The following is a 128917-nucleotide window of genomic DNA, read 5'->3' on the forward strand; positions in this document are numbered from 1 at the left end:
ATGTGAGAAGATGAGGCCTACGCTTTTCCGTTTGGCCAGCGATACAGAAGACAACGATGAGGCTTTGGGTAAGAAGCCTGTGGGGGGTAATTCTATCACACTTAGAGATCTACATATTCTTTTCAGCTAAGAAAGATGGCTGAACATTAGTACAGGGTGCTTAAAGCGGAGTTCCACTCATTTTTAATAGGTTGGAGTACATAGCTGAATGTAATCCCCTTTAAAACGGCTTTTACCAATGGAAACTTTTTTTTTTTTTTTTTTGCTAGTAAATACCTTAAAGCGGAGTTCCACCCAAAAGTGGAACTTCCGCTTTAGGGAGTCCTGACCCCCGACATGCCACATTTGGCATGTCATTTTTTGGGGGGGGGGGGAGCGGGTACCTAGTTTTGACAGGTACCCGCTCCCACTTCCGCTTGGAGCGCCGCGGCGCCCTGAGCGGAAGTTATCCTCTCCCCCTCCCTCCCTGCAATCTTCTGGGACACGTCAGAGGTCCCAGAAGATTGCCGGCAAATCACGGCGCGCAGCGCGACTCGCGCATGCTCAGTGGGTACCCGGCTGTGAAGCCGCAAACTGTAACAGATGGGTGCCCACAGCAGTGTTGCCGGCGCCGAGGGAGAGGATCGAGGCTTCCGGCGGCCGCATCGCTGGACCGTTGGACAGGTGAGTAAATGGCTGGAACTCCGCTTTAATTTCGGCTTTATTCCTCCTCTCCTCACTTCCTGGTCCGATCGGCGATGATGTCATTCGGCGATCCACAGTGTCTGCTGGGATGTATTCAATTCCAGAAATCTCGCAGTAGCTGTATCTGTACTGAGCCGTGCCTGCCCCGCCTCCGCCCCGCCTCCTCTCATTGAGATGCATTGTATGAATGTATTAAGGCCGTTCTCTGCCCCGCCCTCGCCCCGCCTCCTCTCATTGAGTTGTATTGCAATACAACTCAATGAGAGGAGGCGGGCGGAGGAGGGGCAGAGAACAGCCTTAATACATTCATACAATGCAACTCAATGAGAGGAGGCGGGGCTGAGGCGGGGCAGAGAACAGCCTTAATACATTCATACAATGCAACTCAATGAGAGGAGGCGGGGCTGAGGCGGGGCAGAGAACAGCCTTAATACATTCATACAATGCAACTCAATGAGAGGAGGCGGGGCAGGCACGGCTCAGTACAGATACAGCTACTGCGAGATTTCTGGAATAGAATACATCCCAGCAGACACTGCGGATCGCCGAATGACGTCATCGCCGATCGGACCAGGAAGTGAGGAGAGGAGGAATAAAGCCGAAATTAAGGTATTTACTAGCAAAAAAAAAAAAAAAAAGTTTCCATTGGTAAAAGCCATTTTAAAGGGGATTACATAGATCTAAAGTTCCAAAAATGGGTGGAACTCCACTTTAAAGCGGAGTTCCAGGCTAATATGCAACAAGGTCTTAAACAATACAGCACCCCACACCCCCTCGTTTTTGGATATAATTTTTTCTTTTTTTTTTTATTTATTTTTTGTTTTTGGTACTTTTTTTGGAAATAAAAAAAAAAAAAAAAAAAAAAGTTTTTATTGTAATTTCATAAAGCATAACAGTACAAGCAAGTCAATAAGTAAACCTCATGCTTTTACAGTGATGAAAGCATAAACGGTATTGAAGTAAGTAGTAGGAAACAACTATATTGAGTGACATAACACATATGAATTCCGGATAATAATGTTTTACAGAATGCTTAGTTTAACAACGGTGGCCACCCCCAGCAGACACCCCCGTTGGGAACAAACTGTGCCTTGGGCCGCGGGGGCACCACAGTCTCTTGCTCTGTGAAATCAGGTTTATTTTTTTTTTTTTTTAAGCGGAAATATTACAGGCCAATGACAGCTTAACGCAGGTTATCAATACTTACCGCCAGCTGGTGAAAGGGGAAGAAATCAATGGAGAGACTTCTTCCAGCAATTTGCCAGGTGAGCAGACCTTGACCCCCCACCCTCACTATTTTGGATCAGTAATGTTGAATCTCTGGGTGAATATCTTGTCTTCTCTCAGCCAGTTCTTCTGCTCTGCTGGATCTCTCAGGACTGGATATGGCCTCTGCAGCAGCTCCTTCATACCCTTCTGTTCCAGCCCAGCCCCTGCCATATTCTTCCAGTGTCCCCTCGGCCTCCACATCGTTATCGCTGCTCGATGATGAACTCATGTCACTAGGTAAGGAACTTAACACCTTGGCTGTGCTAACTTGTTTTCCCCAGATCATGAGGTATTAGACCAGTGATGGTGAACCTTGTCACCCCAGATGTTTTGGAACTGCATCGCTCATGATGCTCATGCACTCTGCAGTGTAGTTGAGCATCATGGGAAATGTAGTTCCAAAACATCTGGGGTGCCAAGGTTCGCCATCACTGTATTAGACTGTAAGCCATGGGTGCACAAGTTTTGGCCCTCCAGCTGTTGAACTACAAATCCCATGAGGCATTGCAGGGCTGACAGTTACAAGCAAGTGTCCCAAAGGCAAGGGCATGATGGGACTTGAGATTCCACAACAGCTGGAGGGCCAAAGGTTGTGCACCTATGGCATACAGTCTAATACAGTGATGGCAAACTTTGTCACCCCAGATGTTTTGGCACTACATTGCTCATGATGCTCATGCACTCTGCAGTGTAGTTAAGCATCATGGGAAATGTAGTTCCAAAACATCTGGGGTGCCAAGATTCGCCATCACTGTATTAGACTGTAAGCCATGGGTGCACAACCTTTGGCCCTCCAGCTGTTGAGGAACTACAAGTCCCATGAGGCAATGCAAGGCTGACCGATACAAGCAAGTGTTCCAAAGGCAAGGGCATGATGGGACTTGTCGTTCCGCAACAGCTGGATGCCCATAGGTTGAGCACCCATGCTGCAAGCTATGGACAGGGCCCTTTCATCCCCTTTGTGTTGTAACTGTACTGTCTAACTTTATATTGTAAAGCAACATGCAAACTGTTGGCACTATTTAACTGCTGCAGGTGCGCCCTATAGCAGTTTCTGTGCACCAGATCACGTATGTATACGTATTCTGACACTTCCGGCCACTGGTGGCTCTCTTCCGGTGAGATTACACACAGTGGAAGCCGATTGGCAGGTACACGGTACCCGATGTCCTCCAGCACCCGCCAATCGTTAGGCAGAGAGCCAGAATGGCGATCTGCCTATGCAAACAAGGAAGATCGCCATTCTGACAGGAGGGAAGGCATGGAATTTTGTGTTCCTGCAAAGCAGGGAATAAATTCCCCCTCTTCCCCTAGTAAAAGCACCTCCCACAGTATAGCGAAACACTGGCTAGGCGCACATTTAATCCTTTGATCGCCTTGGATGTTAACCCATTCCCAGCCAGCATCAGTACAGTGACAGTGCATATTTTTAGCACTGATCACTGTATTAGTGTCACTGATTCCCGCAAAGTGTCAGAATGTCCGCCGCAATATCGCAGTCCCGCTATAAGTCACTGATCGTCGTCATTACTGCTAAAATAAATAAATACAAATATCTCCTAGTTTGTAGACACTATACCTTTTGTGCAAACCAATCAATATACGCTTATTGGGATTGATTTTGCTTTTTTTTTTATTGCATGTGTTTTATAGGAGAAGGTTAAATTCTTCTTTTTTTTTTTTTTTCTCAAAATTCTTTTTTTTTTTTTGTTATATTAGTTTATAATGCAAAAAATTAAAAAACCGCAGAGGTGATCAAATACCGCCAAAAGAAAGCTCCATATATAGGGGAAATACATTTTATTTGGGTACAGCGTTGCATGACCGTGCAATTGTCAACGCAGCGCCGTATTGCAAAAAAATGGCCTGGTCATAAAGGGGGTAAATCTTGTGGTTAAAGTAGAACTATAGGCAAAACTTTTTTTTCATTTTGGATAGAGCAATGGTGGGTTATAATCCCTGTCAGATTTTATTATTCCACCATCTGTTTCCCATTGCCGAGATTTCCCTTCTCTTCCTGTCCCATAGCTAAACAGGAAGTGAGAGGAAATTCCTGCAAATTAAGGGAATCCCTTGGGGGGGGGGTCCCCCAAGTCACCAGAACTAGTGTCCCCATCAGAAGATTTCCCCTCTATTACTTTTCTGGGGACTTCTACAATCACTTTCAATAATAATGGTAAACAGCACAAATAAAGAGGGTGAATCTCCCTAACAGGGGAACAGACAGCAATAAAAACACAGAGGTTTACCCTAATGCATAGAATCCATTAAGGTGAAAAACGTAATGCCCTAAGAACCACTTTAAATTGCATGATAGGCAAACACAAACCGTATATTATAATTTACATTTTTGGGTCCCCACAATTAAGTTCCATGGGTGTAGCGAAACGCATTGGGCGCGTGGTTGGAGCCCAGGCTGAGGTTGCCTTATATTTAAGATTATTGGGATCATTCCAATGTGCGGCTTAGATGTTTGGGTAACATACACTTTAACCACTTAAGCCCCAGAAGATTTTACCCCCTTCCTGACCAGGGCCTATTTTGCGATTCGGCACTGCGTGACTTTAACGGACAATTGCGCGGTCGTGCGACGCTATACCTAAACGAATTTGACGTCCTTTTTTTCCCACAAACAGAGCTTTCTTTTGGTGGTATTTGATCACCTGTGCGATTTTTTGATCATGCGCTATAAACAAAAAAAAGAGCGTCAATTTTGCAAAAATAACAACAATATTTTTCACATTTTTTTTATATGAAATTCCCCAAAAAAAGAAATGTAAAAATCAAAAATTTTTTAACATTTTAGGCCAATTTGTTTTATGCTACATATGTTTGGTAAAAAAAAAATCGCAAAAAGTGTATTTTAATTGGTTTGCGCAAAAGTTATTGCGTTTACAAACTAAGGGAAAGATTTTTGCTGTTTTTTTTTTTTTTTTTTAACGCGTAATGGCGGCGATCTGCGTTTTTTTTTTTTTTTTGTTTGTTTTTTTGCGGGACTGCGACATTGCAGCGGACAGATCGGCCCCTTGACTGACATTTTTGACACTTTTGGGGTTACCAGTGACATTACTACAGTAATCAGTGCTATACATATACACTGTTACTGTAAAATAGCACTGGCAGTGAAGGGGTTAACTTTTTTTGAGAGGGAGGGGTTAAGTGTGTCCCTAGGGGCGTGATTCTAACTGTGATTGGCTGTGGCTTGAGGTCTAGGAACAGTGATCAACGGTCCTACATAGTAGAACCGTATGATCACCATTCATACACAGTGGCGAATGACAGGCGGCTTGTTTATATCAGCCGCCTGCCTTTCTCCTACTCTAACGGACTATCGCGAGTGACCGGCGGACACCGGCGGACATCGGGTCCGCCGGGCACACGCGCGGGGGGGGGGGTCCCTACACCCTCACAGGCTAGCGACGTAGACCTACGTCGCTTTTCCTGTGAGGGGCTGACCGCCGACGTAAATAGTCGTGCGGCGGTCGGCAAGCGGTCAAGGCTGTGTGTTAGTGTTGAAAGTTATTGTTTTCTTTAAATGTAGTCCAACATTGAAGTAGAATTGAAGGCGTTTTTATTTCATTGTGGATAGAGTAATGGATATGTGTTTTTTTTTTTTTTTTGCCATCTGTGTGCCGTTCACTTCCTCTCCCATAGCCAAAACAGGAAGTGAGAGGAAATCCCTGCAAGGGTCCCCATTGGAAGATTTGCTCTCTTCCTGTTCTAGTGACAACCCAAAATGCATGATTTTCTTTCTTTCTCACTCGCTGTGAGAACGATAAAAAGGACAATTGGAAGCGGGTGAATCCCCGGAACGGGGGCACAGACAGCAATAGGCTCCTGTTCAGGGTTCCAGGCATGGCATAAGAATGTGGCTGGTGCTATGATTATATGCCCCAATTCAAGTGAAACGCACCCTCCAACAAAAATGATGGAATCCCAGCTTTTGTTATGACCAGTGATGACTCATGTCTGCTTTTCTCGATTTATTTTAGGTTTAAATGACCCCGCACCTCCTGCACAGCCTTCAGACGCATCATCGTGGAACAATTTTCAGGTAACGGAGATGCCTCCAGCTACTAACTGCCATTCAGAGATGTCTCACAGTCATTCGACTCAGATTTCGAGCCCAAATTAGATGGCACAACTAAAAGTTTCAGAAAGCTTGCTGGATTTTAACCACATAAGGACCGCCTACCTACAATGTACTGCAGGCAGGAGGCCCGCCCAGGCAAAGCGATGTACTGGTACGTTGCTGTCTGCCTCTGGGTTTAGGGCGTGCGCTCCCCCGCCAATACCCGCTGTCATTGTACACAGCGGGAATCTGTCAGCAGATCCTAGCCAATGATTCATGGCTGGGACCTGCTGATCGGCTGTGTCCAATCACAGCCCAGAGCTCTGTGTTGATAACACAGGGCTCTGTACAGGGGGAACAATCTCTTTGTTTCTTATCCTTGCATAAGCCTTCCGCGGCTCGCCTGGGTCTCCCATCCCACCGGGAAACCAGGACGACCAGCCTGCATGTCCACCGAAGTCATTCGGCTCTGATCCGGTCTCCATGCAAAAACCCAGGAATGAGGTCATGAGTCACCTCAGGGTACTGTCTGGCGCCAGATTTAAAAAAATGACAGCCTTCAAAACTTGGCGTTTTGAATGCTTTTAAGTGCAGGGGAGGGGTTTGGGGTCTTTTATGTAAAATGAAATTAGAACAGCTCTAGCATCACATATGAAAATCACTGGTGAGTATAATATAATATAGGTTCTAATAAATACTTAATAAAGTGCAAAGTGATCAATATAAATAATGTAAAAAAGAAAAACCAGTGGTAAGTCACAATAGATAATCCTAAAATAGTCCTTAAATCTTGATGTGATCAAATAAAGTGCTCAGGTGCAGAAACCGTCCGATCAAGCAGTGCTCAAGTGAGTGGCCGACCCTCCAGGTCCCCTACTCACCACAGATATGTATCACAAACACTTGATAGGATCAAATATGGCTTAGGCAACCAGGCTTCCGGTATGGATGGTTCCAGGAAAAGAAATTCCTTAATATAGGATCACTCCAAAAGGTCTCCGTTGTTCCCAGATAAAAGAAGAAGAAGGGGGGACCAATAGTGTAATATGGTTTGATAAATGTATTCCCCCAAAGCATAAAATTGTACTTACAAGATATAAGAAAAAACTTGCACTGGATAAGAACAAAGCAAGAGGAGCGCCGCTATCGGCGTGCGTTCCACTGATTCCAGGAAGTAAAACCGGATGTGACGATGCGTACCCGCGTGCTGGAAATTACGTCAATGCGTTTCACCCGTAAAGTGGGCGTTTTCAAAGACCTTTTTTCAAAGGGTCTTTTAGACCCCCAGATCTCTCCACAAGAATACCTGTCAAAAATAAATAAATAAAAATAATTATTTTTTTTAAATGTACAAAAATATCGGCCGATACCGATATGCATTGGCCAAAATATTGGTATCGGTAACGAAAAACCGATATCGGTCGATCACTAATTAGCACTGATCACTGTATTAATGTCACTGGTGACGTTAGTGGCAGTAACTCTTTTTCCCCTTAGGGTCAGTTAATGTCAGATAGCCCACCGCACTATCGCAGTCCTATTAGAAGTCGCTGATCACCGCTATTAGTATAAAACAAATTCCAGTATGTACTGTACCAGTATGTACCATAGTTTGTAGATGCTACGGTATGACTTTCACACGAACCAATCAATCTTTTTTTTTTTTTTTTTTTTTTTTTTTCTACCAAAGACGTAGCAGAATACATTTTGGCCAAAATTTATGAAGAAATAAAAAAATTTTATTGGATATATTTTAATACAAAATATTTTTTTTTTTTTTTTATTTTTTTAATTTATGTTTTTTGTTTCTATAATAAAAAATGAAAAACTCAGTGGTGATCAAAAACCACCAAAAGAGAGCTCTATTTGTCTGAAAAGAATGACAAATTTTGTTTGGTTACATCGTTGCATGATTGTGCAATTACCAGTTAAAGTAGCGCAATGCTGCATAGCGAAAAATGGCCTGGTCATGAAGGGGGTAAAACCTTCTGGAGCTGAAGTGGTTAAATATTTCTGGAGTCCCCTAACTATGGCACAGCCTGACATTCGTGGTGCCACTCTAATGACATGCCAACATTTGCATTGAAAACATCAGATGTTGCATCTCATTGCTCTGGTTTGCCATGTTGTCCATTTTGGCTATTGTCCCCTTTGCTCCAATAAAGTAAAGAAAAGAAGCCATGCAGGGATATGGGGGAGGGGAAGTAGGGATTGGTGTCGTGCGTTTATGTGCGTTACAGTTTGAAATTAGGTTGTGAACACCAAGGCCTCATTCACATGGCGTTCCCATCCCTACATCTCCTGAGGGGTCGTCTTCACCCGCCCGGGATGCACAGGCGTTCCATGCAGACAGTCCCATTCATGTCTATTGGGAAGCAGCGACTGTATGATTACAGCTGCTGATCCCAATTAGACAGCCATGCAGGTGTGCGGCCCCGAACGCACATTGCGACACCAGCGCATGCACGGCTGTTAAATTGAGAACAGCAGCTGTGTCCATACAGTAACTACTCCACAATTGACATGAATGGGACTGTCTGTATGCATATACATGGAACACCTCTGCATTCCATGCGGGTGAAGATGGCCCATGGGTGCATAGATCGGTACGCCATTGTGAATGAGGCCTAATAGCTAAATATGATCAGCCAAATAATTGCACATCAAAATGAGTATATGTGATAATCTGCATTTTTTTTCTCTGCCTCTCCTGTGAATGGTCTGTTCAGTCTTCAGAGGTGAGCACAGACTCGGCTTCAGGAGAGAAGGTCTCATCAGTCTTACACACTCCGGCCCAGCCTAGTAAGGCTTTGGATGATCTGGATCTACTTGGGAAAACCCTTCTTGAGCAATCCCTTCCACCCACAGCCATGCATGTACGATGGTAAGTGTAAGTCTATGACTGCAGAGCTTCTGCTTGAAAGACCTTCAAGATTATTGTATAAACCGGAAATGATGTAGCTGTCTTATTATTCTCTGACAAAACAAAACAAAGACAACTTATATATTGTGTAAAGCAATTTGGGACAGAGAAGCTAGGCCTGAACCTGTAAGTGCACCCATCAGTCTGCTAATAAATGTGGTTGGCTCAATACACTACTAAGCCTGCAGTAAGGCCCCCTGGTGTAGTCCGAATATATCCCCTACCCTGGTTGGCTCAATACACTAGTAGCCTGCAATAAGGCTCCTTGGAGTAGTCCGAATATATCCCCTACCCTGGTTGGCAAATTGCTCTAGTAGCCTGCAAAAAACACCCTTGGTCTGATCATAATATATCCGCCACCCTGGTTGGCTCAATAAGCACCCTTGGTCTGGTCGGAATACATCCCCTACCCTGGTTGACTCATTGCTCTGGTAAACTGCAGTAAGCACCCCTGGTCTAGTAGGAATACATCTCCTACCCTGGTTGGCTCATTGCTCTAGTAGCCTGCAATAACCACCCTTGGTCTGATCATAATACATCCCCTACCCTGGTTGGCTCATTGCTCTAGTAGCCTGCAGTAAGCACCCTTGGTCTGGTCGGAAAACATCCCCTACCCTGGTTGGCTCATTGTTCTAGGAGCCTGCAATAAGCCCCCTATGCCTGGTCGAGAATACATCCCCTACCCTGGTTGGCTCATTACATTAGTAGCCTGCAATAAGCACCCTTGGTCTAGTCGGAATACATCCCCTACCCTTGTTGGCTCATTGCTCTAGGAGCCTGCAGTAAGCACCCTTGGTCTGGTCGGGAATACATCCCCTAGCCTGGTTGGCTCATTGCACTAATAGCCTGCAATAAGCACCCTTGGTCTGGTCGGGAATACATCCCCTACCCTGGTTGGCTCATTGCACTAATAGCCTGCAGTAAGAACCCCTTGGTCTAGTAGAAATACATCAAGCAGTCCCTTCTCTAGTTGGCTAATTGCACTGGTAGGAATACGTCAAGCAGACCCATCTCTATTTGGCTCACTGCACTTGTAGCCAACAGTAATCACCCCTTGGTCCGATAGTTACGACTAGCAGTTCCTTCCCTGGTTAGCTTATTGCAGTAGAAGCCAGCACCCCTCTTTCTAGTAAAAATCTATCCAACAGTCCCTTCACTGGTTTGCTTATTGCACCAGTAGCCTGCAGTAAGCACTCCTTGGGATACTAGGGATACATCTGAAAATCCCTTCCCTTGCTGGCCAGTTACACTAGTGGCCTGCAGTAAGCATGCCTCTGTCTAGTAGGATTGTAACCAGAAGTCCCTTTGCTGGTTGGCTCACTGCACTGGTACTGGTAGCCAGCACCCCTCTGTCTACTATAAGTACATCCATTGGCTCATTACACTAGTGTAAAAGATAAAGGAGCGTCACTCTATGTGCAAAATGTTTGGAAGTTTGTGGATTTATTAAGACAATTGGTAAATTACAGAAAGTAAAACAATGGAGCACATGTCGGGGCGGGAGGTTTGGGCGTGGCTTACGCGTTTCAGAGCCGCTCACGGCTCCTTTCTCAAAGCTGGTAGGTTAATGCGTTTTTTTGTGAATCCTGGGTATTTACATTATTTTAGGTCTCACACAACTGGCCTCACCTGGCTACTTTTATTCCTGATATGATGGTATGTGGTTGTACATGCCTGTGCCATCCTTTTTTTTTTCTATTTCTTTCCTCTTTTTTTGCCAGGTCCACTCTGGTATTTTGTTTTTCTTGGGCGAACTTTCTTTAATATCACATTCCCCACCCCTATAGCCCTTATTTCTGTTTTCCGCTCCTTCCTCCTTGCAGTGAGTTCATTCACCTGCGCACACACACACACAAAAAAAAAAAAAAAAATATATATATATATATATCATCATGTATTTATCTGTATTTACACACATGCGCGCGCGTGGGGAGACATCGGCATGCGCAGACACGCTTGTTTTTACTCATGCTCTGCATGGATGAGTGTACACGGATGTGCATATGATGCGTCCGCATCTGCAAGCGTTGTGTATCATGTCTACATTATTTATTTTTCTTGCATATTTCATTAATTATTTTTATTTTTACTTTATATATATATTTTACTTTGTTTTTATATAGCCTGGTTGGCTCATTGCATTAGAAGCCAGCATCCTTCTGTCTAGTAAGAATCCATCCACCAGCCCCTTCCCTGGTTGGCTTATTTTACGGTTAGCCAGCACCCCTCTGTCTAGTAGGAATTCCTCCAGCAGTTTCTTCCCTGGTTATCTTATTGCACTAGTAGCCAGCACCCCTCTGTCTGGTAAGATTACATCCAGCAGCCCTTTCACTGGTTGGCTCATTGCACTACTAGACTTTAGTAAACACCCCTCGACCTAGTAGGGATTCCTCCAGCAGTCCCTTCCCTTGTTGGCTTATTACACTAGTGGTATAATACAGAGGGCATCCCTTGGTCTAGTAGGAATACATTCAGCAGTCCCTTCCCACATGTTTCCTATTTTTATTTGTGACATTTTTAAAGGCTGGAATTTCACTGTATGCTTATTCAGCTAGCAGCCAGACACCCCTGTGCCACCCTTCTCTTTTTATTATTTTATCTTTTTACTAAAATAAATGGTAACCGAAACCATATCTTGAATAAAAGCCCAACTCCCCCCATAACCAGTATTTTAGCTTTATTTAGGCAATGGAGAACTGATTCAGCTGCTGGCTTCTTACATTTCAGATTCCTACAATGAGAATTCCTTGCAGTGGTTTGCGTCTCTGCCCCTTTAGATGCCCCTCATGCAGTTAGTCTCTTATTTATTAGTGCCTTCTTCATGAACGCTAATCCACCAGGGAAGCCCAATTCCTCCCATTTGTGGCACCCCAGCATACTAAGGGAATGCACATGTGTTGCTGCGCATTATCTGGTAACACAGTAGTATGAGTGTGTTGACCTATGTTACTAAACGTTGTGCAAACCTGTTTTCTGGTCCATTGTGGTGTACTTGCTGCCCACTCAAATGAATCGGCTGCCTAGGGGTAGTAAACCACAGTTAAAGGTAAATAAAAAAAAATAAATAAATAAATAAAAAAACTTTGCAAGGCAATGTCATCGCATACTAGCACATTGAGAGACTTTCCTTAAAAAGAAGCCCTCTAGCGTCGTGCTGTCACTGCTGAGAGGGCTTCCATCTTCACTCGGTCTTCCTTCTGTATTCGTGGCCTCCGGCTGCAAGAGTGGCTGGGGGTGCAATGACGTCACTCTTTACGTTTACTCGCTCATCCATGTCTTTATGGACCTTGCTTTGTGCACTGGTCCAAATCATTTGGTAGAGGGGGGGATTAGGGTGTGGGGTTGTTTTTCAGGGGTTGGGCTTGGCCCCTTAGTTCCATTGAAGGGAACTCTTAAGGCGTCAGGATACCAAGACATTTTGGACAATTTCATGCTCCTAACTTTGTGAGAACAGTTTGGGGACGGCCCCTTCTTGTTCCAACATGGCTGCGCACCAGTGCACAAAGCAAGGTCCATAAAGACATGGATGAGCGAGTTTGGGGTGGAGGAACTTGACTGACCTGCACAGAGTCCTGACCTCAACTTTGGGATGAATTAGAATGAAGACTGTGAGCCAGACCTTAGTGCCTGACCTCACAAATGTGCTTCTGGAAGAATGGTCAAACATTCCCATAGACACACTCCTAAACCTTGTGGACAGCCTTCCCAGAAGAGTTGAAGCTGTTATAGCTGCAAAGGGTGGGCCAACTCCATATTGAACCCTACGAATGAAGATAGGGATGTTATTAAAGTGTGTGTGTGTGATATTATAGTAAGCCATCACTGGATCTAGCTCATTAACAATCACCGTTGTCCTTTTCTTGAGTGGAAAAGGCCGAGGTGTGATGTGGATGAAGGTTGGAGAGCTGACACTCTGGATGATTATTCTTTCGCTCTGCCTTTCCTTTGTGCTGATGTATACAATAATATTTCATCACCCTTTATTTTATTTTTATTTTTTTTCTTAGGGAAAAGCCCCAGCACAAGCCCACACTAAGAGACCTGCAGAGTAAAACGAGCACTACTCCTCCGCAGCAGCCCGCTGTCCTGGGAAACGTCCCGCCTGTCGCAGTAGAACAGCCGGTCCCGTCCCCTGTGAAGAGCGACATCTCTCTCACCAATGTCACTGTGCCTCTGGAAACCATCAAACCCAGTATGGAAGATTTCTCTATTTATCCTACCTGTGCATTAAATGATAGGATTAGATACGATGCTCTGAGCCTCCTCGGACCCACAGGTATGAAGTGTCTGACTGTAGATGATTCCTGTTGACTGGCCCACCCAGTGCAATCTTCTTCCGTCCGAGGCTTCATACATGAGGATGGGTTGTCTCATACTGTATAGACCAGAGATGGCGAACCTCTGCACCCCAGATGTTTTGTAACTACTTTTCCCATGATGCGCAACTAGTCTGCAGTGTAGTGGAGCATCATGGGAAATGTAGTTCCAAAACATCTGGGGTGCCAAGGTTTGCCATCACTGAATTATAGATCTATCTGCCTGACTGCATTCTTTTGTGTCTTTAGGTAGCATCCTCCCAGTCACTGTGTATGACCAGCGCAGCTTTCGGGTCCTTTTCCATTTTGCTCAGGACAGCCCTCCAGGCAGACCTGACGTCCTGGTGGTTGTGATCTCCATGCTGAGTACTGCCCCTCTCCCTGTCACTGGAATTAGTTTTCAAGCTGCTGTGCCCAAGGTTGGTACCACCGCAATCTAACATTCTGCCCCCCTTCATCTCTCTTTGTGGTCTTTTCATCTTTTTTCTTTTTTTAAAGGCAATGAAGGTAAAGTTGCAACCAGCAACTGGCAGTGAACTTCCTGCATTCAATCCCATTCTGCCCCCAACTGCTATTACTCAGGTGCTGCTGCTGGCCAACCCCACACAGGTAAGTTACTAGGCCTAGCCTCCTTGTAACAGAACCACCGACCCACACTGTATTTGTGGTCTTCGGCTTCCTTGTAGTCCTGAACATAGATATCAAATACTAGCCACCCCCATACAAAGCTAGCCAACAACTTAGCATGTACTGGAATCACTCTTTATTGAACATGCAGAATATATATACAGCATGGACCTCCCCCTCCTGATCATATTACCACACACAGGTCAGGAGTTGCCTGATTACATTATCATATGCAGATGAAATTGTATACGTAAACAGAATTACCTGAACTAATTATCTAGCCATCTGGACAGAACAATGTGGGTTTATTAACATTTAACAATGGGACAGGCAGACTTGACAGAATCCACATTCCATCTCAATAAATAGACACCACTGTCTCGCACATTGTTACCAGTACAGGATATGTTGTTAGTACTGCCTAGTACATTGTTCATACATTTTACATTGTATGAGGTACAACATAATCACTAAGTACTACGTCTGGCACAATGTCACTGATATGGGGTTCACTGTCACCACTGCCCTTTACATTGCCACCACTATGGGGGTACTCTGTCACCATTGTCCGCCACATTGTCACCAATACAGGATACACTGTCACCACTGGCACAATGTCACTATAATGGGGTTCACGGTCACCACTGCCTGCCACATCGCCACCACTATGGGGGTTCTCTCTCACCATTGTTCCCACATTGTTACCAGTAGTGATACACTGGCATTACTGTCTGACAAAATGTCACTATTATGGGGTTCACGGTCTCCCCTGCCTATCACTTTGTCACTACTGCCTAGTACATTGTGAGAGGTACAAAGTCACTACTGCCCAGCACATTGTTACCAGTATTGGGTACACAGTCACCAATTCCTGGCACATTGTTACCAATACAGGGTATGCTATCACCACTGTCTGCCACATCATCACCAGTTCTGGGTACAGCAGGATATACATCTCTCGGCCTATTATGAAAACATCCAGCACTCCCATCCCCGACTTCTTCTACTTTTATTGGTGATATTTTGATAGGCTGGAATTTTACAATCTGTTCTTTCAGCTGGCAGCCAGTTGGCCATCTGTGCACCGTTCAGGCTAGGAAGCGTTATTTACTGCTGATGAGATTTGAGCTATTCAGCTTTGTAAATGAAGCAGATAAGTCTGGTAAACCCTGCTGGCTGGGAAACCGAAACCTGAAATATTCATAAAGGGATTTTTAATTTTTAACCATGGGTTATATACCACTGCCTTCAGGTGAACAATGGCAAAAAGAAAGGTACAGGGATGCCCCCCCATATAACCCCTCCCACTCCCTGTAGTCATCAGTTCTTTGCTGGTGTCATAGAGTGATGGATCTCTTGTCTGTTCATAGGGACGCTTACCTTCTTCCTGTGGGTTTTTTTTTTTCTCTCTCTAAGTTGATTTACCTAACAGGACAGGTGGCTGCATAATAGACATTGCTTCCTCTTTAGCAGCATCTGGATCATTTACTCCTCAGCCAGGGTCTTGGGCAACTTTACCCAGAACCTGTTGGAGTGAAGATGGTTTTGCCGGCTTGTAATGTTGCTTTTGGCAGTTGTTCCTGTGTGGACGCTCACATTGGCATGTGGTGCATCATGTTGGGGTATTGCCCACTGTGGAGGGGAGACCAGGATTAGGATCTTCTCCTTTGCATCTTGCCTGCTGTGGTTTGTGCCCTTAGAACCTATCCCTGGGTGCTGGCACTCCTATGCCTAGGCCATCGAGCAGCATGGGCTGTGACACTTTAACAGTGTATCACAGCATTGGCGTAGAAGCTGATTACCATTTAAATTGGTGCCATTTTTTTCCTTGGTCTAGTGTAAATCTGCTGCATCTTGCACACTGAGCATGTGCATGCCATTTTATTTTTTGGGTGTTGACACCAACAGCTCCTTGCTCAGTATTGCACAACAATCTTTGGATGCCAACCTAGATTTATTAATCTATATTGCTCGACACAGAAGACTTCACCCTTTCCTCTCTACGGCTGCAGAAGTCATAAGTTGCCCTCTGGGGACACTTTTTGCACCACAGATGTCAGATGATGGACATGGGGATAAGGGGTAGTGATCGACCAATATCGTTTTTTCATTGCCGATTCCGATATTTTGGTCATCGCGTATATTTTCGTACATTTAAAAAAAAAAAAGATTTTTTTTATTTACTTGACAGGTACTCTTGTGGAGGGATATGGGGGTCTAAAAGACCCCAAACCCCTCCTCTGGACTTAAAAGCATTCAAAATGCCAAGTTTGGCTGTTATGAATGCTGTCATTTTTTTTAATCTGGCGCCGAGTACCCGGAAGTGATGTCATGATATCACTTCTGGGTTTTTGCATTGAGACCCGATCAGAGCCGAATGCGGCTTTGATTGAGTCTTTGGCAGCCGTGGAGGCTGGTTGCACCAGGTCTCCCGGTGGGACGGGAGACCCGGGCGAGCCGCGGAAGGCTCCTTGTAATGACAGCCGAGCGGCTTCTCAGCCGCATCGGTTGTCATTGCAAGACAGGCGACCGTCGGCTATGGACGCCGGTACCGGGGCGATGCCTCTAGCTGCAGACATCACTCCGGTACAGCACTTTCCCGAAATTTTGGTAATATCGGCCACCTTGGTGGCACTATTCCACCCTCTGATGGGGCACTATTCCTCCCACTGACACCAATGATGGGGCACTATTCCTCCCACTGACACCAATGATGGGGCACTATTCCTCCCACTGACACCAATGATGGGGCACTATTCCTCCCACTGACACCAATGATGGGGCACTATTCCTCCCACTGACACCAATGATGGGGCACTATTCCTCCCACTGACACCAATGATGGGGCACTATTCCTCCCATTGACACCAATGATGGGGCACTATTCCTCCCATTGACACCAATGATGGGGCACTATTTCTCCCACTGACACCAATGATGAGGCACTATTCCTCCCACTGACACCAATGATGGGGCACTATTCCTCCCACTGACACCAATGATGGGGCACTATTCCTCCCACTGACACCAATGATGGGGCACTATTCCTCCCACTGACACCAATGATGGGGCACTATTCCTCCCACTGACACCAATGATGGGGCACTATTCCTCCCACTGACACCAATGATGGGGCACTATTCCTCCCATTGACACCAATGATGGGGCACTATTCCTCCCATTGACACCAATGATGGGGCACTATTTCTCCCACTGACACCAATGATGAGGCACTATTCCTCCCACTGACACCAATGATGGGGCACTATTCCTCCCACTGACACCAATGATGGGGCACTATTCCTCCCACTGACACCAATGATGGGGCACTATTCCTCCCACTGACACCAATGATGGGGCACTATTCCTCCCACTGACACCAATGATGGGGCACTATTCCTCCCACTGACACCAATGATGGGGCACTATTCCTCCCATTGACACCAATGATGGGGCACTATTCCTCCCATTGACACCAATGATGGGGCACTATTTCTCCCACTGACACCAATGATGAGGCACTATTCCTCCCACTGACACCAATGATGGGGCACTATTCCTCCCACTGACACCAATGATGGGGCACTATTCCTCCCACTGACACCAATGATGAGGCACTATTCCTCCCACTGACACCAATGATGGGGCACTATTCCTCCCACTGACACCAATGATGGGACACTATTCCTTCTACTAATACCAATGATGGGGCACTATTCCTCCCACTGACACCAACGATGGAACACTATTCCTCCCACTGACACCAACGATGGGGCACTATTCCTCCCACTGACACCAATGATGAGGCACTATTCCTCCCACTGACACCAATGATGGGGCACTATTCCTCCCACTGACACCAATGATGGGACACTATTCCTTCTACTAATACCAATGATGGGGCACTATTCCTCCCACTGACACCAACGATGGAACACTATTCCTCCCACTGACACCAACGATGGGGCACTATTCCTCCCACTGACACCAATGATGGGGCACTATTCCTCCCACTGACACCAATGATGGGGCACTATTCCTCCACTGACACCAATGATGGGGCACTATTCCTCCACTGACACCAATGATGGGGCACTATTCCTCCACTGACACCAATGATGGGGCACTATTCCTCCACTGACACCAATGATGGGGCACTATTCCTCTCACTGACACCAATGATGGGGCACTATTCCTCCCACTGACACCAATGATTGGGAGGAATTGTGCCCAAAGACACCAATGGTGGGGCAGAGTTCCTCCCACTGACACCAACAATGGGCTCCAATTCTTCCCAATGACACCAATGATGGGGCACTATTCCGCCCTTTGTTTAGAAAGTTTGAAGACCCCGATCTAGACTAAAGATCCTAAACCTCAACATATACATTTACTTTAATACATTACCATTAATCTCTCTCTCTCTCTGTCTGTCCAGGAAAAGGTGCGCTTACGATACAAACTCACCTACACACAAGGAGATCAAAGCTTGGATGAAATGGGGGACGTGGAGGATTTCCCCCCGGTGGAGAAGTGGGGACATCTCTAGGTGGAAGTAGAAGACGATGTTTTGAAGACTACAAGCCTCCTCCTCTTCTATGAGAACAGGCAAACCTTTCAGAGAAGGATCCGGCTACAACTGCACTATCTACCAATCATTCTGGACGTTTTTACCCAAAGCTCTTCTCTTTTTCTGTTCAGGGCGCTCTGTGTTTTTAGGAAGTCCTTTTCATTCTATGTGTGACATTCTGCTCATCCTGCTGCTATGGACGTCTCCTATTAAATAATCTTCATTTCTCTATCTCCATACTCTCTCTATATTTTGTCTTTACTCACTTACGCTAAGTAAGTGCAGGAGTGTGTCGTTGTAGCCTAGAAATACCAGTCTCTCCTGGCCATGTAATAACCAGGAAGAAAAGCCAGAGGGCGCTCACCTCCCCCATTCTTACAGCAGCAGAGCTCAGTGCTGTGAAATCTCTTTAAATCTGTGCGTCCCCCGGTGGGTGCAAACCACTGCCTGCCATTCCTTGGCTTTTTTTTTTTAGGTGTGCTGCACAAGGTGGCCTTGGTCGGGTGCATTGCACATGGTGTTGTCAGAGATTTAGTAACTTTTTAAGTGGAGTTGTCTTTGAAAATCCAGTTCCTGTTTGATATTTCATGTCAAGTCCAACTGCTGCGGCATCCTGTATGAGCGCCTCACCACTTCCTGATGCGCTGGGCCTGCATTTCACTAAACCGTGCTGCTGTACGCAGACCACATCCCCTTTTATAATGAGTCACAAGCCGTTACAGTGAAACTGTCTGCTCCAAGTGCTGGGGGAAGGGGGATCCTCTCCATCCTAATGTCAGCTACCATGGAGGTATTGTGTGCCTCAGGCCTCTCCAACCCTTGTAATGTCAATGGTCCTGGAGGTATAATGTGCCCCAGGCCAAGCCATCCTTGTATTGTCTATGGTCCTGGAGGTATAATGTGATTAGGGCCTATCCACCCTTGTAATGTCAATGGTCCTGGAGGTATATTGTGACTCACGCCTCTCCAACCATTGTAATGTCAATGGTTCTGGAGGTATCATGTGCCCCAGGCCTCTCCAACCCTTGTAATGTCAATGGTCCTGGAGGTTTAATGTGATTAGGGCCTATCCACCTTTGTAAAGCCTATGGTCCTGGAGGTATATTGTGCCTCAAAGGTATAATGTGCCTCGGGCTTCTCCACTCTTGTAATGTCAATGGTCTTGGAGGTATATTGGGCCTCAGGCCTATCCACCCTTGTGATGTTGAAGATCCTGGAGGTATGTATCTCAGGCCTATCTACCCTTCTAATGTCAGCTGTCCTGGATGTATAATGTCTCAGGCCCATCTGCCCTTGTAATGCCATGGGTCCTGGAGGTATATTGTGCCTCAGGCCTCTCCACTCTTGTAATACCTATGGTCCTGGAGGTATATTGTGCCCCAGGCATATCCACCCTTGTGATGTCCATGGTCCTGGAGGTTTATTATATCTCAGGCCTCTCTCAGCACCTTCTAATGTCAGCTGTCCTGGAGGTATCATATGCTTCAAGCCTCTCTACCCATCTAATGTCAGCTGTCCTGGAGGTATATTGTGCCTCAGGCATATCCACCCTTGTGATGTCCATGGCCCTGGAGGTACGTTATATCTCAGGCCTCTCTCTACCCATCTAATGTCAGCTGTCCTGGAGGTATTGTATGCTTCAGACCTCTCTACCCTTCTAATGTCAGCCACCATGGAGGTATAGTTACATAGTCAGTTTTGTGTGCCTCAGGCTTCTCTGTCTTCTTTTATCATCTGTTCTGCAGGTATATTGTGCCTCAGGCATCTCCGCTCTTCTAATGTCAGTTGCCCTGGAGGTATAATGTGCCTGAGACCTCTCTGCTCCTCTGTCAGTTGCCCTAGAAATATAATATGCCTCAGGCCTCTCTGTTCTTCTTATGGGCATTGCCCTGGAGTTATAATGTGCTTCAGGCTCAGCCCTTCCAGTGTCCTCTTTCCTGCAGGTAAAATATGCCTCAGGCCTCTCTGTTCTTCTAATGCCAGTTGCCCTGGAGGTATAATGTGCCTCGGGCATCTCTGCTCTTCTAATGTCAGTTGCCCTGGAGGTAGAATGTGCATCAGGTCTCTTTGCTCTTCTAATGTCAGTTGCCCTGGAGGTATATTGTGCCTCAAGCTCATCCCTACTTGTGTCCTCGGTCCTGCAGGTAGAATGTGCCTCAGGCCTCTTTGCTCTTCTAATGTCAGTTGCCCTGGAGGTATATTGTGCCTCAAGCTCATCCCTACTTGTGTCCTCGGTCCTGCAGGTAGAATGTGCCTCAGGCCTCTCTGCTCTTCTAATGTCAGTTGCCCTGGAGGTATATTGTGCCTCAGGCTCAGCCCTTCCAGTGTCCCCTGTCCTGCAGGTAAAATATGCCTCAGGCCTCTCTGCTCTTCTAATGTCAGTTGTCCTGGAGGTAGAATGTGCCTCAGGCCTCTCTGCTCGTCTGTCAGTTGCCCTGGAGGTAGAATGTGCCTCAGGTCTCTCTGCTCTTCTAATGTCATTTGCCCTGGAGGTATATTGTGCCTCAGGTCTCTGTCCCCTTCTACTGTCCTCTGTCCTGCAGGTATAATGTCTATTGCCATAGTTGGAGTTGTGAATTATTGGAAGAGGAAGCTGCACGAAGCTCTCACTTCTCCTCGTGTACATGAGACTCTGTCTAGAAATAAGGAAGCACCTTTGCTTCTGCTAAACCTCCAGCTGAATGTTGTGCTCTCTCCTCAGCCTCTCCTTTTATAAATCCCACTATTAGGTCATGCTGGAAATCTCGCAGTGTGTTGGTTGGTCGGTAATGACGGTCGGTCAGTTGGTTGCACTCACAGCACTGATTTGCAGCCGGTTGTCACATCCCAGGCTCTGCGGGGGTGGGGGGGTTCTATTCTTCTCCTTCCGTCTCTTCCTGATCAGCCGTGTCTGAAAGCATTTTTCCCCCGCGGTGAATGCACACGCGCTTTTTCAGAAATTACTTTTTTCTTTTTTTTTCCGGGTGTGAACGGTGCAGGGGTACGGCACACTGAACTGTGTAATTTAAGATGAAAATAAAAAGCTTTATTTCAAAAGTCCGGAAAGTGGTGGTGGTGATGTTTCTGCTTTGTGCAGGCTCAGCGGTGAATGTTACAGAGGAGGCGCATGACTGTCTCAGACTTTCACTTGCACTGAGGATGAAGCCAGTGGCGGCCCGTCCATTGGGGGTGCCGCCCCCTATCCTTGCATCGGACCCCCTAATCTACATGCAGGGCGCTGGACGCATGGATTCCAATGGGGGTTTTTTTTTTTTTTTTGAAGCAAGTGATTAGACCCAGAGGCTCGAATAGGCTTCAAAAAAGGGTGGGCTCGGGGCGCAGAGCACTGCGCCCTGAGCCCACCTAGTTGTGTGATAATAGCGAATGAATATTCGATATTGTCACACGGATTCTACTCCTGGCCAATCAGGAAGCGGGTCCTGACTACCGTTTCCCGATTGGCCAAAAGGAGAAGCCGTGCCATTGGCCGAGGAGGAGGGAGGAGACGCAGGAGACTGAGGGGATAGCCGTGCTGCCTGCCCGCCACATATCCAGGGTGAGTGAGCCAGGGACCGGGGTGGGGGGCGGGGTATGGTGTGCAGGCTGGTGTGGAACACCAGCCGCCACTGGATGAGGCACTGAAACCTCTTCAGAGTTTTGTGTTTCTGCTGCATTGTTAAAGTGCAACTTAAAATGGTTGTAAACCCGTTCATATATCCAGTGAGGTGAATGGCCTCAGGTGATAGACAAAGAGAAAATAAATCCTCCTGCATAAGTTGTACTTGTTTATCTGCAGCCCTCTCACCTCTACAGCCTTCTACAACACACAGATCAAAGGCTTCTTCTCAGCTCTAGAAGGTAGGGGGGTGGTGATCTGATTTTACACTGTACAGCAAGGAGCTGAGTGTAAACTGAGACATGAGTGGAGTAAATGGAAAATACCCCCTCTCATGGGTCTCATAGGGCGGCAACATTCACAGCTGATGCTGTCAATCTTCCGTGTGCTGTGGGGGGGGGGGGGGGGGGGCAGGACCAGCCTCTGAGATTCTGTGGGGGGGGGGGGGGGCAGGACCAGCTTCTGAGATTCTGTGGTGTCTGCTTAACCTGTAGAATGTGACTTGTGCAGATACCAGAGGGAGGAGAGATCAGATCGGAAAAACACCAAGGGCTCGTTTACACTTGTAGCATTGGACACGCTTTTTTAAAGCACTCTAAATGGCAATCAACGCTCCTGTCACTAAATAAAATGGTTGCCTTACAGTCCTGTTCTCACGTTCTGCTTGCTACGCTTCACAAATTATACTCCATGTCACTTTCTTGGTGCTTCAAAGCCTCCATAGAATTCTAAGATAAAACTCGCTTACAGCAGTTAAAGCATTGGAGGGGCTTTTAAAATTCAGCATTCGCTCTGCTTTTTTTTGAAGGTATTGCAGGTATGAGATATCCCAGGATGCACTGGGAAACCAACAAGCGAACCAGAAAGACGTCATCAGCAGTCACTTCTGGTTCATGGGTATATATTCTGGGAGTGTATGGTGCAGATGGTCACATCTGGTGTGGAGCAGCAGGAATGTGAGCGGGGTCCAGACCGGAGCAACTAGAAGACAGCACACGTGGTGTGCAACAAGGGAAGCTATAGCAGAATGTGAATTGGACTGGACAGAGAGGACTGAGCAGCAGAGGATCAGCAGAGCTAGGGGATCAGAGCAAGAGAAACTAGCAGATGTCACGTAGTGTGCAGCATGGGAGCAATATAGCAAGAGGTGAGCGGGTACCAGAGAGAGCAGAGGATCAGCAGAGCTGGGGTTACTACTGAGGGGGGGATCATCAGAGCTGGGGGTTACTACCGAGTGGGGCATCAGCAGAGCTGGGGGTTACTACGGAGTGGGGCATCAGCAGAGCTGGGGGTTACTACGGAGTTGGGCATCAGCAAGAGCCACAACAGAGTGGGGTTTCAGCTAAGTTGGGGATACGTTTGAGTGGGGTATCAGCAGAGCTGTGGGTTACTACTGGGCAGGAAATCAGCAGAGCTGGGGGTTTTAAAGGGGCCCAGTAGTAACCCAGCTTATTAGTGCCCTTGTTCAAAAGGTCGCCAGCTTATTAGTACCCTATTAAGTGCCCTTGTTCAGCAGCTCGTCAGCAGAGCTGGGTATCAGAGCTTACTACTGAGCAGGGGATCAGCTAAGGTGGGGGTTACTACTGAGTGGAGGATCACCAGAGCTGGGGGTGATTACTGAGTGGGGGATCAGCTAAGCTTGGGGATACTTCTGAATGGGACATCACCAGAGCAGGGGGTTACTACTGAGAGAGGGAATCGGCAAAGCTTAGGGATACTACCGAGTGAGGGAATCAGCAGAGCTTGGGGTTACTATTGGGCAGGGGATCAGCTGTGCTGGGGGTTACTACTGGGCAGGGGATCAGCTGTGCTGGGGGTTACTACTGGGCAGGGGATCAGCTGTGCTGGGGGTTACTACTGGGCAGGGGATCAGCTAAACTGGGGATAATACTGAGTGGGGCATCAGCAGAGCTGGGGGTTACTATGGAGTGGGGCATCAGCAGAGCTGGGGGTTACTACCGAGTGGGGCATCAGCAGAGCTGGGGGTTACTACGGAGTGGGGCATCAGCAGAGCTGGGGGTTACTACGGAGTGGGGCATCAGCAGAGCTGGGGGTTACTACCGAGTAGGGCATCAGCAAGAGCCTCAACAGAGCGGGGTTTCAGCTAAGTTGGGGATACGTTTGAGTGGGGTATCAGCAGAGCTGTGGGTTACTACTGGGCAGGAAATCAGCAGAGCTGGGGGTTTTAAAGGGGCCCAGTAGAAACCCAGCTCATTAGTGCCCTTGTTCAAAAGGTCGCCAGCTTATTAGTACCCTATTAAGTGACCTTCAGAAGCTTGTCAGCAGAGCTGGGGATCAGAGCTTTCTACTGAGCATGGGATCAGCTCAGGTGGGGGTTACTACTGAGTGGAGGATCACCAGAGCTGGGGGTTATTACTGAGTGGGGGATCAGCTAAGCTTGGGGATACTTCTGAATGGTACATCACCAGAGCAGGGGGTTACTACTGAGAGAGGGAATCGGCAAAGCTTAGGGATACTACTGAGTGAGGGAATCAGAAGAGCTTGGGGTACTACTGAGTGGGGCATCAGCAGAGCTTGGGGTTACTACTGGGCAGGGGATCAGCCATGCTGGGGGTTACTACTGGGCAGGGGATCAGCTGTGCTGGGGGTTACTACTGGGCTGGGGATAATACTGAGCGGGGCATCAGCAGAGCTGGGGGTTACTACTGGGCAGGGGATCAACTAAGCTGGAGATAATACTGAGCAGGGCATCGGCAGAGCTGGAGGTTACTACTGGGCAGGGGATCAACTAAGCTGGAGTTTATACTGAGCGGGGCATCAGAAGAGCTGGGGGTCCTAATAAACTGGTGATCTGCTGAACAAGGGCACTAATGAGTTGGGTTTCTGCTGTGCCCCTTTAAAATCAATCATAAATCAACACAGAGGGCATTTGCCAAGGTACATTAAAGCTTCACTCAAGCATCAAAAAAGCATGTTGAAGCGGTCGGAGCTTTAATGTATATTTAAATCAAAAGCAAGTGTAAACAAGCCCTACGTGGGTTGGATTGAGGCAACTACACACTATAGATGAATATGCTTTGTTCATGTTTCACTTCAGAAGCTTACATCTACTGTAAATTAAAAAAAATCAAGTAGACTTTCCTCTTTTTTTTTTGCTTTATTCCCATTTATTTTTTTTGCTATTTATTCCCATTTTTTTTTTTTTTTTTTTGCTATTTATTCCCATTTTTTTTTTTTTTTTTTTTTTTTTTGCTATTTATTCCCATTTTTTTTTTTTTTTGCTATTTATTCCAATTTTTTTTTAGCTATATATTACCATTTTTTTTTTTTTTTTTTTTTTGCTGTTTATTCACATTTTTTTTTTTTTTTTCTTCATTGTCCGGTTTGCAGCCCCTTTGCTCTCCAATATCCTCCTGGGATCTGTGTATCTCACATCCTGTTTGGCTCTTATTAATGAAAGGAGCACGGGTGCAGGCCTGGCAGAATGTCATCAGGAGGCGGCTGCCTAAACCTGGAAAAGACCACCATCCCCTGATGATGTCACAAAGAAGGATGCCGGTGAGCGATGACAGCAGAAAAGCGAATAACAGCAGAGCGAAGCTGTTTCCGCCGGATGTGTAAGGGCAGCCATAGACGAGTTGAAAAGCCGAACGTTCAAAAAAAAAAAAAAAATGAAAATAGCGCATAAGATTGCGCCCTCTTTTGTTTCGACTTTCGATTGTGGCATGAAAATCGCACGTTGCAGCTGGCACAACCAATGATGCTAAAAACGAGCGACCAAGAATTTTTGTTCAGCTTTCGACTCTTCTATGGCCTGCTTAAGTATCTGAAGTGAGGACATCCCAGCATTGGCTAAGCCTGGGTTAAATAAATGGGGGGTTGTTAAAGTGAAGGTGCGCTTTAATAAAAATTGCTTGTCTTAGTCTTTCAATTTTTCAAACATCAGGCATGGTCACCGACAGAAAACTCGCTCTGAGGTTAGCAGCACTCTGGTGGAACAAATGATGCAACAAAGTATTTAAACTGTACAGAAAAACTTTTGTCATTTACTTCTTTAGCAAACTACAGGTCATCCAGCTCTGGTTTACATCTAGCTAATGGTGGGGATAGATTGCCTGCTGCAGACCTAGAAAGCAGGGGCCATGCGGATCTGGTAATCTAGTACGAAAGATTGCTATATACTGTACAGTATATCTAGACCGACCTTTCCCAATCAGGGTTCCTGCAGAGGTTGCTAGATGTTTATTGAGCAATTTTTGCCTTGCTGTTAAATTTTCATTGACAACCATGATCTTTTTAGCTATCTGTAAGTAGGGAATTCTTCCCACTGACCACCAATGGAGGGGAATTCTTCCCACTGACCACCAATGGAGGGGAATTCTTTCCACTGACCACCAATGTTAGAAGCATTCTTCCCACTGACCTCCAATGTAAGGAGCATTCTTCCCACTGACCACCAATGGAGGGGAATTCTTACCATTGGCCACCAATGTAAGGAGCGTTCTTCCAACTTACAATGTAATTGGCAATCTTCCCACTGACCGCCAATGTAAGGAGCATTCTTCCCACTGACCGCCAATTTTAAGGAACATTTTTCCCACTGACCGCCAATGTAAGGAGCATTCTTCCCACTGACCGCCAATGTAAGGAGCATTCTTCCCACTGACCACCAATGTAAGGAGCATTCTTCCCACTGACCACCAATGGAGGGGAATTCTTACCATTGGCCACCAATGTAAGGAGCGTTCTTCCAACTTACAATGTAATTGGCAATCTTCCCACTGACCGCCAATGTAAGGAGCATTCTTCCCACTGACCGCCAATTTTAAGGAACATTTTTCCCACTGACCGCCAATGTAAGGAGCATTCTTCCCACTGACCGCCAATGTAAGGAGCATTCTTCCCACTGACCACCAATGTAAGGGGCATTCTTCCAACTGACCACCAAAGCAAGGAGCATTCTTCCCACTGACCACCAATGGAGGGGAATTCTTCCCACTGACCGCCAAAGCAAGGATCATTCTTCCCACTGACCACCAATGTAAGGAGCATTCTTCCCACTGACCTCCAATCTAGGGACATTCTTCCCACTGACTGCCAATCTAGGGACATTCTTCCCACTTACTGCCAATGTAAGGGGCATTCTTCCCACTGACCCCCAATGTAAGGAGCATTCTTCCCACTGAAACCCAATGTAAGGAGCATTCTTCCCACTAACCGCCAATGTAAGGAGCATTCTTCCCACTGACCATTAATGTAAGGCGCATTCTTCCCACTGACCACCAATGTAAGGGACATTCTTCCCACTGACTGCCAATGTAAGGGGCATTCTTCCCACTGACCCCCAATGTAAGGAGCATTCTTCCCACTGAAACCCAATGTAAGGAGCATTCTTCCCACTAACCGCCAATGTAAGGAGCATTCTTCCCACTGACCATTAATGTAAGGAGCATTCTTCCCACTGACACCCAATATAAGGAGCATTCTTCCCACTGACCACCAATATAAGGAGCATTCTTCCCACTGACCACCAATGTAAGGAGCATTCTTCCCACTGACACCCAATATAAGGAGCATTCTTCCCACTGACCACCAATGTAAGGGACATTCTTCCCGCTGACCGCCAGTCCACCCTAACACTAAAATCTCTACATCTACAGGCATCCACGACCTAAGACCAACCTATCTAGCCCTTTAAAAAGTTAATCGCTATCCATGCCTTTTCTGAAGCCGATCTGATGTTAGTTGCGGTCATATGCATTACTCTATGCACATTACAAATCCCATGGTCCATCTCGGGAGTGAGAAAGAGGGGGTGGCTATGTTCCTACATACAGCAAAGAATGAATGTAGCCACCCTCTAACAGGAAGTCAGATCACAGCAGCAAAAACAAAGGACTTTGGAGATTTGGAGGAGGCTGAGATCAATAGAAGGGGCTTTAACCACTTCTATTAAGCAGTAATTAGAAATTGCAGCTGTAATACTTAAACACAGCTGTTCTGGGAAGCCCTCAGAGGTTTGTTAGTGAACAAACCGCATCATGAAGGCCAAGGAACACACCAGACAGGTCAGGGATAAAGTTGTGGAGAAGTTTAAAGCAGGGTTAGGTTATAAAATAATTTCCCAAGCTTTGAACATCTCACAGAGCGCTGTTCAATCCATCATCGGAAAATGGAAAGAGTATGGCACAACTGCAACCCTACCAAGACATGGCCGTCCACATAAACTGACCAGCCGGGCAAGGAGAGCATTCTTCAGAGAAGCAGCCAAGAGGCCCATGGGAACTCTGGAGGAGCTGCAGAGATCCACAGCTCAGGTGGGAGAATCTGTCCACAGGGCAACTATTAGTCCTGCGCTCCACAAATCTGCCCTTTATGGAAGAGTGAGAAGAAGAAAGCCATTGGTGAAAGAGTGGCAAGAAGAAAGCCATAAGAAGTCCTGTTTGCAGTTTGTGAGAAGCCATGTGGGGGACACAGCAAACATGTGGAAGAAGGAGCTCTGCTCAGATGAGACCAAAACTGAACTTTTGGCCTAAAAGCAAAACGCTATGTGTGGGGCCAAAACGCTATGTGTGGGGGAAAATTTACACTGCACATCACCCTGAACACATCATCCCCACCGTGAAACATGGTGGTGGCAGCATCATGTTGTGGGGATGCTTTTCTTCAGCAGGGACAGGGAAGCTGGTCAGAGTTGATAGGAAGATGGATGGAGCCAAATACGGGGCAATCTTAGAAGAAAACCTGTTAGAGTCTGCAAAAGACTTGAGACTGGGGGCGGAGGTTCACCTTCCAGCAAGACAACGACCCGAAACATACAGCCAGAGCTACAATGGAATGGTTTACATCAAAGTATATTCATGTGTTAGAATGGTCCAGTCAAAGTCCAGACCTAAATCCAATTGAGAATCTGTGGCAAGACTTGAAAATTGCTGTTCACAGACGCTCTCCATCCAATCTGACAGAGCTTGAGATATTTTGCAAATAATGGGCAAAACTGTACATCTCTAGATGTGCAAAGCTGGTAGAGACATCCCCAAAAAAACTTGCAGCTGTAATTGCAGGGAAAGGCGGTTCTACAAAGTTTTGACTCCGGGGGGTGAATACAAATGCAGCCACACTTTTCACAGATTTATCTGTAAAACATTTTGAAAACCATTTATCATTTTCCTTCCACTTCACAACTATGTGCCACTATGTGTGTTGGTCTAATATATAAAATCCCAATGAAATACATTTACATTTTTGGTTGTAACATGGAAAAAATGTGGAAAATTTGAAAAGGTATGAATACTTTTTCAAGGCACTGTATATCTCCATTAAACCCTGATCCTGCTCTGATTAGGTTTTCCTCCTCACCACTTCCTTGTTTTTTTGTTTCTTTTGTTATTGTTCTGTAACTTTTCTTCCTCTTTTCTTGCTAGATTCCTATTTGCACATTTCCATCTGTTTAGCATTGGTTACTCTTTACTAACTTACCACATAGTGTTTCATCTATCTTCCCGGATGTCTTATCTCTGCTTTCTACCACCCTGTGCTCTACAAATGCCTGCATGGCTACTGCAGTACATCAGCGACATGTCCTGTACTCCACACACGGATCGACTCGAATAATTTCCATTTATTTATATACATCTTTTTTCAGTGACACTCTCTCTTTTACGGAGCAGCACCTAAGTCGGAGGCCTTGGAGTTAGGGATACGAGTGGCTGCCCTTCTTTCTGAGTTTTTGTAATTGGCCTGGTGGTGATTTTCTGCTGGTGCCAGCCTTCACCAGTGTTGGCCATCCCCCTCCAGTGTTGGCAATCTCCTACCAATATCCGCTATCCTACTCAAGCGTCTGCCATCTCCCACTAATACTGGCTATTCCCCTCCAGCATAGGTAATCTCCCACCAATTTCGGCTATCCCCCTTCAGTGTCGGTCATCTACCGCCAATATTGGCCATCTCCCACCAATACTGGCTATCCCCCTCCAGGGTCGGCCATCTCCCACTAATACCAGCCACCCCCCTCCAGCTTTGGACATCTCCCAACAATATTGGCTGTCCCCCTCCAGTGTCAGCCATCTCCCACCAATATCGGCTTTCCCCCTCCAGTGTCAGCCATCTCCCGGCAATATCGGCTTTCCCCCTCCAGTGTCAGCCATCTCCCGCCAATATCGGCTTTCCCCCTCCAGTGTCAGCCATCTCCCACCAATATCGGCTTTCCCCCTCCAGTGTCAGCCATCTCCCACCAATATCGGCTTTCCCCCTCCAGTGTCAGCCATCTCCCACCAATATCGGCTTTCCCCCTCCAGTGTCAGCCATCTCCCGGCAATATCGGCTGTCCCCCTCCAGTGTCAGCCATCTCCCACATATATCGGCTTTCCCCCTCCAGTGTCAGCCATCTCCCACCAATATCGGCTTTCCCCCTCCAGTGTCAGCCATCTCCCACCAATATCGGCTTTCCCCCTCCAGCGTTGGTCTTCTCCCACCAATATCGGCTATCCTCCTTCTGTGTCAGTCATCTACCACCAATATTGGCCATCTTCCACCAATACTGGCTATCCCCCTCCAGGGTCAGCCATCTCCCACTAATACCAGCCACCCCCCTCCAGCGTCGGACATCTCCCACCAATATCGCCTGTCCCCCTCCAGTGTCAGCCATCTCCCACCAATATCGGCTATCCCCCTCCAGCGTTGGTCTTCTCCTACCAATATCGGCTATCCCCCTTCTGTGTCAGTCATCTACCGCCAATATTGGCCATCTTCCACCAATACTGGATATCCCCCTCCAGGGTCGGCCATCTCCCACTAATACCAGCCCCCCCTTCCCCTCCAGCGTCGAACATCTCCCACCAATATCGGCTGTTCCCCTCCAGCGTCAGCCATCTCCCACCAATATCAGCTATCCCCCTCCAGCGTTGGTCATCTCCCTACAATATCGGCTATCCCCCTCCAGCGTCAGACATCTTCCACCAATATCGGCTGTCCCCCTCCAGAGTCAGACATCTCCCACCAATATTGGCTGTCCCCCTCCAGCGTCAGCCATCTTCCAAAAATACCGGCCATCTCCCAACAATATCGCCTAACCCCCTCCAGCGTTGGTCATCTACCCCCAATTTCAGCCATCCCTGTCCAGCGTCGGCCATCTCGCTACAATATCGGCTATCCCCCTCCAGCGTTGGTCATCTCCTTACAATATCGGCTATACCCCTTCAGTGTCGGTCATCTACTGCCAAAATTGGCTGTCTCCCACCAATACTAGCTATCCCCCTCCAGGGTCGTCCATCTTCCACTAATACCAGCCACCCCCCTCCAGCGTCAGACATCTCTCACCAATATCGGCTGTCCCCCTCCAGCGTCAGCCATCTTCCAACAATATCGGCAATCTCCCAACAATATTGGCTATCCCCCTCCAGCGTTTGTCATCTACCCCCAATATCAGCCATCTCCGTCCAGCGTCGGCCATCTCCCTCCAATATCGGCTATCCCCCTCCAGCGTCAGTCACTTCCTACCAGTATTGGGTATCCCTGTCCAGCATTGGCCATCTCCCACCACCACTATCGGACACCCCCCCCCCCCCCCCCAGTGTCGGCCATTTCTCACCAATATCTGCCATCCCCCTCCAGCTTCGGCCATCTTCCACCAAAATGGGCCATCCCCATCCAGCGTCAGTCATCTCCCACCAATATCGGCCATCCCTCACTGGCGTCTGTCATCTCCCACCAATATCTTTCCCCCTTCTAGTTTTACTTTTGCTTCACTTTTTTGTGAGCCTTTCTAGTCTCAATTCTGTATTTTATTTGGTTCCTCTGCACAAGTTTGGCACTCCTGATCTCCGCACAGTAAACAAAATCTTATGTTATGTATATAGAGAAATATCGCTGCCTCTTGCTAGGGTGTGACTTATCTTTCTGCAGCCTATTAGGACATGCCTAGGCTAGATTCTAAACATGAAGACACAGCACAATGCAAAACGAGTCTGACGATCCGCCCAGATGTTTTGTCATTGTTTGTTATTCAGAACATCATAATCGTCGTTTGCAGCTTCTGCAATTATCTGCAGGGCCTGAAAAGTCACATTTATATCAGAACAGAATTACGAGCCACCAACTGTGCTGATCGTTCAGGCAGTATAGACAATCCAGGTATATGCTAAATACATCTTTGTACCTTCTTTGTACACTCATGACTTAGAACAGTGGTCTCTAAACTGCGGCCCATAGGCCAGATACAGCTGTTTGCTAGCATTTACCCAGCCCTTGCTACACTATTCCTCTCACTGATACCAACAATTGGGCACTATTCCTCCCACTTGCACTAACAGAGGAGCATAATTCTCCTACTGATGCCAGTGATAGGGCACTATTCCTCCCACTGACACCAATGATGGCGCACTATTCCTCCCACTGACACCAATGATGGCGCACTATTCCTCCCACTGACACCAACGATGGGGCACTATTCCTTCCGCTGATACCAACAATGGGGCATTGTTCCTCCCACTGACACCAATGACAGGACACTATTCCTCCCGCTGATACCAATGATGGGGCGCTATTCCTTCTGCTGATACCAACAATGGGGCATTGTTCCTCCCACTGACACCGACGGTGGGGCACTATTCCTCCCACTGATACCAAGGATGGGGTACTATTCCTCCCACTGATACCAATGATGGGCCACTATTCCTCCCACTAATACTAACGATGGGGCACTATTCCTCCCACTGACACCAACGATGGGGTACTATTCCTCCCACTGATACCAATGATGGGCCACTATTCCTCCCACTAATACTAACGATGGGGCACTATTCCTCCAACTAATACCAATGATGGGGCACTATTCCTCCCACAGATACCAACGATGGGGTACTATTCCTCCCACTGATACTAATTAAAGGGCACAATTCCTCTTACTGATACCAATTATGGGCCACTATTCCTCACTGACACCAACAATGGGGCACTATTCCTCCCACTGATACTAATTAAGGGGCACAAATCTTCCCACTGCTACCAATAATGGGCCACTATTCCTCCCACTGCTACCAATAATGGGCCACTATTCCTCCCACTGCTACCAATAATGGGCCACTATTCCTCCCACTGATACCAATGTTGGGCCACTATTCCTCCCACTGATACCAATGATGGGACATTAATCCTCCCACTGATACCAATGATGGGACATTATTCCTCCCACTGATACCAATGAAGGGATACAATTTCTCCCACTAAGAACTATGACGGGGCACTATTCCTCCCACGATACCAATGATGGAGCAATATTCCTTCCACTGTTTCCAATGATAGGCCACTATTCCTCCCACTGATACCATTGAAATTAGCACAATTCCACGCACTGAAACCAATTATGGGGTACTGTTCCTCCCGCTGATGCCAACGAGGGGGGCTTATTTCTCCACCAATTGACCACAGGTGTTATGTTTTTTTTTTTGTTTTAACTCCCACTGACTACTAAACCTGAGACATTTTCTACTCTCACTGACCACATTCTGGTCCCTCTAAAATCTGAAAGACAGTACATTGGGCCTTTGCTTAGAAAGTTTGGAGACACCTGACCCATGAGGTGTCTCCTGCTTTAAAAAAAAAAACAAGTCTGGTTTCATTCCTCAGCATGTACAGAATTTTTTAGTTAAAGTGAGCAGTAGAGAAGTGGCTTGGAGGAACATGGCCCTAAGGGTGTGTGTGTCCCACCACTATGAGGCCAGTGATTGTCTTCTATGATTATATTTACTATCTGAGGTCATTGTGCTTCTAATATAAAGCCATTGTTTGTCCACTTCTCTGTTTTTTTCACCTTATTTCCTCATTTGTGAAACTAGGTATCAGAATGTACATTAAGGAGGCAATATGGGCGACGTGCTATAGAAAGAGTGAGAAGAAATTAAACAAATTTTTAGGCAGAGGGGAATAAAAATGGATTCGATTAGCTTAGATAGAAAAGAGAGGAGAGCAGGCAGGGTGCTTCACCCAGGGAAGTGCTGTTACCCATCCTTCTAGGGCAGTGGTCTCCAAACTCTGGCCTGGGGGTTGGATGCGGCCCTTTGCTTGCCTTTATCTGGCCCTTGGGGCACTACTCCACTAACTGACACCAATAATGGAGCACCATTCCTCCTACTGACACCATCAATGGGACACTGTTCTCATTGATATCGAAAATGGGGCACTATTCCTCCCACTGATGCTGGGGCATTTTCTACTCCCACTGGCCACAGTCCAGCCCCCATTAAAGCCTGAAGGACAGTAAACTGGCCCTTTTCTTAGGAAAGTTTAGAGAACCCTGTTCTAGGGTCATCTGTATTTGGAAGGCTAAGGGTGCATGCACACTATACAGTGGTGTTACCTATCCTTCTAGGGCAGTGGTCTCCAAACTCTGCCATGGGGGTCGGGTGTGGCCCTTCACTTGCCTTTATCTGGCCCTTTTGACACTATTCCATCAACTGACACCAATAATGGAGCACCATTCCTCCTACTGACACCATCAATGGGACACTGTTCTCATTGATATCGAAAATGGGGCACTATTCCTCCCATCAAAATCAATGATGGGGCACTGATGCCGGGGCATTTTCTACTCCCACTGCATTATAGCAATTCTCAAAAACGCACATGCAGAAATGCATCCGGAACACACCCGGACTGCGTTTCTATGGTGTAAACTGGTACTTATGGTTAAAAAAAAAAAAATATATATATATATATATATATATAAAGCATGAAACTATTTTTATATGTTAAAAAATGTAGTCCTTGGTAAAGGGTCCAACAGTGGAGAAATGTCTATTGTTTAGTTAACCTGAAGGACCTCTTTGAGTTTTGCCAACACAATAGAAGATGGAGAAATGACTTGAATATGGAGGATTCTACAGAAGGAGGAGGAGTTGAATTTCAAATCGGCCCCAATGATCGCTATGCTCTCAGTAAATACCAGGGATGCACCGATACCAGTTTATTAAGACCGATTACCGATACTTATCCTCAAGTACTCGCCGATACCAATTACTGGTACCTATTTTCCCCTTAGATGCACTTACATTTTACGGTTCACACCAGTGTGATTGTCGTCCGATTTTGAACTGGCACCCCATTTGCGATTTCATTGTGACTTGCATTGCCTTCTGTTAAATGATTCGTAAGCCACAATGAAATAGGAAGTCCTTACTCCTTGATGAGATCCATAAATTTGAACGCCTTTGGAAACCATGGGTCGACCACTTTCTTCTCTCAGATTTGGATAACAACCTATTACTGCCTTAAACAAAATTAAAGTTAACCTCAATTATACGTTGAAATCATTCACACCCCTTTTTCCCTTCTCCTCCAGCGACCTCACATTTCCGCCTTTTTACCCCATCTAATCATCCTACCCTTTCCCCATCCTCTCCCCCTCTTACTTCCCTCTATCATCCTACCCTCTCCCCCTCTTACTTCCCTCTTTCTCTATCATCCTACCCTTTCCCCATCCTCTCCCCCTCTTACTTCCCTCTATCATCCTACCCTCTCCCCCTCTTACTTCCCTCTTTCTCTATCATCCTACCCTTTCCCCATCCTCTCCCCCTCTTACTTCCCTCTTTCTCTATTTCCCCTCCAGCTCCCCTCTCTCTCCTTGCTCCTTCTGGATGTAAATGCTTTCACTCTACTTGCATTATAGTCCTACCTACCTGAGATAGGACACCACTTTTTTAGCTACACCCCAGTTAAACTTAAGCCCACAAAAATACACAAGAAGCAGGGGCGTAACTACAGGGGTTGCAATTGCAACTGGGCCCCAGGCTCCAGGGGGCCTGTGCGGCTCCCCTGTACACCTGGATAGGAGGGGCGGCGGGGCAGCATGTAGAGAAATCACTGTCCTCCTTTTTCCTCCTGTAGCTGCAGGAGGAAAATGGAGGAGATTGGTTCCTCTGTATGCTGCCCCCGCCTCCCTCCTATCCAGTTCACTTGTGTTCTGCTATCTCTGGGCCCCTGTGTGCTCCCCTGGTCCCCTCCCACTGTGCTCCCTCCCCTCTCCTGCCGGCTGCTGCAGGGGATGTGTCACAATAGAGAACCAGGAAGGGGTCGGTAAATATGTAATTTACCAGCTCCTTCCATTTCTGAATGGACAGAGTCATAGTCAGTCACATTGTAAAAAAATAAAATAAAATGATAAAAAAAATAATACAATGAAAGTACCAAATAAAAAAAAAATCTACTGACACCAGTGGGTGAACTTCCAGGATTGCAAAGGTCACACTTGTGACCGGGCCCTGGCATTCCACCACCGTGGGGAGGCCCCAAGATGGCAGGAAGGGGGCCGACTGCAGAACTTGTGAAAGGTTCCCACTGCGGGACCGTAAAAAAGGGCCCTGCAACGAGAGTAAAGGGCCCCAGGCTTGAAGGGAAGGGCCCCGAACAGGGGTCCGGGGGGGGGCCTTCATGGTTTCCTGCACCGGGGCCCTGAAGGTTCTAGTTACGCCTCTGAAAAGGAGTTTCAAACTTCATGAGCTACGATTAACTTTGAGACCTTTAATCACCCAGATACTTACCCAAAAAGCTACAAACTCATTATGAAACACTTAAAAGACTGGAGATATACATGCTTCTAGACCTCATATACTGGGTCACATCAGGGCCATCTTACCGAATGGGCAAGCTGGGCAGTTGTCCGGGAGCCCCACTTGCCCAGGGGGCCCCACCTGCCCAGCGACCCAGCCCCAGCCAATATTCACACACAAACTCCTTGTTCGTTAATATTTTTCCCCCCTTCATAAAGTTATCTATACTTTGAATGCTTCAAACCACTACAAGAAGGGCCGCGTCTCTGTCTCAGCAATGTATACTTGCGTTTTTGCTGCTTATCCCCAATTTCAGAGAATCTTCTTCTTGATTACATCCTATTGTAACATGTAATACTTTCTCTTAACCACTTGCCGACTGCTGCACGACGATTTACGTCGGCAGTCAGCCCCTCACAGGCAAAGTGACGTAGGGCTACGTCACTAGCCTGTGAGGCTCTAGGGGGCGAGCGTGCGGCGCCGGAGGCGCACCCCCAATCGCTCCCTAACATGTCCGCACGTGTTACCGGCGGACCCGATGTCCGCTGGTCACTCGCGATCGTCCGGTACAGAGGGAGAAAGGCAGGCGGCTAATGTAAACAAAGCCACCTGTCATTCTCCCCTGTGTAAGTGCAGAGATCATACGGTCCTGCTATGTAGGATCATATGTCTCTGTGGTTACACAAACAGCCAGATCCAATCACAGTTCGAAGCACGTCCCTAGGGACACACTTAACCCCTCCCTCTCCAATAAAGTTAACCCCTTCCCTGCCAGTGTCATTTTTACAGTAACAATGCATATGTATAGCACTGATTACTGCAGTAATGTCACTGGTAACCCCAAAAGTGTCAAAAATGTCAGTCAAGGGTCCGATCTGTCCGCCGCAATGTCACAGTCCCGCTAAAAAAAAAACGCAGATCGCCGCCATTACTCGTTAAAAAAAAAAAATAAATAAAATGACAAAAATCTTTCCCTTAGTTAGTAAACGCAATAACTTTTGCGCAAACCAATCAAAATACGCTTATTGCGATTTTTTTTTACCAAAAATATGTAGCAGAAAACAAATTGGCCTAAAATGTTAAAAAATTTAGATTTTTACATTTTTTGGGGGGGAATTTCAAATAAAAAAAATTGAAAAATATTGTTATTTTTGCAAAATTGTCGCTTTTTTTTGTTTATAGCGCATGATCAAAAAATCGCACAGGTGATCAAATACCACCAAAAGAAAGCTCTGTTTGTGGGAAAAAAAGGACGCCAAATTCGTTTAGGTACAGCGTCGCATGACCGCGCAATTGTCCGTTAAAGTCACGTAGTGCCGAATCGCAACATAGGCCCTGGTCAGGAAGGGGGTAAAATCTTCCGGAGCTTAAGTGGTTAAGGAGGAACTTTCCAATAAAGTTTGATAAACCAGTCCCTTTTGGGCCATACACACTATAAGATTTTCTGAAGATTTTTTCCTTTAGATTTACCAAAACCATATAATATGAGGTCAAACCTAAACACTTTCAATTTGTATGCGATCTGGCCGGCCCTTGCACTACATAGAAAAGGTAAATGTGAAGGAAAAAGTCTTCAGAAAATCCTATAGTGTGTATGGCCCTTTTGTTATGGCTGAGACTCTTCGTCGCCTATCTCTCCATCCCATTGTGGTTTGTAAGGAAGGTATGATGAAACGAGCTGCACAAATTAATTGTGAAACACTTAACAATAGTTTGATGCCCAATACATGGCAGCCTTCCCCTTTCCACGAATTTTGAGTTATTTTTGCAATTCGCAATGCATGGTATTTGTGTCCTGGCTGTTTTAGAGACTTCACTTCAGTTCCTTATTCCCTAAATAAAAACCGAAATTGTGAGAAAATCTCTTTGAATTTATGGAAACTCCCTTCTTAGGTAGATGTCGTCTGGACGGGTGTCCCCATTGGAAGATTTCCCCTCGCCTCCAGGCTCCTGTTCCTCCTGTAAAAGTTTGAATTTCCCATCACTTTCTGTCCCCGTCGATGGCCTTCAGGATAAATCAGGTGACCCTCCATGGCTGAAACAGCAGTAAAAATACAGAGGGCTTATATCTCTTCCTTCTCGACCCAGTACCAAAAAAATGTTTCTCATATTTACATACACTCTATTGTCAAAAGTATTGGGACGCCTGCCTTTACACACACATGAACTTTAATGGCATCCCAGTCTTAGTCTGTAGGGTTCAATATTGAGTTGGCCCACCCTTTGCAGCTATAACAGCTTCAACTCTTCTGGGAAGGCTGTCCACAAGGTTTAGGAGTGTGTCTATGGGAATGTATGACCATTCTTCCAAAAGCACATTTGTGAGGTCAGGCACTGATGTTGGATGAGAAGGCCTGGCTCGCAGTCTCCGCTCTAATTCACCCCAAAGGTGTTCTGTCGGGTTGAGGTGCAGGCCAGTCAAGTTTCTCCACCCCAAACTCGCTCATCCGTCTTTATGAACCTTGCTTTGTACACTGGTCCGAATAATTTGGTTGGAGGGGGGATTGAGGTGCGGGGTTGTTTTTCAGGGGTTGGGATTTTGGACCCTTAAATCCAGTGGAGGGAACTCTTAAGGCGCCAGCATACCAAGACATTTTGGACAATTTCATGCTCCCAACTTTGTAGGAACAGTTTGGGGATGGCCCCTTCCTGTTCCAACATGACTGCTCACCAGTGCAAAAAGCAAGGTCCATAAAGACATGGATGAGTGAGTTTGGGGTGGAGGAACCTGACTGGCCTGCACCTCAACCCGATAGAACACCTTTGGGATGAATTAGAGCAGAGACTGCGAGCCAGGCCTTCTTATCCAACATCAGTGCCTGACCTCACAAATGTGTTTCTGGAAGAATGGTGAAACATTCCCATAGACACTCCTAAACCTTGTGGACAGTCTTCCCAGAAGAGTTGAAGCTGCAAAGGTTGGGCCAACCCAATATCGAACCCTACAGACTAAGACTGGGATGCCATTAAAGTTCATGTGCGTGTAAAGGCAGGCGTCCCAATACTTTTGGTAATATTGTGTATCTTCATGTTACAATTGCTAGAAAAGCCCTGACTCCACAGGTGAGCTCTGTTTATGTATTATGTAACTTTGTAAAGTATTGGGTGTCAGTGATGATTAATGTGTGTCCTATTAATGAGGGTGTAAACTGTATACTGACACTCAGATATTTTCTGTATGTTTATCGTAATTAGTTTAAATCAATTTGCAGTGATCGGTTTTCATTTTGACATTAGAGCGTGATCTGCTGGTCAGTGTAATGGCGGCCATACATGCTTCAGTAAATGATCCATTTCTCTTCTGATCGATCTCTCCCGATAGTAATAAGCCAGGGCTTTTCTTCAGCGGGAACGCAGGTCTGGCACCTCTAGCACTCAATGTATGTAATGCGTAGGGTTGTTGGAGTATGCTGGATGGCTTATTGATGCTGGCTGCTGGGGGGATCTATTTTTGCTGGGGAGGTCTATTGCTGCTGGTGGGGGGGGTTTGTTGCTGTGGGGTCAATTGTTGATAGGAGAGATCAACTGTTAGGGGAGGGATCTATTGTTGCTGGCTGCTGGGGGATCTATTGTTGCTGGTGTGGGTAAGGGTCTATTGTTGCTATGTGGGTATTTTGTCATGGAGGGTCTGTTGTTAATCAATGATCTATTGTTGCTGGAAGGGACCTATTGTTGCTGTGAGGGACCTAATGTTGCTGAGGGTTCTATTATTGCTGGGCATGAAAGTGGGGAAATCATTTTTTATAGGTGCTGTATATCCATATTTAATCTTTAAGGCTTAGTTTACACCTGTGGTTGGGGAGGAGGGGGTCCCAAAAAACACACAGTTGAGCTGGGTTTTTACTGCCCCACATACGCACACCTCTAATCTACAAAGGCAGTCATATGGGGTATACACATGCAGCATTGCGTCAAAAATTATCCCTGCTGTCTCTAAAAATGTATGATATCAAATCTCACTCGGTGGGGGCATTATTTTCAATCTTCACTCCAGCTGCACTCAGCCTCCAACCTTCACTCAGCCTCCAACTTTGCTCCAACTTCTATCAACCTCCAACCTTCACTCCAGCTTCAATCAGCCTCCAGGCTCAATCAGCCTCCAACTTTGCTCCAACTTCTATCAACCTCCAACTTTGCTCCAGCTTAAGTCCACCTTTAACCTTTGATCCAACTTCATTCAATCTCCAACCTTCACTCCAACTTCAAGTAATTTCCAAGCTTCGCTCCAGCTTCAATCAGCCTCCATCTTTGGTCGAATCAACCTCCAACCTTTTCAATCTTCACTCCAGCTTAATGGGCCATACACACTATAAGATTTTCTGAAGACTTTTTCCTTTAGATTTACCAAAACCATATAATATGAGGTCAAACCTAAACACTTCCAATTTGTATGCAATCAGGCAGGCTCTTGCACTACATAGAAAAGGTAAATCTGAAGGAAATCTAACCACAAAAGTTGGATAGTGTGTATCCAGCTTTACTTAACCTCCAGCCTTCACTCCAGCTTCACTCAGTCTCCAGCCTTTGCTCCAGCTTCTATGAACCTCCTAACTTTGCTCCAACTTGAATCAACCTCCAACCTTTTCAATCTTCACTCCAGCCACATTCAACCTCCAACCTTCACTCCAGCTTCAATCAGCCTCCAACTTTGCTCCAGCTTCTATCAACCTCTAACCTTTATTCCAGCTTCAATCAATCTTCACTCCAACTTCATAATTACCTTACAATCTTCGCTCCAGCTTCCATCAACCTCCAACCTTCGCTCCAACTTGAATCAACCTCCTAACTTTGCTTCAGCTTCAATCAGCCTCCAACCTTCACTCCAACTTGAATCAACCTCCAACCTTCGCTCCAACTTGAATCAACCTCCAACCTTCACTCCAACTTGAATCAACCTCCTAACTTTGCTTCAGCTTCCTTCAACCTCCAACCTTCACTCCAACTTGAATCAACCTCCAACCTTCACTCCAACTTGAATCAACCTCTAACCTTCACTCCAACTTGAATCAACCTTCACTCCAACTTGAATCAACCTCTAACCTTCACTCCAACTTGAATCAACCTCTAACCTTCACTCCAACTTGAATCAACCTTCACTCCAACTTGAATCAACCTCTAACCTTCACTCCAACTTGAATCAACCTCTAACCTTCACTCCAACTTGAATCAACCTTCACTCCAACTTGAATCAACCTCTAACCTTCACTCCAACTTGAATCAACCTTCACTCCAACTGGAATCAACCTCCAACCTTCACTCCAACTTCAATCAACCTCCAACCTTCACTCCAGCTTTAATTGGCCTTCAGCCTTTGATCCAACTTCAATCAACCTCCAACATCATTCCATCTCCAACCTTTACTCCACTTAAAACAACCTCCTACCTTCACTCCAGTGTGAATCACCCACCTAATATCACTCCAGCTTCAACCAACCTCCATCCTTCACTCCAGCTGACACAAATGAAAGACAGACCAATTACATTGATCATCTAAACAAAGACCGCTGACACCGATACTACACAACTCATGGCAAGTAGAGCCATCCCTTATGGCTGGTACATATTGACCAGAATATCAAATGATAAAAATTGCTTTCAGAGGGATCCATCAATAATCCGATCAATAGTACACTGCTTTCAAGAGACGATCATGACAGTTCATGCAACGATATCCAAGGGGACAAGCATGAGAATTTTTTCTTGGATGATAGCAGATGTTCCTTTAACCACTTGCTAACTGCATAACATACTTTTACGGCAGCAGAGATCATGTACTTAGTACGTGATGGGGCACTTCTGGGTAGGGGGCCGCAGGTGTGCTGTGATTAGACACAGCACAAGCTGATCAATGGGTGCCGGCCAATGGATATCCGCCAGGGCCCTCTGATCGGCGGGGAGAGAGGCTGGACGGAGCTCTGCCAATATAATGTAAACAAGGCAGAGCTCTGTCCTGACAGGGGAAGTAATACATTTTGTTCCCTGCGAAGCAGGGAACAAAATCCATCACTTCTTTTTAGAAAAAGCAGCACACATAGCACACAAAAACACTGGCTAGGCAAACATTTAGCCCTTTGATCGCCCCTTCCCAGCCAGTGTCATTAGTACAGTGACAGTGCATATTTTTAGCACTGATCACTGCATTAGTGTCATTGGTTCCCACAAAGTGTCAGTTAGTGCCCAATTGCCTCCAGTCATTACCAGTATAAAAAAAAAGAATAAATAAATAAAAATTCTAGTAGATATATATGATAGTTTGTAGACACTATAACTTTTGCGAAAACCAATCAATATACACTTATTGAGATTTGTTTTTGTTGCCAAAAATATGTGGCAGAATAAATACATATTGGCCTAAACTGATGAAGAAATTTGATTTTTTAAAAAATTTTTATTGTTTTTTTTTATAGCAGAATGTAAAACATATTTATTTATTTATTTATTTATTTTTTCCAAAATTTTTTGTTTATAGCGCGAAAAATAAAATCTGCAGAAGTGATCAAACTCTATTTGTGGGTAAAAAATAATATACATTTTATTTGAATACAGAGTTGCATGACTGCGCAATTGTCCGTTAAAATAACACAGCGCCGCAGCGCAAAAAGGGCCTGGGCAGGAAGGGGGGGGGGGGTCAAGTGGGTTAATCAGTAAAACCTCTTCGTTTTTTAAATGAGACCAGCATGCAAAAAAAAAAAAGCCAGATGATCGTTCGTCCGATAATCGCATGGTGTGTACAAGGCTTAGCAAAGCCAGGTAGAATGTGACTATAAGGAGGGGCAAAAATATTTAGATACATTGTGACAAGCAAATATAATTATTATTATAATAATAATCAGGACTTTTTTCTCAAGGAATAGATGCAGGTACTCTCCCTTCCCAGTCACCCCTTGTCTCCGCCCCCTACTCACTGCCCAGTACCGCCCCTCTTAGAGAATACAGAACCAAGTATCATTTTGTGGTGTTATGGAATTTGTATAGAATGTGGTAATGATAGCAAGAAAAGCAGTAAAATAGATCCCCTACAATAATAGACTCTCCCATCAACAATAGACCCCTCCCATCAATAGGCCCACCCATCTCCAATATAGACCCCCCCATCATCAATAGACCCCCCCATCAAAATTGAACACCCCCCCATTAACACAATAGACCCCCCATTAACAGTAGGCCCACCCATCTTAAATAGTCCCCCCCCATTAACAATAGAACCCCCATCAACAATAGACCCCCCACTACAATAGCCCCACCCATTGTTAATAGACCCCCCATCAACATTGACCCCCCATCAACAATAGACGTCCATCCATCTTTATTTGACCCCCCCATGAACAATAGACCCCCCCATCAACAATAGACCCACCCATCATCAATAGACCCCCCCAATCAACAATTGACCCCCACATTAACAGTAGACTCTCCCATCAACAATAGACCCCATTAATAATAGACCCTCATTACAATAGGGCCTACCCATCAATAATAGACCCCACATCAACATTGACCCCCCACATTAACAATAGACTCCCTTATCAACAATAGACCCCCATCAACAATATACCCCCTTCATAAACAATAGACACCCCCAATGAACAACATATGCCCATCCATCATCAATAGACCCCCCCCCCCATCAACAATTGACCCCCCCCCATTAACAGTAGACTCCCCCATCAACATCAGACCCCCCATAAACAATAGACCCCCATTACAATAGACATACTCATCATTAATAGACCCCCATCAACAAATAACCCCCCCCCATCAACAATAGGCCCACTCATCATCAATAGACCCCATCAACAATTAACCCCCCCCCCATTAACAATGGACTCCCCTATCAACAATAGACCCCCATAAACAATAGACCCCCATTACAATAGGCCTACCCATCATTAATAGAACGTCCCAACAACAATTGACCCCCCCATCAACAATAGGCCCACTCATCATCAATAGACCCCCATCAACAATTAACTCCCCCATTAACAATAGACTCCCCTATCAACAATAGATCCCCCTCAACAATAGGCCCACCCATCATTAATAGACCCCCATCAACAATAGACCTCCCATCAACAATAGACCCACCCATCATCAATAGACCCCCCCATAAACAATTGACCCCCCATTACCAATAGACCCCATTAACAATAGGCCCACCCATCATCATTAGACCCCAGTATCAAAATACCACCTCCCCCAGCAACAATAGATCCACACCTGCAACAATAGACCCCTGTCGCCAGCATTAATAGGCCCCCTATTAGCCATCATTAATAGACTGCTTATTCAACAGTATCATTCCAGCAACAATTAACCTCCCCAGCAACAATAGATCCCCCACCAGCAACAAAAGAACTCCCCACCAACAACCGACTACTCCAGAAACAATAGACCCCCCCACCAGCAATAATAGAGCACCCCAGCAAAAATAGATCCCCTGCAGCCAGAAACAATAGACCTTCCAGCATTCCCCAGCACATCTTACAATTACATACATTCAGTGGTGGAGGTGCCGGCACTGCGCTCCTGCACTTTCCCGCTGGAAACAAGCCCTGATTATAATAATTACAAAATAATAATAATATATTATTTAGTAGCAAGAACCCTAATGTGTGCCTCACACCCCATTCACACCATTGTGCCGCAGCCTGGAATGTAGACAGGAGACACAATGGATCCATCAATATGGCTTACAAAACACTTTCTGATCTCACCATAAATTGGAGCCATTGGCCGAGCAATGTGATCAGTCATGTGACCTCCACTCTAATCTCCATGGGAGTGCAACTCCATCTACTCTTCTTCTGTAGTCAAGATTCTCAGGTTTTTTTTTTTTTTAATAAATCTCATATATATTATCCCTGAGACTGTATATATTATTCCAGGACCAGTATTTATTATCCCAGGACCAGTATATATTATTCCAGGACCAGTATATATTATTCCAGGACTAGTATATATTATTCCAGGACCAATATATATTGTTCCAGGACCAGTATATATTGTTCCAGGACCAGTATATATTATTCCAGGACCAGTATATATTATTCCAGGACTAGTATATATTATTCCAGGACCAATATATATTGTTCCAGGACCAGTATTTATTATCCCAGGACCAGTATATATTATTCCAGGACCAGTATATATTATTCCAGGACTAGTATATATTATTCCAGGACCAATATATATTGTTCCAGGACCAGTATATATTGTTCCAGGACCAGTATATATTATTCCAGGACCAGTATATATTGTTCCAGGACCAGTATATATTATTCCAGGACCAGTATTTATTATCCCAGGACCAGTATATATTATTCCAGGACCAGTATATATTATTCCAGGACCAGTATTTATTATCCCAGGACCAGTATATATTATTCCAGGACCAGTATATATTATTCCAGGACTAGTATATATTATTCCAGGACCAATATATATTGTTCCAGGACCAGTATATATTGTTCCAGGACCAGTATATATTATTCCAGGACCAGTATATATTGTTCCAGGACCAGTATATATTATTCCAGGACCAGTATATATTGTTCCAGGACCAGTATATATTATTCCAGGACCAGTATTTATTATCCCAGGACCAGTATATATTATTCCAGGACCAGTATATATTATTCCAGGACTAGTATATATTATTCCAGGACCAGTATATATTGTTCCAGGACCAGTATATATTATTCCAGGACCAGTATATATTATTCCAGGACTAGTATATATTATTCCAGGACCAATATATATTGTTCCAGGACCAGTATATATTATTCCAGGGACAATATATATTATTCCAGGGACAATATACATTATTCCAGGGACAATATATATTATTCCAGGACCAGTATTTATTATTCCAGGACCAGTATATATTATTCCAGGACCAGTATTTATTATTCCAGGGACATTATATATTATTCCTGAGACTATATATATTGTTCCAGGACCAGTATATATTATTCCAGAGACATTATATATATTGATCCTGAGACTGTATAGAACACTGAAGCTTGGTCTGTCTCCAATTTGTTTCTGTCTTTCATTTCTCTCTACACAGCTAAGAAAATGAAACATTAAAGCTGATTGGCTGCACTGCAATTGAGAAACGATTTTTCTCATACACTTTTTTTTTTAATCCCCCCCCCCCCCCCATGTTTACATCTTTTACCCTGCTAATATTTCCTTATACCTAATTATTTTATTCCAGGGACATTATATATTGATCCTGGGACTATATATATTTTTAGGACATTATGCATTATTCCAGGAACATTATATGTCAATCTGGGACATGATATAATATTCCAAGGACAATATATATTCATTCAGGGACATTATATATTAATCTGGGGACATTATCTATTGATTTAGGAACTGTATATATTGTGAAAGGACATTATATATTAATGTAATAATATACTATTAATATTCCAGGGACATTATATATTAATTTGGGACATTATATAATATTCCAGAAACATTATATAATATTAATTCCAGTGACATAATGTATTCATCTGGGACATTATATAATATTCCAAGGACATTATATGATCTTCCAGGGACATTATATTTTATTCCAGGGACATTATATGATCTTCCAGGGACATTATATATTAATCCGGGACATTTGATAATATTCCGGGGACATTATGTATTATTCCAGAGACATCATTTATTTATCTGGGACATTATATATTATTCAGGGACATTATATGATCTTCCCGGCACATTATATATTAATACGGGACATTATATGATCTTCCAGGGACATTATAAATTAATGTGGGACAATATAAGATCTTCCAGGGACATCATATATTATTGTGGGGCATTATATGATCTTCCAGGGACATTATTTATTAATGTAGGACAATATATGATCTTCCAGGGACATTATATGATCTTCCAGGGATATAATATATTAATATGGGACATTATATGATCTTCCAGGGACATTATATATTAATACGGGACATTATATGATCTTCCAGGGACATTGTATATTAATGTGGGACAATATATGATCTTCCAGGGACATTATATGATCTTCCAGGGACATAATATATTAATATGGGACATTATATGATCTTCCAGGGACATTATATATTAATACGGGACATTATATGATCTTCCAGGGACATTATATATTAATACGGGACATTATATGATCTTCCAGGGACATTGTATATTAATATGGGACATTATATGATCTTCCAGGGACATTGTATATTAATATGGGACATTATAAGATCTTCCAGGGACATCATATATTATTGTGGGGCATTATATGATCTTCCAGGGACATTATATATTAATGTGGGACAATATATGATCTTCCAGGGACATAATATATTAATATGGGACATTATATGATCTTCCAGGGACAATATATGATCTTCCAGGGACAATATATGATCTTCCAGGGACATTGTATATGAATATGGGACATTATATGATCTTCCAGGGACATTATATGATCTTCCAGGGACATTGTATATTAATACAGAACATGATATGATCTTCCAGGTCCAGTATAGGGAGTGAGAAGAATGAAGGTTGGTGTCGGAGTGGAGGAGGAGGAAGAAGAGTTTCTATACTGAATATAATGAGGGGGAGGGGAGGAGACCTCGCCCAGAAGCACAGAGAGTGAGCAGAGGAAATCAGAGGACAAGGTCAGAGACACCTGGCTGCACCATGTTACAGAGACAGATCAACAGAATGAGACAGCTGGCCAATCATGGGCCTGGCAGGTGGGTACCGCAGTCACTCCGCACTCTTCTCTCTGTTTGCCAAGCTGCTGCACATGGCAGTTATCAGTGTCAGTCCTTACACTGGGACTGCGCTGTCTGATAATCTGTGTGGGGGGGAGGGAGGGGGACCAAATTCCTCCATAGAATAATTCTCACTTCTCCGCACCCATACAGTGACCCCCCCCTCGCCCCCCCATACCTCATACCTCTGATCACCCCCCCCCATACCTCATACCTCTGGTCAGGACTGCACAGGTCAAAGTACAAACTTCTACTTCCTTCTCTGTCTGCTAAGATTTGTATATAAATATTATCTGTACACTGTGCTGGGTACGGTATGTGCTGTGTACACTGTGCTGGGTATGATATGTGCTGTGTACACTGTGCTGGGTATGATGTGTGCTGTGTACACTGTGCTGGGTATGATGTGTGCTGTGTACACTGTGCTGGGTATGATATGTGCTGGGTATGATATGTGCTGTGTACACTGTGCTGGGTATGATATGTGCTGGGTATGGTATGTGCTGTGTACACTGTGCTAGGTATGATATGTGCTGTGTACACTGTGCTGGGTATGGTATGTGCTGGGTATGATATGTGCTGTGTACACTGTGCTGGGTATGATATGTGCTGTGTACACTGTGCTGGGTATGATATGTGCTGGGTATGGTATGTGCTGTGTACACTGTGCTGGGTATGGTATGTGCTGTGTACACTGTGCTGGGTATGGTATGTGCTGTGTACACTGTGCTGGGTATGGTATGTGCTGTGTACACTGTGCTGGGTATGATGTGTGCTGTGTACACTGTGCTGGGTATGATATATGTGCTGTGTACACTGTGCTGGGTATGATATGTGCTGTGTACACTGTGCTGGGTATGATGTGTGCTGTGTACACTGTGCTGGGTATGATATGTGCTGTGTACACTGTGCTGGGTATACTGTGCCGGGTATGATATGTGCTGTGTACACTGTGCTGGGTATGGTATGTGCTGGGTATGGTATGTGCTGTGTACACTGTGCTGGGTATGGTATGTGCTGTGTACACTGTGCTGGGTATGATATGTGCTGTGTACACTGTGCTGGGTATGATATGTGCTGGGTATGGTATGTGCTGTGTACACTGTGCTGGGTATGGTATGTGCTGTGTACACTGTGCTGGGTATGATATGTGCTGGGTATGGTATGTGCTGTGTACACTGTGCTGGGTATGATGTGTGCTGTGTACACTGTGCTAGGTATGATATGTGCTGTGTACACTGTGCTGGGTATGATATGTGCTGTGTACACTGTGCTGGGTATGATATGTGCTGTGTACACTGTGCTGGGTATGATATGTGCTGTGTACACTGTGCTGGGTAATAAATATATGTGCTGTGTACACTGTGCTGGGTATGATGTGTGCTGTGTACACTGTGCTGGGTATGATATGTGCTGTGTACACTGTGCTGGGTATGATATATGTGCTGTGTACACTGTGCTGGGTAATAAATATATGTGCTGTGTACACTGTGCTGGGTATGATGTGTGCTGTGTACACTGTGCTGGGTATGATATGTGCTGGGTACACTGTGCCGGGTATGATATGTGCTGTGTACACTGTGCTGGGTACGATATGTGCTGTGTACACTGTGCTGGGTATGATGTGTGCTGTGTACACTGTGCCGGGTATGATGTGTGCTGTGTACACTGTGCTGGGTATGATATGTGCTGTGTACACTGTGCTGGGTATGGTATGTGCTGTGTACACTGTGCTGGGTATGATATGTGCTGTGTACACTGTGCTGGGTATGATATGTGCTGGGTATGGTATGTGCTGTGTACACTGTGCTAGGTATGATATGTGCTGTGTACACTGTGCTGGGTATGGTATGTGCTGGGTATGATATGTGCTGTTTACACTGTGCTGGGTATGATATGTGCTGTTTACACTGTGCTGGGTATGATATGTGCTGTGTACACTGTGCTGGGTATGATGTGTGCTGTGTACACTGTGCTGGGTATGATATGTGCTGTGTACACTGTGCTGGGTATGATATGTGCTGGGTATGGTATGTGCTGTGTACACTGTGCTGGGTATGGTATGTGCTGTGTACACTGTGCTGGGTATGGTATGTGCTGTGTACACTGTGCTGGGTATGATGTGTGCTGTGTACACTGTGCTGGGTATGATATATGTGCTGTGTACACTGTGCTGGGTAATAAATATATGTGCTGTGTACACTGTGCTGGGTATGATGTGTGCTGTGTACACTGTGCTGGGTATGATATGTGCTGTGTACACTGTGCTGGGTATGATATGTGCTGGGTACACTGTGCCGGGTATGATATGTGCTGTGTACACTGTGCTGGGTATGGTATGTGCTGTGTACACTGTGCTGGGTATGGTATGTGCTGTGTACACTGTGCTGGGTATGGTATGTGCTGTGTACACTGTGCTGGGTATGGTATGTGCTGTGTACACTGTGCTGGGTATGATATGTGCTGTGTACACTGTGCTGGGTATGATATGTGCTGGGTATGGTATGTGCTGTGTACACTGTGCTGGGTATGGTATGTGCTGTGTACACTGTGCTGGGTATGGTATGTGCTGTGTACACTGTGCTGGGTATGGTATGTGCTGTGTACACTGTGCTGGGTATGATGTGTGCTGTGTACACTGTGCTGGGTATGATATATGTGCTGTGTACACTGTGCTGGGTAATAAATATATGTGCTGTGTACACTGTGCTGGGTATGATGTGTGCTGTGTACACTGTGCTGGGTATGATATGTGCTGGGTACACTGTGCCGGGTATGATATGTGCTGTGTACACTGTGCTGGGTATGGTATGTGCTGTGTACACTGTGCTGGGTATGGTATGTGCTGTGTACACTGTGCTGGGTATGGTATGTGCTGTGTACACTGTGCTGGGTATGGTATGTGCTGTGTACACTGTGCTGGGTATGATATGTGCTGTGTACACTGTGCTGGGTATGATATGTGCTGGGTATGGTATGTGCTGTGTACACTGTGCTGGGTATGGTATGTGCTGTGTACACTGTGCTGGGTATGGTATGTGCTGTGTACACTGTGCTGGGTATGGTATGTGCTGTGTACACTGTGCTGGGTATGATATGTGCTGTGTACACTGTGCTGGGTATGATATATGTGCTGTGTACACTGTGCTGGGTAATAAATATATGTGCTGTGTACACTGTGCTGGGTATGATGTGTGCGGTGTACACTGTGCTGGGTATGATATGTGCTGGGTACACTGTGCCGGGTATGATATGTGCTGTGTACACTGTGCTGGGTACGATATGTGATGTGTACACTGTGCTGGGTACGGTATGTGCTGTGTACGGTATGTGCTGTGTACACTGTGCTGGGTACGGTATGTGCTGTGTACACTGTGCTGGGTACGGTATGTGCTGTGTACACTGTGCTGGGTATGGTATGTGCTGTGTACACTGTGCTGGGTATGATATGTTCTGTGTACACTGTGCTGGGTATGGTATGTGCTGTGTACACTGTATGGGTATGGTATGTGCTGGGTACGGACTGTGCTGGGTACGGTATGTGCTGTGTACACTGTGCTGGGTACGGTATTCTATCACACGTGTACATTGATCGGCCGGCTTTATCCCTTTATGATGTCGGCAGCAGAATTTGAACCCGCAGAACTTTTATTACACTTTTGCAAGTTGCGTTCATTAATGATTGTTCTTCAATGAAGAGAGCAGCATGTGTACAGAGAGGGGGCGGAGCCTGAACCCGGGAACACACAGCCACACCCTCCCTCCACATACAAGGACTGTAAAACAATACATTTTTAAACAAATTGTAACAAAGTAATAAAAATAAAAAATATAAAAAAAACTACTGACATCATCCTCTGCTCTACTGACACCAATCTCTAAACCACTGACTCAAAAGTGAGACATCAGGTGTCTTGTTTAGACCCCTGATATTTCACCAAGGCCACCCAAAGTGGCTCCTTTTTTAAAAATGTAAAAATAAACAAAAATGATAATGTATTGTAAAAAAAAAATTGTAACAATAGTACAAAAATAAAATGATAAAATTAAAAGTCCTGACATCACCCACTGCTCTACTAACAGCAATCTCTGACCCACTGGCTCCAAGGTTAGACATGAGGGGGGTCTGTTTAGACCCCTGATATAATAGTAATGGAAAAAAATAATAAAATTGTAAGAAATAATACAAAAATAAAATAATAAAAAAAGAAAAAAAACTCCTGACATCATCCACTGCTCTACTGACACCAATCTCTGACCCACTGACTCAAAAGTGAGACATCAGGGGCTGTTTAGGCCCCTGATATTTCTCCAAGTCCCCCAACGTGGCTCCTTTTTGAAAATGTAAAAAAATAAATAAAGAATGTTTATATTAATTAATAATATTATAAAAACTATTGACACCATCCAATGACCTTCTGACACCAACCTCCGTTTGTTTACATTTATAAAAGTGTATATCTACAGTGTGTGTGTGTGTATATGTATGTATGTATGTATGTATGTATGTATATATATATATATATATATATATATATATATATATATATATATATACACACAGTCAGGTCCATAAATATTGGGACATCGACACAATTCTAATCTTTTTGGCTCTATACACCACAATGGGTTTGAAATGAAACAAACAAGATGTGCTTTAACTGCAGACTTTCAGCTTTAATTTGGGGGTATTTACATCCAAATCAGGTGAACGGTGTAGGAATTTACAACAGTTTGTATATGTGCCTCCCACTTTTTAAGGGACCAAAAGTAATGGGACAATTGGCTGCTCAGCTGTTCCATGGCCAGGGGTGTGTTATTCCCTCATTATCCCATTTACAAGGAGCGGATAAAAGGTCCAGAGTTCATTTCAAGTGTGCTATTTGCATTTGGAATCTGTTGCTGTCAACTCTCTAAATGAGATCCAAAGAGCTGTCACTATCAGTGAAGCAAGCCATCATTAGGCTGAAAAAACAAAACAAACCCATCAGAGAGATAGCAAAAACATTCGGTGTGGCCAAATCAACTGTTTGGAACATCCTTAAAAAGAAAGAACGCCCCGGTGAGCTCAGCAACACCAAAAGACCCGGAAGACCACGGCAAACAACTGTGGTGGATGACCGAAGAATTCTTTCCCTGTGATGAAAACACCCTTCACAACAGTTGGCCAGATCAAGATCACTCTCCAGGAGGTAGGTGTATGTGTGTCAAAGTCAACAATCAAGAGAAGACTTCAGCAGAGTGAATACAGAGGGTTCACCACAAGATGTAAACCATTGGTGAGCCTCAAAAACAGGAAGGCCAGATTAGAGTTTGCCAAACAACATCTAAAAAAGCCTTCACAGTTCTGGAAAATCCTATGGACAGATGAGACCAAGATCAACTTGTACCAGAGTGATGGGAAGAGAAGAAAAGGAACTGCTCATGATCCAAAGCATACCACCTCATCAGTGAAGCATGGTGGTGGTAGTGTCATGGTGTGAGCATGTATGGCTGCCAATGGAACTGGTTCTCTTGTATTTGATGATGTGACTGTGACTGAATTCTGAAGTGTTTCGGACAATATTATCTGCTCATATTCAGCCAAATGCTTCAGAACTTATTGGACGGCGCTTCACAGTGCAGATGGACAATGACCCGAAGCATACTGCGGAAGCAACCAAAGGGTTTTTTAAGGGAAAGAAGTGGAATGTTATGCAATGGCCAAGTCAATCACCTGACCCGAATCCGATTGAGCATTAATTTCACTTGCTGAAGACAAAACTGAAGGGAAAATGCCGAAAGAACAAGCAGGAACTGAAGACAGTTGCAGTAGAGGCCTGACGGAGCATCACCAGGGGTGAAACCCAGTGTCTGGTGATGTCTATGCGTTCCAGACTTCAGGCTGTAATTCACTGCAAAGGATTTGCAACCAAGTATTAAAAAGTGAAAGTTTGATTTATGATTGTTGATCTGTCCCATTACTTTTGGTCCCTTTAAAAAGTGGGAGGCACATATACAAACTGTTGTAATTCTTATACCGTTCACCTGATTTGGATGTAAATCCCCTCAAATCAAAGCTGAAAGTCTGCAGTTAAAGCACATCTTGTTTGTTTCATTTCAAATCCATTGTGGTGGTGTATAGAGCCAAAAAGATTAGAATTGTGTCAATGTCCCAATTTTTATGGACCTGACTGTAATATATATATATATACACGCATGTATGTGTTTGAGCCTTGGGGTGCACACCTATGCTGCTATAGTGTCAATGCAGCTTATACACTTATTCTTAAGAAAAAGTGTGTAGCGCCAAAATCAACAATGAAACGTGAATACTATGTTATAAATGGACAACACAGTGAAATAAAGTCTAAAAGAGTGTTAAACTGAAAAAAGGAAAATAAATAAATAAATAAATGGGGGAAAAAAAAAAAAAAAATTATATATATATATATATAATTACAATCTTGAATGAAAACCAATATATTGAAAAACATAGATTTAAATGCACAGTTCCATGATTGGATCAGCAATATAAACTTATGAACCAAACTTGTGCACAAAAAATTGGTGATGACTTGAAAAGTGAAGAAGTGATCCAGTACAATGCTCCAGAATCATCCACCGCACCCCTGTGAAATGGACACTCACTGGAAATGCTGGCTGCCATTACAGTAGGAAACACGCACTTAGTGTAGATCTGCCATCTGTTGTGGGGAAGGCTGTTAACCTATCGCACCATCCAGATGTAGCTGTGGTAAATAAAGCTCACCCTGATGAAGTCTCCAAAGTGTAGTATTTATTGGACGTGTATGTTAAAAGCTGGAATACAATGAATCATAAAACCGTATGGCAATTGGTGTCACTACCAACCCGGTATCGGGACAGTGGCCTTACGTCAGCACTAGTGTCTCCTCCCCGATGCGTTTCGTCCAATAGGACATTATCGGATAGTCAATTGATGACGTCCTATTGGATGAAATGCATCAGGAGGAGACACTAGTGCTGAAATCAGGCCACTGTCCGATAACGGGTCGGTAGTGGCACTCATTGTCATATGGTTTTATCGTTCATTTTTTTTTTTTTTTTTTTCTGGGCTTTTAACATACACATCTAATAAATACTACACTATGGAGACTTCATCTGGTTTCCGGTGAGCTTTATTTACTACAGCTGCATCTGGATGGTGCGAGTTGCTGAACAGCCTTCACCACGACAGATGGCACAGATTGCGTGTTTGCTGCTGTAACAACAGCCAGCTTTTGAGACACTGGTGAGTGTCTATTTCACAGAGGTTCGGTGGATGATTCTTGAGCACCGTACTGGATCACTTCACTTTTCAAGTCACCATCAATTATTTGTGCACATCTTTGCACTGAACTTTGTGCTTTCACCAATAAGTTTTTTTTTTTTTACTGCACCTCCCCATGTCAGCCTACCATGGGTCAGCTCCGCCCTCTCTGACCCCTCCAGGACCACCTTTTTTCTTAGCTCATAAAGGGTGGCTGTCTGCTTAAGCAAGTGTTCTTTTTTCGTCCTTGCTCCGGACGCCTTTTAAAAAAATAATTTTTTGGGGTTTTTTTTCCCTTTTTCTTTTTTCTTTTTTTTTTTTTGTGCGTTTTTTGAATATTTTTTATCGCCCTGCTCAGGTTCAGCCTCTCCCCCCCCCATATGGGTCCTGAGGTAGTGGGTGTCCTTGGTGCTGGGACTGGCTGTGATGCAGTCTAAATAACGTGTTTGCTGTAGGAAGAGAGCGGTCCAACAGTATAAAGTACTGTATGTTTTTGTGATGGCCCCCTAAAGGTTACCAGCATTGGCTGGCACCTGTCGTTCCACGGCAGCTGGCGCACGTGTGTTCCCGGTAATCCAGGCAGCTTGTCATGCAGGTGACATGGCGGAGGCAAGGCCGCTCGGCAGCATGTAAGGTTGCCTCGCAAGCACCACGGCACTCGCCGCTGATTCGCGGGTGTCCCGGTGTTAAGGGTGGTCCTCCTTCTCTTCATCCTGACTTCAATCTCTCCTTATCTTGCGCTGGCCGTTCTCCTCTGCTGCCTGTGCCTCCAGCCTGACAGACTCTGCTGCTGCCCAGGTAAGCCTGTGGTTCTCCCCCATGTTTGCAACAGAGCTTGGCTTCCGGTCTGTGGAAGTCCTGATGCCTCATTCTGCTTTGCAGGTGCCCTGATTGATTCCTGCCTGCCTTTTAGGCACTGAAGACTGGATGGAAAGGTGTGTGTGTGTGTATGGGTAGAGCCCAAAGTTGTAGCACTGGCCAGCGGATAATGCATCTAAACACAGCCTTTGTTCAGTCAAGTTTGATTGGAAGCTTCTCTTCAGCAAGGCTTTGGAGTCAGTAATTCAGTGGGTCTTGGGCGGCAAGTCAGGCCCGATTCCCCAGGAGAGAAGGAGGCAACACCAGCCCTTTCTGAAACCCTTCTTAGCTCTTTTGGAGAAGCGAGAGGATAGTTCCTATAGGCCGGGTAAACCATTCTTCAGACAATGGAGGGGAGTTGGTTTGTCTTTCCCAAAGTCTTCCAAGTCCAAGCCCAACCAGGCCCCGAAGGGATCGGACAAAACCTTCTGAAGGTGTTTCCGCCCAGTCCCCTCAGGTTGGAGCAAGGCTAGCTAGTTTTGGAGGAGTCTGGGCGGATGAGGTGCAGGATGCTTGGATCCTGACAATCATTCGCGATGGATATCGACTGGAGTTCAGGGCAAGACCCCCCCTCAAGCCGTTTCTGTGGAAACCCGACTTCTGGCCTGTCGAGAGAAGAAGCATTGCTTGCTAGCGTACATAAAGGAATTATTAGCAGCAGGGACCATTTTCCCGGTTCTAAGACGAGAATGGGGTCAAGGAGTTTATTCCCGTGTTCTTAGTAACAAAGGCATTGGGAGGTTTTAGGCCGGCCTTGGACCTAAAATTTTTGAATTCCTTTATGAGAGTTCCACCATTCAAGATGGTGTAATTGGAAATGATTATTTCAGTCGTGAAAGAAGGAGACTGGATGGCCTCCATTGATCTGGCAGATGCCGATCTGCATGTTCCCATACATGCGGATCACCATCGCTTCCTCAAGTTTGCACTGGAAGGCCGGAATTTCCAGTTTCGATGTCTGCTGTTTGGTCTCTGCACGGCTCCTCGAACATTCTCGAAAGTGCTGTCAGCGATCATTGCAATTCTAAGGGTCAAAGACACCCAAATTTTCCATTAATTTGGCGACCTGCTGCTTCTGGGTCCTTCCAAAGCTCTCCTTCCGGAGCATCATGTGGCCATGACTTGCAAGTTGCTATCTCGTTTCGGGTGGTTAATCAATCATCGAAGAGTCAGATGTGTCCGACCAAGGTGTTGGAATATCCCAGGTGCAGTTCAATATGGTGCTGAATCGTGTTTTTCTTCCCCAGAGGAAAGTTCAGGAGATTGAAATCTGGAGCGAAGCAGGTGATGTTCAAATCCTTTCTGAGTTCAAAGGAATGTACCCCGTATCTCGGCCTTCTGTCCTCCACGATCCAGGTAGTCCCGTGGGCCAGGTGGCGAAGAAAGCGATTTCGATACAATTTCCTTCTCCAATGGGATCACCATTCCTGGATCCAGAGGATCTGCATGCCAGTTCCGATAATTCGGTCGTTGGCTTGGTGGAGAGTTTTCCGCAATCTATCTCAGCGAGTACCGCTCAACTCCCCGGAGCCGGTAGTGGCGACAACGAATGCCAGTCTTCTAAGCTAGGGAGCTCACTTTCAAGGGAGACATGTTCAAGGTTGATGGAAGGCACAGATTTCTCACTGTTCAAATCTTTTGGAGTTGGAGGCCATTCGGCGCGCTCTGCTAGCGTTCTAACCTGTGCTACAGAAGCAGGCAGTCAAGTTCCTGTCGGACAACAAAACCACCGTGGCTTACGTAACTCGCCAAGGTGGCACCAGGAGTCGGCCGCTTTTTCCTGCCAAATCTTTCTGTGGGTGGAGAGAAGTGTTACTTCTCTTACAGCAACCTACCTGCCAGGGACCGAGAAGGTTCTAGCGGATCGCTTGAGTCGAAGTTTCATAGACCAGAACGAGTGGGGCCTAAATCCCAGATATTTACACAGGATCTTCAAAGCCTGGGGGACACCAAAGATAGACCTTATGTCCTTGGTGAATAATTATCAGCTTCCTCGCTTCTTCTCCAAAGTCTGGCATCTGCAAGCCTTGGGTCAGGATGCTCTCTCCAAGCCATGGAGTTCCCCCCTGGTGTACGTGTTCCCTCTTCTTCCGTTGATTCTCAAGGTCCTGTTGAAGATTCTTCGAGAGAAAGTGACAGCCATAGTGATTTTGCCCTTCTGGCCCAGAAGGCCATGGTTTCCGCTAGTATGGAATATGAAGATCGGTACTCCAATCCCTCCGTCCCCTTTGCCGAGATCTCCTGCTGCAAAACAGGATCTGTCACCTGAACACCAGAAAGCTAAAATTAATGGCGTGGAGATTTAAAGGAGATCTTTAAGGGGTCTAGATCTTTCAGATCGAGTTCTAGATACCTTGTTGCAAGCTCTGAAGAGGACAACAAATTCAACTTCTCACTGGATTTGGAAGGCTTTTTTTGTCTTTCATAAAGGATTGGAATTCCGGGTCTCTTTCGGTGTCGAATATTTTGGAGTTCCTGCAGTGTGGCCTAGACAATGGATTAGCCTACAATTCCTTGAATTTCCAGATTTCCGTCTTGTCAGCCCTGACCAATAAGACATGGGCACTGGATCCTATATTGGTCCGGTTTTTGAAAACCGCCGTTAGGATTGGACCTCCAGTGAAATAGTTTTTTCCCAAATTGGACTTGTCTTTGGTCTTAAAGGCCTCGTTGGCTCCTCCATTTGATCTGGCTTCCTCCTGCTCCTTATTTCATTTGACCTTTTTTAAAGATGGATTTCTTGACAGCCATTGCCTCGGCCTGAAGAGTCTCTGAATTATGTGCCTTCTCCGCTAGGGAACCCTTATTGTCTGTTGCTCAGACAGGTACCAAGTTTTCTTGCGAAAGTGGCAAATTCTTTTCAATTAAATTGGGAGTCAGTGCTGTCAGCCTTTCCGGGGGGTGAATCGGATGATGAATGGAGGAAGCTGGACTTGGTTTCCTCCTTATCTACCCACCTAGACTAAAGAGTTCCGTAGACCAGATCAACTTTTTGTTTTCCCGATCGGCCCAAAGAAGGGTTTGGCAGTGCCATCTAGAATCGTATCCTCTTGGATCATCAAAACCATTCAAATTGCATACAAATCTTTGGGTTTTCCCTCACCCTCTGAAGTTAAGTCACATTCGACTAGAGGTATGGCAGCTAAAGCATCTCCTGAAGTAGTATACAAGGCAGCAAGCTGGAGCGCGCCCAATTCCTTCATCTGTCATTGCAGGGTGAATGTGTCTCTTCGTCTTCGGAAGCCTTTGGTTCTATTGGTATTATGGCGGGTGTCGGCCATTAAATATATTAACCACTTGCCGACCGCCGCAAGTACATATACTGCGGCGGTCAGCCCCGGCCAGGCAAAGTGACGTGTATATATACGTCACTAGCCTGTCACTGCTTGTGAGCCAATAGCGGGCGAGCGCGCGCCCGCCCCGGCTCGTTCCCCTAACAAGTCAGTGCGTGTGACCGGCGGACCCGATGTCCGCCGGTCACTCGCGATCGTTCGCCGGGAAGGGAGAAAGGCAGGTGGCTAATGTAAACAAGCCGCCTGTCATTCTCCCCTGTGTAAGAATGGAGATCACACGGTTCTACTATGTAGGACCATTGATCTCTGTCTTTACACTAGTAGCCATGTCCAATCACAGTTAAAAGCACGCCTCTAGGACACACTTAACCCCTCCCTCTCCAATACAGTTAACCCCTTCCCTGCCAGTGTCATTTTTACAGTAACAGTGCATATGTATAGCACTGATTACTGCAGTAATGTCACTGGTAACCCCAAAAGTGTCAAAAATGTCAGTCAAGGGTCCGATCTGTCCGCTGCAATGTCGCAGTCCCGCAAAAAAAATCACAGATCGCCGCCATTACTCGTTAAAAAAAAAAAAACACCAAAAATGACAAAAATCTTTCCCTTTGTTAGTAAAAATCTTTTCCCTTTGTTTTTTTTTTTTCCAAACATATGTAGCATAAAACAAATTGGCTGAAAATGTTAAAAAATTTTAGATTTTTACATTTTTTTTTTTTTGTTTTTTTTTGTTTGTTTTTTTTGGGGAATTTCATATAAAAAAATGTGAAAAATATTGTTATTTTTGCAAAATTGACGCTGCTTTTTTTGTTTATAGCCCATGATTAAAAAATCACAGAGGTGATCAAATACCACCAAAAGAAAGCTCTCTTTGTGGGAAAAAAAGGACGCCAAATTAGTTTAGGTACAGCATCGCACGACCGCGCAATTGTCCGTTAAAGTCACGCAGTAAAAAATCGCAAAAAAAACCCTGGTCAGGAAGGGGGTAAAATCTTCCGGGGCTTAAGTGGTTAAGCAGCTTCAAGTGCTTGACTGGGTTTTTCTTTTTTACTTAAGTTTTCTTCCCTCCCTTAAGATGATTGCTAGTTACGTGACGTCCATGCAATTGTAATTTAAAGTGTGACAGCGCTGAAAGCTGAAAATTGGACTGGGCAGGAAGGGGGTAAAAGTGCCCGGTATTGACGTTGTTAAACACAGCTTTTCACAGATTGGTGGGCCTCTGCCCATCTTTACTTCTGAGACCCTCTGACTCTCTAAGATGCTCTTTTTATACCCAATCATGTTACTGACCTGTTGCCACTTATAGTGGTAGTAAACCGCAGTTGATGGGGGAGGGGGGAAGAAAAATCCCCCTGCACGGCAATGACATAATGTGCTAGTTTTGCACATTTTGAGAGACTTACCTTAGAACGAAGCCCTCCAGCACCGCGCTGTCACTGCTGAGAGGGCTTCAATCTTCAACCCAGTCTTCCTTCCGGGTTTCCTTCCCCATGACTACATGAGTGGCCGGGGGCGCGATGACATCACTTCCGCTCATGCGCATGGGAGCCGCTGTTTGCGGCACAGGTTCTGAAGCTCCGGCACTGTATGCTGGACCTCCAAAGTGCATGTACCGGTGATGTCACCGGCTGCATGCACTCTGAATTGAATATCTTCTAAACAGTGCAAGTTTGAGATATTCACAGTACCTACAGGTAAGCCTTACTATAGGGTTGACTGTAGGTACAAGTGGTAGAACAGAGTTTGCTACCACTTTACCCTAATTAGTTGCAAAATGTTGTCCAGCTCTTCCTTGTTAGTAGCACTTGCTTTTTGTTGCCCTGTTCCAACTTTTTTGAGATGTGTTGCTGCCATCAATTTCACAGTGATTTAATATTTTTCTTAACCACTTGCCGACCGCTTACTATATATATACGTTGGCAGAGTGGCTCCTACAGGCAAAACCACGTATCGGTACGTTGGTCGTCTGGTGGCAGCTAGGCGGTGCGCTCCCGCCCCCGATCGTCAGCGGGGAAGCCGATGCGTGTGTTAGGCGGCTCCGATTGCTGCCTGACACCTGCGATCGCTCCCCACTGAGAGAGGAAGACGGTCGGCTATTGTAAACACAGCTGACCGTTCTTCTCCATGAAATGATCATAGAGCACCTGTGATCCTTCTATATAGGATCACATGTCTCTATGGTCATCTCAGAAGCCATGCCCCCCCCAGTTAGAATCCCTCCCCTAGGCTCACATTTAACCCCTTGATCACCCACAGTGTTAACCCCTTCCCTGCCAGTGTCATTATTACAGTAACAGTGCATATTTTTAGCGCTGATTACTGTAGTAGTCACTGGTCCCCCCAAAAGTGTCAAAAATGTCAGTTAGGGGTCCGATCTGTCCGCCGCAATCCCGCAAAAAATCGCAGATCGCCGCCATTACTAGTAAAAAAAAAAAAAAAAAAAAAAAAAACAAAATGACAAATTTTTCCTATAGTTAGTAAACGCGATAACTTTTGCGCAAACCAATCAAAATACGCTTATTGGGATTTTTTTTTTTTGGCCTAAAATGGTGAAAATATTTGATTTTTACATTTTTTTTTTATTGGGAATGTCATATAGCAGAATGGGAAAAATATTGTATTGTTTATTTCAGAATTTTTTTGTTTATAGCGCAAAAAATAAAAACGGCACAGGTGATGAAATACAGCCAAAAGAAAGCTCTATTTGTGGGGAAAAAAGGACAGCAATTGTATTTGGTCGCACAACCGCGCAATTGTCCGTTTAAAGTAACGCAGTGCCGTATCGCAAAAATTGGCCTGGTCATTAAGGGGGTAAAACCTTCCGGTCCAGAAGTGGTTAAAAACAAAAGATCAAAAAAGATTACCAAAAATATGTAGCAGAAAACAAATTGGCCTAAAATGTTAAATTTTGATTTTTAATTTTTTTTTTTTTTTTTTTTTTTTGAGAATGTCGTTTAGCAGAATGTAAAATATGTTGTTGTTGTTGTTGTTGTTGTTGTTGTTGTTGTGTTTTTTTTTTCAAAATTGTTGGTGTTTTTTTGTTTATGGCGCAAAAAATAAAAATTGCAGAGGTGATCAAATACCACCAAAAGAAAACTCTATTTGTGGAGAAAAAAAGGACATCCATTTTATTTGGGTACAGTGTCGCACGACCGCGCAATTTGTCTATTTAAAGTAACGCAGTGCCGAATCACAAAATAAGGCCTGGTCATTAAGGGGGGCAAATCCGTCCGGTCTTAAAGTGTTTAAAATGTTACATTTTCTCAGTTTAAACATTTTGATACGTTTTCTATATTCTATTGTGAATAAAATGCAGGTTTATGATTCCAGTATGCTGCTCTTCGTTATGGGATCTGTAGATTGTCCCTTAAAGCGGAGTTCCGGCCTATTTCGCAACTTTAGTGATTCCTGGAGTGCTCGCTATGCTGATCAACAATTGGGCATTTTCAATTTTTTTTGGGGGTCCCTTACCTTATTTTCAGGGCATTTTTGATTGTACTTCCTCCTCCTCTCCCCTCTGTGGCCATGGCCACTGACATCACTTCCGCCTTTGCATTGCATCCTGGGAGTTGTTTGTCATCACTCCCAGGAGGCTGCAATCAGGAAGAACTCCCAGAACACTCCCTTACACTGCGGCTTCAGATGCCCACATCCAAGATGGCCGCGCCCAGACAGTGTTTTTAACCACTTGCCGACCAGTCACGTTGACTGTACTGCGGCAAAGTGGTTTGTTATCGTCTGGCGACGTAGACCTACGTCGCTGGACATTCCCCTCTCTCGGCGGCGCGCGCGCGCGCCGCTGGAGGCTCGCTCCCGCTATTTTCAGTTACAGCGGGAGTCGGGCCAGGGGAGGAGCGGCGGTGATCACCGCCGCTCTTCCCCGATCGTCGGGGATCGAGTGTGGATCTCCTAAGTGACAGGCAGGGTCAGATTGCAGGGTTCAGCGTAGCTGAACCTGCGATCTGTCCCTGTGTCACTCAGTCACCTCCCCCCACACACGTTAGTAAGCACCAGGTATACATTAACCCCTCCCTCTCCAATAAAAATTAACCCCTTCCCTGCCAGTGTCATTTTTACAGTAACAGTGCATATGTATAGCACTGATTACTGTAATAATGTCACTGGTAACCCCAAAAGTGTCAAAAAATGTCAGTTAGGGGTCCGATCTGTCTGCCACAATGTCGCAGTCCCGCAAAAAAAATCGCAGATTGCCACCATTACTCGTTAAAAAAACACCAAAAATGACAAAAATCTTTCCCTTAGTTAGTAAACGCAATAAGTTTTGCGCAAACCAATCAAAAAATGCTTATTGCGATTTTTTTTTTTTTTTTTTAACAAAAATATGTAGCAGAAAACAAATTGGCCTAAAATGATAAAAATTTTTGATTTTTACATTTTTTTTGGGGGGGAATTTCATATAAAAAAAATGTGAAAAATATTATTTTTTTTCAAAATTGTCGCTATTTTTTTGTTTATAGCGCAAAAAGTAATAATCGCACAGGTGATCAAATACCACCAAAAGAAAGCTCTATTTGTGGGGGAAAAAAGGACATAAATTTAATTTAGGTACAGTGTCGCACGACCGCGCAATTGTCCGTTAAAGTAACGCAGTGCCGAATCGCAAAATATGGCCTGGTCAGGAATGGGGTAAAACCTTCCGGTCATAAAGCGGTTAAAAATACGCTCATTGAGAATTTTTTTGTAAGACATGTAGCTAAGTACATTTTGGCCTAAATATATGACAAAAAATTGAATATATTGGATATTTTTTAACTGTCAAAGTAGAAAAATATTGTTATTTTTTCAAAATTGTCGCTTTTTTAAATAATATCGCAAAAAATTAAAATCGCACAGGTGATCAAATACCACCAAAAGAAAGCTCTGTTTGTGGGAAAAAAAGGACGTAAATTTCGTTTGGGTACGGCGTTGCATGACCGCGCAGTTGTCAGTTAAAGTCGCACAGTGCCGAATCGCAAAAAGTGGCCTGGACGTAAGACAGCAAAATCCTCCGGTGGTAAAGTGGTTAAAAGTAAGATTTTGACTATAATCCAATACTGTACACCTTGTAAGTATGAGAATGGCGGTTCTGTAAAGGGCGATGGATTAGTATTATAGGGGTATTTGAGGCCGGAACTCCGCTTTAAGAATGTTCTGTCAGCTCATCAGTTTATAGAAGATAAAGAACTGCATGGCCGTACCACACCCTGATAAATGTCATTCTCCTTCCAGATCCAATGACGTCACGGACCTATTGCCTGAAGAATTGCTTCTGGTGAGAGATCATTTGAGATGTTGTAAATGATGATATTATTGTCTTTTATATTGGTGTTCAATGTTTTCACTAACCTTGAGCTGAAGGTAGGAGCTCCTCCTGCTATACCTCTGAGCACCTCAATGGGGCGCCATATGGCAGAATGGCTGTGCTCCTGGAAAGGGAAGGTGGTACAATGTAGAATTATTTATTATAGGACATTATAAATCAGGATTATCCTTCACACACTATTCCATAAAGTGTTCCTAAACCCTCCATGGCAAAATACAATGACTCAATGTAGAAGCACACCTTACATCAGGGGTCCTCAATCTTTTTAAACAGGGGGCCAGTTCACGGTCCCTCAGACACTGTTGGGGGCCGGACTATAGTTTGAAAAAAAAAATATGAACGAATTCCAATGCGCATATTTTATTTGTAGTGCACAAAAAAACAGGAAAAACAATACAATATTTATTGTTATATATATATATATATATATATATATATAATTTCTATATGACCACAGAGTGCCCCTTTTCAATGCCAGAGTGACAACAGCATGCCGTGCCCCCTTTCAATGCCAGACTGACCACAGCGTGCCCCTTTCAATGCCAGACTGACCACAGCGTGCTCCCTTTCAATGCCAGAGTGACCACAGCGTGCCCCCTTTCAATGCCAGACTGACCACAGCGTGCCCCCTTTCAATGCCAGACTGACCACAGCATGCCCCCTTTCAATGCCAGACTGACCACAGCATGCCCCCTTTCAATGCCAGACTGACCACAACATGCCCCTTTTCAATTCCAGAGTGACCACAGCGTGCCAAGCCCCCTTTCAATGCCAGAGTGACCACAGCGTGCCCCCTTTCAATGCCAGACTGACCACAGCGTGCCCCCTTTCAATGCCAGACTGACCACAGCGTGCCCCCTTTCAATGCCAGACTGACCACAGCGTGCCCCCTTTCAATGCCAGACTGACCACAGCGTGCCCCCTTTCAATGCCAGACTGACCACAGCGTGCCCCCTTTCAATGGCAGACTGACCACAGCGTGCCCCCTTTCAATGGCAGACTGACCACAGCGTGCCCCCTTTCAATGGCAGACTGACCACAGCGTGCCCCCTTTCAATGGCAGACTGACCACAGCGTGCCCCCTTTCAATGGCAGACTGACCACAGCGTGCCCCCTTTCAATGGCAGACTGACCACAGCGTGCCCCCTTTCAATGGCAGACTGACCACAGCGTCCCCCCCCCTTTCAATGCAGACAGACTGACTGACTAAGGCTTACATCATCATCGATTCCTGGACCTTTTTCCTGCAGTCATGCCATCATTATGAGCCTTTAAAGTCTGGTTTATGGAGTTTCCACCTTTAGGGTGCCTCCTCTGCCTTAGATGGTCTCCTTGGAGCCACCCTGACCCGCACAATCCTACCTGGGACTGAATCTCCTCATGCTGCATTGCTTGAGCGATGTAAGGGCAGTAAGCTGGTGCTGTGCCAGGGAGATGCTTGCTCAGTACAGGCAGGGTGCTGGTGCTGTGCCAGGGAGATGCTTGCTTAGTACAGGCAGGGTGCTGGTGCTGTGCCAGGGAGATGCATGCTCAGTACAGGGAGGGTGCTGGTGCTGTGCCAGGGAGATGCATGCTCAGTACAGGCAGGGCGCTGCTGCTGTGCCAGGGAGCTGCATGCTCAGTACAGGCAGGGTGCTGGTGCTGTGCCCGGTGAGATGCATGCTCAGTACAGGCAGGGTGCTGGTGCTGTGCCAGGGAGATGCTTGCTCAGTACAGCCAGGGTGCTGGTGCTGTGCCAGGGAGATGCATGCTCAGTACAGGCAGGGTGCTGCTGCTGTGCCAGGGAGCTGCATGCTCAGTACAGGCAGGGTGCTGCTTCTGTGCCAGGGAGCTGCATGCTCAGTACAGGCAGAGTGCTGGTGCTGTGCCAGGGAGCTGCATGCTCAGAACAGGCAGGGTGCTGGTGCTGTGCCAGGGAGATGCATGCTCAGTACAGGCAGGGTGCTGGTGCTGTGCCAGGGAGATGCTTGCTCAGTACAGGCAGGGTGCTGGTGCTGTGCCAGGGAGATGCATGCTCAGTACAGCCAGGGTGCTGGTGCTGTGCCAGGGAGATGCTTGCTCAGTACAGGCAGGGTGCTGGTGCTGTGCCAGGGAGATGCTTGCTCAGTACAGGCAGGGTGCTAGTGCTGTGCCAGGGAGATGCTTGCTCAGTACAGGCAGGGTGCTGGTGCTGTGCTCAGAGCATGCATTCTCAGTAGGGGCTGCGCTCTCATGCTGTGCTCAGGGTATGCATGTTTAGTACGGGCAGCATGGTTGTTCTGTGCTCAGGAAATGCATGCTCAAGTATAGGGAGCACACTTGTGCTGTGCTAAATAGATGCATGTGCTCTGCTTGGAAGATGCTCGCTCAGTATAGGAAGCAGTCTGGTGCTGCCCCAGGAGAATGCATGCTCAGTACGGGCAGTGTGCTGGTGCTGTGCGCAGGGATTCATATGCAGTACAGTGCTGCGCTCAGGGACTCTTGTGCAGTTCCAACAGTGTGCTGGTGCTGTGCAAGGGGGTTGAATGCACAGTACAGGCAGCACTCTCTGGTGCTGTGCTCAGGGCACACATACTCTGTATGAGCTGCACTCTTGTGCTGTGCTTAGGGTAGACATGTTTAGTGCAGACAGTGTGCTGGTTCTGTGCTCAGGAAATGCATGCTCAAGTATAGATAGCACGCTGGTGCTGTGCTCGAGAGATGCATGCTGAGTATGGGTGCTGCGCTGGTGCTGTGCTCGGAAGATGCATGCTCAGCATAGGTGTGCACCTCCAAAGCTCAAACACGTGTGTATGTGTGTATGTATGTAGGTGTATGTGTATATATATATATATATATATATATATATATATATATATATATATATATATATATATATATATATATATATATATATATATATATATATATATATATAGTGAACAGTGTCAGTAAGGCAGAGATTGGTGTATTTTTTATTTTGTATTATTTTATTTATTTATTTTAATTTTTACACATTTTTTATCAGGGGTTTAAGCAGGGGGAATCTGCGCCACCCAGAGTGATTAGGGTGTGCCCTGGCACACCCTGTGCGCATGCCTATGATGCTCAGTATGGGTACTGCACTGGTGATGTGCTCAAAAGATGCATGCTCAGTATTGGTGGCGAGCTGATGCTGTGCTCGGAAGATGCTTGCTCATTATAGGAAGCAGTTTGGTGCTGTGCTCAGGAGATGCATGCACAGTACAGGCAACACTCCGGTTCTCAGCTCAGGAAATACATGCTCTATACCAGCAGAGTGCTGTGCTTAGAGGATGCTTGTTCAGTATGAGCAACACTCTAGTGCTGTGCTCAGTACAGGCAGTGCACAGTACACAGGTGCTGTGCTTGGAAGATGCATGCTCACTATTGGCAGAAATTTGTGCTGTGCCAGGGAGACGGCATGCTCAGTATGGGCAGTGGGCTGGGGCTGTGCTCAGGGAAGCATGCTCAGTACGTGCAGTGGGCTGAGGCTGTGCTCAGGGAAGCATGCTCAGTACGTGCAGTGGGCTGAGGCTGTGCTCAGGGAAGCATGCTCAGTATGGGCAGTGGGCTGGGGCTGTGCTCAGGGAGACAGCATGCTCAGTATGTGCAGTGGGCTGAGGCTGTGCTCAGGGAAGCATGCTCAGTATGGGCAGTGGGCTGGGGCTGTGCTCAGGGAAGCATGCTCAGTATGGGCAGTGGCCTGGGGCTATGCTCAGGGAAACATGCTCAATATGGGCAGTGGCCTGGGGCTGTGCTCAGGGAAGCATGCTCAGTACGGGCAGTGGGCTGGGGCTGTGCTCAGGGAAGCATGCTCAGTACGGGCAGTGGGCTGAGGCTGTGCTCAGGGAAGCATGCTCAGTATAGGCAGTGGGCTGGGGCTGTGCTCAGGGAAGCATGCTCAGTATGGGCAGTGGGCTGGGGCTGTGCTCAGGGAGACAGCATGCTCAGTATGTGCAGTGGGCTGGGGCTGTGCTCAGGGAAGCATGCTCAGTATGGGCAGTGGGCTGGGGCTGTGCTCAGGGAAGCATGCTCAGTACGTGCAGTGGGCTGAGGCTGTGCTCAGGGAAGCATGCTCAGTATGGGCAGTGGGCTGGGGCTGTGCTCAGGGAAGCATGCTCAGTACGGGCAGTGGGCTGGGGCTGTGCTCAGGGAAGCATGCTCAGTACGGGCAGTGGGCTGGGGCTGTGCTCAAGGAAGCATGCTCAGTATGGGCAGTGGGCTGGGGCTGTGCTCAAGGAAGCATGCTCAGTATGGGCAGTGGGCTGGGGCTGTGCTTAGGGAAGCATGCTCAGTACGGGCAGTGGGCTGGGGCTGTGCTCAGGGAAGCATGCTCAGTACGGGCAGTGGGCTGGGGCTGTGCTCAGGGAAGCATGCTCAGTACGGGCAGTGGGCTGGGGCAGTGGGCTATGGCTGTGCTCAGGGAAGCATGCTCAGTATGGGCAGTGGGCTGGGGCTGTGCTCAGGGAAGCATGCTCAGTACGTGCAGTGGGCTGAGGCTGTGCTCAGGGAAGCATGCTCAGTATGGGCAGTGGGCTGGGGCTGTGCTCAGGGAAGCATGCTCAGTACGGGCAGTGGGCTGGGGCAGTGGGCTATGGCTGTGCTCAGGGAAGCATGCTCAGTACGTGCAGTGGGCTGAGGCTGTGCTCAGGGAAGCATGCTCAGTATGGGCAGTGGGCTGGGGCTGTGCTCAGGGAAGCATGCTCAGTACGGGCAGTGGGCTGGGGCAGTGGGCTATGGCTGTGCTCAGGGAAGCATGCTCAGTATGGGCAGTGGGCTGGGGCTGTGCTCAGGGAAGCATGCTCAGTACGTGCAGTGGGCTGAGGCTGTGCTCAGGGAAGCATGCTCAGTATGGGCAGTGGGCTGGGGCTGTGCTCAGGGAAGCATGCTCAGTACGGGCAGTGGGCTGGGGCTGTGCTCAGGGAAGCATGCTCAGTATGTGCAGCGGGCTGGGGCTGTGCTCAGGGAAGCATGCTCAGTATGGGCAGTGGTCTGGGGCTGTGCTCAGGGAAGCATGCTCAGTACGGGCAGTGGGCTGTGCTCAGGGAAGCATGCTCAGTACGGGCAGTGGGCTGGGGCTGTGCTCAGGGAAGCATGCTCAGTACGGGCAGTGGGCTATGGCTGTGCTCAGGGAAGCATGCTCAGTACGGGCAGTGGGCTGGGGCTGTGCTCAGGGAAGCATGCTCAGTACGGGCAGTGGGCTGGGGCTGTGCTCAGGGAAGCATGCTCAGTACGGGCAGTGGGCTGGGGCTGTGCTCAGGGAAGCATGCTCAGTACGGGCAGTGGGCTGGGGCTGTGCTCAGGGAAGCATGCTCAGTACGGGCAGTGGGCTGGGGCTGTGCTCAAGGAAGCATGCTCAGTATGGGCAGTGGGCTGGGGCTGTGCTCAAGGAAGCATGCTCAGTATGGGCAGTGGGCTGGGGCTGTGCTTAGGGAAGCATGCTCAGTACGGGCAGTGGGCTGGGGCTGTGCTCAGGGAAGCATGCTCAGTACGGGCAGTGGGCTGGGGCTGTGCTCAGGGAAGCATGCTCAGTACGGGCAGTGGGCTGGGGCTGTGCTCAGGGAAGCATGCTCAGTATGGGCAGTGGGCTGGGGCTGTGCTCAGGGAAGCATGCTCGGTATGGGCAGTGGGCTGGGGCTGTGCTCAGGGAAGCATGCTCAGTATGTGCAGCGGGCTGGGGCTGTGCTCAGGGAAGCATGCTCAGTATGGGCAGTGGGCTGGGGCTGTGCTCAGGGAAGCATGCTCAGTATGTGCAGCGGGCTGGGGCTGTGCTCAGGGAAGCATGCTCAGTATGGGCAGTGGTCTGGGGCTGTGCTCAGGGAAGCATGCTCAGTACGGGCAGTGGGCTGTGCTCAGGGAAGCATGCTCAGTACGGGCAGTGGGCTGGGGCTGTGCTCAGGGAAGCATGCTCAGTACGGGCAGTGGGCTATGGCTGTGCTCAGGGAAGCATGCTCAGTACGGGCAGTGGGCTGGGGCTGTGCTCAGGAGATGTATGCCGAGTACATTTATATAGCTCTGACATATACTGCAGTGCTGTACAAAGAATATTGAACACACTCAATAGGCCTTTGTGGTTAGATGGCAGTTCATGTACGTTATGATTTATGAATGGAAATCAAGACTAACACAATCCGGAAAAACTTCATGCAAATAGAGCCATAAGCCCTGTAAGACTGGCTATGTTCCTTTGATTCCCCATTGTTCTCCTGTGTCAGTGCAGCTATCTAAGCACGGTAGTGGGATGTGCAGGACTGATAAATGTCCGTTCCGGGTGGAGTTGATCCTTGTATTTCTTTTCTTTCTCTCAGGCAGACCAGCAGGTGGAGGTGGTGAAGAGAGCGGCTCATCTTGTAGGGAAGCGACTGGCGAGCTGTATGCAGGGTCCACTCAGCTCTGACATGGACAAGAGACTGGTGAGGTTTGGTGACAACGTCATTCTTTGTAGAGCAGATTAAGGGAACACAAGGATGACGATGGTGATTTATCTTTGCAGAAGAAACTCGCCTTGATGTCACTCTCTATGGCCATGGCGGATTGTTTGAAGGACATGGAGAGCGAGTCCAGTCTCCGGTGAGTTCGGTCATGGTTGGGTGATTGTAATGACTCCATTATTAATTGCAGTTTTCTGTTTGTGAATGTTCGATTCATGGATTATCTATATGCTATAGGGTCTTTTAAACTGAAACTTTACTATGGGTTGACTCATCGATTGGTGCCGTCATGCAGGCATTAACCACTTGCCGTCTGCTCACGTTGCTGCTACTGCAGCAATGTGGCTCGTTATCGTCTAGCAATGTAGTACTACCTCGCTAGACTCCTCCCCCAGTAGGCGGAGCTCGCGCGCCGCCGGAGGCGCGCTCCCGCTGTTTTCAGTCACAGCGGGAGTCGGGCCAGGGGAGAAGCGGCGGCGGTCGCCGCTGCTCTTCCCCGATCGTCGGGGAATCGAGTTTGGAGATCCGCCCGCCTGTGTAAACAAAGCGGGCGGATCTCCTAAGTGACAGACAGTGACAGATCGCAGTGTTCAGCATAGCTGAACATCCGATCTGTACCTGACTCACTCAGTCACCTCCCCCCCCCCCACACGTCAGTAAGCACCAGGCATACATTAACCCCTCCCTCTCCAATAAAAATTAACCCCTTCCCTGCCAGTGTCATTTTTACAGTAACGGTGCATATTTATAGCACTGATTACTGCAGTAATGTCACTGGTACCCCCAAAAGTGTCAAAAATGTCAGTCAAGGGTCCGATCTGTCCGCCACAATGTCGCAGTCCCACAAAAAAAATCACCGTCATTACGCGTTAAAAAAAAAAAAACACCAAAAATGACAGAAATCTTTCCCATAGTTAGTAGACGCAATAACTTTTGCGCAAACCAATCAAAATACACTTATTGTGATTTTTTTTTTTTTTTTTTTTTTACCAAACATAGGTAGCAGAAAACAAATTGGCCAAAAATGTAAAAAAATTTTGATTTTTACATTTTTTTGGGGGGAATTTCATATAAAAAAATGTTAAAAATATTGTTATTTTTTTGAAAATTTACGCTCTTTTTTTGTTTATAGCGCATGATAAAAAAATTGCTTAGGTGATCAAATACCACCAAAAGAAAGCTCTGTTTGTGGGAAAAAAAGGACGTCAAATTCGTTTAGGTACAGCGTCGCACGACCGCGCAATTGTCCGTTAAAGTCACGCAGTGCCGAATCGCAAAATAGGCCCTGGTCAGGAAGGGGGTAAAATCTTCCGGGACTTAAGTGGTTAAGAGGACCTATGGTATGCATAAGATCCTCTCTCTTCATCACGACCACATTATCTCTCACTGCCTCTTCGCTTTAACCCATTTTAGGCAACCCACGTTTTTCCTCAGGTGTCCAAGATGGGGCCTTTCACACTCTAATCAACTCTGGACATTATCTGGCCTCTTATTTTCTGGCAACGGTCTCCTGGCCTACTCTGCAGGACCTGACAAACTCTGAAGGCCCTTTCCATTTGGACTTTTGGAAGGCCTTGTAGTTGCATCATTTTTTGGGCTCTCTCCCACCTTCACGTGATTTTTGCCGCTGACTATGTTCGCGACATATTGCACTCATCCAGGAGTGTTACCTCCTGATCTCCTTTGCACTCTCGACAATGTCTTCCCTGTTGGTAACACCCACCAACAACTATCAATTGCCCTTCCTCGAAAAATAGGAGCTAGGCTTGGAGAGGACATTAACAGCGGACCAACAGAATAACATTATTCGGTTTGCCTTGAAGTTTTTGATCTGTACAAGAGTAGAGGAAGTTAATTCAAAAAATTTGACTTGTGGTGTTATTACCCCTTCTCTCCTTCATAAATATTTCCCGAATGTTACAGATCACTGCTGGAGGTTCAAGGAGGAGCAGGGGACACTGCTACATATCTTTTAGTCCTGCCCCAAGCTTAGCCACTACTGGAAAGAGGTCCAGATGATTTCCCTAAAGATTTACTGACTACATTATACCGGATGATCCGGCATTTTTTTCACCCTGCCATCTCCTGAATGCCTGCTTTTTTTTTTGGAGTTTATAATGGGCTACTGTGCCACAACCGCAAACCAAGCACTTGGCTAGGGATTGCAGCACAGTCTCTTTGACCTGAATGGCCAAGTTTGACATGGGCTGCCACCTGTCAACTCAATAATCCGCGTTAAATTTGCAGCGGCCACCAAGCATCACAGTTCCAGTATGTGAACAGCCCCCTCCAGCTGTATTGTAAGCTTTTATGCAAACAGAAGGAGCAGTGCTACTACCCATACAGTTCACCAATAAACAAGCTCCCGGGTGCCCATTCTACAGCCGTTTAACTAAGTACATATGTAGAAAGATGATCCGCACACCGATAGTTGCTTTTAAAAAAAAAATCTACATCTCTATTCAGGAACCACAGAACACAACTGCTGATAAGATCAGTTGATGTGTTTCAGCCTACAAGGCCTTAGTCATAACTCATCATGTTATGACTAAGGCCTTATAGGCTGAAACGCATCAACTGATCTTATCAGCAGTTGTGTTCTGTGGTTCCTGAATAAAGATGAAGATTTTTTAAGAGCAACTATCGCTGTGTGGATCATCTTTCTACATTGTAAACTTTTAGGTGGGCAGTCAGTGCCTTTTAGGTGGGCAGCCAGTGCCATCTTAAGAGCATTAAAGGGCCCCGGGCAATGCAGTGCACTGGGGCCCCGTATACACAATCCCCCACGAGAATAAAAATGCAAATTATCGATAAGGCGATATTTATTGGTACAGCAGTGCCAGGCTAATGACAGCTTCCAAGTTGTGGCTGGGTCACTGGGCAGGTGGGGCCCCCGGACAACTGCCCAGCGTGCCCATTTGGTAAGATGGTCCTGTGGGCAGTAAAACTGCACCTCAACCACCTATTTTTTTTTTTTTTTATTTTACCACTCTCTGACTGCCCATGTGAAACGGGCTTCTTCCATCATAATTCGATAATTTAGGCTTCTTCCATCACTTTCTTTTATTTTTAAGATCAACAAGCAAATCTTTAATGAACCAAGACTGCATCCCAAGGCCTGGCACCCCAACCCAACCCGTATGAAGCACGTGATTATGCGCATGTTCCTGACTCAAACAGATGTGAACCTAGGTGGAGCTGCTGTACAGTGACACACAATCCTGTCTAGTGAGTTGCAATAAAACGCAGTATGTCTGCATTTTTCGCAGATCACTGCAGTGTAGCTCCGGGCTGTGGTTCAATGTAAATAGAACAATGTCGTGAATATAAAACATTGCAAATTGTAGAGATTTGCAAGATGGAAAATTTTTGTTTTTGATTCATTCATTAAGTAAATCATTCCGTTGGATTTTTTCGATGGATCCAAATCAATGCGGATCATTCGTTATGTTGTTACGGTATTTCGGATGCTTCAAACATTAACAAAAGGCCCAAACTATCTCATCATGTCATCTAAATGAAATGAATGCATTGTTTTCATTATAATTTTTTTGTTTTTTTTGGACTCCTAGAAATTTGGTACTATTGTGATTTGGAGATTCTAGAAATTTGGTACTATTGTGATTTGGAGATTCAGATACAATTGAATCTCTAAACTAAAATTTTGTCCAAATTTTGATTTGTGACGAAACGAATCGAACACGTCTAGTGAATTGTTTTCTGTGTGAGGGTAAACAAGTCAAAGTAGTCCAGAAGTAGGTAACTAAAGATGCAATCCGTTCCGATAACAGGAGGAGGAGGAGGAAGACTTGCGTGTTCTTCGCGTGAAAGTCATTGCAGAGATGGAATTGGCAAAGAAAGAGATTTCAGGAGCAAGTGACCCATATGTGAAATTGACTCTTTATGATCCAGAAAATGGAATAGTGACCAGTGTTCAAACAAAAACCATAAAGAAGAGCTTAAATCCAAAATAAAATGAAGAAATATTACTCGGAGTGTATCCAAAAAAGCACAGACTTCTCTTTGAAGTATTTGATGAAAACCGTTTGGAGCCTATGATCAAATAAGAGGATTGGTCGTGGTGGAGATTCGTGATGACAGCCCTTCAAGGATTATCCCTTTGAAAAACGTTCTGATGTTTCCATCTATATGCTTGTCTGACACGCTGCCGCTGGCATCCGAGTCCATTTATTCTCTTCCCTGGGTGGTGGATCCATGCGTTGTGGTGACTCCTTAAGTGGACATTGGTTACCTTCCTTCACTGTTATCGGAACGGATTGCATTTTTAGTTAACTACTTCTGAACTACTTTGACACACGGCACACATTGGCTGTTTATTTTGGACTTTTTGAACCTATTTTGGACTTTTTGCACATATTTTTTGCACGTTGCACTTGGTGGACAGTATTACTTTCTATGTTTATTCATTTGAGCACCTATTGTGTTTTAGCACTGCACTTATTTACCCTCTGATTGTTACACAATACTCTGTTAGATTGTGGTGCTTGCAGCGATTTTGTTTGCTATGACAGCGCAATAATTGCATATGGTTTTTACATGTTTTCTGTGTGTCCGTGCCGTGACTGGTGTTTTTAAAGTGCGGCAAAACGCCGGTCGCCTCACTAGTGGGAATTATCCCTTAACCACCTCCCGTCTGGCCTATAGCAAAATGACGGCCAGGAGGTGGCTCTCCTGTTCTGAATGGACGTCATATGACGTCCTTCAGAACGAGCTGCTTGTGTGCGTGGGCAGTGCCTCTCCGATCACGTTGAAGACATAGGCTCTTTACCATGTGATCAGCTGTGTTCAACCACAGCTGATCCCAGCGTAAATGGGAGTGGCATATATCGGCATTCCTCTATTTGCGTGAGTAGAGGAGAACCGGTAAGCGGCTCTCCTGATGTGGGGGGGGGGGGGGTTCAGTGTAATGGGTGCATAGGCTTTTTAATACAGTCCTGACGATTTGCAGAGGGAGGTCTCCTCAGTGTATGCTGGCATACTGTATAAAAGCCAGGAGCACATGTGCTCGGGTCTTTCGTCAGAGAGCGGAGTCCTGGAGGTGCCTCCTCCTCTGTAGAGGTGCCATGCAGTCACAGGAGGTCGCTCTGAGGGCCAGAGGAGCGGTTGAGAGGAGCTGAACCCAGAGGTCCAGGGAAGCTGACTGAGAGGGGAGACACTGGAGACCCTGGGACCGCAGTATCGTGAGTACAGGAACTTGTGTCAAGAGGCCTGACCTGAGGGGGGCCACCCCTGCTCAGAGGATTGTAAGTGGGCGGGGGTCAGCAGAAAGAGGATGCTAGGGAGGGTGTCCTGAAGAGAAGATAAGATATTGTTCACCAAGTCATCTTGTGAGAGAGTATAAAGAAAGCAAGAGACTTAAAGCGGAGTTCCACCCTGGGAATACTTTTTTTAATAAAAATACCCCCGGGACAGTCAGGGCTAGTACATTCCACAATGGATAGCCTCTGATCTGTCCCAGGTTGCACTTACCTTTTAGAAGAAATACTTACCTTGAAAATGTATTGTCCAGCGCTGCCATCTCAGGTGTGGGCAGCTTGAAGCCAGTGCGATCCTCTTCTGCGTCCTCTTCCGTCTTCTTCGGTCCCACGATGCACTGCGCCGGCCCCGCCGTCACTTCCGGTGCCTCAGCGTCATCCCTGCACAGCTTCTGGGCATGCCCAGAAGCTGTTTAGCAAGGTATGGCGGCGCCCGCACCGGAACTGACGTCGGGGCCGGTGCAGGCGCATTGATTTCTGGGAGCGATGACGTTCAGCTCCCAGGAATCATTGCAAGCCAGGAAGTGACGAATCGCCGTGGCTGCCGAGGGGAGGAAGAGGAAGTAAGGTAAGTATATTTTCTTCTAAACCAGGTAAGTAAAAAAAAAAAAAAAAATGCGATTTTCCATTTGTTTTTCAGGTGACCCCGGGCATGCAGATGGAGGTAAGTATAATTTTAGGGTGAAACTCCACTTTAACCCCATTCATCTAAAGTGGCAGGATGAATTACCAGCCTGGCTGTTCCATACCTACAGGTGGAGTTGTGAAGATAGAAGTCCTCAGATATTGTGAATAGTTAAAATGAAATATCTCACTATTCCCTTCTCCTATCCCCATTACAAAATAAACAACAAAAAAAACCAAATACCCCTGGACTGATTATTGAAGTGAAGAACCAAGAGGAATGTAAGAACCGCATTTGCTTATACCCGTGTGTTAGTAATCAGGGGAGCCCGCAGAGTTAATATTCAGCAGTCCCTACAGGGGCATGCTACTTAATATTTACAATATAAAACATTTAGGCCCCTTTCACACATGCGGGCTGTTTAGATCCGCCTGAAAAACTGAACGAATGCCCCATGCATCTCTATGGGGCATCGAATGTCAGCGGAGACATGTCCACTGACATCCGATCCTGTCCGTCAAATCCGGACGGATGGAAACCCTATTTTACACCCGTCTGGCGGATCGGATTGGATGAGAACAGACAAGACAGTCCATTCTCATCCGATTCCTCCATAGAGGACAGCGGGGATCTGACAGCTCTGTCTCAGCACACAGAGCGGAGACGGAGCTGTCATCCGCCTGCTCAGCGGGGATCGGCGGATCGATCCCCGCTGAGCAGGAGCGGACATGTGTGAAAGGGGCCTTAAAAAATTCTACATTTTAAACAATAATCCAGTCTGGCACTGGCTTCCCAATCACTGATTGGCTGTCACAGTGGTCACAAGATGGGGATCCCATCCTGCCAGCTCCTGATAATAATGAGAGACGGAGAGATGTCTGACAGTTTATTTGCTGTGCTGGGGAGCGCACAATGAGCACATTCTTAGCAAACCTTGGCTTCCTGAGGATGCATTTGCAGCGTGTAGGTGTTAAAGCCACACATACGCATTAGGTGGGCTGCAAGAGGACAAAGGAAGTCTGTGGTCACAGCGTACACCTTCATTATTTAACATCAGCATTGTAATAACAATACAAGCAAATAGTTATATCTGAGAATCCAATGTAAGGCTACTTAAAACACAAATTTACATTTGTGTTGTGCTGCATGTCTGTTGGCCATCTCTTTCCACAATTTCCTGGGTTTCCTACATGCTTTGCAGCTTCTCCTTCATTTCTAATGACTACATATCCCATGGTACCTTGCTGCCCACAAGCAGTAATTCCTGTACTGACGACTCCTCCTGAAACTCCTACCACCGCTGTAGTTCAGAAGGCAGGCTCTGTGAAAGGTGTGACACAGCAGTGCCTACTCACAGGGCATAGTGTCTATGGGTCACAGAATTCAAGGAAGGAAATGTGTGGGGTCTTCACAAAGTATGTTTACAAACTTCAAAATCATTAAAGCGGAGTTCCGGCCACAAAATCATGCCTTTAGATTTTATGGCATCTGCTTCCTTATCCTTACCTGAGCAAGAATTGGATATTTTTTTTTTTACTTACCTTATTACAGAGGATAATATACTCTCCTTACCATCCACTTCCTCCTTCCTCTGCCACGGCCCATGCCGTCACTTCCTGTCCCGCAATGCGTCCTGGGAGCTCTTACTCGTGGCTCCCAGGATGCAATGGGCAGTGACTAAGGTGGCCGGCCGCTCCTCTCATCGCGTTATTTCCAAACAGGAAATGACGCGATGTTAGGCGGAGCACAGTGCGGACGGCGATGCTGATCGCATAGTACTGGGCATGCGCGAGACTTCGCGCTGGATTCACCGGCCTCCGCCCATTACAACCAGGAAGCAGGGCAGACATTTCCCCACAACGGACTCGGCGAACCAGGACAAAGATGGCGGCGCTCAGCATAAATTTTATAAGGTAAGATTTCATGCTTGCAAAACTATTATTACACTGTATAAAACAGGATTAGCAGATGTACTGTATAGAGGTCGGAGGGTCACTGTTTGGGGGACATTAAAAAAAAAAATAAAAGATTCTGTGGCCGAAACTCCACTTTAAGAATAATACGAGTAGGCAAGACATTTTCAAATTTTCCTTGGAGCAGTTTTAACTGCTTGGAAGTACCCCTGAAAGACAAACACATAATGAGCTAGTATACATCGCATACTAGCTCATTATGAAATACTTACCTTAGGACGAAGCCCCGAAGCGCCAACCGCTCACCTCTCTCATGGGTGACATGTTCTGTCACCCTTCTTCCGGGTTCGTGGCATCCGGCTATCTGATTTGCTGGACCCGCGATAAGGTCACTCCCGCGCATGTGCGCGGGAGCCGACGGTCGCGGCACGGGGCTCTGATGGAACGGCACCAGCAGCCGTTCCTTCAGAGCGCATGCGCCAGTGACGTCGCTGGCTGCATTGAAGGTAAATATTTCCTAAACGGTACAAGTTTAGGAGATATTTACAGTACCTATAGGTAAGCCTTATCATAGGCTTACCTATAGGTACAAGTTGCAGAGGAGGGTTTACTTCCTCTTTAAACAATTTTTTAATCACATAGAGGACCAAGGGTCCCCTATGTCAGCCCTCAAAATTTCCACTTGACTGCTCGCATTAGACGAGTGGAAATAAGCTCAGGGCAAGTGTGACGCCACATCCGAGGGGGGGCGGTTGCAGTGGTGTAATATGGGGGGGGCAGCCGGTGTGGAAAATGTATAGGGGTGCAGTCGGGGGAAATCTCAAGTAGTAAAACATTGCTTTACATTCAAGTGTATACTTGTTGAAGCATTGCACTGCAATTCCTTCCCTGCGGTTGCCAGGTGACCGCTCCTTCTCTGTCCGGAGATTGGCCATCCCATGTTATCCTATTAGAGGAGTGGGGCGGTGGGCGTGTCCCTGGGTCAGTAGGAAACTGTTGCCAGGTCTGTCCGCTCATGGTCAATGCTCGGCTGCGGCAGGTCCAAGGCGGTGAGGGCCGCCGTGCTAGGGAGGGTACTTGTGGTCTTGCTGGCTCTGAGGAGTACGCCTTCTCCCTGGAGAGCTCTGCTCTGGCCCAGGAATAATCTGTAGCCTGGTCACATATTTGAGATCTCTGCTGAGCAAAGAGGGATGAGGGGGCCACTGGAGGGCTGGTGGAGGAAGAGAGGGCCCATGGGTGTTTGGAGAAGAGGGCCCCTGGGTGGTTGGCAGAGGAGGAGAGGGCCCCTGGGTGGTTGGCAGAGGAGGAGAGGGCCCCTGGGTGGTTGGCAGAGGAGGAGAGGGCCCCTGGGTGGTTGGTAGAGGAGGAGAGGGCCCCTGGGTGGTTGGTAGAGGAGGAGAGGGCCCCTGGGTGGTTGGTAGAGGAGGAGAGGGCCCCTGGGTGGTTGGTAGAGGAGGAGAGGGCCCCTGGGTGGTTGGTAGAGGAGGAGAGGGCCCCTGGGTGGTTGGCAGAGGAGGAGAGGGCCCCTGGGTGGTTGGCAGAGGGGGAGAGGGCCCCTGGGTGGTTTGCAGAAGAGGAGAGGACCCCTGGGTGGTTTGCAGAGGACCCCTGGGTGGTTTGCAGAGGACCCCTGGGTGGTTTGCAGAAGAGGAGAGGACCCCTGGGTGGTTTGCAGAGGACCCCTGGGTGGTTTGCAGAGGACCCCTGGGTGGTTTGCAGAGGACCCCTGGGTGGTTTGCAGAGGACCCCTGGGTGGTTTGCAGAGGACCCCTGGGTGGTTTGCAGAGGACCCCTGGGTGGTTTGCAGAGGACCCCTGGGTGGTTTGCAGAGGACCCCTGGGTGGTTTGCAGAAGAGGAGAGGACCCCAGGGTGGATTGCAGAAGAGGAGAGGACCCCAGGGTGGATTGCAGAAGAGGAGAGGACCCCAGGGTGGTTTGCAGAAGAGGAGAGGACCCCAGGGTGGTTTGCAGAAGAGGAGAGGACCCCTGGGTGGTTTGCAGAAGAGGAGAGGACCCCTGGGTGGTTTGCAGAAGAGGAGAGGACCCCTGGGTGGTTGCCAGAAGAGGAGAGGACCCCTGGGTGGTTGCCAGAAGAGGAGAGGACCCCTGGGTGATTGCCAGAAGAGGAGAGGACCCCTGGGTGATTGCCAGAAGAGGAGAGGACCCCTGGGTGATTGCCAGAAGAGGAGAGGACCCCTGGGTGGTTGCCAGAAGAGGAGAGGACCCCTGGGTAGTTGGCAGAGGGGGAGAAGGCCCCTGGGTGGTTTGCAGAAGAGAAGACCCCTGGATGGGTGGCGGAGGAGGAGAGGATCCCTGGGTGGTTGGCAGAAGAGGAGAGGACCCCTGGGTAGTTGGCAGTGGAGGAGAGGACTCCTGGGTGGTTGGCAGAGGAGGAGAGGGCCCCTGGGTGGTTGGCAGAGGAGGAGAGGGCCCCTGGGTGGTTGGTAGATGAGGAGAGGGCCCCTGGGTGGTTGGTAGAGGAGGAGAGGGCCCCTGGGTGGTTGGTAGAGGAGGAGAGGGCCCCTGGGTGGTTGGCAGAGGAGGAGAGGGCCCCTGGGTGGTTGGCAGAGGGGGAGAGGACCCCTGGGTGGTTTGCAGAGGACCCCTGGGTGGTTTGCAGAGGACCCCTGGGTGGTTTGCAGAGGACCCCTGGGTGGTTTGCAGAGGACCCCTGGGTGGTTTGCAGAAGAGGAGAGGACCCCTGGGTGGTTTGCAGAAGAGGAGAGGACCCCTGGGTGGTTTGCAGAAGAGGAGAGGACCCCTGGGTGGTTTGCAGAAGAGGAGAGGATCCCTGGGTGGTTTGCAGAAGAGGAGAGGACCCCTGGGTAGTTGGCAGAGGGGGAGAAGGCCCCTGGGTGGTTTGCAGAAGAGAAGACCCCTGGGTGGGTGGCGGAGGAGGAGAGGATCCCTGGGTGGTTGGCAGAAGAGGAGAGGACCCCTGGGTAGTTGGCAGTGGAGGAGAGGACCCCTGGGTAGTTGGCAGAGGAGGAGAGGGCCCCTGGGTAGTTGGCAGAAGAGTAGAGGGCCCCTTGGTGGTTGACAGAGGAGAAGAGGGCCCCTGGGTGGTTGCCCTCAGAGGAGGAGCAGGCTTGCGGGATGATTGTTGAAGGAGAGGACCCCCGGGTTGGTCAGCTGTGGAAGAGCAAGCCCTTGGGTAGTTGGAGGAGAGGGAGCCTGGGAAGTCCCTGGTTAGGAGGAGAGGGCCCAGGATGGTTGGTGGAGGAGGAAGGGGCAAACTGGGCAGGAGACTGCTCTGATATCAAGAAAAAAGGCTGCACCACTTTACCCACTCAGCTTCTGCTTGCTAGAGACCTGGCCACACTCCTCTAGTGACGCCAAAATTGATTGCCAGGGAGGAGAGTAGAGCGGAGCCAGTCCTGCACATCTGACATCAGAGTCGGATATGACGGAGCTGGAGTCCTTTGCCCTTTTTGTAACTTTATTCTGCATAAAATGTTTAACCGCTTGCCGACCGCCGCACGACTATTTACTGCGGCGGTCAGCCCCTCACAGACAAAGCGACGTAGTACTACGTTGCTAGCCTGTGAGGCTCTAGGGACACCTTTGCTTCTGCTCGCTCACGGACACCTTTGCGCGAGTGACCGGCGGACCCGATGTCCGCCGGTCACTCGCGATCGTCAGTTACACCGGGAGAAAGGCAGACGGCTGATGAAAACAAAGCCGCCTGTCCTTCTTCCCTGTGTAACAGCACAGATCATACGGTCCTGCTATGTAGGACCGTAGATCTCTGCGGTTACATGAAAAGCCACATCCAATCACAGTTAGAAGCACACCCCTAGGGACACACTTAACCCCTCCTTCTCAAATAAAGTTAACCCCTTCCCTGCCAGTGTCATTTTTTACAGTAACAGTGCATATATATAGCACTGATTACTGTAGTAATGTCACTGGTACCCCCAAAAGTGTCAAAAATGTCAGTCAAGGGTCCGATCTGTCCGCCGCAATGTCGCAGTCCTGCAAAAATAATCGCAGATCGCCGCCATTACTCGTTAAAAAAAAAACAACAAAAATGACAAAAATCTTTCCCTTTGTTAGTAAACGCAATAACTTTTGCGCAAACCAATCAAAATACGCTTTTTGCGATTTTTTTTTTTTTTTTTTTTACCAAACATATGTAGCAGAAAACAAATTGGCCTAAAATGTTAAAAAAAATTTTGATATAAATAAATATTGTTATTTTTGCAAAATTGTCGCTCTTTCTTTGTTTATAGCGCATGATCAAAAAATCGCACAGGTGATCAAATACCACCAAAAGAAAGCTCTGTTTGTGGGAAAAAAAGGACGTCAATTTCATTTGGGTACAGTGTCGCACGACCGCGCAATTGTCTGTTAAAGTCACGCAGTGCCGAATCGCAAAATAGGCCCTAGTCAGGAAGGGGGTAAAATCTTCCGGGGCTTAAGTGGTTAACAGTGTCATTTCATTAGATAATTAGGAGGGTGTGTTTAGGGGCGGGGCAGGATACCGGTTGGGTGGGGGCAACTGGTGACGAGTTACTCTTAAGGCCTGGCTAGTATCTCAGGACTTGAAATGTTTAGCCCTGCCCTATGTGATACTACTGTATATTTTGTAGTGACAGGTTCTCTTTATGGAGACATCAGGGATCTTTTGGACCCCTGATGTCTCACCTGCCCTCCATTAAAGGTAATTCATAGATGGGATGTAAGGAAGCTGTTGGGACAGGGAACAAAGTTTGGGTGACAGAAGACTCTGCTGAGACAGAAGGATTTCCAGCAGAGGCCTCTCCTCCTGCCTTCCTAATCTTCTCTGAACACAAGAGGAGTGGACCTGTCACCACATCCATCAAATGATCAGATGACCTACAAATCATCACCTTATTCCTGTCACCCAATCTATGAGCCCCCATTCCTGGGAGTTCCTGGACTCGAATGTCAATCCGCACTCTAAATTTGGGTTGCTGACGCCATCCATGTCTGCTGTGTGCCAGTCCGGGAATAGTGCCAGCACCGGGGAACCCAACCTCCTAAACACTAATAATCAGAGAGATACTAGAAACATTTTCGGGGGAATCTCCCATTACAAAACATCCTTGGCATAATCTTATTGTGGCACCATGAGGTAAACTCTTCAGAATTCTTCTCTTGTGGTTACCAGGATCCAAACCAGCAGAACATCTAAAGATGACCTCACCCTGCAAACTAGAATGTTATATGTGAGAAGTCTGCATAGAATCCCAGCACTGGGACACCTTCACCTTCTCTTCACTCAACTGGAAGGAGGACTCTGCTCCTTCCTCTATAGAACTCTCCTCTCCTGAAATACTCTACTCTGCTCCTTCCTCCATATAACTCTCCTCTCCTAAACGACTCTGCTGGAGGACTCTGCTCCTTCCTCTACAACTCTACTCTCCTGAAATACTCTGCTCTGCTGGAGGACTCTGCTCTTTCCTCTATAACTCTCCTCTCCTAAAATACTTTGCACTGCTGGAGAACTCTGCTCCTTCCTCCATATAACTCTCCTCTCCTAAATGACTCTGCTGGAGGACTCTGCTCCTTCCTCTACAACTCTACTCTCCTGAAATACTCTGCTCTGCTGGAGGACTCTGCTACTTCCTCTATAACTCTAGCCTCTTGTAATACTCTGCACTGCTGGAGGACTCTGCTCCTTCCTCTATTACTCTCCTCCCCTGAAATACTCTGCACTGCTGGAGGACTCTGCTCCTTCCTAACTCTCCTCTCTGGAAATACTCTGCTCTGCTGGAGGACTCTGCTTCTTCCTCTATAACTCCCCTCTCCTGAAATACTCTGCACTGCTGGAGGACTCTGCTCCTTCCTCTATATAACTCTCCTCTCCTGAAATACCCTGCTCTGCTGGAGGACTCTGCTCCTTCCTCTATAACTCTCCTCTCCTAAAATACTCTGCTCTGCTGTAGGACTCTGCTACTTTCTCTATATAACTCTCCTCTCCTGAAATACTCTGCACTGCTGGAGGACTCTGCTCCTTCCTCTATTACTCTCCTCTCCTAAAATACCCTGCTCTGCTGTAGGACTCTGCTCCTTCCTCTATATAACTCTCCTCTCCTGAAATACTCTGCACTGCTGGAGGACTCTGCTCCTTCCTCTATTACTCTCCTCTCCTAAAATACCCTGCTCTGCTGGAGGACTCTGCTCCTTCCTCTATAACTCTCCTCTCCTAAAATACTCTGCTCTGCTGTAGGACTCTGCTCCTTCCTCTATATAACTCTCCTCTCCTGAAATACTCTGCACTGCTGGAGGACTCTGCTCCTTCCTCTATTACTCTCCTCTCCTAAAATACTCTGCTCTGCTGGAGGACTCTGCTCCTTCCTCTAGAACTCTCCTCTCCTGAAATACTCTGCTCTGCTGGAAGACTCTGCTCTTTCCTCTATCTTATGCTGACCATACACTATATGACAAATCGTTCAATCTAATTTTTGTAAAACAAACACTGGGCCGTGAGAGCAAACAATCGTTCCATCATGTAATGACCACTAAATTATTCAATGGACATAAATGAATCGGTTTTTCGTCCCTTTTGTCACATTAACCTTTCAATTCATCATTCGTTCGGCAGAAAATTTCCAAATGTGTCCTTCGTTTTTTTTTTTTTTGTCTCAAAAACCGATTTGTGCCCATTAACTGACCGAAAAACGAACAAGCTGTCCAAATGACCAAATTTCGGCCGATTTTACGTATGGTGTATGGCCAGCATAACTCTCCTCTCCTGAAATACTCTGCTTTGCTGGAGGACTCTGCTCCTTCCTCTATCTAACTTTCAGAGCAGAGCAGAGGGGGTCCTGAGATGCACAGGGGCATATAAAGGGGGATTTTCTTATATTACCTCTTATTGCCATCATGCTCACAGTGTTGTCTGTCCCTGCTAGGAAGACCCTGGAGATGGGGTGTTGTGCTGAAGGATCTCTGGCTCAGTCTCTGGCAGAATTTGAAATAAACATGGAAAGAGATGTCCTGCTGCCTCTCAACAAGCTAAGTGAGGTAATCTGTCATAATGTCTATGTCCAGATTTTCATCATGGTATATGATTGTTCTGAACCCCCATCACCAATCATAGTCCTGTACCCCCGTCACCAATCGTAGTCCTATATCCCCGTCACCAATCGTAGTCCTATACCCCCATCACCAATCATAGTCCTGTACCCCCGTCACCAATCGTAGTCCTATACCCCCGTCACCAATCGTAGTCCTATACCCCCGTCACCAATCGTAGTCCTATACCCCCCTCACCAATCGTAGTCCTATACCCCCGTCACCAATCGTAGTCCTATACCCCCGTCACCAATCGTAGTCCTGTACCCCCGTCACCAATCGTAGTCCTATACCCCCCTCACCAATCATTGTCCTATACCCCCGCCACCAATCATAGTCCTATACCCCCGTCACCAATCGTAGTCCTGTACCCCCGTCACCAATCGTAGTCCTATACCCCCCTCACCAATCATTGTCCTATACCCCCGCCACCAATCATAGTCCTATACCCCCGTCACCAATCGTAGTCCTATACCCCCGTCACCAATCGTAGTCCTGTACCCCCGTCACCAATCGTAGTCCTATACCCCCCTCACCAATCATTGTCCTATACCCCCCGCCACCAATCATAGTCCTGTACCCCCCTCACCAATCATAGTCCTATACCCCATTCACCAATCGTAGTTCTATACCCCCGCCACCAATCATGTTAATTAATTGTTTTGAAAGTGTTTAAATAAAATAGCCGAGAAGGTTAAAATGGGCTTCCCTAACCCTCAGAAATCATTTAAGGCCAATTACCTAAGTACTTTACAAAACTGCCATAGGTTCTTTTCCCCAATTCTTTCCAATGCATGGTGTCATCATTTTCACCGAATATTTTGGTGGACTCTTCACTTTGTCCCATATGCAATTGGCTTCTTATGTTCTGCTCCATTCATCTAAATCTTTATGTTCTGCCTCATGTACTTGACTTCTTATGTTCTGCCCCATTCACTTGTCCCTTCATGTTCCCTCCATGTACTGGGCTCTTCATGCTGACTCCATGTACTGGGCTCTTCATGTTGACTCCATGTACTGGGCTCTTCATGTTGACTCCATGTACTGGGCTCTTCATGTTGACTCCATGTACTGGGCTCTTCATGTTGGCTCCATGTACTGGGCTCTTCATGTTGGCTCCATGTACTGGGCTCTTCATGTTGACTCCATGTACTGGGCTCTTCATGTTGACTCCATGTACTGGGCTCTTCATGTTGGCTCCATGTACTGGGCTCTTCATGTTGACTCCATGTACTGGGCTCTTCATGTTGGCTCCATGTACTGGGCTCTTCATGTTGACTCCATGTACTGGGCTCTTCATGTTGACTCCATGTACTGGGCTCTTCATGTTGGCTCCATGTACTGGGCTCTTCATGTTGGCTCCATGTACTGGGCTCTTCATGTTGGCTCCATGTACTGGGCTCTTCATGTTGGCTCCATGTACTGGGCTCTTCATGTTGGCTCCATGTACTGGGCTCTTCATGTTGGCTCCATGTACTGGGCTCTTCATGTTGGCTCCATGTACTGGGCTCTTCATGTTGGCTCCATGTACTGGGCTCTTCATGTTGGCTCCATGTACTGGGCTCTTCATGTGCTCTCTACGTACTGGGCTCTTCATGTGCTCTCTACGTACTGGGCTCTTCATGTTCTCTCTACGTACTGGGCTCTTCATGTTGACTCCATGTACTGGGCTCTTCATGTTGACTCCATGTACTGGGCTCTTCATGTGCTCTCTACGTACTGGGCTCTCCATGTTCTCTCCATGTACTCGGGTCTTCATGTTCTCTCCATGCAGTGGGCTCTTCATGTCCTGCCCCAAGCACTTGTCTTCTGTAACTGACTTATGACCTTTTTATCTCTGTCTTCCTTATATACACCTACCTTTCTATGCTAAGCTCCTTTAATTCTTCTTTGTCCTCCTCCATTACTGCCACCTACAGCTGCATCTCTCCCTCCTCAGGAAGAACTACCTGCAATTCTGAAGCACAGAAAACAGCTACAGAAACTGCTGACAGACCTGAACAATGTAAAGACTCGGTGAGTATAGACAACCCATGTGTGTACACAGGAGGGACTGCTGCCCCACCTCCCAACTCTTCCTCTATTGGAACCAAATCCCTTTGTCCCTCTTTCATCCTTAGTTGTCCCTCTTTTTAATCTGATGTCCAGATATCTATGAAAATGTCCTAATTACCTACCTGAAGAGTTATTCTGCATAGAAACCTTCATCTTGTTGCTTAATGATCTTGTTTGCTATTTAGGAAGCCAATAATATTTGAAATATTTAATTCTTATTGGTTAGCCACCCTGCAAACTGACTGTAAAATGTTACAAATCCATTGTTCTCCAATTCTGCCTGGCAGGCTATCTCAAGCCCAGAAGAGCACGGCAGGGGCCCAAGGAGGAGGCATTATCGGAGCCCCGGCTAAACTGGAGAGCCTGAAGGAGGAAGAAGAGGAGCTGCGCAGAAGGGTGGAGCAGAGCAAGGTGTGTTATTATGAAAGAATCCGTAAAATGGTTTTGCTCAGGCTAATGAGGAATCCTCTCCGAATCCAGGTTCAGGGTGACCTCCAGATTAGGCTCTATCCACTTTTTTTCTGTTCGCTCAATTGTGTGTAGAACAGTGAGATCTGAAAATGGCTGAGCGCCGACGCTCTCCATTCAACCTGATGGAGCTTGAGAGGTCCTGCAAAGAAGAATGGGAGAAACTGCCCAAAAATAGGAGTGCCAAGCTTGTAGCATCATACTCAGAAATACTGGAGGCTGTAATTGGTGCCAAAGGAGCTTCAACAAAGTATTGAGCAAAGGCTGTGATACTTCTGTACATGGGATTGCTTTGTTTTTTTATTTAAATAAATTTGCAAAGATTTTAAATAAACATCTTTCACGTTGTCATTATGGGGGATTGTTTGTAGAATTTTGAGAAAAATAATGAATTTAATCCAATTTGGAATAAGGCTGTGACATAACAAAATGTGGAAAAAGTGAAGCTCTGTGAATACTTTCCAAAAGCACTGTGTAATGTTTGTTTTTTATCCACTTGCCGTCTGCTCACTGGAGCTCTACTGCGGCAAAGTGGTTCGTTATCGTCTGACGATGTAGACCTACATCGTCAGACACTCCCCTTTCTCGGCGGCGCACGCGCGCCGCCGGAGGCTCGCTCCCGCTGTGTTCAATCACAGCGGGAGTCGGGCCAGGGGAGGAGCAGCGGCGATCGCCGCTGCTCTTCCCCGATCGTCGGGGAATCGAGTGTGGAGATCCGCCCGCTTGTGTAAACAAAGCGGGCGGATCTCCAAAGTGACAAACAGGGACAGATTGCAGGGTTCAGCATAGCTGAATCTGCGATCTGTCCCTGTGTCACTCAGTCACCTCCCCCCAAACACGTCAGTAAGCACCAGGCATACATTAACCCCTCCCTCTCCAATAAAATTAACCCCTTCCCTGCCAGTGTCATTATTACAGTAACAGTGCATATATATAGCACTGATTACTGTAGTAATGTCACTGGTACCCCCAAAAGTGTCAAAAATGTCAGTCAAGGGTCCGATCTGTCCGCCACAATGTCGCAGTCCCCCAAACAAAAATAATCGCAAATCGCCACCATTACTCGTTAAAAAAAAAAAAAAACACCAAAAATGACAGAAATCTTTCCGTTAGTTAGTTAGTAAACGCAATAACTTTTGCGCAAACCAATCAAAATACGTTTATTGTGATTTTTTTTTTTTTTTTTTTTTTTTTTTACCAAACATAGGTAGCAGAAAACAAATTGGCCAAAAATTTAAAAAAAATTTGATTTTTACATTTTTTTGGGGGGAATTTCATATAAAAAAATGTGAAAAATATTATTTTTTCAAAATTTACGCATTTTTTTTTTTAAAGCGCAAAAAGTAAAAATCGCACAGGTGATCAAATACCACCAAAAGAAAGCTCTGTTTGTGGGAAAAAAAGGACGTAAATTTCGTTTGGGTACGGCGTCGCACGACTGCGCAATTGTCAGTTAAAGTCGCACAGTGCCGAATCGCAAAAAGTGGCCTGGACGTAAGACAGCAAAATCCTCCGGTGGTAAAGTGGTTAAAGAAAAAAAACAAACCTGTAATGCCACTTTAACCACTTGCTGACCGCCCGCTGCATTTACTGCGGCAGGCTGGCTCGGCTGCGCGAAACAACGCACGGTTATGTCGGTTCGCGGGAGTGATGCTGGAGGGCGAGCACGTGCCGCCGACGGTGCACTCCTGCCCCCACTAGGCAGCGGGGAATCTGATAATAAAAATAACGCAGTGCCTCAATAAAAAGATTTAAAAAAAAGAAATAGATTAAAAAAATAAATAAATAACGCAGTGCCGAATCTCATAAAATGGCCTGGTCATTATGGGGGAAAATCCTTCCGGTCCAAAACTGGTTAAGCAACAACTTCATTCTAGTTTGGTCTAGAAGTATTATTGTCATTATATTTATTCATATAATAATTATGGTGTATATGGTGTAAAATATTATTATTATTATTATTAGGTTGCCATTTAGGATTAGTGTGCTCTCACTGGATTTGTATTAACCACTTCCATACTGCTGAACGTCATGTGACGTCCTGGGCTTTCAGTGGAGATATCTGAATGGTGGGTGCAGCTGCAGGCATCATTCAGATATTTTTTTCTGCCGGCGATTCCCTGCACCGTAAAAACTGATTTGTTTTTACAGGCGACAGGAGGGGAAATTTTTTAAGCATAGCCTACAGAGATTTTTAAGTCCCGACATTTGGTGCCAATTTTAACCACTTTACCACCGGAGGATTTTCCTGCTGTACGTCCAGGCCACTTTTTGCGATTCGGCACTGTGCGACTTTAACTGACGATTGCGCGGTCATGCAACGCCGTACCCAAACGAAATTTACGTCCTTTTTTTCCCACTAACAGAGCTTTTTTTTGGTGGTATTTGATCACCTCTGCGCTTTTCATTTTTTGCGATAATAATAAAAAAAAGCGACAATTTAAAAAAAATAACAATATTTTTCTACTTTGACAGTTAAAAAATATCCAATATATTAAATTTTTGTCATATATTTAGGCCAAAATGTATTTAGCTACATGTCTTTGACCAAAAAATTCTCAATGAGCGTATTTTTAACCGCTTTAAGACCGGAAGATTTTACCGCATTCCTGACCAGGCCATATTTTGCGATTCGGCACTGTGTTATTTTAACGAACAATTGCGCGGTCGTGCGACGATGTTCCCAAATTAAATGTATGTCTTTTTTTCCCCACAAATAGAGCTTTCTTTTGGTGGTATTTGATCACCTCTGTGATTTTTACTTTTTGCGCTATAAACAAAAAAAGAGCGACGATTTTGAAAAAATAACAATATTTTTCACATTTTTTTTTATATGACATCCCCCCCCCCCACCCCAATAAAAATGTAAAAATCAAAATTTTTTAACATTTTAGGCCAATTTGTTTTCTGCTACATATTTTTGGTAAAAAAAATCGCAATAAGCGTATTCTGCTTGGTTTGCGCAAAAGTTATCGCAGCTACTAACTACGGGAAAGATTTTTGTCATTTTTATTGTTTTTTTTTTTTTTTTAACGAGTAATGGCGGCGATCTGCGATTTTTTTTTTTTTTTTTTTTTTTTTTTTTTTTTTTTTTTTTTTTTGCGGGACTGTGACATTGCGGCGGACAGATCGGTCCCCTGACTGACATTTTTGACACTTTTGGGGGTACCAGTGACATTACTACAGTAATAAGTGCTATAAATATGCACTGTTACTGTAAAAATGACACTGGCAGGGAAGGGGTTAACTTTTATTGGTGATCAAGGGGTTAATGTATGCCTGGTGCTTACTGACGTGTGTGGGGGGAGGGGACTGTGTGACACAAGGACAGATCGCAGGTTCAGGTATGCTGAATCCTGTGATCTGTCCCTGCCTGTCACATAGGAGATCCGCCCGCTTTGTTTACACAAGCGGACGGATCTCCACATTCGATTTCGGACGGCTCCTCCCCTGGCCCGACTCCCGCTGTGACTGAATACAGCGGGAGCGTGCCTCCGGGGGTGCGCGCGATAACGCACCACTTTGCCGCAGTACGCTGAATGTGAGCGGTAGGCAAATGGTTAAAGCGTGACATGTTGGGTATCTATCTACTTGACATAACATCATCTTTCACATGATGGGATAACTTTACTGTTTTTTTTTTTTTTTTTTTTTTTTTTTTTTTTAATTACTGAAAAAACTGTTTTCCAAAAAAATCGTGTTTGAAAAATTTGATGCGCAAACAACTGTGTGACATAAAAATATTGCAATGACCACCATTTTATTCCCTAGGGTCTCTGTTCTAAAAAATACATATAATGTTTGACGGGTTCTGAGCAATTTTCTAGAAAAAAAAAAAAATGATGATTTTTACATTTTTAGGAGAGGGATGCTGGAATTAGCCAGGTATGGAAGCGGTTAAAAATAACAGTTCTCTGTTTCTGATGCAGGATGACTATTTATGTGACTTGTATCACTTTGGGACAAAAGAAAATGAATACAAGAACTACTTCATGCGGGTGAGTAGGAAAATATATTATTACCATTTCTGTAATGGCAAATGACAAGAATCCATCATGGCGGGTGACAACGTGATCATATAGTTGGGGGGCTACTTAAAGAGGTTGTACATCTCAGGAAAAAAAAAAATAAAAAAATAAAGGGATGGACATGGGTCAGCAACAATACTCAGGTAGGCCGTGGGGTTTAGCCACTTGCCGACCGCCGCAAGTACATATACTGCGGCGGTCAGCCCCATGCCGGCAAAGTGATGTACCGGTACGTCACTTGCCTGCTAACCAATAGGGGGCGAGCGCGCGCCGCCGGAGGCGCGCTCCCGCCCCCGCTTGCTCACTGGGATCCCCGCGCGCGTGACCGGCGGACCCGATGTCCGCCGGTCACTCGCGATCGTCGGTTACAGAGGGAGAAAGGCAGGCGGCGAATGTAAACCCAGCTGCCTGTCATTGTCCCCTGTGTAACAGCAGAGATCATACGGTCCTGCTATGTAGGACCGTAGATCTCTGCTGTTACATGAAAAGCCACGCCCCTTTACAGTTAGAAGCACGCCCCTAGGGACACACTTAACCCCTCCTTCTCTAATAAAGTTAACCCCTTCCCTGCCAGTGTCATTATTACAGTAACAGTGCATATGTATAGCACTGATTACTGTAGTAATGTCACTGGTACCCCCAAAAGTGTCCAAAAATGTCAGTCAAGGGTCCGATCTGTCCACCGCAATGTCGCAGTCCCGCTAAAAAAATCGCAGATCGCCGCCATTACTCGTTAAAAAATTAAATAAAAATTACAATTTTTCCCTTAGTTAGTAAACGCAATAACTTTTGCGCAAACCAATCAAAATACGCTGATTGCGGTTTTTTTTTTTTTACCAAAAATATGTAGCAGAAAACAAATTGGCCTAAAATGTTAAATTTTCATTTTTACATTTTTTTTTTTTTTGGGAATTTCATATAAAAAAATGTGAAAAATATTGTTATTTTTGCAAAATTGTCGCTCTTTTTTTGTTTATAGCGCATGATCAAAAAATCTCACAGGTGATCAAATACCACCAAAAGAAAGCTCTGTTTGTGGGAAAAAAAGGACGTCAAATTCATTTAGGTACAGCGTCGCACGACCGCGCAATTGTCCGTTAAAATCACGCAGTGCCGAATCGCAAAATAGGCCCTGGTCAGGAAGGGGGTAAAATCTTCCGGGGCTTAAGTGGTTAAACGATGCTCAGTTGGTACTAAGGGGTCCAAAGTGTGCCAAGAAAATATCCCCCCCACACCATTACACCCCCCGCCACCAGCCTGAACTGTTACCCCCCCCCCCCCCCCACCATTACACCACCAGCCTGAACCTCTTTTTATTGAACGTGATGGCTGTTTCTATTCAAACTATGGGGAAGATTTACTAATACTGGTTACAGAATCTGGTGCAGCTCTGCATAGTAACCAATAGGCTTCCAGGTTTTATTGTCAAAGCTTAACTGAATAAGTAGAAGTTGGAAGCTGATTGGCTACCATGCTTCTGAATGCTCCAGTTTTAGTACATCCCCGCCTATGTGACTATTAATATTGTCGCTCATCTGTATTAGTAGGTAAGGTTGTCCTTTTTATATCCATTATTCGACCCTTATAACTTGATGTTTTCCCACAGCTTCTGGAGCTTCAGGCAGAGTATCATCGGAAATCATTTGCACAGCTCACAGATGTGTTGGGGGAGCTGAGAGACACCATGAAGGACAGCGGTCAGTATCTTCCATCCTATCCATATTTCACTATACCACCATAGGAGAACGTTCACCACTAATGTCAACCACACAGGTCCCTCACCCCTTCCATATATTAGGCTCATTACTAGTTGATGTCCATGATGTAGAATGGACTGGAAATTGTTAAAGGTCTTAAAGTTGTTTCGGAGTTATTATGCAGAAGGCCCCAATGACTGGACATGAGTTAGCCACATAATACCCATCATACAAGAACAGCTGCTCTTGGAGGTGTTTTCATTTGGAGAACATCAAGCATTGCCCCGAATACAATATATGAGGCCATACGGATACGGTATGTTCTCTCACCTCTTGTATTATGTGGGGGAGCTCTCATGGTAAGGTTACCAGATTTTCAAAACGAAATCGAGGGACACCATGTTATTCACATTTAAACCACACCCAAAAAAAACACTCTCTCATTGTACCACACTCAAAAAATGAAGCCCCCCGTTTGCACCACACCCACATAATCAAGATCTCATTGGTACCACACCCAAAAAATCAGGACCCCGTTAGTAACACTCCCACAAAATCACGATCCCATTTGTATCAGACCCATAAAATCAAGCCCCTATTTGTACCACTCAAAAAATCAACCCCCTATTTGTACCACTAAAAAATCAACCCCCTATTTGTACCACTCCCACAAAATCAAACCTATATTAACAACTTCTACTAATATAAAGGAATTTTAAAATGACCATAAAACGATCTTCCAAAATAGATTACAAAATCTTCGGTTCCTCCAAAAGATCCTGACTCTGCTGCCTATCTGACCTCGCACAAGCTGCCATTGCTGACCCTTTTCTGAAAATGCTAGTTGCCTGGTCTCTACTGACTACTACCTTGATGAGTCACTCTAACCCTGGAACAAGCAAGCAGCAAGAAAGAGTTTTTGATCTGTATGCTTGTTGCAGGTCAAAGACTCAAGGAATTGTAGTTGCAGAATTTTCAGGAGACCGCCTCAATATTCCAATAGTAGCCAAAAAGGGGCTGGCGTCCACTTGTTGTCAGAAGATTCTGGCCAGAAAAGGTCTGTCTCAAAAATGTCAAATAGGACTATGTTTCTGCAGGAGCAGAAGTTCCTCTTCAACTAAATATAAGTGTAGTCACCAATTGTCCCTCTTCAACCAACAATAAGTGCAGTCATTAAATGTCCCTCTTCAACCAAAGAGTGCAGTCACCAATTGTCCCTCTTCAACCAACGAGTGCAGTCCCCAATTGTCCCTCTTTAACCAACGAGTGCAGTCACCAATTGTCCCTTTTTAACCAACGAGTGCAGTCACCAATTGTCCCTCTTCAACCAAAGAGTGCAGTCACCAATTGTCCCTCTTCAACCAAAGAGTGCAGTCACCAATTGTCCCTCTTCAACCAACGAGTGCAGTCACCAATTGTCCCTCTTCAACCAACGAGTGCAGTCGGTAAAAGTTTCTCTTCAACCAACAAGTGCAGTCACTAAATGTCCCTCTTCAGCCAACAAGTGCAGCCACTAAATGCCTTCTTCAACCAACAAGTACAGTCACTAAATGTCCCTCTTCAACCAACCAGTGCTGTCACTAATTGTCCCTCTTCTACCAACAATAAGTACAGTCACTAAATGTCCCTCTTCAGCCAACAATAGGTGCAGTCACTAAATGTCCTGCCTCTACCAACGAGTGCAGCCACTAAAAGCCTTTCCAGGTTTTTTTGTCAAATCTTAATTGAACAAGTTGAAGTTAGAAGCTGATTGGCTACCATACACAGCTGCACCAGATTTTGCACTCTGCAGTTTTTGTAAATCAACCCCACTGAACCTACTGGGAACCCATTCAGAATTCTTCACCAGTCATACCTTATTTCAGCTACTGAGTCTTCTTGCATCTCTACATCATTACTCTTTTTCTTTTTTTCTTCACCAGCTCCAGCACAACAGTCTCCTGCCGAGGTATACGGAGTACCGCTAGCAACACACCTAGACAGATTTGGGTGTGATATTGCTGTGCCCATATCAGCCTGTGTGCGAATGCTGCTGATCCACGGGATGCAGGAAGAGGTAGGTGTCATGGTCTCTGATGGCTACCTCCTGATTATAATTCACTGGATGGGACAATTGTATATTTCTTCTTTCGGGTAATTCTATTTCAGGGTCTCTTCCGGTTGGCTGCAGGTGCATCAATTCTGAAAAAGCTGAAGGCCAGTCTGGGTGCCGGTGCCAGGGACCTGGCGGAGTTTATTTCGGAACCGCATGCTGTGGCCGGTACGTGACTTCTTCTGCTCCCCCACCAATATCTACATCTTCTTCATATATGGGCTCTTGGCTTATTACTGCCTCTTCCATACTCCATGCAGGATTACCATATTAAGTATCTTCTAGGTGCCCTCAAGTCTTATCTCCGGGAACTTCCAGAACCGCTCATGACCTCTGAACTCTTTGATGACTGGATGAGAGCTGCCAGGTAAAAGTGACTGCAGTTATCACCACCACCACCACCACCACCATCACCACCCCCACCATCATCACCACCATCACGAACACCCCACCACCACCATCACTAACACCCCACCACCATCACCACCCCACCACCACCACCATCATCACCACCACCCCACCACCACCATCACCACCACATTCACCACCACCACCGAACCACCACTCCACTATCACCACCAAAACCACCACCATCACCACCGAAACCACCACTCCACCACCAATCCCACCCACTACCCACCACAGAATGAAAAAAAAAAAAAAGTGACTGCAGAGCCCAGTTGGGACACATTTCTGCCAAGTTCACCTTGTCCTGCCAGTTCTTTTATTTTTCACCACCCCCACCATCACCACCACCACCACCATAACCACCACCACCCCACCACCATAACCACCACCCCACCACCATCATCACCACCACCATAACCATCACCACCACCACCCCACCACCACCATCATCACCACCACCACCATCACCACCACCGAAACCACCACTCCACTACCACCACCAAAACCACCACCATCATCACCATCACCATCACCCCTCCACCACCATCACCACCGAAACCACAACTCCACCACCAATCCCACCACCACTACCCACCACAGAATGAAAAAAAAAAAAAAGTGACTGCAGAGCCCAGTTGGGATACATTTCTGCCAAGTTCACCTTGTCATGCCAGTTCTCTTTTATTTTTCACCACCACCACCACCACCACCATCACTAACACCCCACCACCATCACCACCACCACCACCACCCCACCACCACCATCATCACCACCACCATCATCACCACCACCCCACCACCACCATCACCACCACACCACCACCACCACATTCACCACCACCACCACCGAAACCACCACTCCACTACCACCACCAAAACCACCACCATCATCACCATCACCCCTCCACCGCCACCATCACTACCGAAACCACCACTCCACCACCAATCCCACCACCACTACCCACCACAGAATGGAAAAAAAAAAGTGACTGCAGAACCCAGTTGGGACACATTTCTACCAAGTTCACCTTGTCATGCCAGTTCTCTTTTATTTTTCAGCATTAAAGAGCCAGAAAAACGGCAGGAGAGCTTTAGAGAGGTGTGTGCCAAGCTGCCACCTGAAAACTACAACAACCTCAGGTATACAGTGCCCACCACAATCAAATCCTATTTCCAGGAAAATGTAAATTCTGTTCTCAGCAAACCTTCACTGGGCCCATCACACTTGTGACTGTCTAATTTCCCAGTTCTTCCTACATAGCCCATCAGACAGATACCCAGTTCTTTCCCCTGTGCAGTGTGACATTGCTATGCTCTATGGTTTTTTTACGGTAAGCCCCCTCCTTTCCTCACACATCGGTGGAGGTATAGATATTACATCTAAGGAAATTTCGCACTTTGCAGCCACAGAGATCGTCTTATCAACTATCTTTGAATTGGATGGACTTTATAATTATTTTTATCATTATTATGTGCTTTAATAATCACAGATATGGTTTATGTTACAATGCACTTTATTGTTTAATATACATTTTTTTTTTTTTTGCACAATATTTTTTCACAATTTGCACAAAGTGATTTTTACCTTCTTGATGGATTTTTCACATTTCTATATTCATTGTATTTATTTGTAATTTAATATCTATTACCGGGTATTAGATATTAATTTTGGGTCGTTGTCCTGCTGGAAGGTGAACCTCCGCCCCAGTCTCAAGTCTTTTGCAGACTCTAACAGGTTTTCTTCTAAGATTGCCCTGTATTTGGCTCCATCCATCTCCCCACCAACTCTGACCAGCTTCCCTGTCCCTGCTGAAGAAAAAGCATCCCCACAACATGATGCTGTCACCACCATGTTTCACAGTGGGGATGGTGTGTTCAGGGTGATGTGCAGTGTTAGTTTTCCACCACACATAGTGTTTTGCATTTAAGCTAAAAAGTTCAATTTTGGTCTCATCTGAGCAGAGCCCCTTCTTCCACATGTTTGCTGTGTCCCCCACATGGCTTCTCACAAACTGCAAACAAGACTTCTTTTGGCTTTCTTTCACCAATGGCTTTCTTCTTCTCACTCTTCCATAAAGGGCAGATTTGTGGAGCGCACGACTAATAGTTGTCCTGTGGACAGATTCTCCCACCTGAGCTGTGGATCTCTGCAGCTCCTCCAGAGTTCCCATGGGCCTCTTGGCGGCTTCTCTGATGAATGCTCTCTTTACCTGCCCGGTCAGTTTAGGTGGACGGCCATGTCTTGGTGGGGTTGCCACCTCATCCCTTTAATCCAGGACACACATTAATTACACAGGTTCTGAGGCTGATAGGCACCAAGTGAGTTTATTACCACCTTAATCAGCCACAGAACCTGTGTAACTAATGTGTGTCCTGGTTTAAAGGGATGAGGTGGCAACCCTAGTCTTGGTAGGTTTGCAGTTGTGCCATACTCTTTCCATTTTCCGATGATGGATTGAACAGCGCTCCGTGAGATGTTCAAAGCTTGAGATATTTTTTTTTTAAACTAACTCTGCTTTAAACTTCTCCATAACTTTATCCCTGACCTGTCTGGTGTGTTCCTTGGCCTTCATGATGCTGTTTGTTCACTAAGATTCTCTAACAATCCTCTGAGAGCCTCACAGAACAGCTGTATTTATACTGAGATTAAATTACACACAGATGGACTCTATTTACTAATTAGGGTACTTCTGAAGGCAATTGGTTCCACCAGATTTTAGTTAGGGGTATCAGAGAAAAGGGGGGTGAATACAAATGCAGCCACACTTTTCAGATATTTATTTGTAAAAAATGTTGAAAACCATTTAACATTTTCCTTTCACTTCACAATTATGTTCCACTTTGTGTCGGTCTATCACATAAAATCCCAATAAAATACATTTACGTTTTTGGTTGTAACATGGAAAAAGTTGGAAAATTTCAAAGGGTGTGAATACTTTTTCAAGGCACTGTATATGACAGAAACCTGTCTGCTTTACCCATCTCTGTCACACATCTGTCTATGTTACTCTGTTTGTCACACATCTGTCTATATTACATGTATGTGTTGCACAGCAGTCCATGTTACCTTTATGTGTTGTATACCTGTCCACATTACCTGTATGTGTCACATAGCTCTCCACTCTCTAACACACCATCCAAAACACACCTGTCCACATTACCTGTATGTGTTGCACACCTTTTTCTGTTACCCATATGTGTCTCAAACCTGTCCACTTTACTAATATGTGTTCACCATCTAAGGTACTCTATTTGTTACACACCAGTCCAATGTATGCTTTGCACACCTCTCTGTGTCTCCTCGTGTCTCCAACCTGTCCATATGACCCGGATCTGTCTCACACCTGTCCATATGACCCATATCTGTCTCCAACCTTTCCACATGACCAATATCTGTCTCCCACCTGTCCACATGACCCATATCTGTCTCCAACCTGTCCACATGACCCATATCTGTCTCCCACCTGTCCACATGGCCCATATCTGCCTCACACCTGTCCATATGACCCATATCTGTCTCCCACCTGTCCACATGACCCATATCTGTCTCCAACCTGTCCACATGACCCCTATCTGTCTCCAACCTGTCCACATAACCCATATCTGCATCACACCTGTCCATATGACCCATATCTGTCTCCAACCTGTCCACATGACCCATATCTGTCTCCAACCTGTCCACATGACCCATATCTGTCTCCAACCTGTCCACATATCTGTCTCCAACCTGTCCCCATGACCCATATCTGCATCACACCTGTCCATATAACCAATATCTGTCTCCCACCTGTCCACATGACCCATATCTGTCTCCAACCTGTCCACATGACCCATATCTGTCTCCCACCTGTCCACATAACCCATATCTGCATCACACCTGTCCATATAACCAATATCTGTCTCCCACCTGTCCACATGACCCATATCTGTCTCCCACCTGTCCACATGACCCATATCTGTCTCCAACCTGTCCACATGACCCATATCTGTCTCCCACCTGTCCACATGACCCATATCTGTCTCCAACCTGTTCACAGGACCCATATCTGTCTCATACCTGTCTCCACGTGCCCCATATCTGTCACACACCTATCCCCATGACCCATATCTGTCACACAACTGTCCACATGACTCAAATCTGTCTCACACCTGTCCCTATATTTGTCTCACACCTGTCCACATGACCCGTATCTGTCTCTCATCTGTCCACATGAACCGTATCTGTCTCACACCTGTCCATGTGACCCATATCTGCCTCGCACCTGTCCCCATGACCCGTATCTGTCTCACACCTGTCCCCATGACCTTTATCTGTCTCACACCTGTCCCCATGACCCGTATCTGTCTCACACCTGTCCCCATGACCCCTATCTGTCTCACACCTGTCCCCATGACCTGTATCTGTCTCACACCTGTCCCCATGACCTGTATCTGTCTCACACCTGTCCCCATGACCCGTATCTGTCTCACACCTGTCCCCATGACCCGTATCTGTCTCACACCTGTCCACATGACCCATATCTGCCTCATACCTGTCAATATGGCCCATATCTGTCTCACACCTGTCCACAAGACCCATATCTGACTCATACCTGTCCATATGACCCATATCTACCTCACACCTGTCCACATGGCCCATATCTGTCTCCAACCTGTCCACATTACCCATATTTGTCTCCAACCTGTCCACGTGATCCATATCTGTCACACACCTGTCTATGCTACCCATAGGTGTCACACACCTGTCTGTTACCCATAGGTGTCACACACCTGTCTATGTTACCCATAGGTGTCACACACCTGTCTGTTACCCATAGGTGTCACACACCTGTCTATGTTACCCATAGGTGTCACACACCTGTCTATGTTACCCATAGGTGTCACACACCTGTCTATGTTACCCATAGGTGTCACACACCTGTCTATGTTACCCATAGGTGTCACACACCTGTCTATGTTACCCATAGATGTCACACACCTGTCTATGTTACCCATAGGTGTCACACACCTGTCTATGTTGTTGTGTTTCATATTCCTGTCCAAATTACCTGGATGTGTCACACACCTGTCTGTTATCTGTACGTATTACATACCTGTCCATGTTACACTTGTGTTCCTCACCTGTCCGTGTTACCCATGTGTGTTACACACCTGAATACTTTACCCCTTTGTGTTATACACCAGTATGCATTACCCCATCATCTGTCCGTATTACACATGGATGTCACAGAGCTGTCTTCTACCTGTGCATGTCACACATCTGATGGTGACACCTGTATAGGTTACATGGCTGTGACTATCCCTGATTGGACTTTATTAGGATTTCCCAGAGGAGAATGCTGAGATCTGTTCTAGCAATAAATCACTGTTGTGTTTAATGATTCTGTCTTCACTGCAGATTCCTAATCAAGTTTTTGGCAAAGTTAGCAGAACAACAAGAAGTAAACAAAATGACACCCAGCAATATTGCAATTGTTCTTGGTCCAAACCTCCTGTGGGCCAAATCTGACGGGTGAGTAGACTTGGCATCCATTATTTCACATATGTGAAGTGAAGGACAGCAGATTATAAGCCCCCATTCACACTGGGGCGACGCTACTTCGCACCGCGACCTCGGAGGTCGCGGTGCGAGCAGCGCGCCGCTACCTCGGAGCGGCCGCCACGGACTTCGTAACATTGAAGTCTATGGCGGTCGCCTCCTGGTCGCCCCAAAGAAGCTCCGGACCCTTTTTCTGAGTCGGAGCGACTTGTGTCGCTCCTATCAGAACGGGTCCGCAGCTTCCCTATGGGAGGCGACCTGCGGCGACCTGTGAGGCGACCAGGTCGCCTCACAAGTCGCCCCAGTGTGAACGGGGGCTAAATGTCCATCTTGGTTGGTATTGTATAAACAAGTCCAAAAATATAAAGAAAATGAGCTTACTCTGCTACGTTACGTTGGGGATAAAGGAGACAATGTAGCACCAAAAGGAATACCAGAATAGCTGAGCTGCACACTAGCTATGCTATTTCAAAACGGGCTGTAACACTTACTGCCTGCTAAAGAGCGATCCACAGTGAATCGCTTTTCAGAGGGCATTATTGCAGCAGCTGGCAGGCATTCAGAAGACATTACTGCCTAGTGTCTTCTGAATACCTAACATGTCACGCTTTACAATTGCGTACGCTTTTGGAATGGTGCAAAACTACGGTATCTCAAAATCTCCATAGGCGCCACTTTAAAGGTTTTTAAAGGTTACCAGTTTAGAGTTACAGAGAAGGTCCAGGGCTAGAATTATTGCTCTCATTCTAACTTCCGTGGGGATACCTCACATGTGTAGTGTGAACACCAGCGCGACTTATGTATGTGTTCGCTTCTGCTTGCGAGCGTGAGGGGGCCATTTTATTAATATTCATTTTTTATTTTATTATTTTGTTTTTATTTTTACACTGTTTAATTTATTTTTATCCCTTTTATTCCTATTACAAGAGATGTTAACACCCCTTGTAATAGAAATAAGCATAACAGGTCCTCTTTATGGAGACATCTGAGAAAGCATGCAATAAAAAAAATAATAAAAAACATTGATCTCTGCTTTCCATGAGAAAAAAATGGCAGTGTTTACATCTGCCAGAACCGGAAGTGATGTCATGGTGGGGGGAGGGGGGCATTCCCTTTTGCTGCCTGTAAAAGCAATCCAGTGGCTAATCAGCTGCTAGGAGGGCTTTTACAAAAGAGGGAATCACTGGCTGAAACAAAGATACACTATATTGTCAAAAGTATTGGGACGCCTGCCTTTACACGCACATGAACTGTAATGGCATCCCAGTGTTAGTCCGTAGGGTTCAATATTGAGTTGGCCCACCCTTTGCAGCTATAACAGGGCCATCTTTACCACAGGGCAAAAAGGGCAGCTGCCCTGGGCCCAGTCATTGTTGTGGGGCCCAAAGCAGCTGCCTCTTGAGCCTGTACTTCTTGCAAATAGTTGATAAGTGCATTTGGGAGGGCCAAGAAAATGTTTGCCCAGGGTCCAATCAATATTAAAGACGGCCCTGCCACAAGGTTAAGGAGTGTGTCTATGGGAATGTTTGACCTTTCTTCCAGAAGCGCATTTGTGAGGTCAGGCACTGATTTTGGATAAGACCTGGCTCGCAGTCTCTGCTCTAATTCATCCCAATGGTGTTCTATTGGGTTAAGGCCAGTCAAGTTCCTCCTCCGCAAACTCGCTCATCCATGTCTTTATGGACCTTGCTTTGTGCACTGGTGGGCAGTCATGTTGGAGGGGGTTTAGAAGTGTGTCTATGGGAATGTTTGACCATTCTTCCATTTGTGAGGTCAGGCACTGAGGCCTGGCTCACAGTCTCCGTTCTAATTCATCCCATAGGTGTTCTATCGGGTTGAGGTCAGGACTCATGTAGGCCAGTCAAGCTCCTCCACCCCAAACTCGCTCATCCATGTCTTTATGGACCTTGCTTTGTGCACTGGTGTGCAGTCATGTTGGAACAGGAAGGGGCCAGCCCCAAACTACCCCCACAAAGTTGGAAGTATGAAATTGTCCAAAATGTCTTGGTATGCTGACGCCTTAAGAGTTCCCTTCACTGGAACTAAGGGGCCAAACCCAACCCCTGAAAAACAACCCCACACCATAATCCCCCCTCCACCAAATGATTTGGACCAGTGCACAAAGCAAGGTCCATAAAGACATGGATGAGCGATTTTTGGCCCAGGACCCACAGATTGGCTTCTGCTGTGAATTATCACAGCAGAAGCAGTGCGCATGCGTCCCCTGCTGACGGAACTGCAGGATGGTGGTGGTAGGGTGGTAAGCAAGTTGTTAAAATGGTCTAATGAATGAAATGGGTGTCAGGTATGTGAAGTCCTTTTGTGGGGACATATCTGACATTCTGCCTCTTTAAACACATTAACACGGTCCTTTCCTTTTTTTCTAGAGATCCATCTATGCTGGACATGGCTTCTGCCTCTCCCATCTTGGTGGTGGCAGTAGTGGAAGGTTTGATAAGCTGCTCTGCAGAAGTCTTCCCAGGAGGTAATGTGGACGAGTTCCTTCCTCGTCTTGTGTCATTATGTTGGCATTTCAGCTGACAAATGGCTCGTTTCCACTGAGCGTTACGGTACGGTACGGTACGCAATTTTTGCCGTTTCCATTGTGTATGGTACCCTAATTCCGAACCGTACCATACCACTTTTTTGGGTACCCTTTCGTTGGGGTACCAAGCACATTAGTACCGTACCAACAGGGTGGAGCTACACTGTGCAGAACTTTGATTGGTTGACAGAGAATCGTCCATCACAGCTTTCCTGCTACACCACGCCTACCATGAAAAGGGTACTATTGGCAGTGGAAACGCACGGTGTACCGTTCCGAACCGTACCGTACCACTCAGTGGAAACGAGGCAAAAATGACTTTGCTTGTAATCGAACGAGTCAAGCAGACCACACGTCTGGCTCTGATGTCTCTTCTACCCAGGGATGTACCTTCTAAACATCTACAAGCACATTGAACCATCACAACCATTCCCAGAATTAGTGCAATCTTTTCTCAAGGCATCTGAGAGCCTAGCTCTATTATCTCAGTGATAGAACAACAAGACCCAAAAGTTTCAAGCCAATTTCAGCATCACCAGGCAACTCTTGAATCATGTAGGGATTCATTGGACACTATCCCTGAGACAATTTACCTTCTAGAGCAGGAATCTCCGAACTTTCTACACAAAGAGCCAGTTTACTTTTCTTCAGACTGTAGGGGGGCCGGATTGTGGCAAGTTGGAGTAGAAAATGTCCTGGCAACAGTGGGAGTTAACAATGCCCCGTCTTTATTATTAGGGGCAGGAATAGTGCCTCATCATTAGTATCAGTGGGAGGAATAGTGCCCCATCATTGGTGTCAGTGGGAGGAATAGTGCCCCATCATTGGTGTCAGTGGGAGGAATAGTGCCCCATCTTTAGTATTAGGGGCAGGAATAGTGCCCCATCATTGGTGTCAGTGGGAGGAATAGTGCCCCATCATTGGTGTCAGTGGGAGGAATAGTGCCCCATCATTGGTGTCAGTGGGAGGAATAGTGCCCCATCTTTAGTATTAGGGGCAGGAATAGTGCCCCATCATTGGTGTCAGTGGGAGGAATAGTGCCCCATCATTGGTGTCAGTGGGAGGAATAGTGCCCCATCATTGGTATCAGTGGAAGGAATAGTGCCCCATCATTGGTATCAGTGGGAGGAATAGTGCCCCATCATTGGTATCAGTGGGAGGAATAGTGCCCCATCATTGGTATCAGTGGGAGGAATAGTGCCCCATCATTGGTGTCAGTGGAATAAATAGTACCCCATAATTTGGTGTCATTGGGAGGAATAGTTCCCCCATGATTTAGTGTCATTGGGAGGAATAGTGCCTATAATTTTTGTCCCTGGGAGGTATAGAGCCCCATCATTGGTTATCAGTGGAAGAAATAGTGCCCCGTCATTGGTGTCAGTGCAGGAATTATTTGCCCATTGTTAGTGTCAGTAGGAAAAATAGTACCCCATGATTGATATCAGTGGGAGGAATAGTGCCCCATCATTGGTGTCAGTGGGAGAAGTAGTGCCCCATCATTGGTGTCAGTGGGAGGAATAGTGCCCCATCATTGGTGTCAGTGGGAGGAATAGTGCCCCATCATTGGTATCAGTGGGAGGAATAGTGCCCCATCATTGGTGTCAGTGGGAGGAATAGTGCCCCATCATTGGTGTCAGTGGGAGGAATAGTGCCCCATCATTGGTGTCAGTGGGAGGAATAGTGCCCCATCATTGGTGTCAGTGGGAGGAATAGTGCCCCATCATTGGTGTCAGTGGGACGAATAGTGCCCCATCATTGGTGTCAGTGGAAGAAATAGTATCCCATAATTTGGTGTCATTGGGAGGAATAGTGCTCCATTATTAGTGTTCGTGGGAGGAATAGTTCGCCAATGATTTTTGTCCATGGGAGGAATAGCACTCATCATTGGTATCAGTGGAAGAAATAGTGCCCCGTCATTGGTGTCAGTGGGAAAAATAGTACCCCTTGATTGGTGTCAGAGGTAGGAATAGTGCCCCGTCTTTGGTGTCAGTGGAAGGAATAGTGCTCTATCATTGGTGTAATTGGAAGAAATAGTGCACCATGGTTGTTGTCAGTGCAGGAGTATTTGCCCATCATTGGTGTCATTGGAAGGAATGGTGCCCTATGGTTGGTGTCAGTGCAGGAATTATGTGCCCAGTGTTGGTGTCAGTGTGAGGAATGGTACCTCATATCAGTAGAAGTAATAGTGCCCCAAGGGCCAGATAAAGGCAAACAAAGCGCAGCACCTGGCCCTGGGTCACAGTTTGGAGACCACTGATTTAGAGGGTACAGGATCAGATTTCCCAGTGTAGTGTATGTGGACAATTTTCGTGCTCGGATTGGTTGCATCTCCATGAAATATTGGACAAAAAAATGCCCACCCTAATGACATTTGCCCTTCACTGCCTGGGTGGTAAATGGGATTTAGAAAGGACTTGCTCTGCTGCCCCGAACTGTGTGCATATATTCCTGCAGTTCAGCATGTACACAATAACAACTGACTCTTGTCTCTCCCTATTGAAGATGTAGATTTCGGGGTTACAGAAGAAAGGCCTGCCTCCCCACCAGCAGCATCCACACCGCAAATCTCCAGAACTCTACAGAAATTGGACAGCGCCAATCTTCCCACTTCTCCAACATCGCTGCCATCATCCATCAATACAGAAGTGTGAGTGATAGAAGGCTACATGATTCATGCACATGTATATTTCTCTGGCATCATCTTCATATGCCCCTCATCCTATATCTTACCCTCTTTTCCATCCTTCATGTCACTCTTCCCTTACCCCTCACCCTGTATATTCCCTTTCCATCCCCCATCTTCCTTCTATACCCTACAACCAGGGCCAGGACAAGGGGTGGGTAGGAGCAGTGGTGTATTTTGGTTTTGTGCTGCCCTAGGCAAGACTAAAGTGAGAGAGCGAGAGAGGGGGGTGAGAGAGCGAGAGAGGGGGATGAGAGAGCGAGAGAGGGGGGTGAGAGAGCGAGAGAGGGGGATGAGAGAGCGAGAGAGGGGGATGAGAGAGCGAGAGAGGGGGATGAGAGAGCGAGAGGAGGGGTGAGAGAGAGAGGTGGGGGTGTGAGAGAGAGGAGATGAGAGCAAAAGAGAGGGGGGTGAGATACGGGAGGGAATGATAGAAGCGGCTCTAGCAACCAGTGGCCAGAGGGAGGGGGGTGAGAGAATAGGGGTGACAGAGTGTCAGAGAGGAGGAGGGGGTGTGAGAGAGAGGGGGGGGGAGAGAGAGGGGGGAATGAGAGAGGCGGCTCTAGCAACCAGTGGCCAATAGAGTCTCAGGTGGAGGGGGGCGGCTTTTTTGCTGCCCCCCTGCAAAGTGCCGCTCTAGGCCTGGGCCTTGTTGGCCTAGGCCAAAATACAGCACTGGATAGGAGGGGTAGCTGCCCTGGGCACAGATGAGCAAGAGGACAAAGAACAGACATGGGGGGGATATGCCCATACTATGGCATGTATTAACAGTGAGGGAGGGGGGTGCAATTCTGGATCCTTGTCCTGTGCGCTGGAAGACCCTGTCCCGGTACTGCCCACCACCGGCAATTTCGGAGGCTAAAGTAGGACACATGAGTCCTAAATTACGTAGCCTTTGTCTAACTTCCATAAATTTGGTTATAGTCTTTTTGTATCTGAACTGAAAAGCAGGTTTTTAAGATACAGTAAAGCAATTTACCCGGAGACTAGCTCTTAAAAAAGTAAAGTTTCTTGGCCTTTTTAGCTCAAAACTTTGACAGTGCAGGTTTTAGGTGATGCTTGGTTGGAGGAGGAGCAAGTTTAATGTACAAGGAAGGGTTCCAGACTTTTAGGTTTACATAGTTACATAGTAGGTGAGGTTGAATAAAGACAATAGTCCATCCAGTTCAACCTGTGTAGGTGTGTGTGGCTGTAATCCTCTCACATACCCCTGAATGTTCTGATCCTTGAGATGTACGTCTAAGAGTCTTTTGAAAGCCACCATACTTCCCGCAGAAACCACCTCTTGTGGTGGGGAATTCCACAATCTTGTAGCCCTAACAAAGAACCCCCTGCGTTGCCTGAGGTTAAAACGCTTCTCCTCTAATCGCATTGTATGCCCTCTAGTCCTTATGCAATCCTTCCGACTGAACAGCTTTTTTTCTATGCTGAGATCACCATTGAGATATTTATAAATTGCTATCGTGTCCCCTCTCAGGCGTCTCTTCTCCAGGGAAAATAAATCGAGCGATTGCAGACGCTCTTCATAATTAAGGTCCTCCAATCCCCTAATTAGTTTAGTTGCCCTTCTCTGGACTCTCTCCAGCTCCAACACATCCCTCCTGAGGACCGGCGACTAGAACTGGACAGAATACTCCAGATGTGGTCGGACCAGAGTTTACAGTCCATTTTTCGATGTCCTGCTAGATGTTCATTGCTAGCAGTGTTCATAGATTAAAGGACTGGGTAGACATGAATCTGAGGAATGTGTTCCTCAGTTTTGGAAACTCCATCAAGTATCTTCTGTACATTGTGAGTTTGGACAGTGTGTAGGTTTTTTTTTTTTTAAAAGTGTCGACCAAACGCTGGCAGGGCCGGATTAAGAGAATCATGGGCCTGGTGCTGAAGATTTTGGTGGGCCTTTTTATGGAAATAAATACAATTAAAAAAGCAAACAATTTTTTGCTAAGGAAGTGAGAGCGGGTACCTGTCAAATCTAGGTACCCGCTTCCTCCAAAATAAGGACATGCCAAATATGGCATATCAGGGGGTCAGGAGGCCTTAACCACTTAAGCCCCGGAAGATTTTACCCCATTCCTGACCAGGCCCTATTTTGCGATTTGGCACTGCGTGACTTTAACAGACAATTGCGCAGTTGTGCGACGCTGTACCCAAATTAAATTGATGTTCTTTTTTCCCCACAAACAGAGCTTTCTTTTGGTGATATTTGATCACCTGTGCAATTTTTACTTTTTGCGCTATAAACAAAAAAAGAGCGACAATTTTGCAAAAATAACAATATTTTTCACATTTTTTATATGAAATTCCCCCAAAAAAATGTAAAAATCTAAATTTTTTAACATTTTCGGCCAATTTGTTTTCTGCTACATATAGTTTGGTAAAAAAAAATCGCAGTAAGCATATTTTGATTGGTTTGCGCAAAAGTTATTGCGTTTACTAACTAAGGGAAAGATTTTTGTCATTTTTATTGTTTTTTTTTTTTTTTTTTTTTTTTTTTCGGGACTGCGACATTGCGGCGGACTGACATTTTTGACACTTTTGGGGTTACCAGTGACATTACTGCAGTAATCAGTGCTATACATATGCGCTGTTACTGTAAAAATGACACTGGCAGGGAAGGGTTAACTTTATTAGAGATGCAGGGGTTAAGTGTGTCCCTAGGGGTGTGTTTCTAACTGTAAAGGGGTGTGGCTTGTGATGTAACCACAGAGACATACGATCCTACATAGCAGGATCGTATGATCTCTGCAGTTACACCAGGGAGATTGACAGGCGGCTTTCTTTACATCAGCCGTCTGCCTTTCTCCCTCTCCACCGGGAGATCGCAAGTGACCAGCGGACATCGGAGCCACCGGTCACACGCGCGGACATGTCAGGGAATGAGCGGGGGCGCGCTCGCCCCCTAGAGGCTCTTAGGCTAGCGACGTAGTCCTACATCACTTTGCCTGTACGGGGCTGACCACCGCAGTAAATAGTCGTGCGGCGTTTGGCAAGTGGTTAAACTGGCTCTCGCGAAGAAGTAAAGTGTCTTGTAGCTAAAAACTTTGTCACTAAAGGTTTTAAGTCAGGGGTCTTCAAACTACAGCCCTCCATTTGTTCAGGAACTACAATTCCCATCATGCCTAGTCATGTCTGTGAATGTCAGAGTCTTACAATGCCTCATGGGACGTGTAGTTCCGCAACAGCTGGAGGGCCGTAGTTTGAGGATCCCTGTTTTAAGTGGTTCTTGGATGGAGAAGAGCAAGTTCAAAGCATCGAGAGAGGTCCCACCACTTTGAGTTTGCCTAAAAATACATTCTGTATTCCACATCTGTTAAATATTCACAGCTAGCAGAGTTTACATAGATTGTGGAATCTGAGAAATGTGTACCTCGGTTTCGAAGACTCCAACTTTCAGCTTCTGTACGTTGTGCTGTATGAGTGAAATGCCCATTTGGACCTATTCAATCAGGGTGGTTATTATGGATTGGTTATAGTTTCCAAAACCTTGGTGGTGTCCGGCCATGCACCATACGCCTGGGCTCAGGGCCGGGGACAAGGGGTGGGCAGGAGGGGTAAGATGCCCTGGGCGGAAGACGAGCAAGGCATTCTATGGCATGTATTAACAGGGAGGGAAAGGGGGCAATTTTGGATTCTTGCCCTGAGCGCTGGAAGACCCTGTCCCGGTACTGCCTACACCTCATATATTACCCCTTACACTTTCCTCCTTTATCACCCTTCTATACCCCACCTACGCTCTATTCCAGGGATATGCAAACTGTGGCCCTCCAGCTGTTGCAAAACTACAAATCCCATCATGCCCCTGCCTCTGGGTGCCATGCTTGTGGCTGTCAAAGCCTTGCTCTGCCTCACAGGACTTGTAGTTCTGCAACATCTGGAGAGCCACAGTTTGCATATCCCTGCTCTATTCTATCTCCTGTATCACCTTTGTGTACTGAATTCCTACATTGAGCTGCTCTGACTCTACACCCCATATATTTGCCTCTATTTTATTCCCACCTATCATCCTCCTATATATACTCACCACTACAAAGAATATTCTTTTTTTATTTTTATTTGTTGTTCATACTACTGGAGCATACGGCATCATCAGTGTGCCCTGCAAATCCCTGTATAGCTATAACTAAATTCTCCTTGGTTTTCTCTATAGAGATGATGAAGCCACCAGTGATACCCAAGAACCATCTGCCAGCAAGGTAGCTCCTGTGAAGATGTTGCCACCTAGTGATGAAAGCAGTGCCATGGGGACACAGGGGGAGGCCAGCCCCAGTATGAACAGGAAAGGTGAGAAGATGATTGGCTGGAATTTTGCATTGCTTCCTAGAGATTGGCCCAGTGATCCATATAAAAGTATGAAAACAACGAAACCTGAAGCACCACTATAAGCAAAAAACAAAAACAAAACAAGGGATGATGACAATGTGATGATTACACTTTGAGATCCCACACTGTGCAGAGATTGTCCAGAATGGGATCGATTGGTACTGGGGTGGGTTAACCCTTTACATACACATGGAAACAGCCACCACGTGTTTTAGGCCCGGATCACACTGATGCGAATCAAATGCGATCCGCAAGGCATAGATTCCCATGTCATCTGAAAATACCTTATTTTCTATGAAGGCCGTTCAGATCGATGCGGTGCGATTAAAAAGTTAAAATGTTAAAAAAAAAAGGGTTCTGTGCAAGTTTAGTTTCGGATGCAGTGTGAATTTCATTGCAATGTTTTTATTAAAGTTTTCGTTTTACAACATAACAGAGAATTAAGCAATATTAAACAAGCAAACAGACACATGAACCATAACAATCTTAAAGCTGACTGCCTTCAGTAGCACCGAGGGGACTTACAGTGCCTTGCTAAAGTATTCGGCCCCCTTGAACTTTGCGACCTTTTGCCACATTTCAGGCTTCAAACATAAAGATATAAAACTGTCATTTTTTGTGAAGAATCAACAACAAGTGGGACACAATCATGAAGTGGAACGAAATTTATTGGATATTTCAAACTTTTTTAAAAAATAAATAAACTGAAAAATTGAGCGTGCAAAATTATTCAGACCCTTTACTTTCAGTGCAGCAAACTCTCTCCAGAAGTTCAGTGAGGATCTCTGAATGATCCAATGTTGACCTAAATGACTAATGATGATAAATAGAATCCACCTGTGTGTAATCAAGTCTCCGTATAAATGCACCTACACTGTGATAGTCTCAGAGGTCCGTTTAAAGTGCAAAGAGCATGAAGTGATGTCACTTCTGGGTACTCAGCGCCAAATTCAAAAAAATTACAGTATTCAAAACAGCCAAACTTGGCGTTTTGAATGCTTTTTAGTGCAGAGGAGGGGTTTGGGGTCTTTTTAGAACAGTGGCCCTCAACCCTGGTCCTCAGGGCCCACTAACAGGCCAGGTTTGCAAGATAACTGAAATACATCCCAGGTGATATAATTTGCTGCTCAGCGATTGCATTACTCTAGTACAGTGGTTCTCAATTCCGGTCCTCGGGACCCACTAACAGGCCAGATTTTAAGTATTACCTTGGGGGATGCAGACTAGAATACTGCAATCACTGAGCAGCAAATGAGATCACCTGTGATGTAATTTAGTTATCTTGCAAACCTGGCCTGTTGGTGGGTCCCGAGGACCGGAGTTGAGAACCACTGCTCTAGTATGCATCTCCCCAAGGTCATACTTAAAATCTGGCCTGTTAGTGGGCCCTGAGGCCCGGAGTTGAGGACCACTGTTTTAGACCCCCCAGATCCCTTCACAAGAGTACCTGTCAAGTAAAAAAAAAAAAAACATTTTTTTTTTAAATGTATGAAAATATCGGCCGATACCGATATGCAATAGCCAAAATATCGGTATCGGCAACGAAAAAACGATATCGGTCGATCACTAATTGTTACCGTTGCCCCAATCCAAAGAGCCAGGCGCCCCCCCTGACCTTGTAGAATGTTCCTTTCCTTTCGAGACTTTTGGATGAAAAAGTTCCCACTCAAATATTTTCTTTTTCTTGTAGTGAAGAGGCCGGCTCCTATGCGACCCAGCGTGCCTCCCCCTATACAGCCTCGAGGAGCCATGACCGGCGAGCCATCAGATGAATTCCAAAACCCTCGTCCTGTTCCAAGGAGGAACATCGGTGGAAGCTTGAAAGTGCCCAACCAGCCTCCTCCGCACCCACCAGCACCCAAGGTTGCCAGTGTAAAGCCTGAGGCCAGTGATGGTGACCTGTCCAGAAAAACACCCCCCAGACCACTGCCAAGAAATCGCATCCAATCCACAGACAACTAACATGGAAAAGATTGTGCCAGCTGCTGGCTGAGGAGCTGAACTGAGCAAAGCATGGTATTTGAGAAGATAGGAAGTGCGCTGCCTGGTGGCTTACTAGGGGGCGCTGATACTCCATCCATGAATACATACAGTATAGGAATATTACAGGACACAATACGTTGAATATTCGATCAGAACTGTTGCACTGACATATCATTCCTATTGCTCGAAGAATTTATAACGTCGTTCTTTGTATAACGTGGGACTGGCGCCCATGTATTAAACACTTTATTCTTTCTAAACCCTTCAGTGTCCGTTGTCTTCTTCTCAGCTGCCGCCATTCGGAAACATGGAAGAAAGAAAGCCGCGCTCAAAGTATGAAGGAATAGGAAAGATATAACATTTTCTAACCACTTCAGCTCTGGAAGGTTTTACCCCCTTAACTACTTAAGCCCCGGAGGATTTGGCTGCTCAAAGACCAGGGCCTATTTTGCGATTCGGCACTGCGTAACTTTAACGGACAATTGCGCGGTCGTGCGACGCTGTACCCAAATTAATTTGACGTCCTTTTTTTCCCACAAATAGAGCTTTCTTTTGGTGGTATTTGATCACCTGTGCGATTTTTTATTTTTTGAGCTATTTCTGAAAAAAATAACAATATTTTTCACATTTTTTTAATATGAAATTCCCCCTCAAAAAATGTAAAAATCAAAATTTTTTTAACATTTTAGGCCAATTTGTTTTCTGCTACATATGTTTGGTAAAAAAAAATCGCAATAAGCGTATCTTGATTGGTTTGCGCAAAAGTTATTGCGTCTACTAACTACGGGAAAGATTTATGTCATTTTTGGTGGTTTTTTTTTTAACTAGTAATGGCGGCGATCTGCGATTTTTATATATTTTTTTTGCGGGACTGCGACATTGCGGCGGACAGATCGGACCCTTGACTGACATTTTTGACACTTTTGGGGGTACCAGTGACATTACTACAGTAATCAGTGCTATACATATGCACTGTTACTGTAAAAATGACACTGGCAGTGAAGGGGTTAACTTTATTGATGGTCAGTGGGTTAAATGTATCCCTAGGGGCGTGATTCTAACTGTGGGGGGGCGTGGCTTGTGATGTAAGCACAGAGACATACGATCCTACATAGCAGGATCGTATGATCTCTGCTGTTACATCAGGGAGAATGACAGGCGGCTTTGTTTACATCAGCCGCCTGCCTTTCTCCCTCTCCAGTGGGAGATCGCAAGTGACCGGCGGACATGGGAGCCGCGGTCACACGCGCGGACTTGTTAGGGAATGAGCGGGGGCGGGAGCCCCCTAGAGGTTCTCAGGCTAGTGACGTAGTGCTACGTCACTTTGCCTGTACGGGGCTGACCACCGCAGTAAATTGTCGTGCGGCGGTCGGCAAGTGGTTAATGACCAGGCGATTCGGCACTTCGTTACTTTAACTTTAATTAACAATTGCGCGGTCGTGCGACGCTGCACCCAAATACAATTGATGTCCTTTTTTTCCCCCCACCAATAGTGCTTTCTTTTGGTGGTATTTGATCACCTCTACGGTTTTTAGATTTTGCGCTATAAACAAAATAGCAACAATTTTGAAAAAAACGCCATATTTTTTACTTTATGCTATAAAACATTCCCAATAAAAAAATTTAAAAAGTCAAAAACATTTTATCAGTTTAGGCCAATATGTATTCTGCTACATATTTTTGGTAAAAATCCCAAAAAGCGTATAATAATTGGTTTGCGCAAAAGTTATAGTGTTTACAAACTAGGGGATAGATTTTTGGACTTTTTATTTATTTATTTTTTTGTTGTTTTTATTAGTAATGGCGGTGATAAGCCACTTTTAGGGGGGACTGCAACATTGCGGCGGACAAATCTGACACTTAGTGCCGGTTCACTTTATTGCGGCTTGCGAGATCGCATGTAATTCAGAGCGCACTGCTCCTTCATTACATGCGATCTCCTGTGCGGATGCGAGTTCAGCCATACACTTTGTATGGCTGAATTCACACTGCATCCGCAGCAAACTCGCACATGAGGCATTTTTTGAGCCGCCTCAGAATCGGATCGCACAGTGGTTCACACTTGTGCGATCCGATTCTGTGCGAACTTGCAGATCGCACTGCGATATGTGATGAAACTGGGGGTGTCGTTAACATTTAATTGACACCCCTCTGCAGTTCACACTGCCATATGCGCGGATGCGATGCGGGATCACGCTGCATATTCGCAGCGTTCCCGCATCGCACAAATGTGAACCGAGCCTCAGTGACACTTTTTGGGGACCAGTGACACCAATAAATACAGTGATCACTGCTAAATTATATGCACTGTTACTGTATAAATGAAACTGGCAGGGAAGGGGTTAATACTTGGGGTGATCAAGGGGTTAAGTGTGAGCCTAATTGTGCTTACTAACTGTAGGGGGGGGCTCTGTGACAGGCACACGGAGATCGGTGTTTCAGTTTAGCTGAGACACACGATCTCACTGTGCCTGCCTGACAGGAGAGCCACCTGCTTTGTTTACATAAGCAGGCAGCTCTCCTGTCATTTACCCCGAAGATCGCGGAAGGCCAGCAGCGATGGCGCCCGCTCCTCCCTTGGTCTGGCTCCCACTGTGTCTAATCACAGCGGGAGCCGCCGAGACCGCGTGCACATAATCGTAGATCTATGTGATTATGCGCAGCTGAGCCACCCTGCTGCAGTAAATGTGCACGGGGCCGTCGGCAAGTGGTTAAATGTGTAAAGATGAAAGCTACAGTCTAAATCGGAGGTCGCAGACACCTCTGTGTAATGAGAATGGATGAGCGAGTTTGGGGTGGAGGCAGTGACCTCTTAAGAGCATTAAAGGGCCCCGGGCAATGCAGTGCACTGGGGCCCCGCCTACACAATCACCCACCAGAATAAAAATGCAAATTATCGATAAGGTGATATTTATTGGTACAGCAGTGCCAGGCTAAGGACAGCTTCCAAGTTCGGGGGCTGGATCCGGGGAACACACACAGGGACGGAAGTCAGACCCGACTGTCCTGTGTGTTCCTGTTCCCGTGGAGGCGGACAGGCATTCCTGCAGTTGTGGGCTCCCTCTCCACGGTCCAAGTGGCCTGACAGCAGTGCAGGGCCGACAGGCGTTTGCCAAATGCTAAGTTTGGCGGCGGGATGCACACGGAAATCGGGACTAATGCTTGGCTGGGGCTGGGTCGCTGGGCAGATGGGGCCCTGGACAACTGCCTAGTGTGCCCATTTGGTAAGATGGCCCTGGGTGGAGGAACATAAGTGGCCTGCACAGAGTCCTGACTTCAACCCAATAGAACACCTTTGGGATGAATTAGAGTGCAGACTGTGAGCCAGGCTTTCTCGTCAAAGAACATCAGTGCCTGACCTCACAAATGCGCTTCTGGAAGAATGGTCAAACACTCCCATAGACACACTCCTAAACCTTGTGGACAGCCTTCCCAGAAGAGATGGAAATGTTATAGGTGTAAAGCAGGGGTGGGGAACCTTTTTTCTGCCAAGGGCCATTTGGGTATTTATAAAATCATTTGGGGGCCATAAAAATGATCACCTTAAAAATTAGCCTGTTATATTTGGTCAAACATTTAATTAACTCACCCCTAATGTGATGGCTGCAACTGCTTCTCTTTGGTGAGGTGTTTAATGTTAGCTGGTATTGATGATGTTGCTACTCGCAACAGGTTTTCCATGTTTGCGTCGGTCAGTCTGGAGCGCAGTTGACTTTTTTGTGGTGGCAAGTTTTGAAAAGAACTGCTGGCGGGTACTGCTGGTGGGTATAGCTGGCTGGTACTTCTGGTGGGTACAGCTGGCTGGTACTGCTGGCTCAGGCTGGTACTGCTGGCTTGTACTGTGCTGTGAGTACTGCTGGCTGTTACTGCTGGCTCAGGCTGATACTGCTGTGGGTACTGCTGACTCAGGTTGGTACTGTGCTGTAGGTACTGCTGGCTGGTACTGCTGTGGGTACTGCTGGCTCAGGCTGGTACTGATGGCTGGTACTGTGCTGTGGGTACTGCTGGCTCAGGCTGGTACTGCTGTGGGTACTGCTGACTCAGGCTGGTACTGTGCTGTAGGTACTGCTGGCTGGTACTGCTGTGGGTACTGCTGGCTCAGGCTGGTACTGATGGCTGGTACTGTGCTGTGGGTACTGCTGGCTGGTACTGCTGGCTGGTACTGCTGGCTCAGGCGGGTACGGCTGGCTCAGGCTGGTACTGCTGTGGGTACTGCTGACTCAGGCTGGTACTGTGCTGTAGGTACTGCTGGCTGGTACTGCTGCGGGTACTGCTGGCTCAGGCTGGTACTGATGGCTGGTACTGTGCTGTGGGTACTGCTGGCTGGTACTGCTGGCTCAGGCGGGTACGGCTGGCTCAGGCTGGTATTGCTGTGGGTACTTCTGGCTCAGGCTGGTACTGCTGACTGGTACTGTGCTGTAGGTACTGCTGACTCTGGCTGGTACTGCTGTGGGTACTGCTGGCTCTGGCTAGTACTGCTGGTTCTGCTGTGGGTACTGCTGGTTCTTGCTGGTACCGCTGTGTGTACTGCTGGTTCTGGCTGGTACTGCTGTGAGTACTGCTGGCTCTGGCTGGTACTACTGGCTCTGGCTGGTACTGCTGGCTCTGGCTGGAAGAGGTGATGTTTCCTTTATTGGTCACAGGCAGAGTGCATTTGATATCACTCCGCCTGTGACTCCCTCAGACTCTCACAACAGAGCAGGAACTATACAGGAAGCATCGACTCCATTCTGACAAATCAGCTGAGAGACACATAGCCGCATACGGCCCCCAAACTGTAGGTTCCCCACCCCTGGTGTAAAGGGTGGGCCAACTCAATATTGAACCTTACAGACTAAGACTGGGACGCCATTATAGTTCATGTGTGTGTAAAGGCAGGCGTCCCAATACTTTTGACAATCTAGTGTAGGTGCACCACGTGGGCCATCACCAATAGCGGAGTGCACTCCTACTGTGATGCCACATCTACTGTCCTTGGTCTCCATGACACAGTCCTCCATAATAACCTGCTTCAATTTCAATGCCACATCTACTGTCCCTGGTTCCAGTATACTGTCCTCCCTGTTACCCCCTGTTTGGGTTGTTTGGCTCCTGGAGACTAAATGAATGACCAATCTTCCCTTGTATTATCCTGTATGTGAAGTATGAGGCCCTCGTGCTGCTCAGTCTTACCTCTGGTTCCTAACTAAGAAGGCTCGTTCATGCATGAGGTGCCCTCTAAAGAGCGATCTGCATTCGGGTCACTTTTAAGATTGCATGTGACAGGTGGAGAGAAGGTGTTATATCGCCTCTTTGCCACCTGATATAACCCTCTAAATGCAATCGCATGCAGGTGCTGCGTGGCCCTATAGACTTGCAAAGCTTTCATTCGGCAACTGTAACTCCTTCCAAATGTGACATGCTGTTTAATATTTGCCGTGGGCACAAATCACAGCGTTCTGGCTGCAGCATGTGTACAGCCCTAAGCGACTGCATGTCAGTGTTCAGGCTGGCAGCCAGGGGGCAGTAAAACCGCCACTCATTCATCTGGGTTTAACACCCCCTGGCAGCTGTGTGAATGAGTCAGTTTTGTGACTTCCCTGACCCTGTCATTGTCCAGTGTGGAGCTAATAGGAGGTGACTATTTTCTGTAATGTAATCCCAGCAATGATTCGTGAAGGAGGAGGGAGTGCACTCCATAATTCAGCAGATGCCCATTCACAGAAGGCTGTGTAAAGGCCCCATTGGGGGACAGCAAGGCATGGACAGCAATCACTCCATGGGCGTAACTACAGGGGTAGCAATTGCAACCGGGCCCCATGCTCCAGGGGGCCTGTGCGGCTCCCCTGTACACCTGGATAGGAGGGGCGGCGGAAGCAGCATGTAGAGAAATCACTGTCCTCCTTTTCCTCCTGTAGCTGCAGGAGGAGAATGGAGGAGATTGGTTCCTCTGTATGCTGCCCCCGCCGCCCCTCCTATCCACTTCACTTGTGTTTTGCTGTCTCTGGGCCCCTGTGTGCTCCCCCGGTCCCCCCCCCCCCCCCCCCACTGTGCTCCCTTCCCTCTCCTGCCGGCTGCTGCAGGGGATGTGTCACTATAGAGAACCAGGAAGAGGTCGGTAAATATGTCATTTACCAGCTCCTTCCTTTTCTGAATGGACAGAGTCATAGTCAGTGACATTGTAAAAAAAAATAAAATGATAAAAAATAATACAATTAAAATACCAAAAAATAAAAACTTCTGACACCAGTGGGTGAACTTCCAGGATCACAAAGGTCACACTTGCAACCGCAGGAAGGGGGCCCACTGCAGAACTTGTGAAAGGGTCCCGATGCGGGACCGTAATAAAGGGCCCCGCAATGAGAGTAAAGGGCCCCAGGATCAGTGGGAAGAGCCCCAGGCTTGAAGGGAAGGGCCCCGGCCAGGGGTCCGGGGGGCCCTTCATGGTTTCTTGCACCGGGGCCCTGAAGGTTCTAGTTACGCCTCTAAATCATTCCTTTTTACTTTCCGCATTGTACTAGAAAATGGTTTTGTCTGTGTCCCCATTAAGGAGGTTTCTGATCATTTCCTGCCCTGACAGTGAGTGATGAGGAAATCACACCAGCAAGAACGTGAGTACATTCACTGAAAAATCACCAGGACTTCCCTTCCATCCGCAGGTTTCTATGAAAAGGATTCTTTACTGTAAGAGCTGTGACAGTGTGGAAGAGCCCTAAAAATAAAGGGATTGAATGCCAAAAAAGAATCCAACATAAAGGAATTCTGTACAAAATGTGCATCAGAGTCATTATCAGGGATGCAACTGAGGAGTTCTGGCTAACCGCTTGCCGACCATATAATGTGTGTATATATATATATATATATATATATATATATATATACAGTGGGTACGGAAAGTATTCAGACCCCCTTAAATCTTTCACTCTTTGTTATATTGCAGCCATTTGCTAAAATCATTTAAGTTCATTCTTCTTCCTCATGAATGTACACATAGCACCCCATACTGACAGAAAAACACAGAATTGTTGACATTGTTGCAGATTTATTAAAAAAGAAAAACTGAAATATCACATGGTCCTAAGTATTCAGACCCTTTGCTGTGACACTCATATATTTAACTCAGGTGCTTTCCATTTCTTCTGATCATCCTTGAGATGGTTCTACACCTTCATTTGAGTCCAGCTGTGTTTGATTATACTGATTGGACTTGATTAGGAAAGCCACACACCTGTCTATATAAGACCTTCCAGATTACAATGCATGTCAGAGCAAATGAGAATCATGAGGTCAAAGGAACTGCCTGAAGAGCTCAGAGACAGAATTGTGGCAAGGCACAGATCTGGCCAAGGTTACAAAAAGATTTCTGCTGCACTTAAGGTTCCTAAGAGCACAGTGGCCTCCATAATCCTCAAATGGAAGACGTTTGGGACGACCAGAACCCTTCCTAGAGCTGGCCGTCCGGCCAAACTGAGCTATCGGGGGAGAAGAGCCTTGGTGAGAGAGGTAAAGAAGAACCCAAAGATCACTGTGGCTGAGCTCCAGAGATGCAGTCAGGAGATGGGAGAAAGTTGTAGAAAGTCGACCATCACTGCAGCCCTCCACCAGTCGGGGCTTTATGGCAGAGTGGCCCGACGGAAGCCTCTCCTCAGTGTAAGACACATGAAAGCCCGCATGGAGTTTGCTAAAAAAACACCTGAAGGACTCCAAGATGGTGAGAAATAAGATTCTCTGGTCTGATGAGACCAAAATAGAACTTTTTGGCCTTAATTCTAAGCGGTATGTGTGGAGAAAACCAGGCACTGCTCATCACCTTTCCAATACAGTCCCAACAGTGAAGCATGGTGGTGGCAGCATCATGCTGTGGGGGTGTTTTTCAGCTGCAGGGACAGGACGACTGGTTGCAATCGAGGGAAAGATGAATGCGGCCAAGTACAGGGATATCCTGGACAAAAACCTTCTCCAGAGTGCTCTGGACCTCAGACTGGGCCGAAGGTTTACCTTCCAACAAGACAATGACCCTAAGCACACAGCTAAAATAACGAAGGAGTGGCTTCACAACAACTCCGTGACTGTTCTTGAATGGCCCAGCCAGAGCCCTGACTTAAACCCAATTGAGCATCTCTGGAGAGACCTAAAAATGGCTGTCCACCAACGTTTACCATCCAACCTGACAGAACTGGAGAGGATCTGCAAGGAGGAATGGCAGAGGATCCCCAAATCCAGGTGTGAAAGACTTGTTACATCTTTCCCAAAAAGACTCCTGGCTGTATTAGATCAAAAGGGGGCTTCTACTAAATACTGAGCAAAGGGTCTGAATACTTAGGACCATGTGATATTTCAGTTTTTCTTTTTTAATAAATCTGCAACAATGTCAACAATTCTGTGTTTTTCTGTCAGTATGGGGTGCTATGTGTACATTCATGAGGAAGAAGAATGAACCTAAATGATTTTAGCAAATGGCTGCAATATAACAAAGAGTGAAAAATTTAAGGGGGTCTGAATACTTTCCGTACCCACTGTATATATATACAGGGATTTATTTGCGGGGGAACGCAGTTCCGGCACCTCTAGCACGGAGTGCTGGGGTGTGCCTGAAGGTCTATCGATGCTGGCTGCTAGGGGATCTATTGTTGGTGGAGATCTATTTTTTGTGGGTGTCTATTGATGCCAGGCATGTCTATTGTTGCTTGTGGGGGGGGGGGGGGTCTTATGTTGCTAGGGGGTAAATTGTTGCTGAGGGAGGTTTATTGTTTCTGGCTGTTGGAGGGTCTATTGATGCTTGCTACTGGAAGATCTGTTGTTTCTGCTGGAGGTCTATTGTTGCTAGGATGGTATTTTGTTGTGGGGGGTCAATTGTTGCTGGGGGAGGACTACTGTTGGGGGGGAGGGGGGTCTATTGTTGCTGGAGGGGGTCTACTGTTGCTGGGGTCTATCAAATTCCATACAAGTTACAAGTAGCACAAAATTATACTTGGTTCTGTATTCTCTAAAAGGGGCGGTACTAGAAGGTGGGTACGGGGTTAAACCTAGGGACCCTGCTCAGAGGTGGGTAGGGGGCAAAGACGAAGGGTGACTCAGAAGGTGATAGTTCCTGTACCTTTTCTCTGGGAAAAAAAGCCCTGTGTATATATATTATATATGTATATATATGTATATATATATATATATATATATATATATACACACACGGTGGCAAAGCAGCTCCTCTGCGCAGGATCACGTACCTGTACCTGATCCTGCTGTTCGGAGTCCGGGGTGCGCCAACAGTGACCCGTTCCTGCTCGGATTGGGCACAGCGGGAGCCAATCAGCAGGTCTGGCAGACGCAATGTCCTGCTTGGAGAGGCAGAACGGCGGTGGTGGGGAAGGGAAGGTAGTGATCTTGTGTTTCTTCTAAGCAGGAACACGAATCTGTCTTCCCACAGTTAGCAAGCACTCCGTAGGCACACATTTAACCCTTTGATCGCCCCTGATGTTAACCCCCTTCCCAGCCAGTGTCATTAGTACAGTAACAATGCATATTGTTAGCACTGATCACTGTATTAGTGTCACTGGTCCCAAAAAAGCACCAGTTTCCGATTTGTCCGCCGCAATATCGCAGTCCCCCTATAAGTCGCTGATCACCGCCAATACTAGTTAAAAAAATTAAAATTCCAGTATATATCCCATAGTTTGTAGATGCTATAACTGCGCAAACCAATCAATATACGCTTATTGGGAATTTTTTTTTACCAAAAATATTTAGTGGAAAACAAATTGGCCCAAAATGATGAAGAAATTCGATTTTTTTACATTTTTAAATGTAAAAAAACATGTTAAAAATTGTTGCTCTTTTTTGTATACAAGTAAAATTCGCAGAGGTGATCAAATACCCCCAAAAGAAAGCTCTATTTGTGGGGGGGAAAAAAGGACATCAATTTTATTTGGGTACAGCGTCGCACAACCGCGCAAACGCAAAAAATGGCCTGGTCATGGGGGGGGGGGGGGGTAAATCTTCCGGAGCTGAAGTGGCTAATGGAAGGATGGCACAGGTGACGAGCTCAGCGGACGTTTCTATTTTTAGCCTCTACAAGGCAGAAGGGCACAGCGCCATCTTCTATTGGCTGGACAGACCTGTGAAGGTCATGTGATCCCCTGGGAATGCTCGGCCACATGTACTGCCATGGCATGGATCTGCTCTGGGATTGGAGGAGGAGACTGAAGCCAATTAGAGGGAGAAGTTTATTAACAATCGAGGAATGTTCAGATCAACAAAACGCCCCGAATTCCCCCGATGGGATTGGAGATCTGCCGGATCAGAAGCCAGAAACAGGCGATGGGATGAATGTGAGCCAAAGGAGGGGATGATAGGGAGGGGGCACTGGGGATAGTAAACAGCCTGATCAACAAATATATAATAATAAATAAGAATGAACAAATAATAAATATAAAAAGAAATAATATTATTAAATGCAAATAAATAAATGTCCACAACTCTGAAAACTGCTGACGACATTCCAACCATTTCTATATTAAAGAGGAGAAAGCGAGATACTCCAAGAGCCTGCGACTTGTCCCAACCTGACTGTCTAAGGATTATTGATAGGTGAGATTCTCTCCCCCTTCTCAGGAAATATCTTCTCATTGATTGTTAGATTTTCTTTCCTCGCACCCATTATTCACCCTGAGATCTACAAGCCACCCATAGCCAGGTGCACAGACATCACACACTGCCCATAGCCAGGTGCACAGATGTCCCATGCTCCCATAGCCAGGTGCACAGATGTCCCATGCTCCCCTAACCAGGTGCACAGATGTCCCATGCTCCCATAGCCAGGTGCACAAACATCACACACTGCCCATAGCCAGATGCACAGATGTCCCATGCTCCCATAGCCAGGTGCACAGACATCACACACTGCCCATAACCAGGTGCACAGATGTCCCATGCTCCCCTAACCAGGTGCACAGATGTCCCATGCTCCCATAGCCAGGTGCACAGACATCACACACTGCTCATAGCCAGGTGCACAGATGTCCCATGCTCCCATTGCCAGGTGCACAGACATCACACACTGCCCATAGCCAGGTGCACAGATGTCCCATGCTCCCATAACCAGGTGCACAGATAGCCCATGTTCCCATAGCCATGTGCACAGACATCACACACTGCCCAAAGCCAGGTGCACAGACATCACACACTGCCCATAGCCATGTGCACAGACATCACACACTGCCCATAGCCAGGTGCACAGATGTCCCATGCTCCCATAGCCAGGTGCACAGACATCACACACTGCCCATAACCAGGTGCACAGATGTCCCATGCTCCCCTAACCAGGTGCACAGATGTCCCATGCTCCCATAGCCAGGTGCACAGGCATCACACACTGCCCATAGCCAGGTGCACAGACATCACACACTGCTCATAGCGAGGTGCACAGATGTCCCATGCTCCCATTGCCAGGTGCACAGACATCACACACTGCCCATAGCCAGGTGCACAGATGTCCCATGCTCCCATAACCAGGTGCACAGATAGCCCATGCTCCCATAGCCATGTGCACAGACATCACACACTGCCCATAGCCAGGTGCACAGATGTCCCATGCTCCCATAAACAGGTGCACAGATGTCTCATGCTCCCATAGCCAGGTGCACAGACATCACACACTGCCCATAGCCAGGTGCACAGATGTCCCATACTCCCATTGCCAGGTGCACAGACATCACACACTGCCCATAGCCAGGTGCACAGATGTCTCATGCTCCCATAGCCAGGTGCACAGACATTTCTTGCCACCCAAAGCCATGTGCACAGGTGTCACACACTATTTATAGCCAGGTGCACATGTGTCACCCACTACTCATAGCCAGGTGCACAGGTGTCTCACACTACTCATAGCCAGGTGCACAGATGTCACGCATGCCCATAGCCACGTGCACAGACATTTTATGCCACCCATAGCCAGGTGCACAGAAATCACGCAGTGTCCATACCCAGGTGCACAGGTGTCACACAGCACCCATAGCCAAATGCACAGACATTCCATGCCACCCACTGCCAGGTGCATAGACTTTCCAGGTCACCCATAGACAGTAGTATAGATGCCCCAAGTCACCCCAGGTGCACTGCCATTCCATGACCCCTATAGCCAGGTGCACAGATGTTGAACACCGCTCATACCTAGGTGCAAAGATGTCCCATGCCACTCATAGCCAGCTGCATAAATGTCCCATGCCACCCACAGCCAGGTGAACAGACATCACACACAACCCATAGTCAGGTGCACAGATGTCCCATGGCACCCAAAGCCAGGTGCACACACGTTCCTAGCCACCTATACCCAGGTGCACAGATGTCACATACTGTCCATAATCTGGTACACAAACATCCTACGCCACTCATAGCCAGGTGCACAAATATTGCATGCTACTCATAGCCAGGTGCATAGACATCATGTACTTCCCAAAGCCAGGTGCACAGTCTTCATACAAGTTCCACAGCCAGGTGCAAAGATGCCCCAAGCCAACTTAGTCCCACACACTGCCCATACCCTGGGGCACAGTTGTCCTAAGCCACCCACAGCCAGGTGCACACACATCACACACTGCCCATAGCCAGGTGCACAGATGCCCCATGCTGTCCACAGCCATGTGCACAGATATTTCATGCCACCCATAGCCAGGTGCTGGGACATCATTCAACATCCACAGCCAGGTGCACAGACATTTCATGCCACCCCTAGCCAGGTGCACAATAAGTCTATAAGTCAGCACAGATCACTCCTGATATACAGAGAGATTCAGCATCTTCTATGTACAGAAATCCTGCGTCTTCTATAATGGACCCCCCCCCCCCCCCCGGGGTGTCACCTCTCTGTGTCCCCGTGACTGTCACATTGTCAGTGAGTGTCCCGGATTTGTGCCCCCAGGATATCCCCACATGACACCCCGAGAGCAGCCAAACCGCAAAAACCGACTTCACTTCCGCCAACTCTCACATCTGCAGAGTCTGCAACCCGGAATCCTCCTCTACACCCTTTAATGTCCCCCGAAGTCACACACTATTATTATTAATACCGCAGTGCTGTACAGAGAACACTGAGCCAATCACATCAGTCTCTGTACCAGAGGAGCTTACACTCTAATGTCCCCCCCCCCCATAGTCACATCAGTCTCTGTACCAGAGGAGCTTACACTCTAATGTCCCCCCCCATAGTCACATCAGTCTCTGTACCAGAGGAGCTTACACTCTAATGTCCCCCCCATAGTCACATCAGTCTCTGTACCAGAGGAGCTTACACTCTAATGTCCCCCCCCCCATAGTCACATCAGTCTCTGTACCAGAGGAGCTTACACTCTAATGCCCCCCCCCCATAGTCACATCAGTCTCTGTACCAGAGGAGCTTACACTCTAATGTCCCCCCCCCCCATAGTCACATCAGTCTCTGTACCAGAGGAGCTTACACTCTAATGCCCCCCCCCCATAGTCACATCAGTCTCTGTACCAGAGGAGCTTACACTATAATGCCCCCCCCCCATAATTACATCAGTCTCTGTACCAGAGGAGCTTACACTCTAATGTCCCCCCACAGTCACACTCTATTATTATTCTACATTTATATAGCCCTGACATATACCGCAGTGCTGTACAGAGATCACTGAGCCAGTCACATCAGTCTCTGTACCAGAGGAGCTTACACTCTAATGTCCTCCCCCCCATAGTCACATCAGTCTCTGTACCAGAGGAGCTTACACTCTAATGTCCCCCCCATAGTCACATCAGTCTCTGTACCAGAGGAGCTTACACTCTAATGTCCCCCCCCCCATAGTCACATCAGTCTCTGTACCAGAGGAGCTTACACTCTAATGTCCCCCCCCAAAGTCACATCAGTCTCTGTACCAGAGGAGCTTACACTCTAATGCCCCCCCCCCCCATAGTCACATCAGTCTCTGTACCAGAGGAGCTTACACTCTAATGTCCCCCCCATAGTCACATCAGTCTCTGTACCAGAGGAGCTTACACTCTAATGTCCCCCCCCCCCATAGTCACATCAGTCTCTGTACCAGAGGAGCTTACACTCTAATGCCCCCCCCATAGTCACATCAGTCTCTGTACCAGAGGAGCTTACACTCTAATGTCCCCCCCCCCCCATAGTCACATCAGTCTCTGTACCAGAGGAGCTTACACTCTAATGCCCCCCCCATAATTACATCAGTCTCTGTACCAGAGGAGCTTACACTCTAATGTCCCCCCACAGTCACACTCTATTATTATTCTACATTTATATAGCCCTGACATATACCGCAGTGCTGTACAGAGAACACTGAGCCAGTCACATCAGTCTCTGTACCAGAGGAGCTTACACTCTAATGTCCCCCCCCCCCCCACATTAATATTATTCTACATTTATATAGCTCTGACATATACTGCAGTGCTGTACAGAAAACACTGAGCCAGTCACATTAGTCTCTGTACCAGAAGAGCTTACATTCTAATAATAGTGGGTATTTCCTCGCCTGCTGTGTGAATTGTATTTTTTTAAACATGTAATAATGTAAAGCTATATGAAACTTTTTGTTAAATCAAAAAAGACTTTGTATAAGCAGTACCAGGAACTTTTCATAGTGATTCGTTGCCTATTCGTTGACTGATTCGTTGACTATTACTAGTTAAAAATAAACAATAAAAATGACAGAAATCTTTCCCTTAGTTAGTAAACGCAATAACTTTTGCGCAAACCAATCAAAATATTATTATTATTATTGCGATTTTTT

General features: G+C 46.4%; 2 protein-coding genes and 1 long non-coding RNA gene across 3 annotated transcripts in view; all 3 read left to right on the forward strand.

Annotated features, from left to right (window-relative positions):
* GGA1 (golgi associated, gamma adaptin ear containing, ARF binding protein 1) overlaps positions 1–19214 on the forward strand; it is a 46667-nt gene extending 27453 nt beyond the window's left edge. The window contains exons 9-17 of the mRNA XM_082265754.1: positions 1–68; positions 1842–1949; positions 2032–2190; positions 5946–6007; positions 8755–8909; positions 12956–13140; positions 13514–13683; positions 13763–13873; positions 18330–19214. The exon at positions 1–68 is cut by the window's left edge and continues 14 nt beyond it. Coding sequence (XP_082121880.1) covers positions 1–68; positions 1842–1949; positions 2032–2190; positions 5946–6007; positions 8755–8909; positions 12956–13140; positions 13514–13683; positions 13763–13873; positions 18330–18440 — 1129 coding nt within the window. The 3' untranslated portion in view covers positions 18441–19214. The remainder of the gene's footprint in view (positions 69–1841; positions 1950–2031; positions 2191–5945; positions 6008–8754; positions 8910–12955; positions 13141–13513; positions 13684–13762; positions 13874–18329) is intronic.
* A 270-nt stretch (positions 19215–19484) lies between these two features.
* On the forward strand, positions 19485–20883 carry LOC309561753. Its single transcript, XR_014225590.1, has 4 exons — positions 19485–19560; positions 19934–20257; positions 20357–20557; positions 20606–20883. It is a non-coding gene; the product is annotated as an uncharacterized lncRNA (long non-coding RNA).
* A 27322-nt stretch (positions 20884–48205) lies between these two features.
* On the forward strand, positions 48206–114439 carry SH3BP1 (SH3 domain binding protein 1). Its single transcript, XM_082265753.1, has 18 exons — positions 48206–48325; positions 64997–65039; positions 71378–71482; positions 71563–71639; positions 86196–86307; positions 88298–88374; positions 88701–88824; positions 92811–92879; positions 94516–94606; positions 96529–96662; positions 96755–96866; positions 96984–97065; positions 98166–98246; positions 102505–102618; positions 105033–105130; positions 107693–107837; positions 112024–112157; positions 113887–114439. Exons 1-18 carry the CDS (start codon positions 48270–48272, stop codon positions 114156–114158), a joined length of 1926 nt encoding a protein of 641 aa, XP_082121879.1. The 5' UTR covers positions 48206–48269; the 3' UTR covers positions 114159–114439.
* Positions 114440–128917: the final 14478 nt, after the last annotated feature.

The sequence above is a fragment of the Pelophylax lessonae genome (genome assembly GCF_965119305.1).
Source record: "Pelophylax lessonae genome assembly, chromosome: 8".
Classification (NCBI taxonomy): Eukaryota; Metazoa; Chordata; class Amphibia; order Anura; family Ranidae; genus Pelophylax; species Pelophylax lessonae.

What these genes read in the sequence shown, in the direction of transcription:
- SH3BP1 (XM_082265753.1), top strand. Translation starts at nt 48,270, where the DNA reads ATGTTACAGAGACAGATCAACAGAATGAGACAGCTGGCCAATCATGGG. An exon ending in CTCTCAACAAGCTAAGTGAG is followed by an intron (nt 86,308 to 88,297) that starts GTAATCTGTCAT and finishes CTCCCTCCTCAG; the next exon opens with GAAGAACTACCTGCAATTCT. An exon ending in GAAGGGTGGAGCAGAGCAAG is followed by an intron (nt 88,825 to 92,810) that starts GTGTGTTATTAT and finishes TTTCTGATGCAG; the next exon opens with GATGACTATTTATGTGACTT.